Raw genomic sequence first — 123,445 nt, 5'->3', positions numbered from 1 at the left:
CCCACCCCCCGCAGCTCTGGTGCCTTCCTTGGCGCAGGTCTTCCCTTGTGGGCACTTTTCTCTGCCCCTTGAAATCTCCTTCCAAAAGAGGAGACCTCGGGGTGCTTATTCACTTTTCCAAAGGACCCCTGAGGCCTCGTGGGGCTGCAGCCTTCAAGTGGCCTTGGGGGCCACTGGGTGGACCTGGGACAGTGCAGGTGACCCACAAGGGTGAGCAGCTGAGTCCTGTTCTGGTCGGCCCCCACCTGCCTGGCCCAGGGCAGCTGTGTCACCGCCCTGCGACTCCGCAGCTTCCTGCTCTGAACAGGGGGGTCACAGGGGTTCGCCTCAGAAGGGCTGTCGGGAGGATGGAGTGGGCCAGTCCCCTCTGCTGGTTGACCTTGAAGCCTTGGTTGGTATTAGCTATTAGTATTATGCAGCCTCTGGACACATCTGGCCCCATTTCTCAGGGAGCTGGAGAAGGGGAGCTGTCTCCCCCTGTCCTTGGGGTGCACCAGCACCTGTTCCGCCATACTGGCAGGATGTCACCGCCTCTCGGCTGGATGTCACCGCCTCTCGGCAAACAGACAGTGCTGGATTCCTTCCCCAAAATAAAAAAGCAAAAGAAAGGGGTTTCATCATAAGCTGTTTAGCAACCCAGGGAGGGAAAAAACAATCAGAGACGTGGAAACAGTTTCTGGGGGGGCCCGCCGTGCAGGGAGCGTGCTTCCCTGCGGTGAGCCCGCAGAGCCGCCGGACCACACGCTGCAGGGGCCGCCGCTCGGGAAAGGGGAACAGGAAAAGCATGGCGGGTTGAGCAACTGGAGCCCAGATTGGGGCCGGACAACCACAGCCCCTAGATGCCGCAGCCACCGGGTGTTTGCACAGGAAGTGCCCCCAGCCCAAGACCCTTGGGCCCTTCCGTGCAGGCGGCGCCTTGGGGTCAGGCCTGGGCTGCCACCGTCCTGCCCACGGGCCACTGCACACCTCAGAGGAGGGGGCGCCGGGGGAGGCCCAGCTTCTAACACGAGGGTCAGACAGGCAGGGGCCCAGGGCTGGGGGCTCTCTCCTAAATCCTCAGGCCACACCTCCGCCGGCCTCTCCCAGGGAGCCCCCGGAACTCTCCAGAAGGACTGTTACCTAATTAGTTGGCCCCTTCTCATAGCTTGCTTCTTAACAACCTCTCCCCTATGACTGCCTTGGGGTATATGTTGTTTATGTCCAAAAACTAGACCAAAAACTCCATTAGAGAAAGTTTAGGAAAAGAAAATAGAATTTACCTCTGATCCCATATCTGCACACTATAGCGACTGCAATTTTGCTGTATTGCCTTCCAGACTTTTCCCCCTTAATTCCTATTTTTGCCTATGATTTAAACACAGTGTAGACATAGTTGGAGAGTCAGCTTAGACCTGACAACCCCCCCCCGAGCATTTCCCCATGCTGCCCTGGCTTTCATACATATCCTCATCAGCACCGTGAGTACGTGGGCTGTTGTTTTATTTGTAAATTTTCAAGAAAGCGTTTCAGTAGGGAAGAATTTCAAACATATGTAAAAGTCCAGTGAGTAGGAAAAGGAAATCTCCAGGTTCTCATCATCCAGTTTCAACAACTCCCAGCACGTGGCTCGCCCTCTGGTATTTTTTTTTTTAAATTATGGTAGAACATACACGTAACATAAAACTTAGCATTTTTAGCCATTCAGAGTACTCGGTTCAGGGTCAGTAAGGCCATTGAGATTGTCCTGCAGTCGTCACCACCATCTCCAGGAATTTTTTATCATCCCAAGTGGAAACTCTGTCCCCATTAAACACTCGCTACCCACCCGCCCCCACAACCTCTATTCCACTTTCTGTGTCTATGAATTTGGCTGTCTAGGTGCCTCATTTAAGTGAAATAAAAGTATTTGGCCTTTTGTGTCTGACTTCTTTCACTCAGCTTGTTTTCAAGAGTCATTCACGTGGTGGCAGGTGTCAGCCCTCCATTCCTTTTTAAAGCTGTGTAATATTCCTTTTTAAGGCTGGGTAATATTCCGTTGGACATGTATACCACATTTTGTTTATCCATTCATCTGTCGACGCACATTTGTGCAGGTGTTTTTAAGCAAGCTCCAGACATCATCTTGTTTTTCCTCCGGACATGTCTAAGTGCTCTTAAAGATGAAGAATTTAAAAATAATTATAGCAATAGCTTGATTCCATGCAGACAACTTGATATTTCCTTATATTGTCCAATATCCAAGCAGTGTCTACACTGCTTGGGTTTTCTCATGAACGTCTTTCTGAAGTTGGTTCGCTTGAATTAGAATCCAAAAAAGCCTGCTGCACCTTTTAAATCTCCTTTGATCCTTTTTCCTCTCTCTGGCCATGTGTTCGTTGAAGAAACCAGGTCGTCGTCCTGGGGAATGTCTCCCCTGCTGACGTGGGTGGTGTGTCCCCGTGCCTCCCTCTGTCCCCTGGCTGGACCCAACTTGGGCTCAGTTTTTGGCAGGAAGGCTTCCGAGTGCACCGAGTCCTTCTTATGACATTGACTCGAGTGGGAGGCATGGGCGCCAGCTCCGTCACTTTGTGTTTTGCTTGTTTTTGTTTTTTCTCCTTTACGTGTATTATTGCTCTATTTTGAAACCTTTTCAAACTTATAGAAACAAAAGAATATTTCAAGGAATCCTGTGCACCCTTCACCCAGAGACCCCATTCGGGTTTCCCAACAGATGGGACCCCCAGTCTCCTGCTCTCTGGGGCAGGACCCCATCTAGGGTCACATGATGACCCGTCTTCAGTCTGGATCTGTTCTTGAGCCTTTCCTTGGTGTTCACAGCCTTGACATGTTTGAACATCACAAACTAGTCCATCAAATGCCTCTCAGTTTGGATTTGTCTGATGTTTCCTCTCAATGAGATGCGAGTTTATTCATTTTGGCTGGAAAATCAAAGAAATAATGCTGTGTTCTCCAGGAATCCTATTGAGGGGGAGAGGTGTGCATGATGGAGGTGTGTCTGTGTTTATTCACTGACATCAGTGTGCTTTCAAGGATTCCTATTTTATTCAAAGCCAAACCCTGTTACTGTCATTTATTTTCATCCTCAAGCACACATGCATTTCTAACATTGTTTTTGTCACTGAACTGTACAACCGAGCTTGTCCCATAGCAGGACCTCGAAGCCCCAGTTCCTACTGACTATGCCTAGTTACTCCATGAGACGGCAGTTCTATTGATGGTTCCTTAACTGCCTCCACTTTCCCCCGAGGACACTGCAGTGAGTATCCTTATGCAGGGACCCTGTTCCCTTGCGGGAGGCATTCCATTTGAGAAAGCATGAATTGCTAGAAATTTCTTCCTCCTTTTGAACCCAAATCCACCTCCTTGCAGCTTCCACCCGCCACTGGCAGAAGCCATGAAGCTCTAAAGCACATGTTGTGCCTGATAATTCTGTGCTGGGTGCTGTCGAGAGCCCTCTGGGCTTGCCCAGGCCTTCAAGCCTCTGCACCCACAACCCAGCAAGCAGAAGCCAGCAGTGGCCCGTCAGCTGCCCCGAGTCCCAGGCCTGCGGGACAGAGCCTTGACCTGGACTGGCATGTCCACCTGCAGACCAGACCGGAGCAGAGATGCGCAGGCCAAGAGTCAGACGTGTCCATCCTGCGCAGACTGACTGGCGCCATGGCGGGTGCTGGCATAGCAGAGGAAGACCAGCTTTCATGGTGGATGGAGGGACTTGGCCTGCTGTGGGAGTCTGGAGAAGGGAGAGTCCCAGAGGCCACTGCCCCTCCAGGCGGTGCCCAGGGCAGTGGGTATCAGCTCTGCCCCAAAGGGGCTCCAGGCCCACTGGTTGCGGATGCTTGTCCACCGAGGGACGGGCCCAGACATCGCAGCCGGGGCTGGGGAGCGTCTGCTTCGTGCAGACCTGGCTGTCTGGCCCAGAGCCCACTAGAACATGCGTGTTTATGACTCGGCTTCCTATGCAGATCCATCTGGGGGCGGAGACTACAGGGAATGCTGACAAGAGGATGCCGCTCCCCCACTCAGAATTTAGCGACAATTAGTGCGGCAGCCTTCTGGTTCTCCTTCTGGTGCTAGTCTAGCAAGTTGGGGTCTGCATTAACTCTGCATCTTTGAGACCGACAGACCCCGGGGAGCAGGATTAACGGGACAAGGGGATGGATGCCGCCTCATGAGGCCTCCTGGAGAGGGCCCCCTGGTCTTTTCATGTTTTCCAGTGAGCAGGGCAAGATTGGAATATAAGAAGTGGTTCTCAGAGAAGCACTGCTCTACAGAACGAAGCCTTTGAAGCCACTACAAAATGACACTTTGCTGTCAAAACTCGGGCTTTAGAAACATCAGCGGGCGCAGCAGCCTGGGTAGGGCTAATGATGTGTGTGGGCTTGGTCCCTCACACGTGACATAGCTCTGCCTGGAAGGGTTTGAAAGGCAGGTAGGTCCCTGAGCCTCAGCTGACTCTTTGGTCATTTAGGGATCATAACCCTCAGCCTCAGATTTGTTGGGAGAATCAAACAGAATCAAATGCCAGTGAAACACTCAACATTAAAGTTTATTTAAAAGGTCACCATTAAAAGCAGGCTGAAAGGCTGCGAGTGGTAGCACGAAGCTTATGTGGTCAAAGTCATTTACAAAAACAAGTTCCTGGCTTTTGAGGTCAGTTGAGTTTCTATCCTCAGAAAAAAATAGTGACAAGGTCAGAAACGATTCTGTTTTCAACTCTGGAGTCCAAGCTCCTTTGACAGGTAGGAGTGAATGTTCTAAGAATTCATAATGAAGTAAAACGTCAAATAAGGGAATTATAAAAATTCCGTATTTTGGAGAAAGAGGCAAATTATAAGAAAGTTGGATGACATAAGGCGTTAGAAGTGGCCAAAGAAAGCTCAGCTTCCGGGGCCGTCCTGGGGCTGGTGTGGGTCCACCCCCATCGCAGACACCTACATGGGCTGGTTCTTGACGTTTCTAGAAGCGGACGTGCTTCAGGGTCCTAGGAAGGCCTCCGGCTCAGATGAGGAAACGGCTGCAGAGCTTATGTGAGTGAGAACTGTCCATCTCAGCGCCCAGGCACTCGGGAGACCTTCAGCTCCCCTCTGCCCTCCCCGGCGAGGAGGCCTCAGTCCCCCAGCTCCATGGCTCAGCCTCCGAGCCACAGGGGTGACTCACCCAGGTGACAGCTGATGAATCACCGGCTGGATGCAGGTGTTCAGTGTCTTAACACGGCCTGGGGTCCCTCCTGGAGGCCGTCGGCAGCCCTTCCACCCCCTTGACACTCAGAGACCACTGAGCTAGGCTCACATGTGGCTTCCAGGCAGGGAATGGGGGCGAATCCCTAGAGAATAGTGGTCAAACTAGATTAAAGCCAGCATCAGGTCGGGGAAGCAGCTCAAAACACATCGGCTGCCCTGGGGCTCAAGCATTGCCCTGCAAACCCTGTTCCTGACAAGACGACCCATTCCCTCTCCCGTCTATGCAGGAAGGAATATCACAGCTGGAGCGGATCCAGAAACGTGCTGAGAAGATGAGAACGCAGTTGGCGTGGTGTTAAATGTTCCAGCGAGACCAGCTGGCAGAGATTTCGCAGTTATGAGGTGGGGGCGAGGCATGGATGGAAATCTCGGGACGGGGAGGTCAAATGTGACTCAGGAAACACCTGAGATGCAGAGCGCAGGGCAAGGGAAGCCTCGCGAGAGCACGGGCCGCACAGGCGGGAGCAGGTGCGGCATTTCCCGCGGCGCCCCGCACTTAGGCACCGAGGCTCGGTGCGGAGGATGGGTGAGCCGCTGGGCCTGTCCCGGTGCCCCGGCTCTCCCTCCGCCCTCTCCGGGCGATGACCCCGTCAATGGGCTCAGTCTCCCTCTCGGTGGCGGCGCACCCCAGCTCCAGCGTGTCGGTGGATGAGGCAGCCGGCTGTCTGCTGCTGGCGGAGCTCCGCATGGAGCCCGGGGACGGGCAGGTGGGTGCACCGCGGAAACGAGGAGGCAGTTGGTGGTCCAGAAATGAACACCGAACAGAGCAAACCCAGTGTGGTCTTGCCCTTGTCCTGGCCTGGGCCCTGGGAACCGGGATCGTGCCCCAGCTGGGTCAGGCCGTGCTTTTTCAGTTCCCCATCCGCCCTCATTCCCAGGGCCACTGCCGCCCAGTGCAGCTGGGAGCCTGGCCACGGGGCTGCAGTCCCTCCCCTGCGGTGGGCCAGCAGCTGGGAGCGGGGCTCTGCGTGCCAGCGCCTGTCCCGCCCTGGATGGGGACGCAGGTGTGGGCCCGTCTGACTGTGTCAGCTCTCAGAGGGCCGTGAGGTGCAGGGGATGGCGGGGGTCACGGCCGCCCAGCCTGAGCTGGATGCTGTTTTTGGGCAAGTCACCAGCCCCCTGGAGCCCCTCTGTCAACTTGTGCGCTAAGATCTACAGTAGAGGGTCCCTGGGGGCTCACATGGGCCCCATGTGTAAATGCCATCAGGCTGCTTGGGACTCAGACATGGACTGCACCCACCTTCTCTTTGGAGGCCCCTCTCAGGACCTTGCTTTCCCATGAGGGACACCTCATCAGTCTCCCCACATCCAGGACAGTCCCTCCTCTTCACTTCTGAGGACACTGGTGTGGGTCCCTTTAGTTCTGCCCCCTCTCCTCTCTGGGGACACTGCGCCAGGTCAGACATGGAGGGTTTCCAGCTTTCTACACTGTCGTCCTAGAGCCCATGGCTGGGACCCCGTCTGGTGTCGGGTGGGGGGCGCTCACTACATTAGCTGAATGAAGGGATCCCAGTGAGGCACCCTACTCAGGGCTTGTGGGTGGCCTGGGCTGGGGAGGGGCGGCGCCTTCCAGCAGAGTCAGTCTGGCCCGCCCCCTCCCCCTCCCCAACAGGAGGCCAGCGGCAGCCACACAGTGGGAGGTCAAAGCCAGCAGCTCCCTGCAGGTGTCCCTCCCTGCAGGTGTGAGCTCAGGGACAGTGCTTTTACCAACAGACTGGATGCAAAAACCAGCCCTGAGTCCCAGGGACAAGCCTCTCCTGCTGTTCTTCCCAAGCTGCTCTCTGTCGGAATCCGTTCTAGAAACTCCCAGCACCTCACAGTGTGGCGCCCAAAGCCCAGGAGCCCATCCCCGGGTGTGCAGAGGGGCTCAGGGAGGGGTGACCTCCCACGTGCACGTGTGGGTCAGGGCAGAGCCAGGACTCGTTCCACGTCCCGTCCCCTGGGTCCCCACAGAGAGGGGGAGCCTCTACTCTATGCCTTTGGAGTTCAAGGAGGCTTGGTGGTCCTGCGGTGCTCCTTGAATTCTCACGGGGCCCAGGAGCCGGGCCTTGGCCAGGCAAAGGCTAACATCTGGATAGCCAGGGCTGCTAGGGAGACCTGGCACCTCGCCCGGGTGTCCCCTTGCAGCCTTAAGGCTCTTAGTTCTTCCCCAAGGTGGCAGCTGGGGCGAGCCCCCCAGGCTGAAGGGCCCTGACACATGCCCCCAGTCCCCATACCTGCCCTGCCGCAGCGGTGAGTCCTTGGGGAGGGCTTTCTGGGTCTAGTTCATGAGACACATTTCTTTTCCTTCTCTTCCCACTCACAGAGATGCCCTCCAACGCTTCAACCCAGCCACAGCCTCCCCACCCTCCAGAAATCAAGGAAAAGCTTTCTCTCACCCATTCCCCTGCCGCCAGCTGGATCAAGTCCTTCCCCCCAGAATCAGAGAGGTGGTGATGTACCAGGGGGTGGGGGCTGAGCGGGGCCTTTGTCCCAACCCCACCACTGGCTAGTGAGGATCCTGGGAACGTGGCTTTGCCTTGTCCAGCTCCTTTTCTCACCTGTCAGCTAGGTGACTGCAGACGTGCACAGGGCTCTCACGTGGATCACAGGGCCACTGGCCACGTGAGGGAGCCCCAAACTGGCCCTGCCTCTCCCTCCCTCCGTGGCACTCTGGGAGAGTTGACTTCACTTCCCTGGGCACAGAATCTCCTGCCCCTTCAAGTGTGGGATTTGGAGACTCTAAAGTGCAAGGTCCCTGCTGGAAGGCGCCCGGAGTCTCTGAGGTCGCTCTTGCGGGGCTCTGGGTGCTGGATAAAGCGGCTCTTAGGCTGCGACCCCTCTGGCATTGATTGCTCCCTGCACGTGCCTCCTCCGCTTACCTGTCCACGTCTCCAGCTTGGCCCAGGCCAGCGACCCTGTTGTGGCCTTTTTGGTCCTCCCAACATGCATGTGACTTAAAATCTGCTCTGGGGCGTTAAGATTCCAGTCTGTCTCTAAACTCTTAAGCACCCTGGACAAATGCTTTGAGGGAAAAGACTCTTCTTTCAATTCTAGCACAGAGAATCTAAACGTATTTTCCCCACGCACAGCCAGCCCCTTTCACAGCTCTCTGAGTGTGATTGATCCCTCCCCACGGCCAGAAGGCTGTGTTCTTACGGGCTTCCCTGTCCCCAGCCTCTGGGGACCATGACTGAGAACAAACCCACCTGTCAGGGAAGGGTGTCCTTTCACCATCTACTGGGACTTGATTTGAGCCACCTGCCTTCGACTGAGAAGCTGGGTGTCAGAGGCTCTGCCTCCCCAGAGCAGAAGGGGCTGATTGATGCATGGATTTGAAAGCTGTGACTCATGCCGTTGTTCACTGCCCGGTTCTCTGCTGCACAGGGTGAACAATTTTGAGGTGTGTATAAAATACCTCTGGTGTGGGTAAAACTTTGGCTCATATTGGGTGATACAAGATACGTTGCACTCGCGCTGCTTAGCTCAGTGAGTGTGTTAGTCCCCTGGGGCCACAGTAGCGAAGTACTGAATACTGGGTGGCGTAACACAGTGGAAGTGTATGGGCTCGCCGTTCTGGGGACCAGAAGTCTGAAGTTAAGGGCAGCGAGGCTCTGGGGAGGGCACCTTCCTTGCCTTTTTCTCCTCTTCTGGTGGTTCCCGCAGTCCTTGGCTTTCCTTGTCTCGCAGAAGCACGCCTCTGACCCTGATCTCCATCACCACGTGGCCTTGTCCCTGTGTCTGTGTCCAGACCCTTTCAGCACCAGGTAACGCATTAGGGCCACCCTAACCCAGTCTGACCGCGTCTCCACTTGATCACATCTGCAAAGACCCTATTTTCAAATAAGGCCATGTTCACAGGTCCCAGAGGTTAGGACTTCATGTATCTTTTCAGGAGACACAATGCATCCACAATAAAGAGGGAAACGGTGTCCTGGTTTTTGTTTTTGGAAATCAAGCTAGCTTACATTCAGAACACATTAATTTTGGAAGTTTTATCAAAGAGTGTGGCACAGCTTGTTTTATTGATTTAATTGGCTTTAACTATTCCAGGATAACTCAAACCCACCTAGGTCTTCCTCGCTCTCATTTGTTTGTATGTGGCCTCTTACTGGCCTGTGTGTGGCTGGATTTTTAAGAACGCTGATCTCTACTCTCCTAACCTGGAATGCCCCTTCTCCCTTCCAGACGTGTAGTTCATGGATAAAGCACGAAGCTGGGTTCCAGAGCTGGTTTAGCCACTGGAAAGGGAACGGGTGTGTAGGGCAAGGTCGAGGGGAGCCTGGCTCCAGCCTCCAACTCCTCCCCCGGGGAGTCGCACAGCAGCACGCCGTGACAGCGCGTGTGCGGCGCTGTCCAGCAGGGACGCGTCAGAGATTCAGTGCCCCGTGTTCTTATTGGAGGCTGGTCACATGAGCGCCCTCTTCCTGACACACACCCAAACCCCAGACTGCAAGGGGGACAGCAGGGCTGACACCAACCATACTGTTAGTGCACATGGTTTAGGCACAGAGAGCCACTCGTCCATCCTGGGGATAAGGGGACCCTCCCCCAAATCAAGTTCCCTATGCCAGCCGAGGGCCAAACTTGGAAGCAGGCCCTTCTGGGGACCGAAGAATCAGGCCTGCTGTTAGCCCTGCTGTACACAGACATTGCCCCCAGTCCCTCCACCGCTCCCATCCTCATGACCACACTTCAGGGTTTAGATATTTGGAACTTTCTAAGGATCCCAGCACCTCTCCCATTACCCTCCCTGTGCTCTGCATTAGCCCGGCATCCCCCAGCCACCATATTTGTTTTGAATTTTTATCATTTTTTGATCACACTGAGCAAACTCACTGCAGTGTGTCTTTGCTCAGGTACCCCAGGATAGGATTAGTTCTTTTTCTTTTCTTTTCTTTTTTTTAAATTGAAGTACAGTCAGTTATAATCTGTCAATTTCTGGTGTACAGCAGTGTCCCAGTCATGCATATATATACATATATTCATTTTCATATTCTTTTTCATTAAAGGTTATGACAAGATATTGAACATAGTTCCCTGTGCTATACAAAAGAAACTTTTAAAAAATCTGTTTTTATATCTAGTGTCTAACATTTGTAAATCTCAAACTCCAAAATTTATCCCTTCCCACCCCCTTTCCCTGGTAACCATAAGATTGTTTACTACGGCTGCCAGTCGGTTTCTGTTTTGTAGATGAATTCATAGCGTCCTTTTTTTTTTTAGATTCCACATATGAGTGATATCATATGGTATTTTTCTTTCTCATTCTGGCTTCACTTAGAATGACAATCTCTAGGTCCATTCATGTTGCTGCAAATGGCATTATTTTATTATTTTTTATGGCTGAGTAGTATTCCATTGTCTAAATATACCACAGCTGCTTTATCCAGTCATCTGTCGATGGACATTTAGGTTGCTTCCATGTCTTGGCTATTGTAAATAGTGCTGCTGTGAACATTGGGGTGCATGTATCTTCTCGGATTTAGAGTTCCCACTGGATATATACCCAGAAGTGGAATTGCTGGATCATAGGGTAACTCTATTTTTAGCTTTTTGAGGAAACTCCATACTGTTTTCCATCATGGCAGTGCACCAAACTGTGTTCTCACCAGCAGTGTAGGAGGATTCCCTTTTCTGCACAGCCTCTCCAGCATTTATCATTTGTGGACTTTTGAATGATGGCCATTCTGACTGGTGTGAGGCGATACCTCATTATTGTTTTGATTTGCATTTCTCTGATAATTAGTGATATTGAGCATTTTTTCATGTGCCTATTGGCCATTTGTATGTTCTTATTGGAGAATCGATTGTTTAGGTCTTCTGTCCATTTCTGGATTGGGTTGGTTGTTTTTGTGTTATTAAGTTGTATGAGCTGTTTATATATTCTGGAAATTAAGCCTCTGTCAGTCACATCATTTGCAGATATTTTCTCCCATTTCATAGGTTGTTGTTTTGTTTTGCATATGGTTTCCTTTGCTCTGCAAAAGCTTATAAATTAACTTAAGTCCCATCTGTTTATTTTTGCTCTTATTTTTATTGCCTGGGCAGACTGGTCTAGGAGGACACTGCTGAGATTTGTCAGAAAATGTCTTGTCTGTGTTTTTGTACAGGAGGTTTATGATGTCTTATCTGCTATTCATGTCTTTAAGCCATTTTTTGGGAAAATTCATAAAATATTAATTTTGGAACTCTGTAATAGCAGATTGTGTTTCCTTTTTTTTTGGTTGCTTATTCTCCTTGGAATAAATCTGTTCTTTTTTAAATTGAAGTGTAGTCAGTTACAGTGTGTCAACTTCTAGTCTACAGCACAATGTCCCAGTCATGCGCATATATATATATGTGTATATATATACATATATAAGTATATAATCATTTCGTATTCTTTTTCATGAAAGGTTATAGCAAGATATTGAATATAGTTCCCAGTGCTATACCGAAGAGACTTTTAAAATCTATTTTTATATATAATGGCTAACATTTATAAATCTCAAACTCCCAAATTTATCCCTTTACACCCTCTTTCCCGAGCAACCATAAGATTGTTTACTGTGGCTGTGAGTCTGTTTCTGTTTTGTAGGTGAGTTCACAGTATCCTTTTTTTCCTTTTAGATTCCACATATGAATGATATCATGTGGTTTTTTTCTTTCTCTTTCTGGCTTACTTCACTTGTAATTATGATCTCCAGGTCCATCCATGTTGCTGCAAGTGGCATAATTTTATTCTTTTTTATGGCTAAGTAGTATTCCATTGTATAAGTATACCACAGCTTTTTCATCCAGTCATCTGTTGATGGACATTTGTGTTGCTTCCATGACTTGGCTATTGTATATAGTGCTGCTATGAAAATTGGGGAGGACAGGATTACTTCTATCCTCAGCATTAGCATTTCATCTCTCGGCCTGTAAATATAGAATGCAAATGCCAGATCATTTGTAAGTCAGTTGATTTCTAGGCAGCATTTCACCCTGTTTAGTGTGTTAGGTCATGGTAATGTCTATTTGCTGTTCTTAGGCTGTTGTCCATGGTGAGGGGGATATACCTGTGTTTCCGGATCAAGCCTGTCCCCGCAGCGCCACCTCATCTTGGTCTCTGCTGGTTTGCCCCCGTGTTATTAACCGGACCCCATAAATGCACTCCTTGCCTGTGTGTTTCTGGATTCAGGAGCACTTTTACTCTAATAACATAGCAGAAGGCAGCTGTTGGAAGGCAAACAGGCTGGGGCTTGTGACTAACGTGCACTGTTTAAGGGACATGGTCACCTCCTTTCTGAGGTTCTCAGTGACTCCCCTTAAGAGCCGCCACCTCCGGGCTGTGTCTTACCTCCCACCATTTCCACACTGTGGGTGTTTGAAGGTGAAGTGTGGTTGAAGCTGTCCATGGCACAGGGGTGGCCGGGTTCCGCGTGGTGGGGTGAGCTTGTGTTTCGCCACTGACCCCGTCTGACAGGCTCAACATCTCAACATCCACCATTTGGTGCAGCTTCCAGAAAGTTCCAACTTCTGAATTTCAGCATGTGACGGAAGAATTGGGGAGTGTGTGTGTGTGTGTGTGTGTGTGTGTGTGTGTGTGTGTGTGTGTGTGTGTCTGTGTGTCTGTCTGCCCGTCTGTCACATTTCATTGAAAAAGGTTGACCCTGAAAACAAGTCCGGCATATGGATTCCTTCTTTTGGTGAAGAAAGGGCCGTGGCCAGGGCTCAAGCATCGCTGCTGGATGGAGCCGGTGCGTGTGCTCTGTCGATTTACCAGAAGTGCAGGTTTCTCCTCCAGCCGAGCTGGGTTCTCCGCACCTTTGCTCATTTTTAGCACAGGGTGCTGCTCTTCAGCCTGAAGGAGGCCCCTGTGCCCAGGTTAAGGACGCTGAGCTTCTCCCTTGAGGCAATTTGTCTGAATCTCAAGGGAAAATATTGCATAATCTTGGAATGCCCATTATTTATACGTTGGCAAGAGAAACACTGTCCTTGAAGGAGGCCTCGGTCTCCGGTGATTTTCCTTCCAGGCTGCTCTCACCCTCCCTGCCCTCGCCTTCCCCTCCTGCCACAAATATTTATCAGAATGCTCCAGTGGGCAGACATGCTGGGCCCCACACTGCGGGGAACAGAGGCACAACCAGGAGTAGATCGTGCCCTCAGCCAGCTTCCGATGTGTCAGTGGAAGGAAGACATGCTCACAATGATCCCAAACCCAAGGTCTCGGGAAGGCTGGCTGCTAATTTGGGACGAGTTCTAGCAGGACCGGGCCCATTGTATCTGCTACATCAGAAACTTTGCCTCGTGCCAGTCACTCAAACTGCCCGGTCCAGCCTCCATCCAGAAAGTTGCAGGACAGGTGGGATGGCAGGATCCAGCAGCAATCTGAGGATGCCAACAAAGCTGATTTGGGACATTTGGTGAGTCGAGCGCTGTTGTAGGTGTGTGAGCAGGGCTGGTGCCTTGTGAGGGTCGCAGGGGCCCAGAGCAGGGCTTTCTGAGAATGGTGACCGGAGACCACCTTTGGATTCAGTGTTCACGGATGGCCTGGCTATTTCAGTTAAGCCCCAGAGCTGGCCACTAGAGAGCAGGGTGGGGAGAACGTTCTGGATCACAGGAGCGACACACAAGAAGACCTGAGTCAGAGGGGTGATTGCTAAGGAGTGTTTAAAGTCGAGAATACCACGGCAGTGCTACTCTGAATGCAAGATTTGGCAATTTCACCACCAGCCGAATGGAACCTGGAAATGTGATATTCCAGGAACCTAGCATGGAGGAAAGGAGAAACCTATCAGCAAAATCTGTGGGGCCTGGATCACGTGTCTGGGGCAGGAGGTTGGCCTGACTCCAAGGCCTGGGGGGAAGCCAGGCGGCAGAAAGATTGGGTGCCCAGCCTTGGCTGCAGATAAGGGGGACGGGGAGGCCACAGAGGGCCGTGAGCTGCGGGGAGCTGGACGCAGCTGTGGCCCTGCTCGGAGGCTGAGCGGCCGGCGTTCCGTATCCCCAGGGCAGTGGCCAGACTGAGGAGGCTCCCTTTCACTCCCAAAGGACTGCCCGTTGGTGCAGGACTGGACAGAGCATCTGCATAACAGTCAGAACCTGGGAGCAGTCTGGGTCCCACCAGTGGAGGATGGAGGAGAAAGGGCAGTGCTTTGTGCATCAGAATGCCCCTCAGTGGTAGGAAGGGACAGACTGCTCACAGCCACGTGGCTGGCCCCCAAAGCAGCGCTGCGTGGAGGAGCCCCGCTCAGGAGCGGACTCACCACGCGGTTCTGTTTCTCCGACGGTCTAGAACTGGCCAGGCTGCTGTGTGGTGGAAAAAAAGTGGGGGTGGTGGTCAGTGTTGGGGGGGCAGGCTTGAGTAGAAGAGGCATGAAGGAACTTTCTGGGTTGAAGGGAGCATCTCTGTCTTGACAGAGGTTTGGGCTGCACAGCCATACACGTTTGTCAAAATGCAGCAAATATGTAAGTAAAATGTATGCATTTCATTATTGGTAAATCTTCCATGAGAAGAAAAAATGGTAAAGAAATGTTAACAACATGATATTAAGGCTATTAAGTCACTTAATGTCTCTAGGTTTTAGTTTCCTCATCTGTAAAATGAGTCAATAGAACCTCCATCACAGGAACGGCTGGGAGGAAATAGTGCACAGAAAGGTTTGGCAGTTTCAGTAAAATGCTCCACTTCCGTTTGCTCAGCACCCAAAACAGCGCTCGCCATGCAACCAGAACCTAACAGCATTCAGCCGAGCGCTTTGTGCCCTGGGTCCTTGCAGGTCCCCCGCACCCCCTCACTCCAGGGGCGCGATCCTGGCTGACAGCAGCCCCACGGCCACTTCGGCCCTTGTCCTTGCCTTTTGCCCTCAGCCAAGCATCTTCAGTGTCTTCCTTTCCACAGACTGTTTCTTCCAAAGAAGTGACATAATACCAGAAAAGGGTGCTTGAGCTGGAGTTAAAAAAAAAAAAAAAAAAAAAAAAAACTGGGCTCAGAGCTGTGAAAACTTCAGCCAAGTATCTGACGGATAAATAGCAGCCATCACGTCTCACAACTGAGTAACAGCAGTGGTCACAGTCATGGCACCAGGATGCGGCGTGTAGCAGGTGCCCGCGAGGCTGCCCTGCAGGCCCCGCCTTACCCTCTGGGCCCCCGAGCCTGAGAAGGTACACAGCCAGGCTCAAAGCTGGTCCGCCCGACCCTGGCGCAGGTGCCCTTAACCTCTTGCCTTACAGCGTCCCGGGACTTGGGCGCCGCTTCTGCCCCGTCAGTTATAAGAGGATGAAAGACGGCAGTCCTGCGCACCAGGCTGTGTGGAGGAAGGAAAGAGCGGTTGACTGAGTCCAGCTCTGTGACATTCTGGAAAAGACAAAACTGTGCAGATGGTAGAAAGATGCGTGGTTGCCAGGGGCTGGGTGGTAGGGATGAACAGGTGGGGCGCAGAGGACATGGGGGGCAGGGGAACTAGTCTGTACGGTACTTTAACGATGGATACTTGTCCTTAGGGATTTGTCCAAACCCATAGGATGTGCAACACCAAAAATGAACCGTGTGGTAGCCTCCAGACGCCGGGTGGTGATGTGTGGGCATCAGCTCTAACAGACAAACCACGCCGGTGGGGATGCTGATAGCGAGGGAGGGTGGGGACAGGTGGGGGGACATGGGGAAATCCCTGTACCTTCCTCTCACATTTGCTGTGAACCTACAACTGCTCTAAAAAACGCAGTCTTAAAAAAATCTAAGTGACACAGTCTAATCGTAGAAGTACTAGAAATACAAATTAAAAGCCACCCACAGCTCCACCAGCCAGAGGCCATCGCCAGAGGTCATCGCTGTGTCAAATTTTGCTGAGTGGCCGCTCAGAACTTTCGGATGCGTACGTGCAGCCGTATTAACATATTAATATTTACTTTAAACAAAGACAGAACGTGATGCAGCCTCGGCGTGGGAACTTCCCTTTCCTCTCAATCCTGTATGGTGGCCTCTGGGTGGTGACTGCCCCTAACTCACTGAGCTAGCCTCCCCTCCCTGGCATTTATGTTGTGCTTGCTGTTTACTCTCCTTTCCGTTTTATTCTTTGCTCCAGCATTTTGCTTTATCTTGTACTGATCTTTTTATATTCCCCCCACACCCCACTCCCCAGGTTTTCTCATCTGCACGTCTGGAGGATGTACACTGCTTTCCTATTATTTTAGTAGGCACCCTTAGCTTCCCCCTTTTATTGTGTTATGTTTTACAGAAAAGTACATGAAATATAAAAGTGTCCCTGACATGTTCCTAGGATGCATGCCCCCCACCAAGCCCTCCTCCTCGGAGCAGACACTGTCCTGGTGTCCGGTGACACTGTCCTGGTGTCCTGGTGACACTGTCCTCAGGGCCCAACTTGGCTTCCACTTCCACTGCCTGTGTCCCTAAATGTTCTGTTTTCATTGATTTCCAGCTTGGTATCAATGGAACCATATCGTGTGCATTCAGGGGGTGGGGTGGGACTGGCTCCTTTCACTCAATACTTCATTGGAGATTCATCTATGTTGTATGTAACCCTAGGCCATTCATCTTCATCGCTGTATTTTATTCCTTTGCATGAATATACCACAATTATTTTGTCCATTCTAATGTTGGTAGAAAACTTCCCCCAGGCTTTGGAAATTACCACACAAATACACACACACACACATACACGCACACACGCACACACACGTATGTATGTGTATATATACTTTTTTTTTTACATGTATTCAGTGTTTGCATCTCTATTGGGTGTGTACTAGATGTAGAATTGTGGATCATAGAGTATAAATAATTGAAGCTCATTGTGGTTTTAATTTGTGTTTATCTGATTATTAATGAGGTTGAGCATGCTTTCACATGTTTGTTGGCCTTCTGCATTTCTTGTGAAAAGTGTCCAAGTTTTTTCAGTTATGGTGTCTGTCATTTTCTTGTTAATTTGTAGGAGATCCTTATACATTCTGGATAAGAACGATTTGTTTAGTACATGTGTCATAAATATCTTCTCTCTGTGAATTGCCTTTCACCTTTCTAATGGCATCTTTTGATTAATAGAATTATTGAATTTTAGTAGAGATGAATTTATCAATCTTTCCTTATATGTCTAATGTCTTATTTCCATCTTAAGGAAAGCTTTCCTACCCCAAGCTCATTAAGAGAGACTTCTACATTAATTCTAAAGACTTTGTAGTGTTTCTTTCACATGTAAGGCCTGTAATTCACATAGAATTTTGTATATGGTGTGAGGTAGGGGTCCAACTTCATTTTTTCCCCCTTACAGATGCCCGGTTCTCTCAGCAGCCTTAATGAAGCAGAACACAATAGAATAGTATCTTCACAGAGATGAACAAAAATAACTGTCCAGCTAGAATCTCAACCTGGCTAAATCACCACTCAAGAGTGATTGTGAAACAAAGAGCTTTCAGTTGAAGACTAAGAAGGTTTACCACTAATGACCTGTACTGAAGGACTGTTCAAGGGCTGGATGCAGAGTGGAGTAACTGAACACAAGTGGAAGATCTACCCACAGCTCAGCTTGACTCAGTAGAAACGCTGTTCATTCCATGTTTTGAAGTCATTAGAAGTGTTCAGATAGAACCCAACTAGCCAGGCCATGAACATAGCCAGTGGTGAGGACTGGGGTTCGGTCTGATCCACCCTCAGTGTCATTTTCATCCCTAGGCTGGGCAGAAGGTTGCTGGCTTAGGTGCAGAACCCTCGCTGAAGCGAGGTTTTCTTTGCCTTCACAAGTGAAGGAAACCAAGGGGAATCTGCTTGTTCATGTCCTCTCCAAGTGGAAGGGAGAAGTTTTTTACAAGAAATAACTTTTTCAGCAAATCCAGTATAGTTTTTTTTTTTTGACCCCTCATTTTTTTCCCTGCAGTTGTGACATGTCTACATGAAATTGGCCACAGGAAGGAAGCCTCGTTCAAGAAGTTATTTTCTGAACATCCCTCTACACCCGAGATTTCACAACATGCATGCATTTAGGTGGGGAGATGGAGCCCTCGTGCCCTCGCTGGCAGCTGCAGTTTGGGAGTCAGAGGTGATCAGGGAGCTCTCACAGCTTCTGTGGATCCCCTTGCACGGACAGGGAAGGTAAGAATCGAGGGGGTAATTCAACATTGCCTTTAGAGAAAGAGACTTTCAGAGCAGAGGATCCAAGCAGTTCTGGAAATAAGCCTGAAGTGAGAGGTCAGCTCAGTGAGACTCTCCAAGGGGGAAGTTAAGAGTTTAGAGAAGGACTAGGAAAAATAGACTGACCCACAGGGAGGTCCCAGTGACCCGGGATGGCTGCTCTCTTTTTGGTTGTTTGTTTGAATTCACATAATTATTTTTGAAAATCCTGTCAAACGCTGATTTCTTTTCCATTGACACCACCCCCTCCCCATAACTGGTCAGTGCTAATTGTGCAAGTTTGGCTAGATGTCTGTTGAGCTAACAGTAGGCAGATCCTAGCGCAACACTTGGGGAACACTGTTCTCACGGAAGCGATAAATCCTTTTCCTAGAGCAGTGGTTATCAAACCCGTGGGTGCCTTAGAATCACCTGGGGGCTTCTGTGAGGACTGCTGCTCTCAAAAGTACCCTTTCACTTAAGATGGGGAGCCTGTGGTCATTGGTTTATGGCCTGAGGCACATGCAGCCACCACTGGCATCTCGGAGAGTGACTGACTTCAATATTTGCTCTGGTCTGTATACTCAAGGGAGGGCTACCCTCCAGTTTCCCCATCAGGCTGGCCCCTGTGAACTGGGTAGACTTTGCATCCAGTCCTGCTGCACTTACAGGCACTAATCATTCAAGTTACAGGCGTGACCGATATCTCCTGACTTCTGGTCCTTCCCCTCCCATCATCATGGGCGTCTCCACGCACAGCCGTGTTGGGGTATGGATGCATCTTATAACTGCCATCTTCAGTGCCTGCCAGGCCCTGGCTGCTTCACGTATCCCATTTCAGCTCCATGACAGCCCTTTGAGGTGGACACTTCTCTCTGCAGTTTGGAAAGGTAGTCACAGGCTCAGGGTGGTCCAAGGGGCTCTGGGCGAGGGCGCGTGTGGACTGCACCCTCAGTGGCCAAGCTCACTTTGCTCGGCGCCGCATCCTGTGCTTCTGTGAGGGCAGCTGCAGTGGCCTTGCCGTCCTCTTTGCCAGCGTCTTTGGAATGGGGGGGGGGACTCCAGCCACGAGGAGGCACTGCTCACTCCTGGGCGCTGCTCTTTGACTTGGCATCTTTACCACTGCTTTAGTTATTAATGTAGTTTCAGACAGTTAGGGTCCTAGTGATAATCAAATTGAGACTCAGGTTTTCAACGAGGAAGCAGATGCACAGAGAGGAATAAATGGACTGGGGTGATGTATCCAGTCAGTGTTGCTGTGTAACAAATCACAAATCACTCAGTGGCTTCACACAGCAATGACTTCTTATTCCTCATGGTTCTGTGGGTGGACTGGGCTGTTGTTTAGTTGGTGTCACCTGGGTCATTCACATGGCAGCAGCCAGCTGAGAAGCTTTTCGTCCTGGGCATCTGCAAGTGATGGTGAGTGTTCTGAGAGGGCAAAAGCAGGGGCTGCCACGCCTTGGAGGTCGCAGGTCATTTCTGCTCTGTGCTGTGGTCAGAGCATGTCACGAGGCCCTCACAGAGCAAGGAGTGGGGAAATAGTCTCCACTGTTGACGGGGGAGCAGCAAAGCCACGTGACCAAGGGGGAGTGCACAGGACGCACAGTCTATGGCGGGGTGGGGGGTGGCGATCGTTATGGCAACAGTTTACCTAGATGGTGTGGCCAGTTCCTGGCAGAGGCAGAACTTGAGCCCAGGACCCCTGATTTTGTTCTTTGCTCTGACAGCGAGCTGCTCAAACATCCCAGGACTTTCTAGAATCCCACGGGTTCCTCAGGAGTCTCCCTGCTCACCGACAGGCTTCTGGCTCTGACGAGCGAAACTGTATTGCATATTTGAAAGTTGCTAAGAGAGTCCTTGAAAGTCTTCATCCCAATGGAAAAATGTTTGTCATTAGATATGGGGCCGGATGTTAACTAGACACCGTGGCGATCATTTCACAAAGCACACAAACACCGAACCATCATGTTGTTTCCCTGAAACTACTATCGCGCGGCGCGTCTAGTCCACCTAGGTCGAAAAAACCGCGCAAACTTCTTTTCCTACAGTTCTTGAGCCAGAAGTCCGACACGGCTCTCACGGGGCCAGCTCAGGTGTGGGCAGGGCTGGCTCCTTCCTCAGGCTCCGGGGAGGACAGTCTCCTGGCCTTCTCCACCTTCCAGAGGCGCCCACAGTCCTCGGCTTGTGGACTCTTCAAAAGTCTTAACAGCTTCAGATTTCTCTTTCTTGCCCTCTCTGACTGTGTCTGTCGTCACATCTCTTTCTCTGACTCACCCTCTCGCACTCCTCTTGTAAGGACCATTGTGATGCCGTTGGACTTGCCCGGATAAGGCAGGGTAATCTCCCCATTTCAAGGGCCTTCTGTCTCTCCCCGCCCCCCTCCCTCCTTGCTTCTTCCCTCCACTGGACCTGCACAATTTGTAATCCTGTCTGTGTCTCCCCCACCGTTTTAGAAACTGTCTTGTTCAAGCTGTATTCCTGGGACCTAGAAATGTTGGCTGGATTACCCTTGAATTGAAAATTTCCTCCTTTGATCCACTCCCGTCCACTGGCAGGCCATGCGTTTTTCCAATGAGAGAGGAAGACGTCCATGCGCCGTTCCCGCCCCGGGGCTTTCCGGCCAGTGCTGGGGCCGTGCGCGCGGGTAAGCATCGCGGCCTCCCCACGTGGCCTCGCGCTGTGGGCAGTGCCAGGCCCGGGGAGTTGGGTGCTGGGGAAGCAAGCCCTCCTTGAAGACCCTGACTACAGGTGGACCTCGGCTCCCATCCCTTGTCTTCTGGTCACTTCTGTCTTCTCAGTGAAGTGGGAACAAGATCAGGGCAGTGCTGGAGGCTTGAGGAGAGAGAAGGCAGGAGGCGGCTCCCAGGAGAAGGACCAGGATGGAGCAGTGGGCCTGGGCACCAGGCAGCAGGAGGGCTGAGGGCTGGATGAGGAGGGAGGTGGGCCAGCATGCGCGTGCCCTCCTCGGCTGGGTTCTGCACTGGGCACAGGCGTGGGGAAAGCTAGGTGTTTGCCGAGGAGGTAACACTGAGCGGGAACCGGTTCCCCTTCCTTTCCGGCGGAGCAGGTGGGACCTCCCACTGTGGACGGAGGGCAGGTCTGGAGGTGGGAGTGGTGCTCGTGGACACCCAGAACACGCTTCTCAGAAGCAGGTAAACTGCAGTGGGTTTTCCCTCAAAGCTGTCCTTACCTTTGAGCTCATGAGCACGTGGCAGGAGGTGAGCACAGGTGAGGGGTGAGCATGAACAGCGAGGGCCCTAAGGCCGCTGTCCCGGACCTGCTGCCCCCACTGGGGACTGTTGTCCGAACAGAGGACTCACCTGGAAGGCAAAGTTCAATCATCACCATCATTTTCAAGCTTATGGCATGAGCGTCCACCACGTGCCCAGCAGATGGGGGCCATGAAAGTATAAATCCTGAGGGGAGTGACATTCTGGCTGTAACAGATCAGCTGAGACCAGAACACAGTCATGCATGGCACTTAACAAGCTCAGAACTTATTTCTCATCCATACCTGGGGACTGTGGCCCAGGCTGGTTTGAATTTGCCCCTGAAGACAGGCAGTGGGAAAAAACCAGGGGCTGGAGGGTTGACGACCAAGTTTCTGCCTGTGCAGCGGGCGCTCCTGACAGGTATATTCTCAGTGCCTTTTATGGGCCACGTCTGGGACTCAGGCAGCCCCAGGGACTCCCCCGGTTTCCCGCTGTGACAGGTCCCGCTGATGGGATGTGGTGCCCGATAATTCAGTTTCCTTTCTTATCAGATTCTTTTGAATCCCGTTACTCTGACACTTAAAGATGGGTCAGGAAAAGCCCTCCCTTGGAACTTCTGGTGCCATGGGCATCTGCCCTTCAGACTGCCCAGAGGGCCTGGGCACTGACAGACAGAGCTCGGGCTCCCTCAGGCCGGGAGGCCCCAGCTGGGGAGAGGGAGCGTGGGTGACGCCCAGCAGGCAGGTCTTGGCCACTCCCTGCTGACTGCCACTCGCCCGGGGAAAACAGCACTCAGTCGTTTTAGAAGCCACCGTCCTCTCCACTGACCCTGTGCTGGGTCACGGACCCTTGGGCAGTGTCAAGGGGGTGAGTTTGGTTTTGGGGCAGATTTGAAGGTTGGGGAGCAGAGGCAGGAGGGAGTGGAGGGGAAGAGATTTGAAAGATTCTGAAGCAAAAGGAAGAAATATAACTCAGTGGTTCTCAACCCCCCAGGGGACACTGGGCAGTGTCTGGAGACATTTGCGGTTGTCACAACCAGGGGAGGGGGTGCTACTGGCATCTGGTGGGTGGAGGCCAGGGGTGCTCTCCATACCTGCAGTGCCCGGGACAGCCCCGGCACGAACGGTGACCCAGCCCCGACTTGACTCAAGGGACCAGCTGAGGCTGGAGGGCGAGGAGCCTGAGTGTCTCCACCGGAGTCCCGCAGGGAAACTCATTTGACTGGGAACTCCTCTGACGGAGAAAGCTCCAGTTTTTCTCTTGAGCTGCAACTAGTGTGTGTGATGCGGCCTCTGGCCAATTGTGGAAATGGAAGAGCTTATGTTCCGGCTCTGGGGTCTGATTCTGGTCTTTTCCCTACAAAGCATCCTTTCTGATTTCCCCGATCCAAACAGGAGAGGGTGTCACTAGCCATTGGCTCCTTGATACAGATATCCACCCCACCATGCCACCCCCTTTAGATAGTCGCCGTGGAACTGTTCCTCTAATGGGCTGGTTTTAGGAGGTCCTAGGTACCCGGGTGCGGCAGATGGCGCTACTGGTGACGGCTCCCTGGGGACTGCTCCCCCCAGCCGAGCCTTCCTGAGTGTGTTCCCCACTAATTTGGCTCTCGCCTCCGAGGATGGCACCTTGCTGACCGGGACCTGTCCTGTGAGGGCTCAGCCCCGAACAGCCTGCCTTGGGGGTGGAGCACAGCGGGGCTGGCCGGCCTCCCTGCCTTGTCTGACTCATGCCTTTCCAGGTGGATCTGAGGGCCTGGCTGCTAAGTGGTGAGGAACAGTGGGGGCAGAAGTGATCAGTAAGGGGAGAGTGGGGTCTCGGCATTCAAGGGGGCACATGGGTGAGGACCTGCTGGGTGTGTGTTTTGTGGGGAAGAGCAGAGAAGCCCTGGCTGTCCCCGGTGAGGTGATGGCAGTGCAGTGACAGCAGCGTCAGCTCCTGGTGGGCCGGGTGATGGGGCCACTATTTCTGAGGCTGTGACTACTTCCCGGGAGCTGAGGGCTGAGCTGTGCGCCTGGCGGCGACACGTCCTTCTCCCACCCAGGTGTGTCATCTCGGGATGGGTCCACAGAGGACCTGTCTCTCTTCAAGACCTCCCCTGGTGTAAATGTTAGCCAAGTGTCACCGGCCACTGAAGGATGAGGGTAAGGGTGAGCACGGTCAGGTGACCGAGGCGCCAGGTCCGGGATGTCCACCGGGGAACACAGCTTGGAAAGTACACACCGACATGGCAGCTGAGAACCAAAACCCCTCTGAGCGTGTGGTCAAACCCCTCTAGAAAAAAGAAACCAAGAGTCTCGGGCCATGTGCCCAGACTGTCGCGTGTTCGGGCCGGGGCCTGGGGTGGGGGAGGCATCAAGAAAACTCCGGAAATTCTGTACAATGTTTTGCTTTCAGTCACCTAAATTTAGAGGAATCCTCTGGCAAAATGAAACTGAAATCTCCCTTCCCCGCTCTAGTCCCCTGGGGACTGCAGTAAGTGGACTTGCTCCTGATCACAGAGTGGGTGCTCCCGGGGGTTCGGCCGTGTCACCGTGTAATTTATATACAATTACAACCCACCAGTTTTAAGCCTACAATTTGATGAGTTTTGACAAAGGTGTACCGTCCTGTAGCCACTGCAATTACCAGACAAAACGTGCCCATGGTCCCCCGAAGCGCCCTCACCTCTTTATCACTAACTCTTGCCTCCTCCCCCTGCTCCCTGGCAGCCACTGATCTGTGTTCTCTCACTGTGGTTTGGTCTTTTTATATAATTGCACAGACATGGAATCTTACAATAGGTAGTCTTAATGTTCGGCTTTTTAAGCTTGACGTAATGCTTTCATAAGTCACCCACACAGTTGTGTGTATCGGCAGTTTGTCCTTTTAGCTGAATGCTGTTCCACGGCCTGGAGACACCCAGTTTGTGGATCCATTCGCCAGCTGATAGACGTTTGGGCTGTTTCCCGCTTTTGGAGTCTCAAGTAAGGCTGCCATACACCTTTGTTTACAGATATTAACGGGAGCGTATGCTTTCTGTTTGTGTGGTTAATACCTATGGGTGGAACTGCTGGATCAGATGGTAGCTTTACATCTAACTTTTCAGGGAACCAACCACCGAACTCTTTTCTAAGGGTGCTGTGCCATTTTGTGCTCCTACCGGCAGTGCCAGAGGGGGCCCGTTGCTCCGCATCCTTGCCAGCGTTTGGCGGGAGTGTTTGCGTTTTAACTCTCCTAATGGCCGCGTGGGGGCGTCACTCTGTAGTCTTCATGTGTGTTTCCCAGGCGGCCAGCGATGTTTTCATGTGCTTATTTGCCATTTGTTTATCTTCTTTGATGAAATGTCTGTTCAGAGTGTTCGACCACTTAAAAGAACTGGGTTGTTTGTTTTGTTATTGCACCGCGAGTTCTTTGTTTTCTAGATACAAGTCCTTGCTCAGATATGCGTTTTGCAACTCTTTTGGTGGCTCGCCTTTTCATTTCCTGAGCAGCGTCACTTAAGAGCAAAACTGAAAAAAATTTTGATGAAGTCCAATTTGTCAAGGATTTCTTTGATAGTTTGCACTTTTTCATGTCCTATTTAAGAAATCTTTGCCTAACCCAAGGTCACTAGCTTTTCCCTTATGTTTTCTTCTAGTAGGTTTATAGTTGGAGCTCTTACATTTACGTCTTAGACTTACTTTGAGTTCATTTTTGTATATGATATGAGTCATGGTTCTTTTTTTCCTCCCTGTATAGATGCCTAGTTTCAGCTGTTGGGACTGCCATTAATTGAAAAGATGATTCTCTCTTAAATTGCTTTGGCACCTTTCTAGAAAATTGGCCACGTGTCAGTGGATCTGTTTCTAGACTCTACTTTGTTCTGATTTTACTACAAAAAGTAAGATAAAAGCACAGTGCCTCTCATGAAAACACATTCATACTGTATCCAGTAATGTTTTTATCTAGGACGCCAATTAGAGTATTTCTATTCCCTCTGAAAAATACAGTCCATTTTTGTGCAGGTTCGTAGTGTGCTTTGGTCAAAAGCATTAATGGTTGGGCACAATTTAAATACCGTAACTCATGAAAACAAATGGTCAAAATGGTCTAATGACTTCTTTTTTAAACGAAGTATAGTCGATTTAAAATGTTGTGTTAGTTTCTCGTGTACAGCATAGTGATTCAGTCATACATACATACATTCCTATTCTTTTTCATTTTCTTCTGGGTAATGATAACTTACCACAGTTATTACAAGGTACTGAATACAGTTCTCTGTGCTATACTGGAGGACATTGTTGTTTGTCTGTATTATATGTAGTAGTTTGCTAATGACTTTTGAGAAGGAGATATTAACTAATCTGAAACACACACCCTGCCCCGACTTCTGCATTTCTTTATCTTGCACGACACCCAGGCCGATGAGCATCCAAGAAGACCTCTGCCTCCAGCCTAGGAAAATGGGAGCTGGTCTCCGTGTGAATGCACCTGAGTGACATTTCCCGGCTTCCGGGGCTACTTGAATTTTCTTTGGTTAGTCCAATGTCAGGCGTGAGACTACCTAGGTGAACTTACGTTCCTTTGCTCAGTGATTAATACAAAAGTTCATTAGTTGGACATGATCGCGTGTTACACAACTCGTGCCAGACGCGCACCACACAGGGTGTGGTGGGGGGAGGGGAGAGGGAAAAAAGCACTTACATTCTTGCCACCACAAACCCTATTTTTGTGCTGGCATTTATGTATCACGTGCACAGAAAAACAGGTAGTCTGATGTTGTATTCTGCTTTCATTTATGACATGTCTCATCACATGCAGTGTTCTCTGGGGCTCCTTACTCTTGTGTTTCAAAGACTAGTAGGAAAAACACCTGTGTCTCTTGGGGAGTTGATGCCTTAATTTTGTAATAGTCACTTAAAAAACCAGCTACCATTATAGTAGTGTCATTTATTCATAAAGGAAAGGATATTTTAGCTCCAAATTATGAAGACCCCCTCAGACAGGCAGCAGTATCCGAGACCTGTCGTTCAGACCCATGGAAGGGACGCAGGGCCAGAATCAGGCAGGCTCGGGGTGCCAAGGGTACGAGAGAGGGGATTCCTGCCAGGGCTGGCGAGGAAGAGGATGGCCAGTGCAGCTGCGTGGTCGGCAGGGTCGGCTGGTGGGGCAGCTGGGGCACCCAGGAGGACTCTTCCCCACCCTATCCCTGTCAGCGACTGGCTGGGGGACCGGGGACAAATAGACTCCCAAACCGAACTTCTAGGGGCACCTCCAGCCCTAAAGTCACATATCTGTTTCTTTGGCAAAACAGGGCAGCTGGGCTGAGGGCTGGGCCATCAGAGCAAGAGGACAGAGAAGCAGTTCCAGGTTATTCCACATCATGAGATCACCTGCTCTTTGTGTTGGAAAGGACCGGGGGGGTGACCTAACACAACTTCCCCCTGGCAGGAATCCCCTCTCTTGTACCCTTGGCACCCCGAGCCTGCCTGATTCTGGCCCTGCGTCCCTTCCATGGGTCTGAACGACAGGTCTCGGATACTGCTGCCTGTCTGAGGGGCTCTTCATAATTTGGAGCTAAAATATCCTTTCCTTTATGAAAATAAAATGTGGAGTTGCTTCATGTTGTTTTCGAAGTGTTAGTCATCGCAGTTAAAAAGGGATGTCAGACTTGCAAATGGTGGGAAAGGACAGTCACGACTTGTGGGTGATGTAAGTAAGCATGTGTGCCATCTACTAATTAATAATGGATATTGATCCTCGCAGGGAGGGCACTGCGGAGGCCAGTCATAATGAAGCTCTCAGAAGCCTGCGTTTCCTTTTAAACAAAGGTCATCTAGAAACGGTCACGGGAAAACGAGTTCATTCACAATAACAAAATGTGTGGAAAGCAGGAGAATTTTCACAAGAACAGGTAGGATCCCAAGTGAAAAAAGTCAAAGGGCGTAAAAGATGACTTGGGTGTTCTTGGATAGAAAGACCTACTATTGAAAATAGAACAGCTCTTCATAAATTTCCTATAATTCAGTCCAGTTCCAAGCAAATTATTCATGAGCTTAAAAAAAATAGTTATTCTAAACGTATCTATAATAAAGCGCACAGAGAAGGATGGCCAGTAAGTGTGTGTGTCTGTGTTTCTAGCTTCTATAAAATTTATTTTAAAGTTTACATACAATCAGTCTCACTTTTTTTGAGGTCCAGGTCTTTACATTCTGACAACTGCATGGGGTTCTGTAGCTATGACCGCACCAGGATTCAGTTCCACCCCCTCCCCCAACCCCTCATCCAGGGCAGCCGTGGACCTCTTCTCTCCCCGTCTCATTTTGCCATTTCAAGAACGTTGTGTAGATGCAGTTGCACAGAATGTCATCATGGGTCTGGTTTCTTTCATGTCATGTATTTGAGGTTCATCCATGTGGTGTGTGATCCATAGTTTATTCCCCATTTTTTCCCTCTTTGGCTGAGCAGTATTCTGTTGAATGGAAACACATCACATGCTATATCATTGCATGGAAACAAACATACCACAGTGTCTTTATCTCGTCATCCACTGAAGCACATCTGGGTTTCTGATTTTTAGCAATTAGGAGCAAAGCTGCTGTGAGTTTTGTGTACAGATTTTTGGGAAGATGTGTTTTCAGCTCTGCAGGGTGAGGGTGCATTTTTGCTTGCCTTAGAGCTGAACTTGGGGAAAAGCGTTCAGTTTTTGACATTAGGTATAGTGTTAGCTGTAGGTTTTTTGTAGATGTCCTTTATCACGTTAGAGAAATTCCTTTATATTCTTAATGTGCTGAGAGTTTTTTCTTTACTGTCATGAATGGATGTGAGATTTAGTCAGATGCACTTTCTGCATCTACCCAGGTAATGATGTGGTTTTTATTTTTTAATCTGCTAAGACAGTGGGTTACGTTGATTTTCTCACATTGCTCCAACAGAGCCTTCCAGGGAAAGCTCTCCTTGGTGTTGACTGGTTTTCTTACGACTGGCTATGGTTCCGCGACACTCTGAGGAGGACTCTGCACTGTATCCGTGAGGGATGTTGGTCTGCGATTTTCCTTCCTTGTGCATTTCTCTGGTTTGGCAATCAGGGTAACGCTGGCTGCGCAGAATGGCTTGGACATGGTTCCCTCCTCTTCTATTTTCTGGAAAAGACTGTGTAGGATTTGTATTGTTCTTTTATTAACTGTTTGTTGAAGGGCTTGGGATTTCTTTCTTGGAGGGCGTTTTAAAACTTCAAACTCAGTTTCTTTAGACCTAGGACTGTTTAGATTATCTGCTCGTTCTGAGTGAGTTTTTGTAGCCTGTGTACTTGAAGGAATTGATCAGTTTCATCCAAGTTGTCAAATTTGTTACAGAGTTGCCTATAGTGTCACTTTGTTCTTTTAATATCTCTGAGATCTGTATGATGTCCCTTATCTTGGTAGTTTTTGTCTTTCTTTTTTTCCTGGTCAGTCTGGCTAGAGGTTTATCAATTTTCCTGATCTTTTCAAAGAACCACTGTTGGGTATATTGATATTATCTATTTTGTTTTTAATTTAATTCATACTTATTTGTGTATTTATTTTCTCTTTTATTTTGCTTTGGTTTAATTTGCTCTTCTTGTTTTCTCTTTTCTTAAGGTAAAGTCTCCGATTATTTATTTGAAAACCATCTTCTTTTTTAATAAAAGCATCTGATGTCTCTAAACTTCCCTCTAAGCACTGTTTTACTGGCATCTCACGAATTTTGTTAAGTTGTATTTTCATTTTTATTCCATTCAAAATATTTTATAATTTCCCTTATGACTTCCTTTTTGACCAGGGATTACTGAGATGTATGTTTAAATCCAAAATGTTCAGGGAGGGGTTCTGAGCATCTTTTTGTCATTAACTTGTAGTTTAATTCTGCTATGGTCAGAGAAGATACTTCATATGATTTCAATTGTTTTCAATTTTTTAAGGTTCGTTACGTGACTGAGGACATGGTCCATCTTGATGAGAGTCCATGTGCACTCACGACCGCGTTCTGTCATTGGATGCAGTGGTCCCTATATGCTGACTTGGTGGAGTGGTCCCTATGTGCTCACTGGGTCAAAGCTGGTTGCTGATGTTGTTCAGGTCGTCTGTATCCCTGGTGACTTTCTGTCTACTTGTTTTATCAATTACTGAGAGAGTGTTTACTTCTCCCAGTATCATTTTAGAATTTGGCTGTTTCTCCTTTCACGGCTATTATGTATTTATTCATGTGTTTTGATTCTATGTTGTTAGGTGCATACACATTTAGGATTGTTACGTCTTCCGGATGAATTTTTTATCATCATATATTATTCCTATTTAACTTTGGTAATTTTCTTTGTTCTGAAGTTATGTATATATCCCTTAACACGGAATGATCACTGCAATGGTTTGTTGAGTGAAAAAAGAGCAAACATAATGGTTTTATTTATGTAAATCTAATCTATCATCCCTCCGGCAATCAGTCAGTCATTTATCTACCCTTCTAATCTATTTAGCCAATCTACCTATCTCCATCCGTTAGAAGAGCAAGGGACTTGGAAAAATGTTAACCAAATGTTGATGGTGGTTATATTGAGTGGTTTAATTTTGGGGAATTTTAATTTTTTTCCTTATGTTTTCCTACAGTGTGGAAATTTCCTACAAGTATCTTTTATCTTTATAGAAACTAAAACCAGTTTTAATAGGGGGCTACCCCGAGTTTAGTCAACAGTGCCGAGCAGGAAAACAAAGGTATCAGTACGTGGAAGCAAGCAACTTACGGAGTTACATGGGAATCCATCTTTATACTCGCTCTCAACTCCTCAAAAATTTTACTGTATTTTTACTACATTTTTAAATACATTTTTACATCCAAAATATATATATTTCCATTTTTTTTTTCTGCACAAGTTCAAGGAAATAGCAATCTCACTTTTCCCCCATCCTGCCTTCCCTGGTCAACTGCCGAGTCAACGTTTCAGAGTTGGAAAGTTTTCACTGTTGTAAGGTTACTAGTTCTCATCCAAAGAGTACATCTAATCCATTTTTTCCTATTGCTGAAAGTGTTAAAAATTTTTTTTATACATAACGTAAAACGTACCACTTATCCACGTTTGAGTGTACAGCTCAGGGGCACTAAGCACATTCACACGGTTGTGCAGCCCTCACCACCATCTGCTTCCAGAACTTCTCCATCTTCCCAAACTGAAGCTCTCTGTGTTGAACACGAGTGCCCCTTTCTGCCCACCCAGCCCCGCTTGACCCCATTCCACTTTCGCTCTCCGTGGATCTGCCTGCTGTCGACACCTCATGCAAGTTAAACCGTGCAGTGTTTGTCCTCCTGTGTCTGGCTTCTTTCATTGGGCTTCATGTCCTTACCGTTCATCTGTGCTGGAGCAGGTGTCAGAATTTCCTTTCTTTTTTTAAGGCTGAATAATAGTTGTACGGACAGACCACATTTGTTGATCCGTTCTCTGTTGATGGACATTTGGGTTGAATCTGCCTTTTGGTGATTACAAATCATGCTGCTATGAGCATGTGTATACACATCAGATAATCAATTTTTAAAAGGCAAACACACAGGGGAGTGGCGGGGGGAGGAGCTTCTAATCCGAAGCACAGGATGGACTCAGGCGAAGGCGCCCAAAATTAGCCACGTGAGACACTGGCACGTTAAAACCCTTAATAAGAATTAAAATATGCAAAGGCTCCAAGGCAGAGCCATAACTTTTGTAAACAGAATTTCAGTTCATCTCCACTGTGAGAAGTATCATAAGCTGCTTGTTGAGCTCCTGGGACTTGAGGGGACCATCTGTCCCTCCTGACCCACAGTTACCCCTGTCGGGTCGTGTGATGCAGAAGGAAGCACACCCTCCCGGGTCACGCTCAGCCTATCCTGGGATGTGCAGGAAGGAGCCTAGATCCTTGCTGGAGCCACGGTCCAGGTCAGCGAGGTCAGCATCTTCGGAGCAAGATTTTTTGAGAAGTAACAAAGAGTGTCACATGTCATGACCAAAACCAAGTAGAGAATGGATTTCAAAACATAACCCTGGAGATCCCCCTACCAACACCATTCCTCCACCCCCGAGAACAATCCCAGGAGGTCTTCTGGGAGGCGGTGTGCTTGGCAGATCTCTGCAACCTTGACGAGAGGCGTGGCGATTATAATAATAGCTTTTCTCAGGGAGGAATTTGGAACTCAGCATCCTTGACACCATGAACACTGAGTTGTAAATGGATTGAACTGGCTAAGAGGGCTTGCAAATTGAACATAAATTGAAATGGGATACTAAAAGAATGTAATGTATGTATGACAAGTGTCTTGGGACTAGTAGACAAGGAAAACGGATGAATGGTGAGTGAGCGCGAGGGACTGGGCCACATCCTTAAATCACCAGGCTCTGAAATAACCTGTTTCTCCTGGTGTCGAGGAGGACGCCTGCCCCCCGCCTCCTTGAGCACTGGGCTCCAGGGCACACGGAGGGACTGCCTTCTGCAGTTTTTCTGCATCTTCCTAGAGCACAGGCCGCCACTGCCCTTTCTGCTCTCAGACTGTGTCCCTATGGGATGGAGCGGCTGCCCGTGCCCCTGACGGGCAGGCTGCCCTGCAGCTGCGACCCGGGTGATGGGAAGGATAGTGGGTAGAACTTGCAGAAAGGTAAGAGCACATCTTACTTCTTTGTTAGTAATTCAAATGCTAGGGCTTATGCAAGGCATTTACAAAAATGGACCGTGCCGTATGGGTCGTAACCTTTCCTTTCTTGTAGCATGTCCTTAGCATGGAGAAGGGGACCAGGAACCCCCCGTTTCCCTAATGACTGCTGTATCGCTCGCTTCAGTGGCCCAGTTCCCTGGCCAGTTCCTAGAGTATTATTTGAAGCACCACGAAGTGTCTCCCTCTACCCCAGAATACTTCCCTAAATCGACCGGGTTGTGGTTTTGTCCCCATCTATAGCCGTTTGTTTGGTTTTAGACATTCGTGGCCTCTGTCAAAAATGCAGACTTTTGTTGTTGTTTGAGAGGGTGGCCCACCAAGCAGTGGGAGAATGGGCTTTGGGCTCTGACAGCCCCGGTCCCCATCCCAGCTCTGTCTGCTCTCCCTCAGTCTCTGATGTTGAACACCTTACTTTACTCTGCAAGGTCTGTTTTCTCCTCTGAACCACAGGGTAGCACCCACCTTGCAGGGTGGCTGGGAGGGTTACACGAGGTGATACGTAGGCCAGTACTGTCCAGTTGAAACGCAATGTGACACACAAGCCTAACCTATCGTTTTCTAGACGTCACATTAAAAAACTAAAAAACAGGTGCAATCAGTTTTTATAATATAGTTCATTTGTCCCAACAGAGTCAAACATTATCAATGCAACGTGCAGGCGATTCAAGAAGTATTGATGAGACGGTTGACCTTCTTTTTTCTCTTACTGAGTCTCCAAAATCTGGTGTATTTTCCATCTCAGTTCATACCAGCCACATTTCAAGTGCTCGCTGTCGCCCTGTGGCTGGTGGCTGCCGTGCTGGATGGAGCAGGAGTGCACAGGGCCTGGCATCACCACTTCCTCCCCATGCGAATTTGCCAGCTCCGGCCGCCAGGCTGCTGGCACAGCCCTGATGGAATGTGACTTGTGCCGGTCTCCTGCTCCTGCACGCTGAGCGGTCACAAACTGAGTGGCTTTCAGCAACACCCATTTGTCGTCTTGATTCTGTACGTCAGAAGTCCGCAGGGACCTAGCTGGGTTCTCCACTCAGGGCCCCAAGGGCTGCGGCCCCGGTGCCAGCCGGTCTCCCAGGGCCGGCTGCTTCCAAGCTCACTCTGGTCGTTGGCAGGCTTTTGGTTCTTGAGACTGCGGGACTGAGCGTCCCCGTCTCCTTGTTGGATGTCATCTGGGGACCCGTCTTTGCTCCTACACCACCCACATCTCCCTCGTGCTTTCCTGGCGGCCCCTCGTGCTCTGACCCTCTGACTCCCCCTTCTGCTACCAGCTGGAGAGAACTCTCTGCTTTTGAAGGGCTCATGTGATTAGACTCACCCAGGTAGCCTCTCTTGTGATTTGCTCAAAGCCAACAGATTAGCAATTACACACACACACCTTTTTTGCCGTGTAATGCAGCATAATCAGCGTGACATCTCATCACCTCCACAGTCCCGGGGTTAAGGCGGGAAGTCATCTCACCACTAGAAGTGGACGTGGTGGGAGCACGGGGCAGGCTCACACGCCCGCCTCGTCGGATGGCACCGCCGGGGTTACGGGCTGCTCTGAGGCCATGGTGTGTGGAGGAGGGGCGGGAGGGTGCTGCGGGTGACGAGGCGCCTGTAGATCCCACACGCCACTGGGATCTGGTGCAGATTCCGGCGCCTGCTTCTGGGAGTTCGCTCTCTTTCTCTGAACTAAGCATCTTCCCAAGTGGTAGACCCAGGCCGGCTGGTGGACTGGTTCCCCACTAAGTACATGGGCCCGAGGACACTGTGATTTGATGCTAACACGTTAGGCCCTTCTGAGTTTCTGAATGCAGTGGTGATGTTTGGGACAAGATTATCTTGAATATTTCAGAAGCAAAACAGTATTTGTTGAGGGGCTGGTCATCACAATCCTTTCTTCCCTCTGGTTGTGAGAGCTGGATCCCACTGCGGGAAGAGGAATGCTGGTCCACGGCAGGAGGTGCGGACTGGCCCTGGGTGCAGCCGGGGTTTGAGCAGGTCCTGCGCTGGAGGCCAGTGGGCCTCTCGAGGAGCCAGCCGTCTCTGCCCCGTTGCTGATGTCACTGTGGTGCAGAGCTTGTGTGTCGCACAAGGAAGCTCAACAGAAGATGTGCAGCAGAACTGGTCCGTGTGCCTGTATCCCCGTGAAAAGGCGGCGTGTGGGGTTTTACTTCCCACACTGGTCGCATGGCCCTGAAGCCGGGCCTTGCATTTCAGTCAGGATGTCCTGGGGAGAGAGTGTGGGGTCACGACTGCTCTGTGGCAGAGCACACAAACGGCCAGCGGCTGTCCCTAAGGAATTCTGATACACAGGTTGCTCAATTGGCAGGATTCCTGAGGTGTCTTCTGTTACCAGATAGGGACCAGCACCAGGGAGTTCTCTGGTGAGAGCCACAGCAGTGTCTCCCAGCTCTTCACCTGGGGCCCTTGGGGCCCATGGAGATAAGTGTACTTCCGTACAACTGGGTTTTATTTTTGGCAGTCCTGTACATTTCATCACATGCATTTCAGAAATGTCGTCCTCGACAAGGGGCCTCGCCGGATTGCCGTGGAATCCATACGAATTTCCTGTGGTGGCTGTAACCAATTGCCAAAAACTGGGTAGCTTAAAACAACAGAAATGTGTTCTCTCACAGCTCTGTCTCAGGCTGCAAGTCTGAAATCAAGGTGCTGGTGGGCTCTGAAGGAGAATTTATTCCATGCTTCCTTCCCAGCCGCGGGTGGCTGCCAGCAGCCCAGGGTGGCCTTGGTCCCTCTGATTTCTGCCTCCATCTGCATGTGGCCTAAGGCCTCTGTTCTTCAAAAACACCCTAAATCCAAGATGTTCTCACCTGGAGATCCTTAACTTAGTTACTTTTGCAAAGACCCCTTTTCCAAATAAGGTCACATTCCCAGTCCTGGAGTTTAGCACGTGGCCATGTCTCTGGAGGGGTCACCATTCAACTCACAAGGGAGCCCACGGCAGAAAGAGGCTAAGGACTCTCCTCTCCTTCCTGGAGGGTCACTGAGCCTTCCTGTCAAAACGTCCTGGCTTTTACTGCTGTAAGTTGCTTGCATTCCCAACTTGCAAATCGAAAGTAACAGTGCACTCCCCTGGCCTCTTTAAAAAGTTCAGGTGAGGGCTGACAAGTGCATTTTTTTCACTCTAAAAATGATCGGATCAGGAAAGCACTGAGTGGACGTCTGTTAAAGTCTCTCCCGTGTACGTTCTACAGCATGAAACTTCCTGAAGGCTTCCTGGCAGGAGGGAACTCCCGCAGTGCTTGGGACAGGGCTTCTGCGCTCTGGGCTCATCTGTTTCGTGTAGGTCAGTCTCACGTCGGACGCCCACGTCCCCGCCACTTCTCTCGAGAGGCTGGGAGCCTCTGCTGGGTCAGAGCTGGCCAGGAGCCGCGTCGTTTCCAAACCGCTTTCGCCCACCCGACATCGGCGGCTGGGGCGCCTGCTCCCTCTGGCTCACGTGGCCGACCTCTTTGCTCTCGGGTCGCAGCTTAAATGTCACCTCCTGAAGGCTGCCCGGCCACCCTCTCTGCCCCAAGGTCCCTTGCGTTTTCTCTTCCCTTTTTTCCTGTGGCCTTTTGCGGGTGGTGTCTGCACGGCGAGGAGGCAGGCCACCCTGATGCCTCAGGATGACATAACTTTTAAATTTCTTCCAGTCAAAACCAGAAGAGAGAGGTGGAAAACCTTGGGTGAAAACCATGTCCTTCAATAGCTTAGGCAGAGTAAAATTTTGGTGATTTTAGTTTGAAGGTTCACTTAGAGTCTTTCTGAAACAGCACAGTAGCTAAAAATTGACCATCACACAGAGCTGGGAACGCTTCCATCCTCAGGCCCACGACTACTTTTTTTATGCTGGTTTCTCTTTGTTTCTTTTTAATGAGTTAGAATCCACACTCCATAAAATGCACGGTTTTAAAGTGTGCAATTCAGTGGATTTAGCACCACCACAAGGCTGACCCAAGTGATATTTCGGATGCTTGGCTGTTGCAGAAACAAAGTGTTTTAATGTTTTCTGGTGTGGAATTTGTGTAGTGTTTATTAAGAACACCCCACTGCACAGAATTAAAACCCCATTTAAAAAAACTGACGAGATGAAGAATGGTTTTCTGCGCAGAGCGTGTCGGGTTTGGGGAGCTGAGTGTGAGGGGTGAGCCGGTGGACGAGGTGCTGCCCCGCTGGCTGGCGACAGGGAGGGCGGCCACCCCGGAAACCCCCAGATCCACGGTCAGGGAGACCCAACGCCCACGGAAAATTTTTCCGAATGACACAATGTGTCCTTTCATCCTGGCAACAACCTGACATGAAGATGCCCACGGAGGCTCCCTGTGACTGGGGATCTTCCTGAGGGACCCTCCATCTGTGTCCCAGTGCCGCGTGGGAGCCCGCCTGGTCCTGGCCCAGAAAGCCCTTCCTGCGTGTCCCTTTCTCTCCTGTCTGTAACCTGCACACCGCCCACCGTGACACTGCTGTCCCCGCACGCCCACCCGAGACGATGCTGCCCCTCACATGCAGGAGGCAGCGTAGGTTCCAAGGCATAAAACCAGGCCCCCTTGTGCCCTCTACCCTGCCCCGGGGTCCCCGGCACACTTCTCTCTCCTGCTCTGGTCTTTTCTTCCTGGACCTGTGAAAAGCCTTTCTCCACCTGCTTCCTCTGTGAAGTCTTCCTTGAATGTTCCAGCTGGGGGTAAATTCTGTGCAGGGGGTCAGCCCCACTCCTTCATGTCAGAGGACCTGAGCCTTCTAACCACGTGCACGTGTTTTATTTATTTATTTACATGTTTATTTCTGTATTTGTTTGCTATTGAAGTATAGTCAGCTGACAGCGGTGTGTCAGTTTCTGGCGTACAGCGTGATGTTTATTTTGCTTTGAACTATAGTGATTTGTGCTCCCGTCCCATCTTCCCTCCCCAAGAGGCCCCAGGCTTCCTGAGAGAGGAGATATGGCTCCTATTCTTCATTCCTCCTGATTATGCAGCGTGTGTACATTTTCTAAGCAGCCAGGTTAAGAAGTCAGTCGTGGTTCACGGGCCAAGGTGGAGCCCCTCCCTGTCTTCCCTGTGCCTGTCTCTGTGTTTTAGGGTGAGCACGCGGATCCCGCCAGACTCTCTCTCTTTTGCACCTGGAGCCCATCTCTGGGTTTATCCTTCGTTGGATTTCTGCTTTTAGCTTCAGCTGTTCTGGCTGCTGCCTCCTGCGCCCAGACCCGCCCCTGCCTGGGGTCTGCCTGCCGGGGCCCCGGCGCTGTGCTTCTCTCTCCATTGCTCTGAATTCTGAGATTCTGGCTTCTGCTCTGCCCAGCAGCACCCCACCCCCACCCCCGCCATCTGGACCCTGGGCCTCGGCAGCCAGGCTTCTGGTCTTTCTGGGCCTTTCTGGACACCACCTCAAGGAGGTTACCTATGGGTCTCCGTGGTAACAAACGTGTGTTCATGGGAACATTTCAGGGTAGCAATAGATGCCAGTGTGTTTTGAAGCAGATAGAAATAGCCACCTCCACTTTTATCCGTTAACACAACCAGATGTCCACTCTGGCTTGTTTGCATCATCCAGCCTGTTCCAGATCCAGCCCGGCCTGGCTGGGCTCACAGTGACCTCATTTCACTTCTTCCTCCTCAGAGGCAACAACCAGCGTGAACTCAGAGTCCGTCATCCCCATGCAGGCTTTAATTTTATTTTCATATGTGTGCGATTCCGTAACAGCACACGATTCTGTTGCGCATTTACTTTCAAACTTTGTATAAATGATGTGACGATGCATGTGGTTAGCCTGCAGCTTGTGGTTTTGATTCAAAATTAGACTTTTCGGGTCTGTCCTCTGATCTGCGGCGTGGCATTCTCTCGTGTTCACGTGCTGCAGCTCGTCTGCCCGCCGTGGGACGGACATCCGCGCTGCTTCCGCGTTTCACCTGGAGAGGCGTCGCCTGGGTCCTTCTGTCTGCTGAGTGCGTGCGTGAGGCTTTCTCCAGGGTCTGCCTGCAGGTGGGATTGCTGACTCGTAAACCGAGCATCGCCATCCTTCCTAGGCATCCCCGGAGTTTCCTGATGTGGGTGTCTGATGCCCCGTTTCTCTGTCTACTTTCTTGGCCGTGCTGGGTGCTGCTAGACTTAGAGATTCCGGTTGGTGTGATGAGTATGAAGTTCCCCCTCATTGTTTTGACTTGCATTTTCCTCGTTACCATTGTAGGTGAGCATCCTTCAAACGCTAATCGGCTTTTTGGCTTTTTCTCCTCTACAAATGCTCTATTTAGATAAACATATTTAAATACAGCTTTACTGAGATATAATTTGCATCCCATACAATTCACTCATTGACAGTGTACAGTTCACTGGCTTTTAGTATGTTCATAGAATTATGTAATATCACCACCATCAATTTAGGGCATGGATAAAAAGAAATTCCTCACCCATTTTCCTCCAAACTCCCCAGCCCCAACCACCGATCTACTTTCTGTCTATAGATTTGCCTGTTCTGGGCATTTCATATTAATGGAATCATACAATATGTGGTCTTCTGTGACTGGCTTCTTTTAATTAGCATGATGTTTTCAAGTTTCATCCATGTTATAGCATGATCAGTATTCCATTCCTTTTTAGGGCTGAATAATATTCCACATTTTGTTTATCATTCATCAGGTAATGGACATTTAGCTTTTCTTCTTTTTGGCTATCATGAGTAATGCTGCTGTGAACATTTGTGTACAAGTTTTTGTGTGAATGTATGTTTTCATTTCTCTTGAATAGACACCTAGGAGTGGAGTTACTGGGTCATATGGTAACTATATTTTATTTATATCTTTTGCATATTTATCTTTTAGTTGTTTGCTTGTTTTTTTGTTTTTTTTTTTGGTTCTGTTTTGTAGGATTCTTTTCCTTTCTGGATAGAAGTCTGTCTATACTGTTTGTTACAAATATCTTCCAGGCTGTGGTCTTGTCACCTTTTCTTTGTGGTGTAGAAAATGTAAATCTATTATTTATTTCCTGTATGCTTTATGCTGTTTTGTGTCTTGTCAAAAAAAGTCATCCTCTATTCTGAAGCTATAGAGTTATTTCCCTATATTTTCTTCTGAGGACTTTATATGTTGCCTTTTACAATCAGACCGTTAATCCATCTGAATTTTGTTGGATGCTTGTGCAACATGGAACTCATTTTCTTTTATTTTCTTTATGGATAGTCAGTGTCCCTGCTCCATTTATTATTACCCAGCCCCCCTCCCCCCCAATGATCTCCAAGGCCTCCTCTATCACACGTCCAGTTTTCACATATTCAGGGAAACAGTTTCTGGACCGATCCTGCTGTTCCATTAGTTTCAGCTCCTAACCTGTGCCACTACCACATTCTCTTAGTTCCAACAGGTTTATGATAAGGCTGGACACCTGGTAGGGCAAGTCCTCCCATACCGTCCTAAAACTTGGCTTTTCTCTGTGGCATCGAACTTTCCAATCCATGAACATGGTATAGTCTCCATTCAGCTTTGTTTTCTTTTGTAGCATCCAATAATCCTGTGAAATTTTTTTGGGGGGGACACAAACATTAATACCATAGCATCATTCAAGGAAACTGATGTGTTGAAACAGTAAATAAGCTAATTGAAGCATCAAAGAGGAAGTAAAAGCATAAGAATCATATTTAGGGAAAAGAGATCTGACTTGCATGGCTTGTGTAGCTGCCTAGTCCGTGTCGGGGAGTTGCCGCATCGAGAATCCTGTGTCCTGGGATGAAACAAGCAAGTTTTCCATTCACTTAAGCCCAAAAGAGAGTCCCTGGAAATGATTCTAGAAAGGGATAATCTCAAACCCGTGGGGACTCTGGGGGCAACCCAAAGAATTGGAGCCGAGTGAAGAAAGAGAACTGATGTGAACTGACATGACCCTCACGCGAACTGACCCTCATACAAGAGTAACTTTTATCCTTGGTCCAGGAGCAAGGCACGAAGCAAGCGTTTGCACAATCTCTAGCTTGACCTGCAAGTGGTGATGCATTTATTTGCATGAGTGGGTTACAGGGTTAAAAATGAAGAGCACAGACCAAGAGGAAGGCTGTCAGGAAGGAAATGACTAACTTGTAAAGAAATTTCAGCCATTTGTGTGCCCTGCCTGGTGCCTCCCCCACCAAGAGTTCCCGGTTGGTTTGTTTTTAAGTTTAGCATAACTCTGCCTGGAGAAGTGAGCCATTTCGATCTAGAAGAAACAGAAGCACCCGACCGGCTCAGGCCTTTAATTTTCCAGAAGAGGAAACAGAGGTGCGAATGACCCTCAGTCTGCTCCAGCTGCACCCTAGCCCCTGAGCAAAGCAATGTGAAGGACTGGAAAGAGCCCTGGTGTTGAAGTCAAGAGGCTCCAGCCTCCACAAGCCTCAGTTTTCTTACCTGTCAAATGGGGACAGTCCTACTCTTCGTGCCTACAGGGTGGTTTTGAGAACCAGACAAGAAGATTTGAGAACAGTGTTTTGTAAATGAGAAAGTGAACGACACACTGAAGCTGTCCTGGCTGGTCTCACCTGAGGCTGCACAGTGACTTCTTCCGTCCCCTTCGTCTGCTGTGCCAAGTTCTGTGATGCAGCGCTGGGAATCCATGGGGCTCATTCTGCACCTTGGCCTGGGAGCCAGCTCTGCTCTGCACCTCCCTAGGTGGTCGTGGGGCGTGTCACAGCCAGCCACGCGATTACCGCGAGAGAAATTATGACCTGGCGTGAATTTAGCTGCCTCCGTTCAGGAATTATGCACTGAAGACTCACAAAGTGAAAATGAAGTTGAACTGGAATCACGGAATCTTAAAGTCGGAAGGGACTTAGACCTGATGGCCTAAGCACTGCACTCTTCCAAGCGACACAGGAGCATTGCCGGCAGGAATCTTTCACAGGCGACCAAGCCCTGGCTCCTTCCAGGGAGGGGCAGCTCCCCCTCACTGGGTGCTTTGCCCCGTTTTTAGAAAGATTCTGAAAGCACAGCTCATTACTAAGTGGACTGTCTGCCCACTGACACAACCGCCATAGGCCACGTAAGTCTGAAATGAAGATTGTTTACAAATAAAGACCGAGTCTGCAGTCCTGCTTCTTAGAGCCAGTGTAAAGCTAGAGTTCTAGCATCCTAGTTTAGAAGTTTCTTAGAATCCTCAAAATGTGTGATTGTTTAGAGGTAAACAATTATTACTGTGCTGATTTTTTTCTGCAATTAATCTATACATTATTAGAGAAATATTTGTTGAGTCACTCGGCGATGGATATGGATAAACATTTTCTGGATTATTCAGCACAGCTCATTAAGTGTGCACGTCTCTGGACCCCACCCCCAAGATACTAGGTGCCCCAAGTTACAGATGCAGATTAAAATTTAAAACCACTCATGTATGCTACATGTCAGAATTCATGCGTCCGGTAAACCAGTATTTCCCAGCAGTAACCCTAAGTGTCGCAGGTACTTTTGATCTATGCTTAGTATCCTCTTCCTGTGAAGAGCTGTTCTTTTCCCGGACTTTTTCAAGCTCTTTCCCTAGGAATCAATATGAGTAAAATTTACATTTGAAAGGCAAAAAAAAAAAAAAGCTTAATGAAATTCTTTTTCTTTACATTAAAGTTGTATATGCTTTGACCTCCCCCCACTTGGGAGTCTGGTTGTGAATCAGATACATAGCACATTGCAGGAATTTAATAAGCATCCAATAAACGAATGAATGATGCCTTTAAAAGTAATTTTAGGATATAAACAAACATAGACTTAGATCTTTATTATGCTTCTGAAGTAAAGAAATAGATTGGGGCAGTATTAGCAGCTATAAATTATCCCCTAAATCCGTCTAGAACAAACAGAGAATTGATTCAGTTAAAACTGCACCTAAACAAGTGGGATTAAAGGTCACATCTTCAGCGCAAACAGGTTTTACCCAGTTTCTGAATACTTCTCTTCCCCAGGGCTTTCAGTCAGTTCCAATCCAGCACCTTGAAGAAACGTCACTTTTTCCTGGAAGATTGCCTCTTACATGAAAAAGTTGACCGTTTGTACACACGGACGGACACACACACACACACACACCCACCCCCATACCCATGTGTTTAATGGCCTGATAAATAGTAGCCATTTGTTCTGTGCTGGATAAACTAACGAATGAATCTTCTCCTTATCTGCCACGATAAACTGCCAACTTTCAAGAACTACTTTTCCCAGGTGAGTCATACCTGCCCGCTCCTGTGGGCCCAGGGCCGCCATGCCTGGAAGCGGGTCTTGGCTCCCAACCTAGCGAAGGTAGGCCAGGAGCCTGTGCTTGACTCGGCATCTTTGTCAGTTGCCATTTTTCGGTACCAACCATAGGTGTCCAGCAGGATGACACCTGTGCACGTCCGTGTGCAACCCCCAGCTGAAGCTGTGGAACATTCCAGCCCTGGAAAGGCTCCCTGGTGGCTCATTGCAGTCAGTTCGCATTCAACCCCCCTCTTCCCACTCGAGGTGACCTCTAGTCTGACCTCTCCCACCTTGGTTGTGCCTCTTCTTGAACTGTGTGTAAGTGAAGTCGGAGGCCTAGCTGTTTTTTTGCCTTGGCTTCTTCCACTCAGCACAGGGTCTGTGGCTTCAGTGCTTGCGCTGAGCTCAGGGCTGGCTTATTCTTTGTTACTGTCACACAGCATTTCACTGGCTGTTTACACCGGAGGTGGTTTACCTGGTCTCCAGCTGGTAGCTGTTTGGGCTGTTTCCAGTCCAGCATTCGGAGTGACTGGGAATAAAGCTGCAGCCAGGTTCCCGGAGTGTGTCTTTTCGTGGAGCTCCTGCCCTTGTTTCTCTTGGGCATGTATTTAGGAGTGGAAGCACTGGGTCTAAGATAGGCATAGATTTAACCTGTGTTCTCCAAAGTGATGGTACCGGTTTGCCCTCCTGCCAGCACTGTGTGAATGGTCTAATCTTTTAAAGTTTAGCCATTCTGGGTGTGTAGTGATATCTTGTGGTTTTTAATGTGCGTTTTCCTGAATAGAATTTTTATCATCTTTTCACGGGCTTCTTGGCTATTGAGTTAGTGCAGTGGTTGTTCAATCTTTCTATTTACTTTTCAAAAATTGAAGTACAGTCAGTTACAGTGTGTCAGTGTCGTGCACAGTGCAATGTCTCAGTCATGCATATACATACCTATATTCGTTTTCATATTTTTTTCCACTGAAGGCTATTAAAACATATTGAACGTAGTTCCCTGTGCTATACAAAAGAAACCTAAAACGATCTGTTTTTATATATAAAACATTTGTAACATTTTCATGATATCATATGGTATTTTTCTTTCTCTTTCTTAATTCACTTAGAATGATGATCTCCAGATCCATCCATATTGTTGAAAATGGCATTATTTTATTATTTTTTATGGCAGAGTAGTATTCCACCATACAAATATACCACAACTTCTTTATCCAGTTATCTGTTGATGGACATTTAGGTTGCTTCCATGTCTGGGCTATTATATATAGTGCTGCTGTGAACATTGGGGTGCCTGTATCTTTTCGACTTAGAGTTCCCTCTGGATGTATGCCCAGGAGTGGGATTGCTGGATTATATGGTAAGTCTATTTTTAGTTTTTTGAGAAATCTCGATACTGTTTTCCATAATGGCTGCACCAACCTATATTCCCACCAGCAGTGTAGGAGGGTTCCCTTTTCTCCACACCCTCTCCAGCATTTATTGTTCTTGGACTTTTGGATGATGGCCCTTCTGACTGGGGTAGGGTGATACCTCATTGTAGTTTTGATTTGTATTTCTCTGATAATTAGTGATATTGAGCATTTTTGTCTATTGGCCATTCCTATGTCTTCACTGGGAAAATGCTTGTTTAGGTCTTCTGCCCATTTCTGGATTGGGTTGTTTGTTTTTTTGTTATTAAGTTGTATGAGCTATTTATATACTCTGGAAATTAAGCCTTTGTCAGTCATATCATTTGCAAATATTTTCTCCCAATTGGTAGGTTATCGTTTTGTTTTGGTTATGGTTTCATTTGCTGTGCAAAAGCTTGTTTGTTTAATTAGGTCTAATTTGTTTATTTTTGCTCTTATTTCCATTGCCTAGGTAGACTGCCCTAGGAGAATGATGCTAAGATTTATGTCAGAGAATGTTTTGCCTATGTTTTCTTCTAACAGATTTATTGTGTCTTGTCATATATTTAAGTCTTTAAGCCATTTTGAGTTTACTTTTGTGTATGGAGTGAGGGAGTGTTCTACCTTCACTGATTTACATGCTGCTATCCAGTTTTCCCAACACCATTTGCTGAAGCGACTGTCTTTTCTCCATTTTATATTCTTGCCTCCTTTGGCGAAGATTAATTGACCGTAGGCCTGTGGATTTATTTCTGGGCTCTCTGTTCTGTTCCATTGATCCATATGTCTGTTTTTGTGCCAATACCACGCTGTTTTGATCACTGTAGCTCTGTAGTATTGTTTGAAGCCTGAGAGGGTTATTCCTCCAGCTTTGTTCTTTTTCTTCAATATTGCTTTGGCAATTCTGGGTCTTTTGTGATCCCATATAAATTTTAGGATCGTTCTAGTCCTGTAAAAAGTGTCCTGGGTAATTTGATAGGGACTGCGTTAAATCTGTAGATTGCCTTGGGCAGTATGGCCTTTTTAATGATATTGATTCTTCCAATCCAAGAGCATGGGATCTCTTTCCTCTATTTACTTTTTAAATTCAAGTATCACAGTGTTTACTGATAGACAAGAGTAGGTAAAATCAGGGCATGAATAAGACTTCATCATTTCAGCAGACCTAATTTCATTACTCTTATAAGAGGGACCAATTCAAATTTACCATTGTTTTGCACCCACAAAAAACCTCTTCAAGGACATTAATGATCTCTCAAAACTGATCAGCTTTGTGCAATTCTATCATTTTTTTTAAAAAAGTCTAAGCACTTGCCGAGGCTCAAGGCTATGAACACTTGGCACATAAAAAAGTACGGGAGATAAAAGTACGGGCAGTGTACTATTACAGCAACAACTACCAATTACAGCTGAGAACTTTGCCATAACAGCCAAGTGGATAATTAAATACTGCAGCAACTCAAATATGACAGAGCAAAGTGCATTCCTATAGTAGCCACACCTCCTGTTCTATTTTCTAACTTAAAATTTCCGCAAAGATCCAGGCAATAAACTGCCTCTGCCAGAGAATTTAGAATGGAATCTTTTCCCTTACTGATTCATAGGATCTCCTTGTATGTCTGGGTATAAGCCCTTCCCGGGGAACGCGTGCTCTATCTTTCCCCCCGTCTCAGCTTGCCCCTGCATTCTGAGTACTGTCTTTACTCAACATAAGCTCTTGCTTTTAATGGAGTCCAATCCGTCTGGCTTTTCCTTTCCTGGTTAATACTTCCTCCATCCTGTTTAACAAAGCTTTGCCCCCCCCCCCCGACCCCCCACCCCGACTCTAATGTCTCCTTGACCTTTAGCTTATTTCTCAGCAAATGTTCTGCTTCATCTGCTTTGTGTTTCTGACCTACCAGCTGCCCCAACCCCATCGCACTGATACTCCTCAAAGCCCTTCTCATCCATCCAGGCCAACGGTCTGCTAACGGGTAGCCCTCTCATTACCTCCTGTTTCTTGAGCCCATCTGTCCAGCTTTCTCTGGTTTGCCCATTCACGGTTTCAGCATTAGTACCATTCTTAGCATTAACTATCGTTTCTTTGATTTGGTGTTGCCCTTCTTGAAGGAAAGCAAGTGTCATTGCATGGACGTGGCCATAGGTTGAAAGTTCAATTTCGAGTCAACACAACACATCAGAGGGGATCAATTCCATCAGCGCTATCCTTTATCGGTCTCTTGTGGAAACAGGCAGACAGGAAAAATTTCCAAGATGTACGTTTCTATGCCCAGAGTTGTGCTCGGAGGACACCGGGGACAGACTCGGGAAGAGGGGAAAACCAGGGGCATGTTGAGACCCCACGTGGCTGGCAGAGCCAGGAGCCAGGAGGCACCGCAGGGCACACGTGGGCAATCTGGAGAGCAGAGACAACTGGGAACTGTAAAGCCTGAAGAGGGAGGAAGAGCTCCCACTCCTACGTTTTCGGTGTCTGGCGAAGTCAGCACGACTGCTGTGGCTGGGACGGGCCGGTGCTGCCAGGTGGAGGCGCGGCCGCGGAGCTGCTGCGGGTGGGGGGAGGCCCCTCCCGGGAAGACCTGGCACCCCGCCCTCCTCCAGATGCTGGTGGCAGCAGCTCCCTTGTCCTTAATATGAGCCCGCAGCCTCAGGGAAGCCGAGAAAACTCCACTCACCCTCGTTAATGGCAGGTGAACGCAGGTACCTGATGGCAGGTGGGGAAGCCACAGTCACCTTTAGAATAAGTGTAGGACGCTTTGCATGTCAAAACCTCCTCAGAATTAGGAGCGCGCGCAGCAGAGTTACCACAGCAGGCGTGAGACTTCGGTCCTCAGAAAGGCCTGCTTCCAAGGTTGGCCCTTGGCTGGCATCTGGGAACTTGATTTTGGGGAGGGTCCCCCTAGTCCCAGACTGATGATCAGTCCCAGACTGATTTTGGGGAGGGTCCCCCCTGTACCTAAACCGTGTGTACAGTGTGGTTGGTGTCAGAGTCCTGCTGTCCCCCTGGGAGTCTGGGGTTTGGGTGCGTGTCAGGAAGAGGGCGCTCACCTGACCAGCCTCCAGTAAGAACACGGGGCACTGAATCTCTAACGCGTCCCTGCTGGACAGCGCTGCACACGCACTGTCAGGGTGTGCTGCTTGGGGACTCCCTGGACCTCACCCCACACACCCGTCCCCTGGGCAGTTCGTGCTCTGCATCCTCGCACTGTGATAAACCCGCTGTGGTGACAGCCATGTGCTGAGTCCCTGAGTCCCCCTAGTGCATCACTGAACCTGGAGGCGTTCCTGGAGGCCTGGCTCATACCCCCAGCGCGTCCTGAGCCCAGAAATGAACAGGTGTGCTCCCAGCTCCCCTCCCGCTGCTTCCCTGGGGATCGCCTCTTGCAGTGAATTCACCCTTGCTATCTGACACCCCTCAGTCAGCGCTGTGCTAAGTAGGGGTACTGAACTAAAATAAGATTTTACCCTTTATCTAAAGAAGAATTCAGTGAAATAATTCACATATTCATTGAGTCCTAAATTATGTTATAAAGACTTCAGTGTTGCTGGAGCCTGGTGTTTGTGAAATGAGGGTCAGTGAAGGCTGGGGTAGGAAAACAGTGACCTGAGGTGGGTCTGAAGGATGGCGCAGCAGGCAGAACTGTGGCCCTAAAGACACCCACATCCTAGTCTGGGAACGTGTCACCTTACGTGGCAAAGGGGAATAAGGTGCTGATGGAATGAAGGCTGCCAATCAGCTGACTAGAGGCGGGGACAGGGTCCTGGACTGTCCAGGTGGGGTGTGTATAGATGCCCAAGGCAATCACAGGGTGCTTAAACATGGAAAGGGGAGATCTTTGTTCAGGCTGCTGCAGGAAAAAACACAGGCTTGGGTGCTTATGAAGAAGATGAATTTATTCCTCACAGTTCTGCAGGTTGGGAAGTCCAAGATTACAATGTCTGGTGAGGGCCAGCTTCCTACACGGCTGTCGTCCTGCTGTGTCGTGGTGTGGTGGGAGGCGGGAGGGGACCCCCCGTCGTGCTCTAGGTTTCCAGGGCAGGAGCTGCTGCTCTGCTGTCGGGGGCCTTGGCCTTCTCAGGATAATTAACCTCTGTCCTCTGAGCAAACACTGCAGAGCCCTTCTGAGCCCTCTTGCTAAGGCTGGGCTTGGGAAGTGTGAAGGGAGAGGTGTGGACTCGAAAATGGAAAAATTCTCTCCCAGGAAACCTCTTCACCAATTCCCTTTACCTAGTCCCCAGCCTCCCTCAACCCACACGATCTCACTCAGTCCTCACTAATCCTAAGAGGCAGGAATGGCTAGTTGAACATCAGAAACTGTCCTTTCAACAAACCCAGCTGATATTGCCAATTTCAAACAATTTAACTTGATGTTATCAACACCATTACGTGGATGAGAAAACTGAGGCCCAGGAAGGTTTAAGTCATTTGCTGAAGGTCACACAGACAAATAGTCGGAGAATTTAGACTGGAACAGGGGGCCTGACTCCAGAACCTGCTGTTCTAATGGCAGTGACAGGCTGCTGTCCACGGAAGGGGTTCTTGCTGGATGATGGTAAGAGAGAAGGTTGAAAGAGTTTGACTTTTAGACACGAGGGGTGAGCATCTGGGCCTGATGTGGCAGCCACGGAGAAACCACCGTAGATGGAAGGGCTTAAGCTGGGGGAGCAAAGAGCAGGCTAAACAGGGTGGTGACATGGAAGCAGAAGGCCAGCTGGCTGCTGTAGGAATCAGGATGCTGGCGGTAACTGGAGAGGAAGGACTGACCAGAGATGCTTTGCTTTTTGGGGCTTCTTTCCTTGGCACCATCTCTAGCACATAGCAGTTGCTCAAAAAAATGCTCATTCAGTAAGAAGTGAACTGAGCAGATAAGGGTAGAGATTGTTCCTAGGCAGCGAGGATGCACCACGTTGAAAATATGGCGTTTCTGGAGCAGCTTTCATGCCGGCCAGTGTGCTGTGAACAATTCCTGTCATGCCTACAGTGACACCTACTGCCAGTAACACGTGCTGGGACCCTCCACTCCTGACTTCTCTATACTCGTTGCTCCTGTCTTTGCACCTAAGTGGAGCGCTGAGCAGAAATTTGACTACACATCTTTGTGTGGTGGACAGTGTTTGGAAGTGAGTAATCTAGTAGGCTTAAGGGGCACGTCTGTGAAAAGATAAACACGCACACAGGCTGTTACAAGAACCTCTAAGGTCCCAGGCACCCTGAGCTCTGGACACTGATTCCACATCATAACAAACATGTTAAAATACTCCCACCTATGTAAATACTCTTAGAGAAGTTAAAATTAAAAAATTTTTTTTTTTGAGGGGAGAGGTAATTAGGTTTATTCGTTTATTTTTAGAGGAGGTACTGGGGATTGGACCCAGGACCTTGTGCCTGCTCAGCATGCGCTCTGCCACTTGAGCTATACCCTGCCTCGGAGAACTTATGCTTTAAAAGAATACTTTTCACTTGAAACTACTTGGCGATAGGGAGCTCCTTTAATTAATGGTTGCTGCGACTCCCCCGCGACTGTTGTATTAGGAAGTTCTAAGTGGTTTCTCATGTCATTATATTTGAAAACCGTGTATATCAATCAATACATTACAGGTATGAAGTTGACATGTTATATTTTGGAGATCTCTGAATATTTATTCATTTCAAGTTTGTAGTGTAGTTTTTGCATTTTGGGGCTAGTAAAATTTCTTTTTCAGTCGCAAACCTTTTTCATAGGTCCTTGAAAAGCCTAATGAATAAACCAGCCGGGTGAACACTGCTGCTTGTGTAGGATTGGCCAACTCGACGTAAAAGTCAATGAAGACTCACTTTTCTCTATTCTAAGGCTACCCCAGAACAGAACATGGGAAAACGTATCTTTTTTTCTCCTGTTTCTAGGGTGGGCTTTCTCATTCCTGTCACCAGTGTTGTTCCCCAACTCCACTCCCATATTTAGAATAAATGCCAGCTAACATGCAGGAGAGGCTGGACACTGAGCATAGACACACAGGGGACCCTTCCTGAGCAAACCCGATGTTTCCTGGGGAAAAGAACTTACGATGAAAATGTCCCTAGTTGGATGTACTAGCATTAACAGGCTGGACACTGCCGCTTTTATTTCTGACGTTTAGTGGGCAATGGTTTCAGACAGGTCTTCAGCTGGCTGTTTTTTTTTTTTTTTTTTCCTGACACTCTCGGTCAATTGCAGATGACTGGTCACCTATGACTGGGTCTGTAACTGGCTGGTTCTTCCCTTGACCACATCTCAGGTGGGCGATTTGCCACCGTCTAGACACGTTACCAGAGACTTCGTCTGGATGAGTGATGCTTCCCACGCAGCCTCACTGGGCTCGAGTGGGGACCCGGGGGTCAGTCTGCGGGGACCACAGCATTGGCCTCTGAGCCCCCACCATTCCCGCCTCGACCTGCACTATCTGGCCTCCACGTTGGCCCCGACCTCCGCCATCTGACACCCACCCCGCCCCCCGACTGTCCTGACCTGCGCCATCGGGCACTCACCATCCGCCTTGACCTTGACCTGGGCCGGCGGAAGCCCCTGCGGCCCTCGGGAATTCCGTGGGCACTCCGAGGACCCCTCGGCGAGGACCCCGGAAGACGCCCTGACCGTCCGGCCACCGACGCCTCTGCGCAAAGTGATTTCTCGGAAAGCGGAGCTCTTCGAAGAAGGCGGGCCGGACGCGCCCCGCCCCCTGGGCGGTCCCGCCGGCCCTCCAGCGCCCATTGGCCAGCGCGACCGTCACTCGGCACGCCGGGCCCGTCCCCGGCCTTAAATCCCAATGCCTAAGCCTCCCAGCCCGAGCGCAGGGGCGAGCGTGGGAACGCGGGCGGCGGCGCGGAAGGCGGGCGGCAGCCCGGCCGGTGGTGCAGGTAGGCGCCGGCCCGGGAGGGTTCGGACTTGGGGCGCCGACGGCGGCTGGTGCGCGGAGGCAGCGGCCGTGTGGCCTCGGCGGGCGCGGCCGCCGCCCAGCTGCTTTCTCCCGCCTCCTCTTTCCCCTGAATCTGAAGCGAGCGTCCACGCTGGAGGTTACTGTGCGGCTGCTCCCGAAGATGAGCTGATGCTCTTGAAAAGAATACCGTTTTCTTAAAGTCTGGTTTGCAAGGAAGCCTTTAGCAATGAAGGGAAATATTGATCCGTTTATTGTAATACCTGCTCCCCTTCGCGCTCGCATCCCGCTGCAGGGAGTAGGGCTGGAGAGTCCTGACTGTGAAGCCGCTCCGGGGCCAGCTGCCGTCTTGGGGGGGGGGGGGCTGTGAGGCGGGGCGGACTGGATCTTTTATTCTGACTGGGCACAGTTTTTAAGATTTCTGATTGGGGTTGGAGGTCCTTTGCTTCCATTGTAGCCCAGTGTTCCTGGCAAGAAAGTCTGTCTGGGGGTCACAGCTAGAAGAGCATTTTGGTGTAACGTAAGCCGCAGGGCAAAGGGCAGACTTTTCCAAGGTGCCATGTGCTCCTTACCGAGGGTGTGACAGTGCTTTATGAATGGAGGCTGAATTTTCCAGTTTCAAACTATCCCACAACATATGGGTGATGTAAGACACTTTTTTTAGGGGGAAATCTAAGTTAGGATCCATTCCTTAAACGATGGTTCTGAGCGTCCTTTTGGATTATGGCAGGTTCCTCCCTGAAGAGATTTGGGAGAGGTTTAGGCATTTTAGCAAGATTGAGACCAGAGGGAGAAATGGCTTTCATGCTTTCAGTCCTTTTGGTCCCACGGGCCGCCCTGAGAGGCGCCGGAGAAGGTGAGTCCGGCGCCTGCGCCACCCGTCAGGCCCTTCCTGGAAGCCGGGTGGGTGGGCCCAGGGCAGCCTCTTAGCGCCTCCCGCCCAGGAAGCCTGACCCGATTTATAGGGGTGCAGATTAGCTCCAGAGAGCACTTGGCCCATAAAGAGCTATCACCTAAAAAATCAAGGAAGAGGAAGTTATAAACATGTGACCGGGTTTATAAATTTTTCCTGGCTTGGCATTTGGTGGAATTAATTTGTTAGTGTTCAATAAGTCGTTCTGCATCATGTTGTGAGAGAATCTTAGGCTTTTAATGCTTAGAATCTTGGAGGTGATCTCAGTGACAGTTCAGCTGTCCACGTGCTGAGATCTCACCTAACCATGTCTTTTCTCCGCAGAATTAGTAAAATGAGATGCTGCTGGGGGGCTGGGGGCTGAAGTGCCTCTCTGGGCCTTAGTATTTTCTCTTCTGAACAAAGGGTGTGAATTAGATGATTTCTAAAGTATTTCCATGTTCTGTGACTCACTCTTCCTCTCCATGCCGTCTTTCTTACTTTCCTTTTTCTTTTTCTTATAAATCGTCAAGACGTTTGTCCTTAACAGTTTTGGGGTTATGAATCCACTATGAATCCTGATGAAAAGGGCTTGAGCTGCTTTCTAGAAAGATGTCCATACAAACAAAATTTTGCTTTTTATTTCAGGAGCCTCCTGGAGCACGGACTCTAGTTTATGAACTTTGTACTCAGGGGGTGAGCTAAATAAATGCTAACAAGCGGAAGCATCTCAGTAGGTCCGCAGACACCAGCCTTCTCCCCCCCCCCCACCCCGCCCCCATTCCTGGAGTGGAGCGGGGGTCTCTGTCTTTCCTCCAGGAATGCTGTGTAGGAACCTGTCCCCTGCTGAGTTATTTTCTGGGGAGTGGGGTCGTTTTCTCTCTCTCACCAGGTGCCCTGGCCAAATCTGTCCCTTCTTATTTAAAAACACGAAGGACTGTTTCAGAATTCTGGGACTTGAGATCCATTCACTGCAGATGAGGAGAGGCTCAGAGAGCTGGTCAAATGACTTTCCCAAGGCCTCATTAGAGGAAAGCCTTTGCTGGAGTCTGCAGTTTCCCAGTCGAAGTCCAATTCCCATTTCACACACTTCACTCCTTTCTGAATCCACAAATGGGCAGCTCGGGTTGTTGGATGAAAAAGTTAAGAGTTGGCACTCCCGGGCCCTCAGGTCCTTCTCTCCGGGACCTGGACTCCTTCTCGACCTCCCGGCCGTCTGCAGGGTGGCTGGAGTCTCCAGAACACACACTTCTTGCTTTATGGACCAGGGTGGCTCTGGATGTGACTGTTCTTGGGACATAATGTCTTGTCACTGCTGATTGTTTCAAACTTGTTTGCCTGAAAAGGTCACATTTTAATCGGAAGAACAGAAATGCTTTTTTTTTTTTTTTTTTTTTTTCTGGGTGGGCGTCTGTCCAACTGCCTAGGGGATTTCCACCGTTCTTGTAAACGGGCTGGAGTCAATACGGTGTGGTTGTTCTCTCTCTGTGCCCCTGGGAAAGCCATCTGCTCTGGCAAGGATATTCTTCCCAAGAATGTCTCTGAGCGCCCCAGGACGGTGAGGCCCCTGGATTCTGGTGCCTTCTGGAAGAGGCTGGCTTCGCTCTGTTCCGTCACTGTGGTTAATTTCCTCACTCTTGTTCACTGTCTCCCCGTTGGTCATGAGTTCCCAAGGAAGAAAGGAGGGATGTAATGACAGCTTCTGTTGTCTAGAGAGAGTCCTCCAGGGTCCAGGCACTATCGCAGGTGCTTCGTACTTGTCGTCTGAGTCCTTGCTGCCATGACGCCCAGCACCAGCAGTCATCCTGGTACGTGTGCCTGCAGCGCAGTGATGATCCGGGTCACCCAGCTGGGAGGTGGCAGGGCTCACGTGGGCCCCCAGCTCTCTCATTCCCAGCCCTGCTGTGAAGGAGCAGTCTAGAAAAGATCCTCTTTCTCTGAGAGCACAAATGTTGTATTTGCTCACGCATGCTGGCCCGGCTGGGCATTCAGTGGTGGAAAGGGCTCTGAGTGATGGGCTGCTCGCTGAAGGGATCTGAAAAGGTCGAAGTGATTCCCCCATCTCGTGCAAAAAACAGAATGATGAACGACGCTCTCAGATGCGGTTGTGTTTGCCTGAAAAAGAACGTGGGGTGAAAGCTGGAAAGAACGCAGCCAGGTCTGTCGGTGGTGGCTGTGGGGGTGCTGTCTGGCCCACGCACAGCTGCGGATTTCCCAGGGAGCTTTCAGTTTTCGCTGGGGCTGGAGGTCCTGGCGGCAGGCATTGTCTTCTCACGGCAGGTGGCCCAGAGTTCCCGGACCTGTGGGTTTCCCCCCACCGCCCCTCCGGCCAGGCACCTGGGTCGCCACCCTCTGGTTTTCCTGTTTGCAGTATGTGGGGTGCTGGGAATAGTGAGACAGAATCTGTAACATCACAGGACGTGCCTTTTCTCTCCAAGGATGTGTGACCGAAACGGCGGCCGGCGGCTGCGGCAGTGGCTGATCGAACAAATCGACAGTGCCATGTACCCGGGGCTGATCTGGGAGAATGAGGAGAAGAGCATGTTCCGGATCCCGTGGAAACATGCCGGCAAGCAGGACTACAACCAGGAGGTGGACGCCTCGATCTTCAAGGTAGCGCCTGGGGCCCCCCACCCTCGCGGGCACAGGGAGGCGTTAAGCGATGTCTTCCTTGTTTGCTTGACAATTAATCCAATTTTTTAAAAACAAATGGTGATTGAGTGCCAAATGGGTCTCAAAAAATAGACTAGGCGATTTTACATCTATCGCATGATTTAATCACTCTGAGGTCAGTTCGATACTGTTGGTCAGTTGGATACTGTTTTTCCAACAAGGAAGCTGAGGGCACTTTCTTCTGCACTACTGGTGGGGACAAGAAAACACAGAGAGAAGACACTTCTTTGAGGCCCTTGAGACTTAAGACCTTTTCTCCTGAGCTATCACCTAAATTCCATTTAGAATTCTAGGACAGGTTTCATTCTTCATTCTTCCAAAGTTACTGCCTCTGCTTGGCAGCGCAGGGTCAGCTCCGATGAGGGAGATACCATCTGCCATTGCTTCCGGGGCCGGGTCACGTGGGTGTCCTGGACCTGCAGCGGGCGTCTAAAAATAGTCCCCTTCCCTTGAGAACCGTCAGTCCCCCATGCATGGAGAGACCTGCTGTTTAGTTCCACCATGTGCATCCTGCCAGCCAGCGCTGACGGGGAGTCCGCGCCGCGACAGGCCCGGCCCACGCGCTGTGTCTGTCTGCCCCCCGTGGCCCAGTGCGGGAGGTGCTGCTCCCGTCCTTGCTGTGGGGAGGAGAAGGGGCTTGTCCAGGCTCTCCCGGACAATGGAGCCACTGTGTGAACCCAGGCAGCCCAGCTCCTAGCAGGGCTGTTCTCCTCGATTCAGGCAGAGGAGCCAGGAGTCAGGGCAGCCCCGCTGGTTATCAGAGTCCCCTGTGGGCTTCCTGAAGGCTCCAGGTGTGCAGGCCCCACTCCCGGGGGGATCTGGAGCCCCAGGTCAAGGTGAGCCCAGACTTCCACATTTGCAAACTGGCAGACCAGAGGTGGTCTGGCTCAGAATCTGGGGTGCAGACCACTGCTGTGTGTGCCTGTTCTGCTGACATTTGGGGGCCAGAGTTGAGAGGGGTGAGTGAGTGAGTGTGGGGAAGAGTGGGAGGCTGGGACTGGGGGCCAGGACAGACCCCAGGTGTGCATGACTGAGGAGAAAGGCTGCAGACCCAGCACAGCCTCTGACTCTTAGCCCAGATGACTGTCCTTGACACACAAAACCCAAATGACAAGAGATCATACTTGGGCCTCAGAGCGGAGCACAGATACGTCTAAGCTGGCTTATGAGGCATCTCAGTTCGTCAAGTCCCTGCCTGATGTTTGCTGGGGGGCTGCATGTTGTAGCAGTTCTGCTGATGTGTAACCCAGGTCTCAGAGCTCTCAGACAGCTGGATGCCAGGTGCTGGCCCCTGCAGGAAAGGTGGGTGCACACGGCATCCTGCACTCACCCTCCAGGGGGCCTGGCCAGTCCTCCCGTCAAGGAAGGACCGGGGCAGGGGCCTGGGCATCCATTCTTGGTGGCAGTGTGGACTCCTCTCTTGTAGAAGTTTCTTGCCTTTGGCATCATGGGGAGCTTCCGTTGGGAATGGCTAAATTTTAATAGTGCCCAAGGTCTACTTGGGAATTCTCGATCATAGCCGGCTACAAGCCAGGTCTCCTGCTCCTTGGCACCATGGACATCGGGGCCAGATCATTCCTCGTGGGGCGTCCTGTGCTCCTAGTAGGAGGCTAAGCAGCACCCTGGCCTCAATCCACTAGATGCCAGTAGCACCGTCTGCCCCACTATGACCACCAGAAAGGCACCCAACATTGCCGGGTATCTGCCCCCCCAGGGGCACCCTCTCCCTGACCGTGGAGAGCCCCGCTGGGAGCTGAGCCCGACAGGATGAACAGATTTCAGCAGGGGTGGGTGCTGAGGGCCCCGCGCAGTTCTGACCACTACAGCCCCCTCAGCAGGCTGGACCTGCGGCTGCACAGCCCTGGCTTGGGTCTTGCTGGTGGAGACGCGAGGCCTCTCCCTTCATCCTGCTCCCTGCTCCAGCTTTTGCTCAGAGGATAATGAAATAGAGCCCCAGATTTATACATCTTATGCAACGTTCTTCACGGCCGTTTCAACAGCATTGAGGAAAATGTGCAAGATTCCCAATGTTTCCGTTGATTACGCAGCCGCTCGGTGTGGCAATCTTGGTGAGTCCACAATCTCAGCAGGAATGGGCGGCGGGCCGGGGCCGGGTGTCCCCCTGAGCCAGGCGGCCAGCGAGAGGGCCACAGCGGGGCTGGTGGGGACACGTTGGTGGGAGGATCGGTCTGCACGTCCCTGAGTCCAGCTCCCTTCCATCCTCCGAGGGGCATGTCTCTGCTGCGTCCAGCCAGCAGAGCTTTGCTGTGGGAGGAAGCCAGCAGTTGGGCCTTGAGCCACCTTAGGGGTTTTCTGGTCGAGTAGAGAAACTTTTGTTTCAAACGTTGAAAGAAAACTTACCAAAATTTGAGTTAAGGAAAAAAACACGAGCCCGCTTCCCTGCCTTAGTGAGTGGGCTGTAAGAAGCCGCTTATACCAGAGTGTCCTTCATTGCCTGCTGGTGTCGTGCTGCAGTCAGCTTCGTGGCGTGGACCAGAGATGGGCGATGGGGGAGCCGTCGGCTCGCAGTGTGCTGTCCCTGAGCACACGGAGACTTATTTTTAAAAAGTACTCTGCCTTCCTCCTTTTCATGAGGTTAGGGGTGTGCTTCCCGGGCTGTCCCTCCACCGACAGGCTTGGTGACATCACACAGCAGCAGCTGTTTCAGGGTCAGTTGGCCTCCGAGGAAGCAACTCGCATTAGGTTTTTAAAGCACGAGGATGGACAGTGTTAAACGGGGCAGAGCCGTGGTCCTGGGCTAGCTGCTGGCTCCTGGCGAGCGTGCGGCAGTGCGGACAGGGGCCGCCGCCTGGCTGTTAGGGTGGGCCTCCAATGACTCTGTTCTGTCTAGTATTTGCTATGAAGGGCTTTGAGAGATCACCCAAGTAAGTCGATATTTTCAAGCCACCCAGAGAACCCCAAAAAGGCCTTGGCAGGTCGGCAGTGGGGACCCTGAGGCCAGCCTGGTACACGTCCCGGCCACGGGGTCCTGCTTTCCTCTGTGGATGTCCTGGCTTGCTTTACGGGCTGAGACTGTGAGCTCTGAATGGGGCAGTGACCACGCCAGGGCCCTGCGGCTGTGCAGTTCTGCTCATGCGCTGGCTGGCGCCAACACGGCCCCCACAGGCAGGCTCTCCCGGGTCTGCCTGTGATGTGGGTTAACCAGCCTAGTGGTTCTCAAATGGGACTGTGCACGTCAAGACCTTACTTCCCTGGGGGACACATGGCAACGTCTGGAGATGTTTTGGGTTGTCACCCCCAGGAGTGGGGGTGCTACCGGCATTTAGTGGGTAGGCCAGGGGTGCTGCCAGCCTCCCCATAGTGCCCAGAGCCCCAAATGTCCGTAGTGCCTGGTAGAGAAACTGATTTAACGTAATACAAATTTGACATTACTGTTCAGGGTGTATGTGGTTTACTCTTAAATTTGTGTGAAGAAATAAATCAATGCATGGTCTGCGATGCAGCTGCTAGATGAAGGAAAAAAAGATTGCAAAGGATTGAGAACCGTTTACTTCTAAGCCTGTTTTTAAAGGGGACTGTGCACCTGCGGGAGGAAGGCGTGGCTCATGCTCATTAGGAGGAACACCCTTCCAGTCTCTCTCCCTCGGGCAGAGATGCAAACTCTGAGCTCAAGGCATCAACAGAGGAGCGACCACAGGCACTGGACTGTAAGGTCTTGTTCTATCTGGGGAAAGCGCCAGGACTCACAGTGGGGATGGGACTCACAGGGCCGCGACCAAGTTTCTGGAAGCGTGGCCTCCTAAATCGCAGTCACTGGGATGCTGGCTAATGGTGCAGATTCCCAGGCCTAACCCACAGCTCCGCAGGGACTCTCGAGGGCCAGGGCCCGGGCCTGCATTGTACCTAGCTTCCCCAGGGACTGGTGTGTGCCAGAAGCTGCGAAACACTCGCTGCTGACCGTAGTGTGCTGGACATCCCTTGGAAGTCAGAACGGCTGGTTTTCAATCCCCAGGCTGGGTCATGTTGGGAAAGGCACCTCTCGTAACTGTTTTCCTGAGTGGGGTTGAGAACTCCCTCCAGGCCTCGTATTATCTTAGGCTGGAAGACACACCTGCTGCTGCCTGACAGCAGCCTGCTAATCACTCTGTTCCAGTTTTGAAATCTGAAAACTGTGCCCATACACAGGTTTAATTTTTTTTTTTCTAATACTGCCCCATCTTACCTTTTAACTTCAAGTTTCCAGCTGGAAACATGTGGTCCTGGTGTAGATTCTAAGGTTTGGAGAGGTCAGAAAACAGACCTGTGAAAAACCCACAGTTTTAAACAGTACCCTGGCATAGGAGGGGATGTGGGTAGGGAGGGTTAGAATAAACGCCAAAGTGCAAAACAAAATTGCTGCTAAAAGTAGCAAGGCAGGGGATGACCACATTCAGACTTTTTTCCCCTACAAATAAAATCTTTTATTTGTCACCATTACACATTCAGACTTTTTGCAAATGTTCCCTTAGCCAGAGGTTGATTTGAAAAAGCAAGTGTAACTTCCTCTTTGTGTTGTGTTTCTTGCTTGCCCTGTCTGGCACGGAGCGCAGCAGCCTCCTCCTCCTCCTCCTCCTCCTCTCCCCCCCCTTCTCCCCTGCCACCCAGTGGCCAGAGAAAGGTGACTTTCAGGAGGGCGAGAAAGGTCTGCAGATACTGTCCATCGTGACAGCTGTATATATCATGTGCTTCCTTTTCTTCCCTCAGGCCTGGGCAGTTTTTAAAGGGAAGTTTAAGGAAGGGGACAAGGCCGAACCTGCCACGTGGAAGACAAGACTCCGCTGTGCTTTGAACAAGAGCCCAGATTTTGAGGAAGTGACCGATCGGTCCCAGCTGGACATTTCTGAGCCATACAAAGTTTACCGCATCGTCCCCGAGGAAGAGCAGAAATGTAACTATCCTTTTGGTGCCCTCAGCCTGAGAGTCTGGGTCTAAGTCGCCACGCACGGGGTCTGGGGCAAGTGCTTTTAGCTAAACAGTTGCCTCCTCTGTACCAGCAGAGGCCGAGGTCTCCTTCTGCAGTTTCCAGTCGAGTGAGAGGTGGCAGTTGGGGCGGGGGGCAGGGGGGGTGGCTGCTGGCTGTGCTGCTCAGACCAGGAACACGTGGTGGCGCCTCTGGGAGGCTCAGAAGTGGGTGGCGCAGGGCTCCTGCAGGTGTGGATGAGGGGCTCCTTGTCTCCCAGCAACTTGCAGGGCAGCCAGGGGCAGCGGACAGTAGACGAGGACCGGCGGGCTTCCGGGGCGGAGGGCAGAGGGTGACCGCGCCCGGCCGGCTTCGTTGCTGGAGGGCGGATAGGCTTCGCTCTGTTCCATCCTGACCACTGTCCAGGAACTGCAGGACAAGGTAATTCCTGCAGTCTCCTCCCGCTGTAAAATCACGAGAGCGATTCTGAGACGACTAAAGCAGAAGAGTGGACCCCTGGCTCACAGGCCCCCATCCTGCTCCCCACGCTCTGATCAGGCATTGCTAACCAAGCAGGACTGCCTGAGTTCTGCTCTGGCCTCGGAATCCCTTCCGAAGCATGCTGAGCAGCTGCTGTAGGTCAGAGCTGGCCTGGGAGATGAGATCCAATCACTGTCACTGGTTTAAAACATTCCTTTGATTTGCTGATTTTCTGGCCATTTGATGTAGCCTTAGAGTATTGGCCCAACATCCTCTTCTCCTTAGAAGCCTATTTACTAGCCTGATAATGTGGGGCAGAAATAGAACCCTCGAAACCTGCCTCGGGCTGGGCATAAATCCTGAGATTCTGGGGGTGCTCTCCCCACTGCAGGGAGGTCGAAAATGTTGACATGTAATTCTAAAAAAGTTAAAATCGTGGCTCGAATGAAGCTGGTGAGCCCAGGTTGGGGAGCTATTTCCCTCGCTCACAAGGGCACCAGCACGACGACAAAGGCTGCTTGATGGAAGATGAGATGTTGGTGCCCAGGGTCAGTGGGAGGCGGAAGGCCGAGCTGAGCCCATGCGTGTCCCCCCGGGTCACAGAGCCGTGCTGGGGCGGTGATCTTTCCTGCTGATCGTTTGTAGCTTTAAATGCCTGTGAACTAACACCTAACTGTGCTGAGTTGGAGCCCTGACCCATAATCAGGGGTAAGTCAGGCTGGCCTTCCGCACGGAGAAGCAGCTGCCCCGCAGGGACACCGCTGCGTTCACGCTCGAGGTTGCCTGCTGCCCCCTTCCTTCCTGCCAGTTTTGGGTAATTTCTCCACCTCACAGAGTAAACTGTGATTTGAAAGAATACAGAAGTTTCTCTTAATTCCCTGCCCCCAAGATCAGCCGAGCCTGAACTGGCAGGTGACCCTAACTTGTTTACAGTGTGGCGCGCAGCCAGCATCACCTGCAGGGGCGGTGTTACAGAAGCAGCAGGTTCTCGGGGGCAGAGAAGCGCTGTATTTGCATAGTGTCTAGATGGATACACTCTCCTCTGTACTTCAGTGGTTTGCAGGCTGCACTGGGGGTGCCCCCACGTGCCCCCTACTTCCCCACCAAGAGCTGCTGCATGAATTCTCAAATCTATCAAAATGGAATCAAAATTCAGTCGGGATGAAACAGTGGGTCGGTTCATCCCAGTTTAGATGGTTGGGACTGATGAATTCCAACAGACAAGTGTTTGCTGGTCATAATGCGTCTCCCACTAGGCTAGTCTCTGCTGGGGAAGAGGCTGGGGGGGAGGGGCAGGTCCAAAGTGCTTGAGGTGGAAACGCTCCTGTGCCTGTAGACGGCTCCTGATGCAGGCGGGTCCAGCCTGGGCCTCCGTGAGCCTCCACGGCGCGCCCACCGTGTGGGCGCCACAGATGCACACGTGTATATTTGGAAAGGCCAAAAAGAGATTTCCTGCCCATTAACTTAAAAAAAGAAGACTCCGAGCTGCAAACACACTGCAGGAAACCTCTGCATGTCTTTAGATGCCCCTGCCTGTAATTCTCACCTCTGTCGGGTATAGAGCCACTCTGACAGGAGCTCATTTTCATCTCGGCCAACAGAAGGCAGACACCCGAGTGCTCCCTTGTCCTGTGCGTGCGGGACACAGTGGCCAACTTCTCTTTTGACTTTGCTGATCACACGGCTGTGGCAGCCTGGGAAAACGGCATCTAGGCCTTTCCCCAGCCCCCAGAGCCGCGTACGGACTTTTATTTCCTTCAACCTAGCCTTTAGAAAAACCACTGACCGTGGCCTCGGGGGCGGTCGTGATGCCTCAGCGCTCTGTCATGCACTTGTCCGGTTTTCCATAGGCAAATTAGGCGTGGCAGCTCCTGGCTGTGTGAGTGAAGCCCCGGAGATGGAGTGCGGGCGCTCCGAAATTGACGAGCTGATCAAGGAGGTGAGTGGGGGCCGTGCCTGGGGACCAGCTCTCCCAGCTGGGAGGTGAGGCCGGGCGGCCTCCACCCGCTCTCAGCCGCCTGTGCCCGGCAGCCTGCCCTTCCCCGGGGGCTGGTGCGGAGCCGCCTGCTCTGCATGGCGAGGCTCCCTCAGGCTCTGAACTCTTTCTGTTGTCACCATTTTGAGTTGGCATCGCATCCTCCCCTGCCTTTTTAGGCAGGCAGGCGGCCGTGCAGTGATGCTGCTCGGGTATCAGCGTACTAGCTGGCGGGCTGCCTGTCTTGTAAGTTGCAGCGTTTAGTCCTTGATGGGTTGGAAGGCCATAGAAGCAGGCTTGTTAGAATTATACACAAACTCATAGTTAACAGGCTGTAAGTAAAGGCTTGATGGGGTTTCCTTAGGCAAAATGCGTGGGTTTTTGAACACTAACTTAGCTGCCATTAGCCTTCTAAGTTTTCATGAATAGTCCCCGGCCGGCACTGCCCGGCTAAAATGATCCCACAGCTTTGGCAAAAGGTGGTTTGGTGCTCTAGCAAGTTTCTCAGTTCTCACGTGGCAGTTGTAGAAGCCTTCAGAGTGGCCTGATGTCAGAACAGGTGACGTGACCTAGCCCCCGTAGGCTGCCCGACTTCCCTGTCGACAGCAGCCGTTCAGTTTCCAGGTGGGCTTTGGCAGCAGACCCGGCGAATTCCTGGCTTCATTTCTTTCCAGCAATGTCCCATTTCCCGTACAAGGCTTTTCTGCCAACTCAGTTGGACTGGCACACCAGGGTCATAGGAAAATCAGAACTCAAAACGTTTCCTAAATGGATTATCCACCTCCTTCAAGGAACTGGTCAGAGTGAAAATCTCGACCCGTGGAGTGTGGCAGAGTTCGTCCAGCCTCCCCATTCACTGGTGTCCCAGGACTCGCCTGCTTCCCCTGGGTATCAGGGCAGCTGGATGACCTGGCCCTTTGGTTATACAACAGGCAGGTCCATGTCAAAGGCCCATGAACCTACCGGGGCCCTGAGAGGCTAGTGACTTGGCCCCATGGTCTAATTGCTAAGCTGGGTAGAGTTACTGTCCTGGATGTTTCAAGATGCAAAGTGAAACGTTCCTTCATCGCGTGTGATAAGAGATGACACCAAGGTTTTAGTTAAGTCTGTACCAGCACTGGCGTCCCAGTCACAGCACCGCTCTTCTCGGCCCTGCCTGCAGCCTTCCGTGGACGAGTACATGGGGATGGTCAAGAGAAGCCCCTCCCCGCCGGAGGCCTGCAGGAGTCAGCTCCTCCCAGACTGGTGGCTGCAGCAGCCAGGCGCAGGTGAGGGTGGAGCCCAGGGCTGGCGAGTGGGTGCCATGCACATTCAGTGGTTATCAGCCTTCAGTCCTTTCTGCCTTACGGCCACCGGGGTTGGTGGGGCAGTGGGGCTACAGTAACCCGTTTTACTGCAGGTGACTGAGCCCAAAAAGCTGCCATGGCTTCTAACCCCCAAGGCAGAGCCCATCCACACCTCTGCCCCGACTTGTCACCACCCCCTGGAAGGCCCAGTGTCCTTCCCACGTAGTTGGTGGCGCTCCCCACTGTGCTCCTGGGAAAGGTGGGCGGAGGGGCGGGTCCGCCTTCTCCAAGGCCAGAGGGAAGACGCAGCTCCAAGCCACGTGGGTCACTGGCCCATTTGGTCAGTCATTCACAACACAAAGGAGCCCTCAGAGCCAAGGGCAGCTCAGGGTGTCTGGAGAGGGGGAGAGCTTGGAACCTTGAATTTAAATCCCAGGTCAGGAAGTTGCATGTCTTATTCAAACCTCCGTTTACTTGTCTGTAAAATGGGCACACCAAGACCTGCCCACTGGGTCATGAGGACCAAACGAGGCATTTGCCCTTTGATTAGCTTCTGATGCTCCCCGCCCCCTCCCTGAAACGACCCTCCCTCCCTCGGGCAGGGACCCCTCTGCTTCCTCCTTTACCTCTTTCCCCCACTGTCCGCTGTGGGAGGCCGGGAGGTGACAGCTGGCCCAGTGGCCTGAGGCCGGCAGGCTGTATGGGGCAGAGCTGCTCCGACTCTGCTGCAGCGACGGCTCCAGGAGCGCTCGCTGGGCCCGGCTCCCCTCCGACACCAGGCCTGGGTGGCGGGCACAGTCCTGCCGTGTTCTGGTAGCAGGCCCTCGGCTGGGGAAGAAGTGTAGACCCAGTGTCACCGCCACACGGTCAGGAATCTTGCCACTGGGTCGGGAAGGAAGACACTGGATGCAGCGGAATCCTGTGGCTGGGTCTGGCTGGGTCTGAACTGGTTTTCGTCCTTCTCCGCAGGCTTGCCCCTGGTGCCGGGCTACACTGCCTACGATGCGCACCACTCAGGTACGGAGGTGCTGGGGGTGGGGTGGGCATCCTCTAAGGACACAACTTGAAGGCCCCTTGTGGGTCTGCGAGGGCCGTGGACGAGGGTGATCTGGCGTCCGAAGTTGGGAGTTGCTTCCTCCTCCTCACCGTGTGGTTTGGGAGTTAGCACGTGGCTGGTCTTTTTGAGGCTCTTCTTGGGTTCGGCCAACAAATACATTCAAAGAGCTCTTTACAGGCGTAACTAGGGGGAGAAAGAGTATGGGGACAGACCAGCTCCGCCCCTCCTGTGTGGCCCCAGGGGGAGTAACTGAACCACCTGGAACCTCAGGCGCCTGATCTATGAAGCGGGAAGAGTAATGACCACCACCTCCGAGCTTGTGACGCGGTGTTATTATTACAGCTTTCTGGGAGGAGCGCAACTGGCCAACGAATGTCCCTGGTGTCAGTTTCCGTTACTCTCTCCCAAACCCAACTTTATAATGACAACGAGAATAATGATGGTGTTGATGGTGGTCTTGGTGGCCATGGTGCTGGGGGTGATGGTGGTGGCTGACATAAACGCACGCTGGCTAGCTAGGTGCCGGGGTCACTGCTGGGACCTTCGTGGCCTCGTCTCCTTGCTCCACCACCTCTAGGTAGGTGCCATTATTATCAGAAGCCTTGGGTCGCGTACCTCATGGGCGGCAGAGCCAGGCTCTGGCCCCAGGCTGTCCCATCCGTGCTCCCGGCCACATAAAATGCTGGAGACAAGTGCAAGTTAACACACCTCACTGCGCGGGCAGGTGCAGACGCCCTGTGGCCGCCAGCGTGCACTCTCGGCTGTACAGAGCCGAGGTGATCGGGGCGGAGGCGATGTTTGGAGCTGGTGGTGTGGCTCGGTGCCGAAGAGCATGGCCCCGCCAGGCGGGGTGAATCCAGGTGCCCCCCCCCCCACTAGCAGTTGTGTTGCCAGGGCCTTCACCTGTCTACACCTCAGGTTCCTGACCTGGGAAATGGTGCAGTTATGAAGTCTCTCCATCGGGGTCGTTGTGAGGCTTAAATGTGCTAATAGGTCCAGAGCTCCGGCTTCTGGCCCACGCTGGAAGGCCGGGACGCACTCTGTAGCTCCTCTTTTGTCTGTTTTCCCAATGTGTCTAACAGCCGCCTGTGCGGTGCCCCCATGTGCCCAACACAAAGATGGGCGCTCGGCCCCCTCACGCAGAGGTGCGGGTGCCATTGTCCCCACTCTGCCGATGGGAAGACTGGGTACAGAGTGGTGGGGCCGCCTGCCCTGCTCCCCGAGCTTTGGAGTCCGCACTCCTGGGATCTTCGCCGTGCTGCCCCTGTGGTCAGACCGTCCCAGCAGGGCCGCCCGCGGGGGGCGAGCGCCTGGGACGGGAGCAGGATGGGGTTGCTGTGGGCCGCAGGGAGAGCTGACCGGGGCTGCCTGGTGGCCTTGGTGAGTTGCTGCTGCTCTGCCATTGGGTGTGCAGGTCATTGCTCAGGCCCTCGAACCTTCTCTGAGCCCAAGCTGTCCTACAGCAGGAGGGGCGGTCACTACCACAGCCCCCAAAAAGCCAGCCCCTGAGTTTGGGAGAAAGGCAGGCTCTGGATGTTTGCACAGAAGGGTCCTGCTGACCTGTCCTCATCTTCCCACAGCCTTCTCCCAGATGGTCATCAGCTTTTACTACGGGGGGAAGCTGGTGGGCCAGACCACCACCACCTGTCCCGACGGCTGCCGCCTGTCCCTGAGCCAGCCTGGCCTGCCTGGTGGCAAGCTGTACGGGCCCGAGGGCCTGGAGCTGGTGCGCTTCCCGCCTGCGGACGCCATCCCCAGCGAGCGGCAGAGGCAGGTGACTCGGAAGCTGTTCGGGCACCTGGAGCGCGGCGTGCTCCTGCACAGCAGCCGCCAGGGCCTGCTGGTCAAGCGGCTGTGCCAGGGCCGCGTCTTCTACAGCGGCAACGCCGCGCTGGGCCGGGACGGGCCCAACAAGCTGGAGCGCGACGAGGTGGTCAAGGTCTTCGACACCAGCCAGTTCTTCCGAGGTCCGTACCGCCGGCCGCGCTGCCCCCAGCCTGGAGGGCCCCGCCTGCTCCCGCGTGTCCTCCGCCCCTGGAGCGCGGGCACGTCCTGGCCGGGCGCCGGGGGGACCCTCCCTTGCCCGCGTGTGCAGTGTGCTGGTCGCTGCCTCACGCAGCCGACGGAGGATTTAGGAAGTGAGCGCCCGCTGCTCTGTGGTGGGCTGTCCCCACGCCCTGGGAGCCAGTTAGAAACGCAGCCGCAGGCCCCACCTCCGGCATCTGGCGCGGTCCCTGCATGGTGGACGCGCTGAGTGCTGGGACCACACCCGTGCGCGGAAGTGCTGCCGGTGGCCGAGGCTGCTCTGTGAGGTGTGTGGCTTGGACCCCGTCCTGCGAGTTTCTCCTGGAAGGTCAAAACGTGACAGCAGTCAGCCTGGCTCCAGTCAAAGCTGCCAGCTGGCTCCCTCCCCTGTGCCCCCAAAGCTCTTTGCTCCTCTCCCTGTAACGGCAGCAGCTGGAGCTGGTTTCAGGCCTCTCCTACCACCTGGCTAGTGCACTCCTGGGGGCTTCCTGGAGGAGGCCCTGGAAAGGTGGGCAAAGTGGTGTGTGTGAGCTCAGGTGCGAAAGCCCTGAGGCGTCTACCTGCCAGAGCGGGTCGTGAGGCTGGGATGCCACCCCCTCCCCTGGTGTCAAAGAGGGTCCTGAGCTAGGGACGTCGCCCCCTCCCCTGGTGTCAAAGAGGGTCCTGAGCTGGGGACGCCGCCCCCTCCCCTGGTGTCAAAGAGGGTCCTGAGCTGGGGACGCCACCCCCTCCCCTGGTGTCTTCACAGAGCTGCAGCAGTTCTACAGCCACCAGGGCCGGCTCCCTGACGGCAGGGCAGTGCTGTGCTTCGGAGAGGAGTTTCCAGATATGACCCCCTTGCGCTCCAAGCTCATTCTCGTGCAGGTAAGAACGGGCAGCTGCAGGGCTTGTGGCCAGATCTTGCCGCCTGCACATCTGGACCCAGTTCATACTTGGTCTGGAGAACAGGTGGCCAGGACTGGGGACTCTACTGTGTGCAGAGGCAGGCCTTGGTGAGACCTTCACGTGGGGGACATAGGTTCTTTTTACCTCTGAGCCCTCTTCTCCAATTCTGGGACTCTCACAATCTATGTGTTTCCACTCTTTTCTGTTTGGTTTTTTAAAAAAATCAAAACCTCTTTTTCAGAAAGAGTCCACCTTTTCAGTTGTCTTAAGGTCTAAGTGACTGATTAGGGCTTTGCTAGCCCTTAACTCTAGTCAAAGGAATGAAACTCTAATGGTGGAATTCTGGACCTCAGCCAGAACAGAACAATCTGGGGAGAGTACTCATAGGAGTCTTTGCAGGAATACTGCTTGCTCTTTCTTTCCATCTGCCTATTCTGGGTTCACTTGGGACTCACGTGGAGGTTCTGAATGATAGCTTTGGACTGGGGTAATCAGAGAAAGCCTTACCTCACTTCACACCTCCAAGTCTGGCCTTGTGCACTGTCCCTCCAGGTTGAGCAGCTCTATGTCCGGCAGCTGGTGGAGGAAGCAGGGAAGAGCTGCAGCGCAGGCTCCATGATGCAGGCCCCCGAAGAGCCCCAGCCAGACCAGGTCTTCCGGATGTTTCCAGATATTTGTGCCTCACACCAGAGACCTTTTTTCAGAGAAAACCAACAGATCACAGTTTAAGTCTCTCTCTCGGTCACTCCACCCGCATCTAGCCTTTACCTTATTGCAATTACTATCGTAATTATTTAAGGAGGTGGACCACTCGGCCTGGGTGGAACGCTTCCCTCTGCCCTTAATCTGGTGAGGGTGTCCTCTGAGGACGTGACAGGGAAACACAGCCGAGACCCACTTCTGAAATGCAGACCTACACGTGGAAACTCACACCAAGTGGTTTGGATGCTCTGACTGTAACCTGTAACCAAGACATTTATTTCCTGCGTTTCCCCCTATCATTAGTTGCTATGATTCTTTCAGCATTTTGAGAAACTTGATATTTCCAGAGATTTGGCATTCAATTTTACTGGCAAATAGCTGTTTCCAGTAAAGAAATATGGACTGGAAGATCACCTTTGGTTAGAGCTATAGACTTATGATTTCAAATGCTTGATTCAATGTGAAGTGTCTTTTTACTTTTAAGCATGTTAATAGGATTTAAAAATACTTGGATACTAGGCTCCCTTTAATAAGTGAAAGCAAAACTCTTGGACTGTTAGAAGACTGTACATTCTGCCTAGAATTTGGCGCCAGGAGACCATTTCCATCGCCAGGTGAGCTGGTGTGTTTTCATCTTCACACAGGGAAGGCTTTTCCTTTCGCCTTAAGGAAGCTGAGAGCTAAATTTATGTTTTCATTTCTGTAATTATACCTCTCCCTCTCTTCTAAATGATTTCGACCAGTTTTAAAAATATTTGTACTTTTAACTGACCTATTTTAAGTTAATTGTCCTGTTGTAAACTGCTTAAAAAAACATTTTTTTGATAAAGTGGGCCAGATATAGACCACAAGCTCAAAAAATAATTGCAGATTGTACAAGCATGTTGATTGTGCCTTAGATTCAGTCAGCCCCTTCCCGGGCCAGTGGTGGGCACCTCGGGCCCAGCCCCAGCGGCCTGGCCACACTGCGCTGTCCTCTCCCCGCTCACTGGGCCCCAGCCGTAGCGCGCCCTGGGGCGCACCGGCTCCCACCCTTCAGAGTGGGACGCTGGGATTCCAATGGACGTCCCAGTTTCAGCCCTGGAAGAACTTACCCTATTTAGCAGCAAGTAAGATGCAACTACTACCCAAAGCTGTGTACAGATGTTTACCCTAAATCATGGAACTAATCAAAAGCTGGGCAGAAGCCTGCAACAGCGGCTTGGCTAACCGGGTCACGTCACCCCACTGGCCTTCCGATGTGCGGTGTAACACACGTTGTAACTTGCACGGTTAAAAAGCACCAGGACATTTTTCTCTGAAAAACAAAATGTCTTACCTGCTAGATCGGGGCCTCTTGTCAGTCTGTACGACGCCCCGGGGCAGGCGAGGGCTGAGGGCCTGCAGGCTCGCTGCTCCTCATAGTCTGTGGATTAGGCTGAGTCAGTGCCACAGTCGGTGTAGACTCCTGGTGGGTTGGCGAGGGTCTGTCTGCTTCTCTCCCGCCTCGGGTGGAGAGAATTTTTTCTCTACTTTTTCTCCCAGCCTGGTTCAATGCCAGCCCTGGCCCAGAATCTTGCAGTCAGCCCTCATTTGGAGAAGTGGGAGAAGTTGGGGTTTGGGGGAGAGGGTTGCCCCAGCTCAGCCAACATGGTGGCCTTGTAGCTGTAAGAGTCCCTGATTTAAAATCTGAAAAGCCAAAGAATAAAGGATGCCCGTTTATCCTTCCCACTGCCACTCCTGCAGAGGGGCTGGAGGTGCGGCTGCAGCAAGGCTCAGCCCTGTGTGTTCTTCAGCTGTGTTTGAATTCACATGGGAATATGATAATGCCAGTAAAAGCGACTTGCTCTCGAGCCAGCAAAGCCAGCCTTACGTTAAGGATGACGTACCTGTTCCTGAGGTTTTGCCCGATAACAGTGGGCTTTAGTGCGTGGCGCAAATCCATGTTAAGCGCACATCTCTAATATGCTGAGTGAATATTTATTTTTTGTATCCATTATAGATGTTTATTGATCTCTTTTACTTTTATTAAAATGCTTTTCTAAAGCTGATGTGTGCCTTTTTTTTTTAAGTCACTGTCAAGTATCTTATTTTCAGCAGATTCTAGGTTCTTTAAAGAGGGAAATGCTAAACGATGCTGCGCCTCACCTGGAAGGGCTTTTGGCTCTTTTTCACCCATTCCCAGAACAAAAGCAGAAAGGTATGGGGACTGGCAGATCATACAGAATTCTTTGGAGAAAATGTGGGGGCACATCTTGTTTTTACAAAACCTGAGGGGTTTTAAGATCACGTTTGGGTTTCTGTGAGCCAGCTGGAGGGAGAAAGCAGGAGGCTGGCGCTCAGCCCCTGGAAGCTGCTGGAAGAGCCCCGTGGGAGGGCTGCCCGTGACAGGGGAGTGTCTCCTTCCACGCACGCACACGTGCTGGGCTTCAGGGATACAGCGGGGACGCCAGGGGCCTGGTCTGAAAGGGTCAAGGGGATGGCTTCATGGGATGCGCCCCCGGACCACCCAGGACAGACTGACCGACTGCAGGGCGGCGGACCCAGCCCGGGACCGTTCTTACTCCGCTTGCAGGCGAAGAGACTGAGGCACAGGTCTGCTGCCCTTTGTGTCCTGGGGGAACAGCTCGGTCTGCGAGGCCTTTGGACAAGCTCGCACAGCATTGATTAAGCTCCCCGGCTGGCTGACAGCCCGGGGAAACGCAGCAGGCAGGCGAATCGCTGGTTTCTTGGAAGTGAGTCACATTCATTCCCACACACGGCAGCTAGGAATTGTGTTTACAAGCAAGTCCATTTGTGTCCTGTGGATCAGGGCCAAATGTGGACACGTGACAAAGTCTGCTTCCCCCTAGACTTCAAGACCCTTATGCAGACAGCTGACAATCCTTCCTGCTCGAGTTCTCGCAGCCACCTCAGAGGGAGAGGAGGGGGCTGAGGAGGGCTTTCGTCTGCAGGGGAAAGAATTCAGGGACAAGCTGCTTCAGTCTAACTGGGGTTCTAGAAAATGCCACTAGGGTCCTAGATGTGAACTAAGTTTTGAGGTGCTGACCCTCCTCTGCACAGTTAGCTTCTGGGATCTTGTATTGTGGGAACGGATCTCATGAGACATTCCAGAAAACAAGCAGCCTTCACTCTTTGTATTTTAAAAACATCGTTAACAAAATTAAGATATTTCAACAATTGCTTTCTGAGTGATGGTCACTTATCACAAAAAGGAAATTTAAAAAAATCCCTTTTAAAATTGCATCAGAAATAATTAAGTACTTAGGAATAAACCGTACTAAGGAGGTGGGGTAAGTATTCCACGAAGAATTCCACAAAGAATTATAAAACATTGATTAAGAAAATTAAAGGTGATTTAAAGAAAGGAAAGATACCTGGTGCTCCAGGATTGAAGAATCAGTATTCCAAACATGGCCGTGCCACCCAAAGCAACCTACAGATTTAATGTGATCCCCATCAAATTATCCAGGACATTTTTCACAGAACTAGAATAAATACCTAAAATTTCTGTGGAACCACAAAAGACTCAGAACTGCAAAAGCAACGAAGAAGAAAAAGAACAAAGCTGGAGGCATACCACTCCTGGACTCCCTGCAATAGCACAGAGGCACAAAATCAAAATGCTGTGGGGCTGGCATAAAACCAGACAAATGGATCATTGCAACAGAACAGAGAGCCCAGAAATAAATCCACAGACCTATGGTCAATTAATCTTCACCAAAGGAGGCAAGAATATGCAATGGAGAAAAGACAGTCTCTTCAGCAAGTGGTGTTGGGAAAACTGGACATTTGCATGTAAATCAATGAAGCTGGAACACTCCCTCATGCCATACACAAAAGTAAACTCAAAATGGCTTAAAGACTTAATATAAGACAAGACACGATAAAACTCCTAGGAGATAACACAGGCAAAAGATTTTCTGACGCAAATCTTTGCAATGTTCTCCTAGGGCAGTCTACTGAGGCAACAGAAATTAAGGGCAAAAATACACAAATGGGACTTAACCTGTAAGCTATTGCACAGCAAAACAACAACAAACAAACAAACAAAACCATAGGCAAAATAAAACAACAGCCTTTGGAATGGGAGAAAATATTTGCAGATGATGTGACTGACAAAGGCTTAATATCCAGAATATATAAACAATTCATACAACTTAGTAACACAAAGCAAACCACCCAGTCCAGAATTCGGCGGAAGACCTAAACAAGCAATTCTCCAATGAAAACACACACATGCTCCATATCACTAATTATCAGAGAAATGCAAATCCAAACTATAATGAGGTTTCACCTCACACCAGTCAGAATGGCCATCATTCAAAAGTCCATGAATGATAAATGCTGGAGAGGCTGTGCAGAGAAGGGAGCCCTCCCACACTGCTGGTGGCAATGTCATTTAGTGCAGCCATTACTGAAGACAGTATGGACTTTCCTCAAAAAACTAAAAATAGACTTAGGCTATGACCCAGCAATCCCACTCCTGGGCGTATATCCAGAGGGAACCTTAATTCAAAAAGACACCTGCACCCCAGTGGTCACAGTAGCACTGTATACTACAGCCGAGACACGGAAGCAACTTAAATGTCCATCAACAAATGACTGGATAAAGAAGCTGTGGTATATTTATATAACAGAATACTACTCAGCCATAAAAAACAAAATAATGCCATTTGCAGCAACATGCATGGACCTAGAGATCATCGTTCTAAGTGAAGTAAGCCAGAAAGAGAAAGGAAAATACCATATATTATCACTCATATGTTTAACCAAAAAAAAAATGATACAAATGAACTTGTTCATAAAAGAGAAACAGACTCAGAGTCATAAAAAACAAACTTATGGTTACCAAGGGGGAAAGGGGGTGGGAAGAGAGAAATTAGGAGTTTGAGATTTGCAGATAATATGTAATATATAAAAAATAGGTAGACTACAAGTTTGCACCATGCAGCACAGGGAACTATATTCAATCTCTTGTAATAACCTTTAATAAAAAATAATATGAAAATGAATGCATGTATTTATAAGTATGACAGAAACATCGCAGTGCACACCAGAAACGAACACAGCATTGTAAACCGACTGTACTTCATTTAAAAAACCTTCAAAAAAGAGGGGCATTTCTGAGACTAAGCCGCACGGTTCCTGGCTGTTTACGGGCTACACGTGCACACGGAGTGTCCGGTACATACAGTCACCCCTTCCCTGACCTCGGTATTCCATTACGAGGACCAGAGTGTTAAAAAGAACAAAGAATCTTGAAAATAAAACTGTCTCAGAGAAACACAAGAGGGAGGGGCTCTGCCTGTTTTCGTTAAGTTTTGGGGGGCAAATCACAGTGCATTTAACAGATGGAGGTTCTCTCTCCCCTCAGGAGTTTGCTTCCTGCAGCTTCTGCAGAAGCCCTTCCTCTGACCCCCTGCTCCTGTCTGAAGCGTGCATTGAGCAATCCAGGCCAGTTAGAAATCCTGAAGCCAGAAATAAAGTGACTGTTGCTTTGCTGTCCCTGCACGTTTGCTCTGGGTCCCGGCAGAGGCAGAAGGCAATGTTTGGAGGAAGCAGATGGCTTGGTCTACTGTACATTTCAGAACATTTCAACTGCAAGGCTAGCTGGGGCTGTTGCATCACTGGGCCAGACAGGGTCACAGGACAGAGGCAGGGACCCCTGGAAGCCAAACCGGTGGGCTGCAGGCTCAGTAGTCCAAAGGCAGGGCTCGAGGGGAGGGGGCAGAGGCTGGAGAGGAGAATGGGGTAAACCAGTTGGGAGAAGTGCCTGAATTTTTACCCAAGTCCAGCACAGGCTGATGCAAGGGCCACATATATGGGCTGCGAAGCTGGGTTCAAAGCCTGCTGCCGCTGCTGATTCGCTGTGAGACACTGGGCAATGACCTCCCTCCTCTGAATTTCAGTGTCCTTGGCTATGAACTGTCCATCATTCCCACTTCACGTGGATGCTGTGAGGATCCACTGCCCTGATCTCATGACGTTGCTGGGAGAATTCACTGAGGTCATTCAGGAGCAGGTGACGTGGGCAGCAGTCTGGGAGACTGAGTACTGGGTGTGAAGCTGAATAGGGAGGCAGTTTGGTTCTGAGCGAGAATCGGCCTGGGCACACACTGTTCTAAGCCCATCACGCTGGGTGTCTCCACTGCCCCCAGAGTCCACCCTGCTCGATCTCCGGGAGGCTGGGCGCCGTGGACTACTACCAGGCTCCCCGCCTCTGGCCTCTGGCTGAGCGCAGCCAGTGGGACCCCAGCAGGAGACGAGAGGGAGGCGAGAGGTCAGGGCGCTCACACCGTGGTCTTCTCCCTGCAGGCCCGAGTCAGCCATGTCCCTCCCAGGGCAGTGGACTCTACATGACTGTTCCTGGCCCCAGTAACCACTCCCTCCCCTGTCCCTTTGGGTGATGACAGCTCTGCTGCTGCCTGTCCCAGATCCCGTGCTCTCTCTTCTGGTGGCCTTAGACCAGGTGTCAGCAAATCTGGTGAATGCAGCCCCGTCTGTTGCTGTAAATAAAGTTTTATTGGAACCCGGGCAGGCTCGTTGTTTACACACTGTCTGTGGCTGCCGTCACACTTAATGACAGAGCTGAGCAGCTGCCACACGGCCCCCAAAGCCTGACACGTGTGCTGCCTGGTCTTTAGAGTTTACAGAGCAGTCTGCAAGCTCCACCTTAGAACCCCACCCCGAGGAGGTGGGTGCCTTTGCCAACGCCCCACGGCGTCTGGCTGGCACTTGATCATCCTCACACCTGTGAGACAGGGAGTCTGGTTCCCTGCATCCTGCAGAGGACGACACTGGGGCCGGGGGAGGCCAGCTAACGACGGCAAGGCAGGGCTGAGACGCGAGCTGGGAGCCCAGCGCCGGCGCACCCGCCGCCTGACGGCCGCGCTCCGGGCAGCTGCGCGCTCAGCCGGGCCGCCCTCGGCAGCGCGGGCGGCGGCGCTGGCCTGTGCCGGTTCGGCCCATTCCTGGGGCTGACACACCCTCACGCCTTGCTGGCCTGGGCTCGTTCGGACACTTCTCCTTCGTGACACCAGGCGTGGATTTCACAGCCTAATCTCTGAGGGAACCCTCTCGGGGATTTCGACGTTCCTGGGGGAGAGGGCCCCTAAAGCCTGCACACGTCGATGACACCCCTGCCTCTACCACATCTCCCCACGCAGCACCAACAGGGCAGGACCAGAGGCCACGCGAGGACCCTGGTACCGCCTCCTTGTGAGTGTGAGCAAGGCTGGGGGCACCTCTGGGCCACCTTCTTCTCCCGGGGCTGGAGGACTGGGGTCTGATGGGAGTCTGGCAGGTAATTACACGTTCCTCTTGTCACGGTTTAGTCAGTGCCCTCATCCTCTTTACCAGGGTGACTGTGCCCCTCAGGGACACTTGGCCATGCCTACAGACATCTTTGGTTGTCACCACTGGGGAGGTGGGTGTGACTGGTGTCTAGTGGGGAGAGGCCAGGGTGCCACTCAGTGCCCAGCAGTGCACCGCCAGCCCGCTCCCAGCTAGGACTGTCTGCCCCCAACATCGGCAGCGCTGATGGGAGAAGCCCTGCGGCGGGGGGAGGTGTCTGCCTTGCCCACTATCAAGTCTCAGTGTACCGCACGTGCTCAAATAATAGTCCTTGGAGAGATGAGCAAATGCTCTCAGACCCACGGGAACGGGGCCATAAACGCTTCCTAGACCTAAGGCACCACATAAGCCCCGTGCTGGCTGGGTCTTGGCACTGGGGTCTCAGAGGATGGAAGCGGAAAGCAACCCGGGGCAGGGGGACTGGTGGACCCCTGAAGGAGGAGGAGGACTGGGGTGTCCCGTGGGGAGGCACTTGGGCTCAGAGTGGGTGGGAGATGGGGGCCCGTCTGAGTCTCTGGAGGCGAACCAGGGCCTTTGTGCAGCTGGAGGGAAACAGCAGATTCCAGACACTGCACCTGCTCGGCCCAGCCAAGGCTGCAAGGCTGTCAGCCAAGACAAGGCTTTACTCAAGATGAACCTGCTTTTCGGAAGTCTCGGACGAAGGTGTGGGACTCCGACGTCCTGAAACTCAAGGTAATTCCGTCAACTGCGCCTTTCGTTTCCTGATTGTGAAGCGAGCTGGGGTCACTTCCCTCCCCCTTGGGTGTAACCTGCCAGCACCAGAGGTCAGCAGCACCTGCCTTTTGGATCCCTGCCCACAGACCAGGGGCTCTGCCCCACTTCTGCCACATCTGTGACTGTGTAACCTCTCTGACCCTCAGTTTTCTCGTCTAGCAAATGGGTGTGAAGCCACAGAGTTCTGATTTGCTGAGGAGCTTTGGATGCTGCAGCACAAGCGGGAAGACACGCCCTCACTGCCTGGGCTTGGCTGGTCCTGTCCGTGTGTGTCCAGCTGGCGTCCTTTCTCCCAATGGGGTGATGGGACGGAAGGACAGCACTGTCTTGACTTTCAGGGTCAAGGTAACTGCTTCCCTGATTTCCTTTATGCTTTTACTCCCAAGCAGCCCCTGAACACACGCCTGTTTTGGGACGTCCGGCAACAGAACCTATAGCTTGCTTTCCTCCTTGTCTGGCTTCACTCGCCTGCCATGTGGGGAGTGCCACCCGCTGCCTGGACTGTCCTCATCCAAGAGCTCGGGTGGCATTGCGATGCTCACTGGTGGCACGTTAGTAACCTCTGTGCCCCCAGACTGCACTGCTGGTAAAGCTGCTACAGCACCTGCACACAGGTACCCTTGTGGACACCCAGCGCAGCTGCCAACTCGGCGGTTAAGACTACGTGGGGCTGTGCGAGAAAACCGCCCAGCTGCCTTCCAAACTCCACACTCCCACCAGCGGTGAGTGAGTGAGCCCTGAACTTGCTCCGCAGACCTTTGATCCCTGTTACTCAGTGAGATAAGCACAGTTCCCGCCTCTGACACCAGAGTGGCTGTGACGGATGTGGTCAACGGCTTGGGCTCGGGCAGGAGGTGGGCTCCCTCACCCACGTTGGCTGTTCACGTCCAAGTGCCCATGGACAGAACAGTTACCACCCCACAGCCCAACCCGTACCGTCCTCGTCTGTGGACGGGAGATGTGGGTAGGACCCAACTCAGGGGACACTGGCGGTTTGGATGGGGCACTGCAGTAACTGGGGGGATGGAAGGCAACCATGAATATTAGCCACCAGCTAAGTATTAGTGATACTAGAATATGAGTTGTAACTGGCAGTGAGCTTCACAGAAGACTTCTCTTACCCAGACGCTTAGAAAGTTCAAGAGAGAAGGAACTGGTTGAAGGCGGGATAATGTCCCCCAGAACGTCCACATCCTAGCGACCTTCACGGCAAAAAGGACTTTGCAGATGTGAATAGGTTAAAGACCTTGAGATGCAGAGATGGTCCTGGATTACCCAGGTGGACCCCTGTCATCACAAGGGTCCTTACGAGGGAAGGCAGGAGGGTCAGAGTGAGATACTGGAAGATGCCACCCTGTTGACTATGAAGATGGAGCCAAGGAAAGCAGCGCCTTCAGAGACTGGAAAAGGAAACGGGTCGTCCCCTGGAGCCTCGAGAAGGAACCAGCCCTGCGATGCCTGGATGCTAGCCCAGTGAGACCCATTTCAGACTTCCACCCTCCTGACTGTGAGAGAATGGATGTGTGCGGTTTTAAGCCCCTAAGTTTGCGGTCATTCGTTACAGCAGCAAGAGGAAATGGATCCAGAACCTCCGTAAGGACACCAAGGCTGAGAGGCTGTCAAGGGGCTGAGGTTCCCGGGCAGGGACGTGGCCCTGCAGGGACATCCTCCTGCCTTTGCTTCTCCGACTTGCCTTCTCTCCCGTCCTGAGTCCAGGGCTCTGTTGGTGATATATGGGAGCTACCCTGCCCAGAACACTGGGGACAGGGGTGAAAAACCCCAAGGTTGAAAATAGCTCTGTACCCGGTGTGGTTCGGTTTCTGCTTCTCAGCTGGCTGTGAGGTTCGGCAACTCAAAAGCCACTTCCTCCTGCCTCGCTTCTGCCAGCCCGTCTTCGCTGGCACTTCCCCCGCTCCCATTCCCACTCAGCTCAAGCTGTCTGAAAGCCAAGCCCTCGGCCATCCTGGGGTCAGGAATGTGTCTTTCCATGGAAAAATTCCTGACACGCTTCCCGGACAGCCTGCGACCCGGGCTTTCTGGTTTGGAGGATTTGCTTTTTTTCTCTTTTTTTGGTGACGATTATGGTCTTCCTCCTTTTGAGGTTAAAGTCAGTCTTCCTTTCTCTAGTGTGAAATTCAACCATGATGCTTTTACAGTCAAGATTATTTCCATTCAAAACCACTGTTAGCACAGTGTGAAGACACTTTCCTTTGCTTCCACTGAGTTCTTGGGCTTGACCTACAGGTGCCGGGCGGCTGGGAAATGTGAGAGTCATCTGACGCCTCGCCTGAGCTGCGTGGGAGGGAGGGGATCATTCTCTAAATGAGGCTTACAATTTCTGTTTCATTTCAGATACGAACACTTCAAAAATGCCGAAGATGTTATAGGAAAAGCCTGTGTTTCCCATAAAGACTCAACCTAACAGCAGCCAACTAGTTGTCCAATTTACTCCCTAGCATGGAGGTGGTCCTCAAGGAATATCTGCTGAATGAATAACCAAATGAATGAATGTGTGAGTGGGGTGGGGGGCAATGAATCCTGGAGCAATGGAGATGTTCCAGAGTTTGCCCTCACATTCAACCTCTTTTTGAACCCTTTATCAGGTGAATAACCCCGAGAGTGGCTGTAACATTCGCTGAATGGAGACCAAGATGAGCCAGAGGGCCAGGAGGGAGCAAGCCTTCGGAGTCTGGAAGAAACAGAGCCAGGCTTTGGCTCACTAAGTGCACGAACGACGGCAAAGGCTGAGGGGGACTTAGTGTGCGGGGAGGCACGTGTGTATCACATGGACGACAAGGTGTCTTCCTAACTGCGAAAAAACTCACTGTGAAGAAACGCACAGCTGTTGAGGACCTAACAACTCATTTACCCACCTTCTAAGAGCATCATTCCCATTATCCAAATGAAGAAACGGAGACTCAGCAACATATAAATAAGCAAACTGCCCAGGTCTGGGTGACAGACCAGAATTTGCCTGGAGTTTGGTCTGGGAAAAGGACACCATCCACTTGCTCTCTTCTTCCTTGCTCAGGAGCCCCAGTTTTGTTCGTCTATGTACTCCTCCACGTGATTTATAGTGAGGGGTCCCCACCTTCAGACCCGGCTGCAATTCCTTGTGCCTCTCTAAGACAATACTGTCACCCCTTGCCCTTGGCATTGAAGGTTCAGGAAGGAGCCTGTGACTGAGTAACGGCAAGGAGCTGTGAGGAAAAGACCTGCTGGAGCTTCTAGGGCGTCTCCCAGAAGCAGGCCCCTCCTTCCTCGGCACGTGACCATGTGTGTGTGTGTGGGAGGGGTGACAGCATTGCTGCTGCCATCTTGCTGGGGGCCCGTGAGCAATGCAGACACCTGGGCGCCGCGGGGTGCGGCAGAGGAGCGCCAGACCCAGGCTGCCTCAGTTAAGCATTGTTTATTTTCAATGGCAGATATTCCCTTGAACCTGCAGTTTTCTGCTCCTGACACACTGGTTCCTCCTCCTCATCTCCTCCCAACTTCCTTCCCTCACCAGCTAGGAGAGCACGAGGACGCTGAGGCCTCCTGCTCCTGGCCCAGCCCCTTCATTTACACAAATGGTCTCTCTGGCCCCCCCCCACTTGCTCAGCTGTAAAATGGGACTCTCCTGCGGTGTTCGCTTCCCAGCGTGACCGGAGTGTAGGTGAAGAATCACACGTAAAGTAAGGCACCCTCAGAACTGTCACCGCGCAAAGAAACGCTGGCAGTGTCGATCCACTTACCCGCCGCGCCGCCGCCGCGCGTCCGGAGGGCCGCGCCGCTGTGGACGGCGGTCTCCTCCCAGCGCTCCCTCCCCGGCCCGCGCGCTCCTGCGGGCGGACTACCGTTAGTGAGAGCCGCCGGGCCCCGCCGGCTCCTCCCCGGGAGAGGACGGCTGGAGCAGGCCGGTGTGGGCCCCGAGGGGTCCAGGTCCGCGCTCTCCGGGGACAGGGCCGGGATGTATGTGTGTGTGTGTGTGTGTGTGGCAGAAGCCTTAGTTGTAAACAGCAGACACCAACTGCTACAGTTAAGCGTATAGAGCGCTCAATGGGAGGACGTCAGGCGGGTGGAAAATAACCCGGAGGGCGAGAAGCCGGCCTCTCGCCACTCCTCGTGCTTCGGACGCATGTGTGGCCGCATTTGATTGGCGAGCCTGTGTCACATGACTGAGCCCCGCCTACCAAGGGAGGCTGGGAAGTAAGGGCTAGGGCCTGATTGGCTAGATTGGGTCACATGACTGAGCCCTAGCTGCCAAGGGGGTGCTGGGAAGTGAGGGCTAGAGAGTGACTGGCCAGACTAGGTCACATGACTGAGCCAAGGAGGCTGCTGGGATCAGTGAGGACTAGGGCGTGATTGGCCAGCCTGGGTCACATGACTGAGTTCCACCTGCCGAGGGGGTGCTGCTGGGAAGTGAGGACTAGGGCCTGATTGGCCAGCCTGGGTCACATGACTGACATGGTAAGAGGTGAGGACTAGGGCCTGATTGGCCAGCTTGGGTCATATGACTGAGCCCTGGCTGCAAGGGAGGCAGGGGAGTGGGGGACTGGCGTTTTCTTTTCCCCTTTCCTGGGTGGGAAGGTCCCTTGCAGCAGATAGGCGTGAAGGCTGGGTAGCCCAGGTCAGGGAGGAGTGACTGTCCTCTTCACGCGGGTGTGCCATCTGTATCCCGTCCATGCCGACTGGCTACATGGGCAGGAATGATGACTTAAACCCCTAAGACGCCTCAGTTCAGCTGGCTAGTCTCTGAGGGTGGGAGAGGGACTCAGACCAGGGCTTCTCAGCATTTTTCTCTCGGCACCTTGCGTTTGAACACTGGGATCTGTGGCCAATCAGCTGAAAGATTAAAAGTGTCAAAATAACAGGTCAAAACAGCACTGAGGGCCAGTGCAGGTGGAGTGTAGACTCACATCTAGGTCTGGGTCCATGTGAGCCCCAACCTGCAATTATAGGCATTTGGCTGCGTTTCCTTTTCGATTGATTGTGTTAGCCACCAAATGACGGAGTTTTCAGAAGTACAGTTTGTTCATTCACCCACCCAGCTGTTCACTCTCCATCCACCCACCCATCCACCCATCGTCCATTCATCTTATCACCCATCATTTGTCCACTGAGCCAAGCTCGGTGCCAGGCTTGGGACACAGTCAAAGGAATCACCCCTGCCCTAAAGGCACCCACAGTCTTGGTGACCTCACAAAATGCCAGGCAGCTCCCATTTGGAGTTTCTGAGACTTAAAGGACTTGGGCAACTCTCCTGAGTCTCCCCGGGGCTGCCGTGGGTCGGGCACATTCAGGTAATAATTGAAGGTTGGACCATCAAATTTGCATTTTTTACCCTTTTGGTCTCAGTATTGCAGAGGAAACTTTTCTGGAAGTCTTAAAAAAAACTGAAGAAAAAAAAAAAACACAGGAAGCCATGTCTTGTGTTCTTTGTAGCGAGTCTTGTGCTAATTTTGAACCAAGCTTTATTTTCTTTTATTTTTAAATTCAGAGTCTATTGTGTGAAGAGAGGTTTCCTCCAGTAAAGTGGCAAACTCAGCCCTGGACCTGCAGTGGGCAGGAATGTTGAGAGGGCCCTTTGGAGTCGGGCAGAGAGGGTGAAATGCACACAGACACTCCCAGCTCTGCCACCTACCAGCTGTGTGACTTTGGGGGAGCAGCTCTGTCTCTCAGTGCTCTAGCATCCTCATCCCTAATCTGGCAGCAATACTGGTAGCACCTACTTGTCAGGGTCCAGTGGGGGCAGGAGGAGTAAACACACACACACACGCTACTCCATGGGGCATGAGCTCCCCGGTGCCTCTGGCCCAGGCAGCACAGCAGACGAAGATGGAGGGAGAAAGGGGTGAGGTGAAGAAACGCAGGGCATCCCGCTGCTGCTGCCAACGGTCCAGGGTGAGCACGGGGCCACAGTAAGCACTACAGACGAGCCTGGGGTACACCCACTCCTCTTTGAGGTGCTCCAACCTTCTCAGGTTATGTTGGTGTCATCGCCAGGTGGGAATTTATTACTTCGTCTGCCACCTCCTTCGTGTGACATCTCTTAGCAGCTTCTCACGTGACAGCCACGCCACTGGCTGAAAATGTCCAAATCCACATCTTTAGCACCAACATGACAGATTCCCGAACCGTCTAATGAACACCCCCTTGACTTCTCTGCTAAGATGGCCAGACGCCTCAGACTGAAAATATCCCTAATTCCTTATTTCAAACACTGCCCTCCCCCCGAAAGCCATTCCCCTTCCCATCTTCTATGTCTCAGTTAAGGACAGCTGCAGAGTCTAGAAACCTGAGTGTCACCCGAGCCACCTGGCTCTCTCCGGGCCCCCACCATCTCTTGCCGAGATAATTGCCCTGGTGGGGTAACTATTTTCCTGCAAACTTCTGGCCACGAGCCACACAAATCTGATCACACCATGACTCCCCAGCCTGAACCCCATGGTGACTTAGAGCTATGCTGTCCAATATGGTGGCCACTCACCCACGTTGCCTATTTACAGTAATAAAATTAAGTTGTGACTGCCACCCAGCTGGCCTCCAGACTGCCTGCTCTGCTCCATCATCCACACAAGAGCCAAAGAGTACAGCCTACAACCTGGGTCTTAAGAGACCAGTGCCCAGCTCCTTCCCTCTGCTTAACCATCACTTGCAGCCCATTCTGTGGCTCATGCCCCTGGCTACCCCTCACCCACCTGTCTGGCCTCCTCCTCCCTGCCTCCTTCCACACGCCTCACTCTCGGCCCCCTCTCCACCCTCTGGCTCCCTTGGCACCTCTGTGGCTCCAGCCTGCCCTCCATCCTCTCCCTTTCCTTGCTCCTCCCACAGGGCCCCAGGCTGACATGTAGGTCCCTCGCGTGAGGAGGAGGCGGAGGCCCAGTGCCGGGTGCCCTGCTGTGGGGATGCTGGCTCCTCGGCAGGCGCCTCGGGCCTCATGAAACTGATGTTCCAGCACTTCTTTCTCACGTGGGCGTTTTACTGGGCTGTGCGCCAAATTTTGTATTCTTTTCTTTTAAAATATTTTAAAATTCGATTTATTTTTGTTTTCTTTATCTTAAAGAAAGAGGACCTTACATTAAGGCCCACAAACCTAGATCCACTCTGGGCAAGCCGTTTGGCCCAAATAACCCGTTTCCCCCAAATAACCCGTTTCCGCATCTTTCAATTAGGAATAAGAAGACCTCTTCACGGGGCTAGAGCGCCAGCATGATGGTGTAAGAAAACGGGGTGGCGCTCAGCACCATACCTGGGGTACGATGGGGTGGGACAGTTAATGTTGGATCACGCGGTTTGATTGATAGAATGAATCAGTGTTCACATTGTTAGAATTAACAGGTCCAATTTATAGGCATGCTGACCTTGGCCTCGGCCTGTACAGCCTGGTGGGGTGGGTGTCACGGTTGCTCCATTTTTCAGATGTGGAAACTGAGGCTTAGAGAAGCAGAGTGACTTGGGGTGTCAGGCAGTGGCCCACTGGTGGGGCCAGGTCTCTGTGGCTCAGAAGCCAGGCTGTTCCTGGGCGGGTGCTGTTCCCCGGCGAGGCGCTGGGAGTGGGTTCTGCCTGTGGAGCACACCCGCCCGGTGCAGAGACCCTGGCTGGGGCTCCGGAGCGCGTGACCGGCTCAGGCTCTGTGCCCCACTCTTCTCCTTTCTATTTCAGCTCTTCTCATTCTGAATTTCATTTTGGCTCGGGCTCCTACCTTGACATACACACCCAAGAGCGGAGCAAAGTTTCGAGGACCCCCAGCCCCAAGGTAGTTCCACAGTGACAAGGTGCCCGGCTCACGGGATGAGTCATGCACCTTTCTGATAAGAAAAGTGAAAAGGCGAAGTTGCGACCTGAAGACGCCCTGCAACTTCCTGAATCCAGCGCTCCACGTCCTGCCCCAAGGAACAAGCGACTCCCCGAAAGGAGGCACAGGTGGAAGTCCCACGTTTCGCTGCCGTTGGAAGGGGAACTGGTCGGGGAGGCTTGGTTTCAGGATCTCACCTCCCTGCCGGTCGGGGGGTCAGGGAGTGTCCCCCGGAGCCCCTGCGGAGCAGCGCTGGGGCGGCCTGACCCCTCGTGGCACCTGCGCCCGGTGGCCCACGGCTGCACCTTCTCCGTGCGGCAGGACCACGCTGTTGCGACATGGGCTGCTGAGGGCTCTGCGGCCCCTCTGGTCAGAAGGCAGCCCAGGTGCTGTGGGCGAGGCCCCCTTGAGGAAAACACCAGCTGCCTCACTCTCCCCGGGGCTGGTCTCGGCCCTGCACCCCATAGTGCCTGCACTCGGCGGGTCAGCAGCCAAGAGTCTAGGCTCTTTGGTTAGACGTCCCGGGTTCGGGTCCTGCCTCCTCTATGTACTTGCTGGGTAATTTCGGCAATCTACTTCCCCTCCCCAGGCCTCAGTTTTCTCATCTGCATGATGGATGAACTAATAGTATCTGGTTCACAGGGAGGCTGGAAGGACCGAGCACATTGCATGTCAGGAGCCTGTCGTTGCGAGAAATGAGGCACAGAATGAAGGAAGGAGGTGGGGGCCCCTAAAATGCTGCTCACTTGACACAGGGGAACCTGACACCACCCTGTGAAAAGCTTTTACTTGGGAAACAATTTGAAGTGAAGCAGAAAAGCTTTAAGAATTGTGCAAAGAACATGCTCATACTTTTCCACCCAGACTCACCTATTTTTTTAAAAACTTGAGGTATAGTCAGTTGCAATCTTGTGTCCAATTCTGGTGTACAGCATCATGTTTTAGTCATACATTTACATGCATATATTCATTTTCCTATTTTTCATCACCTATTTTTTTGTAATAGCTCTGAGACCTTAGAGCATACAATTTGCTCATCTAAAGGCTGCCATTCAGTGGCCTTCAGCATCTTCAGAGATTGTGCAACCATCACCACAGTCAATTTTAGAACATTTTCACAGCTCCCTCCTCCAAGAAACCCCACACCCCTTGGCTCACCCTCATCTATGGTTAATATATATATTTTTAACTGTTGATACTTCTATGCATCCTTTTGACTGGTGGCTTCCAACATTTTTGAGTCTTAGAGACCCTTTAAGTGTTAAAATAGTCTGCAGAGGCCTAACATTCATTTATTCACTCAACACGTGTTTCTTGAGCGCCTGCTGTGTGCCAAGCCTGGTTCTAGGAGTTGTGGCTGCAACAGAGAGCAAATCCCATGCTGAGAGAATCCACGTGAATCACAGCATGGAGAAGAATGAGGAAAGGGGCACTGGAGAATGCAGCAGGGGAGTGGGGGCAGGCTTCTGTGGGCGTCGTGGAGCTGGGTGTGTCCGGACAGAGAGAACAGCACATGGGAAGGAGCTTGCTCGAAGGCAGAACGGACAAGAGGCCGGTTTTAACTGGAGGGTAACCTGAGGCCACAGGGGCGTTGTCGGGGGTGGGAGCAGACCACACAGGGCTTGCAGAGGGTTTGACATTTCCATCTCCATGCACTGGGAACCTCCATAATTATCAGACACTGCGCTGAATTCTGTAACATGCTTTGGCCCACAGGTTTGTCCTTAATCACAGCAGCCTCTGCTCTGTCTGAACAGTAGTTATGTACACGTGCGCGAGAAAGAGCGGGATGGGAATGCCTTGGGAGGACTCCCTGCTGCTCAGGAGCCCATGTCCTACCAGGTAGCCGGACACCACTGCTTTAGACCCTCCTTATTTCAGCATTTTATAAACTCCATTCCACAGGTCACTGTACCCCATCCCCCCCAAAACCAAAAGAAACCCCAAGCGTTCACAAGTTTTGGGAGTACCCCAGTTCTTTCTGGGCATTTCACAGTGCACAGGAGCATCTTTAAGGCTCTGAAAAGTCTCGCAGGAGAGAACCCAGGGATTGCCAAACTCAACCGCCCAGGGAACGCTTTTATTCCATTACTCCCATGAGACTAGTGTTATGTGAAAAATGCTTTGGGAAAGATGGCTTAATTCTGCAAATGAGCCAGCTGAGGTGTGGAGGGGGGACGTGTCTAAGACCCAGCTAGAGCCTGCACAGAGGGGAGGCTGCTGTGAAAAGCGGAAATTACAGGGTGTTTTAAGAAGAGTTCACTCTTATTACTCTTAAGGACGCAAAAGCCCCCGACACCTGGGCACTGGCCTGGCTCCCGGCTGGGCATAAACCAGCTCCCAGCACACCAGCCTTGGGCAAGGTCATGGAAAAATGAGGCAACAAAGATTGCAATGGAACCGACAACGCCATCACAGGCGCTCCTGGAGGGGCTCGGCTGGGGAGCCTCGACACGCTCAAAAACACACAGTCCTCCAAACTTGCACACCCGCCCTGCGCTAGACATGAAGCGGCTTTCTGAAAATACATGGAATCGTTTTGCAAAGACATTCACTGCGATAAGGCTTGACTCAGGGTGACTGTGTCTTCCAAGCGAGTCATAGACCAAGAAGCACTATATCATGATTAAGAGGGACAAACAATCAGGTATAAAATAAACTACAAGGGTGTATTTTACAATGTGGGGAATACAGACAGTATTTTATAGTAACTATAAATGGAGCACAACCTTTAAAAATTGTGAACCACTATGCTGCGCACCTGTAACATAGAATACGGTACGTTGACTATACTTCAATTTAAAAAATGTGATGTTGTAAAATAAACATGTAAATAAATTAAAAACTTAAAAAACGCTGACATAAAAATGCCCAGTCAAAGTGCAGGGAGCTATGACGGAACATAGCAAGGTCTTCACCTAGGGTGGGAGGGTCAGGGAGAACTCGAGCCAGCGGCAAGCAGACTGAAGGTGGACAAGTGGACGTGAGAGCCAGGCAAAGAAGAGTGGGCGAAGAAGCTGGCAGGTGCCCCTCAAGCTGACAGTGTAGCTCTTTGGACGGCTCTGAGCCAGGGAGGACCTGAGCCTATTGGAACGAGAAGAAAAAGCAATATTTTCGTGGGTGGGAAGTGTGCAGTGTGGGGAACAGTCAGCAACTACGTAATAGCTTTGTATGGTGACACGTAGCTAGAATATCGTGGTGGTCAGTATGAAATGTACAGAAATATCAAATCGAGTCACTATAGGTCAATTATATTTCAAAAACAAACTCATAGAAAAAGAGATCAGATTTGCGGTTACAGCGAACTGGATGCAGGCAGTCCAAAGGTGCAAACTTCCAGCTGCAAGATAAAACAAGCACCAGGCGTGTGCGGTACAGCGTGGTGACTGTGCTTAACGCTGCTGTATGTTACATATGGAACCTGTCAAGAGAGCAAATCCTAAGTTCTCATCCCAAGAAATGTTTTCTTCTATTTCTTTAATTTTGTACCTGTACGCGATGGTGGATGTTTACTAAACTTATTGTGGTAATCACTTCGTCATGTATGTAAGTCAAATCGTTATGCTGTGCACCTGAAACCTGTACAGTGCTGTATACCCGTTACATCTCAGTAAAACTGGGGGGAAAACAATTTTTTAAAAAAGAAGTACTATATCACAAATGATGGAAAGATACAGTTTACTCCCCTCTCCCCAAGTCCAAGCTTAAACCCAGGCCTCTCTACACCAGAGTGAGCCTTTTCCATCGCAGGCCACATCTGCTGTCAGGGCACTGGAGGAACTGGGCGAGGTACCCCGCAGCTCCACACGGAGCTGGGTGAGGACTTCCACGCTCCTGGCTAAGGGGGAAGCCGGTGATGTCTGATGGTTATGATCGCAAATCCAGGTCCATTCCTTCTGTAACCCAGTGACCTTGGGTGAGTTTCTCCATGTTCCTGAACCTCAGGGGGGTCTGCTAATATTAGTGTCCACAACTCATATTTGCTTAAGGATTTAGTAGAAGGCATGTATGAAGTGTTTAGCCCGGCGCCCCGTCAAAAAACGGTGACCGGCATGGTTGTTGTCACCGTTACTAACTACCTAGTAGAAGATGAAAACGAACATACTTACATATATGCATGACTAGGACACTGTGCTGGACACCGGAAATTGACACCTTATAACTGACTGTACTTCAACTTAAAAAGAGTCCCCGTGTAGACCTGCGGGCAGCATCCTTTCTAGACTAGATCAAGCTCCCAGCTCTGGCTCTCCACAGGAACCACCGGAGGAGCTTTGACAACTACAGACGCACCCCCCAACCCCGAGATTAGGAGTAAGAGAAAAGCTGGACATGGCCTCCCTTCCATGAAATGTATAGAACTCTGCTGAGTGAGCAAGGACAGATGGTTGGACGGTCTGTTCCCTGCAGCCAGTGCCCTGTTTTGCAGCCCTGGGGCCATCTTTAGAAGATCGACCTTGCTGGCTGTGCCCAGGGCTGCTGGAAGCCCAGGAGTGGTGGGCGTCACAGGGAAGTGGTCGGCACCAGACCCTGCATCACTCCCCCGCGCGCTGAAAATAGCTAACATGTGTGGAGTGCTTCCAGCATGCCCAGTGCCGCACGTGCACACGCGGCTTTGATGCCCACAACCCTGCAAGGTACGTGAGTTAGTTCCCAGTTGCTGCTGTACCAAAGGAGTCCAAGCCTGCTGGCCTAGAACAGCACAAACGTCTCTTCTTACGGCTCTGGAGGAGTAAGGTGTCAGTGGTGCCGTGCGCTTTCTGACGGTGCCGGGGCAGGACTGGCCTTCTTGACTCTTCTAGATCCTAGAGGCACCCACATCGCTTGGCTCATGGCTCCTTCCTCCATCTTCAAAGCCAGCACTGCCACGAGGAGTCCTTCCTGCATCACTTCCCCTTGACTCCCTCTTCTGCCTCCCTCTTCCACTTTTAAGGGCCCTTATGATGACATTGGATCCACCTGGATAACCCAGGCTAATGGCTCCATCTTGAAGCCAGCTGATACATGGATAACTGAATCGCTTTGCTGTACACCTGAAACTAACATTGTAAATCAATTACACTTCAAGCAAAAATAAAATTAAAAACAAACGTGATTAGCAAGCTTAACAGTAATTCCCCTTTGCCGTGTACCCTGACACACCCACGGGGAGCTGGGGTGGGACACCTCCGCGGGGACCGCCGCCTACCGGTCTGCATTCTATTCATTGTTCCCGTAACAGAGATGAAGACACAGAGGCTCAGAATGGCTACGTGGCTTGTGACCGACCACACAGCAAGTGTGGGCTCCAGCCAGATCCCCGGACCCTTCGCTGGGGGTCAGGGGCCCGCCCTCCTCCTTCTGCAGCCTCTGCAGGCCTAACTCGGGCTATGGGCTTCCACGTGGTCGTTCTCCATGACACAGAGGCTCGTCCCATTCCTGCAGCCTGAGCAGATGCAGAAACCACATGCAGAGGGGGGAGGCCCCTCGCTTCCCACCCCACTCCCAACCCCCTTGAGTCACAGATGGGCTTCAACCCAGCTCCCCACCACACCCTTTCCAAGCCAGTTTCTGTTCATTTAATTGGACCCATTGCGTGTGGAGCCGAGCCAGCTGGGAACATGGAGGGAGGTAAAAATAAGAAGCCGTTTAGACTCTAGAAACTTTTGCGGCCTCACAGGGGCAGCGCCACATGCTGGGGGCACCGGGTGGGCTCGTGACCATCTCAGAAGGTGCTCCCTCCATCTCCCCGCTCTCTCTCCTGAAGCCCTGCCCCGCCCCCCAGCTTACCCAGCGGTAAACTCTGGGTTCCTGGACCACTGGTCCAGCCTCTCAGGGGCCTTCGGGGCCTTACTGGGAATACGCACCTGGGAGCCCATTAGCAGGTCCCATTGCTGCCTCTCTGGAGCTGCGGGATGTGGAACCGTAAGGTCCCAGCACCTGCTCCGCTGGATTCTAGAGTCTACATGGGGCCCAGCGAGTGGAAAGCTCCCCGGGTGACTCGAGTGTGCGATGTGGCTGAGAATCCCCACTTAAAGTTCTAAAATTTCTAGACCCTTCTGACGACGGGGTTTCGTCTTTGGATTTTTTCATCTGTTCTGAATTTATTTTTGCAATGAGCATTAAAAAAAAATAACAGTAAGACACAATTTATGTACATAAGTTTCCATTTGAGAAAACATAAAGCCAAGACTCTCATCGCATGGAAGGCTGAGTGTGAGGCCGGCAGAGGAAACCCAGTCTTTTCTACAGTTCAGGCCCCATGGGGGACCTGGTCAGTGCAGGGCTCACCTGGCAAACGCCAGGTCCCTTCCCTGCTGGGGGGTGTGACACTCCATGACATGGAGGGCAAAGGGACATGGAGGGTGGGGGGCTGGGCGGGGCCGGCCCAGCCCCTCCCTTTGGTGGCTGCAGGGGCTCCCACTCCTTCCGAGCTGCTGGCTGCCCGGCCTGGCCTGGCGACAGGGCCCTGGCCCATGACTCCGTGGCTTTCTCAGCAGGGGCCCGGGCCGGCACTCCCAGGACAGGCACAGAGCTGGGCAGGCAGGATGCTTTAAGTCCAGGTAGCAGCAGCATCATTTAAGAGACAGCAGTCGGTGGGTGGGCTGGCCCTAGGGAGGGGACAGTCTGGGAGAGGAACAAGTGAAGGGAGCAAGAGGGGCGGGCTTTCCTTGAGTCCCTCGAGCCTCGAGCCCCTCGCCGAGGGCGGCGGGCAGGCACATGAGATGGTACAGGCAAAGTGGTGCAGGGCAAGGCAGCCTCTGATTTGCCTGTGAGCCTGGGGACGGACGGCAGGAGAGGGCTGGGGGCTGCTGAACTCGCGGGGCCAGGGGCAGTGAGCCTGGGCCTCTCTGGGGCCGGGGCTGGCCTGGCCTTGGATTGAACACAGGTATTGAGGGAGGGGAGGGCGACTTCCATCAGGGGTGAGAGGAAACCCCTGGTGACCCGAATGAGTCCCACACAGCGGGATTTCAGGCAGAAGCCAGGCAGGTGTTCGGGGGCGATGTTTTTCCAGCTGTGAGAACACACTCCTCTTACACCGCCTGTTCTAGACACGACACCCAGTTACGCCCTGGGCCAGGCGGCCCCCCGAGGGCAGGGTTCTCACAGGCCTAAGCTCCCTGCGGCCCTCCGGGGCTGAGTGCGGCGTCCCCCGGGCTGGCTGGGCTCCAGGAGGCGGTGGTGGCAAACCTGAAACATCGGGGCGGGGGGCGGGGGCGCTGGTATCATGAGGAAGAGAAACCAGCCTTTTTCGTTGCCCACCCTGCCACTGGTTTGGTTGGAACACATTTTCCCCTTTAATTTATTTCTAAAATTATAAAAATAATGCAGCAACCGCATTATATAAAATTTGAAAAAGGAAAAAAAATCCTGTCCCCCCACACCCCCACCCCTGCCACCCCCCCCCCAGCTCCTGGTCTTCGTTCTGGTGTGAGACTATCTGAACTGTGATGTTTAAGTGCGTTGTATCACGCACGCTGTCCTCACTGCTCCGCACCCCTCACGACTGCCTGGAGCGTGGGCGGCACCCACGTTGCCAGTGTGCTGTCCTCTGTTCACCTGCCCCCGAGGGGGTGGCCAGCGAGGAGGTTTGGCAACTTCTGATCCTTGGGAAAGCTGCTGCCAATGCTGTGGGTGTGTGTTTTTGCTCCTTGTTCATTGTTCTTTTAGGATAATGTCCAGGAGTGGCATTACTGGGTGGCCAATGTAATCCAGCCCCTGGTCACTTTTCCGAGGCGTCCCCCTTCGCACCCTCCCACCCCTTGGTGGCCACAGGGAGCTCCTTGCTGTCCTCAGGTGTGTTCATCATGGCCCCACCTCATGGCCTTTGCACGGCGGCCCCAGAACCCTCTTCTCCCAGCCGTTCGAGTGGCTTCCCTTTACCTCACCTGGGGCCGGCTGGGATGCCACCGCCTCAGAGAGGGCCGCCTCCCCTGTGTCCGCCACAGTCTGGCTTTACTTCCCTTGCGTGCACTTGTCACCGTGTGACACAGTGCAGTTGGTAGCCTCCCGCTACACAGTAAGCGCCACGTGCACTACGTCCGGGGCATCGCCAGCTTCCCGTGGTGGTGCTGAGCGAACATTCGAGTACACGGAGAGTTACGGCCCTTCATGTCTCCTGATCGGGGTTTCTGGATCGTTTACAGGACGTGTGGACGTTTCCCAGCCCTTGTTAAGGGCTCCTATGACGGTGCTTGGGACCCAGGGGGCAATTTCAGTTGGGGATTTTCCTTTGCACATTTGTGCCTCCAAAGAGTTGGACACGAACAAGTTCTGGGTGTTAATTTGGTTCTGGGGTTGGCCCCTGATAGAAGAATAGGTCTCTGCCCTTAGAAGCAGCATTTTAGGCCCTGTTTGACCATGAGAGCCCCGGAGGTTCCAGGCCATTCACTCCAGCGGGGGCTGATGCTGCTCCAGGGGCCAGACCACTGTGGTCCAGGGATGCTGGCCTGTCCCCGGGGTGGCCTGCACCAGACTCAACCCAAACCCAGACTCCGATGTCCCAGCTCTGGGGAGTCCACCCTGAGTGTGGCGCAGACGACAAAGCAAAGAAGTGGCTCAGTCCATGCTGCCCGAGCGTCTGGGAACAGAACTCACCTGCTGTCACAGGAAGCTGGCTGGCTGGGTCCAGTGACCCAGGGAACAAGCAGAGGGCAGTGCAAGTCTGTGCTCCCACACGGGCTCTGATGCCAGTGTGCTGTGTGCCCTTGGGCAGGTCCCCACTCTCCCTGAGTCTGGGCGTCCTCCGGTGTAGACGTCCCAGGTAGGATGGAGGTCTGTGCAGAGCTCGCTGTGGTGGGGAAGGGGCGCCAAGATACATGGAAACCCAACTTCTCAGCACCCCTCCCCCAGTGTCCCTAGCATGGAGGACAATCCTGACCCAGTAAGATGACCATGGAAACCCTTACACACAGGGACTCTCGGTCCTGGAAGGGGCCAGTCCCCTGGAGTTTTCCTTGTGGAGCAGCATCCTGGGGTTTATCTTAACGAGTCTGTTGACCTGGGAGCCAGACCACCACAGGGATGGTTAAAGGCGTGACGTGGCTTCCAGGCCTGGCTCAGCCGCGTGCGGTCTGGGGGGCCCAGGCGCGTGGCTCGCATGACCCAGGACGTGCATTCTCACCTCCAGGATGGGCGCACTGAGGGACCGGCCCTCCCGGAGCACAGTGCCCGGGGGGACTCGTACTGTCAGGGTTGGAAGGGGCCATCCAAGCGGGAGTGGAGCTGCCTCTCTCTGACCTGGTTCACGTGGGAAGCACCCAGCTTGGGTGAGGGGTCCGTGTGGTCCATGTTGCTCTCGGCCCCCCCCGGAAAAGGGAACCGACTCTCTCCCGCGAGCAGTTGGTCTGGTCTCGTAAAGACTCCGGCCCCATGTCACAGGGATGAAATGCCTGCCCCGAAGCCCTGGGGCAGCTGCCCGTGGGCAGTGAGAAGGCCCCACGAGCGCCAGGTGGGGGTGCACCCAGCAGTGCACGCACGTACTAGTTTAATTCTCCCCACAACCCCTGGGAGGGAGCATCAGCCCCATTTTACAGCTGAAGACACTGGGGCTCATTACCCGGAAGGTGCCGCAGGGGTGCATTTGGCCCCTGGGGCTGCCTGAGGCGGGAGCCGGCACCTTGACCTTGGTTGGGAAGGACCGGCCCCCGCGCCCCGCGGTCCTGCTGCCCGTGGGACAGCCCCGCTGGGACGGCCCCGCCTGGACGGTGGCGCAGCGCCTGCTGCCAGCGGCGCTCCCGCCCAGGCCTCGTCCCAGACATGTCTTGGCGGGGCCTGGGGGTCTGCATCCTAGCCAGCTCAGCAGCTGCTCCGCGGGCAGGCAGCTGGGCATCTGGAGAGACCACAGCACTGGAAGAGTCAGGCCTCCGCTCCCCACACCCTGACCACACGGGGAAGACACTTTGCACCTGGGGGGCCGGCGCCTGGGCGGGCCGCGGCTTCCCCACCACTGGTGCGAGGAAGTCCTGCTGCACGGGCGCTGATTAAAGAAAGGAGACAGACCCTACGCGCTCTTCGATCTGAAAGGACACCTAGGAATCACGCAATGCTCTGGGTTTTTCTTCCTTTTTAATTTTGATGTTTTGGAAAAATGACTGTGTTTTTAGAGCAGTTTGGGGTCCACTGCAATACTGAGTGGAAAGAACTGCCATTAACCTCTGCCCCCTGCAGTCTCCCCACAGTGTCCCCCAACCATCAACACGCCCACTGGAGTCGCACGTTCGAAATGTCATCACCGCCCAAAGTCATGGTCGACATTTGGGTTCAGTCTTGGTCTGGTGCCTTCTCTGGGTCTGGTCAAACATAAAAGGGCAGGTATCCGCCATTAGAGTGTCACGGAGTAGCTTCACTGCCCTAAAAACCCCCTCTGCTCCGCCCACCCGCCCCTCCCTCCCCTGTACGCTGCTTTTTAAACTGCAACATCCAGTTGCAGGCAGGGGCGCCCCAAGACACAGGACAAACACAGCCATCCCCCTGAAGCACACGTTACAATATACTCTTTGGGGAGAGGGAATAAAGTACGACGTTACAATCATTAAAGTGATTTACTGGAATGAAAAATAATGTTTTCTGAAATAATTGCAAAATGCACAGGAATTGTAAAGATAAGACCTGATACTTCCAAGAAAGTGGGCCCATTTCAAGTGGTTAGCTGCTAAAACTTCCGGCTCTCCAGAAAGAAAAAGGCACTTGCCAACTTCTGTGGTGTAAATGCTCCCACTACAGCTGATTTAAACTGCCAATGCGACGTCCCTGAGCACAGTTGGCTGTCACAGGCTGGTGCGAGCTGGCTTCCACACGGCACGGGTCCTGCAGACCTCGTGGGAGTGAACTCAGATTTCTGTGTGGACAGAAAGCACGGGTCTAAGAGGCTGGAGAGGTGGGAGCATTGGTTACAAGTCTCTCAGGAAATCAGTAACGAAGCCAGTACTAGAGCCCAGCTCCTGACCTGCAAACAAGCGGGTTCTTCATCCGCACGCTGCGTGCCAACTTCTCCAGACTGGTGTGAACAAAGCCTCGCCGTGGGCACCACAGCCACAGACAAGCTCTCCATCTGAGTGTTTTACCCACTGATCTCCTCATCTTCACTTCTTCACCAGCTAATTAAGGAGCCATTGACTGAACCCTGGCCCCGCACCAGTGTTATTCCAGGTGCTGCAGGAGTGAGCGAGATGTCTATGGGTGCTCCTGGGGTGGGGGGGACCCCTGTGTGCTCACGGCCTCATGAGGAGGGGAGCCAAGGAAGCTGCAATGGAAAGCAAGACGCAGCTGGAGTCTTCTGGACTTTCCCAGGTCTCATCACGTGGCTTGGCAGATGTCTGGTGACTTCAGGGGCTTCTGGATTCCTGGTAACCGCACACCTGGCCCAGGACCGGCACAGCACAGGTGCACAGTGGATGTCCATGGGACGAATCGGGGCTGGGTCCACAGAGGGCTTCTCCCCGTGGTGGTGGGGGGCTTTGACTGTCATTTCCACCTTCGCTCTGGTCTTCCTGATCTCACCAACACCGCCCAGTTCCAAGGTGGTCAACCGAGGGAAAGTCTGGTCATTTACCCAGAAGCTCACTGGGCCATGGAGGGGTTGAAATGAAGGCAATTTATGGTAAAAGGTTGAGTTTGGAATCTGACCAATGTGGCTTCAAATCCCATCTCTTCTACCCACTTGCTGTGTGGCCTTGAGGAAGTCCCTTCCCCTCTCTGAGCCTCAGTTTCCCCATCTGTACATTAGGGATAAAATGGCCCACTTCCCAAGGTTTGCTGTGAGGATTGGAAATCATATATTGATATACTATATAATAATACAACAATAGCTTGTGTCTAGCACAGAAAAGGCACATAGTATTACAAACAATGAAAGCGACGGACATCAGATCTCGCAGAAATCTCAGCACGTTGAGGGCAAAGGGACTCTGGGATTGGTCCAGCTTTTAACTTTTCAGATGAAGAAACTGGGAACAGAAAGGGGAAGTGACTTGCCCCAAGTCACCCGGCGAGCTAGTATCAACACTGAAACTCGCCCCTGGTGACTCTCGGCTTTCGGGGTTTGTGCCGAGGGTTCCGGAGGCTGCAGGAAAAGGAGACGGGCTGGGGGTTAGCCGAACTCCTGCTTCAGGGGGCTGCTCTGCCTTCTGAGCCAGAGCCACAGTTCTTCAGGGAGATGAGCCAGCAGCTATGGAAGGGCTTTGCAAACTGTGAAGTAATGTGCGTTCTGACCAATAACTAGACTAACTGATGTCGACTGGGTGCTGGGGGTATGTCAAGTGCTCTGCGTGTTAAGTCCTGCTGAAAGCCCCAGGAGGGAGCTACAGTTACCCCTGTTTCATGGACCAGAGGGGTACAGTCACTTGCTGCAGGTCGCACACCTGGAGCAGTCAGAGCCTGTATCCAACTGTCCCCGTCGCCTGGTCCACATCTGGGTCCTCCAGGAGCCTGAGCAGGACCCTCGCAGCCCAGCGCACTCCCCAGTGGAAATCACCCCGTCTCCTTTTCAGATGCGAAACAGAAGTTGAGGGCCTGGCCACCTCCTGCATGGAGCCCCAGGGGTCGAGACCAAAACACTCCCCTGGCCCTTGAACCCATCTGTCCCCACGTCCCTTGGGTCTGCCCCACCGATGCCCATGCCCTCGTACTTCCCAGGTCACAGAACCCAAGTCCTGTGAGAGGCCAGCAGGGCTGGGGCTTGGATCCGCTCTGGAAACATCTGGCTCCTGACGACATTTCGTGGGAAACTTGTACCCACCCACACACCTGTGGGTCCTCGGCTGAGCTGAGAGCAGGCGGCCACCTGGACTTTCCCCTTGGCACCTTTGGGCTGGGTGGGGGCAGGCGGAAGGGGGAGCAGCAGCCCCGCCTCCAGGATTTCCATTGAGGGCTGCTCAAGGGTCACTCTGGTTGGGAAGGAAGTGGGGGTGGGGTTTGAAGCAACGCTTAAATGGCACTTCGAACAAGAATCGAAGCAATGTGACTTGTTCAAACAAAGTCTACATGGATGGCTGCTTGAGAAGCAGCTGGGGGCCACACTCACCCTCACGTCCCCCCGAACTTCTCGGAGGCCAGAGCCCTCCAGAAATGGAGGGCGTGAGCTCTCTGCTGGTGGGCCGGCCTGGCAGGCGGGCCCTGGGGCTTCTGCGGCGGGCCTTGCCAGGTGTCCTCCATGACCGCGGTGTGGGTGTTCACTGAGTGTGGGCTCCCAGAGTCAGGGCAAGTTGGGGTTGGAAGCCAGCTGCATCCTGCCCCTCAGGCTGGGAAGGGACAGCTTTCCTAACTCAAGCAAAGGCAGCACTGGGTCAGCTTCCTGGTCCGTATCAGTAGCAGGCATGGACTCCAGCAAGCTTCCAGAATAAGGACGTTTGTGATTTAACATAACAGCGAGTTATGGGGAGGCTTCAGGGCTGGCTGGTCCCAAGGCTCAGGGCTGCCCTCAAGGAGCCAGGTCCTTTCCATCCCCCTGTTCTGCCAACCTTGACGTAGGCTTTGTCCTCGGGCTGGTCACGAGACGGCAGCAGTGGTTCCAAGCGTCCCGTTCAGATGACAGAATCCACCCCCTCCGTGGTACTCCCCGGAGGCGAGGAGACCTCCCAGGAGGCCCCTGGCCGACCGACACCGCCTTACACTTCACTGGCCAGGACTGGGTCACATGCTCACTCCGGAACCAGTCGCACTGGAGGGACGCGATTGATGGCTGACCGAGACTAATCATAGCGGGTGGGAGGCTGAGGGTAGTCAGCTTAAATGACCGTGATTCCAGGAGCCTGTGGGGCTTTTTCCTCTGGAAATCCAGGTCTCCCTGTTCTTCTGAATGAAGACGGACAGAGCAGACTCCCCAGACAGAGCAGACCCAGAGCAGCTGCCTTTGAAACTCTCAGAAGCCCACCCGGCCCCTGCCACGGATCAACATTTAACACGTCCTTGGCTGGCATCTCACGTCCTGAGCTGCAGCCCGCGACCCCCCACCGCCCCACCGGCGTTCCGGCTGCGGCTCAGCCGGTGCCCAGCGTTCTCTCCCTTTCCCATCTCCCACTTCGGTCCCTTGCCCAGAAGCCCAGGCTTCGGTCTTTGTCCCCATGAGCCTCCGTTCTCTGAGGGCTTCCTTCACCTCGGATGGTCCCTCCAGTCCATCCAGTTGAGTCTTGGCAAAATGATCAGTGGAATTCTTTTTGCTTCACTTAACCATCTTTCCTTTTGCACGCCCCCCACAACTTTTTACTATGAAAAATTTTCAAACAGGTAAATTAAGAGCGATGAGCGCCAGTATTTCCCCACCACCCACATTCAACAGCTGTCAGCACTCTGCCAGAGCTGCTTTAGGGGTCTGCGTTTATGCTTGTGTTTTTGTTGATCCGTTTGAGAGTAAGCTTGCAGGTGTGTTCACAGACCACACACAAAGACATTAGACCTTCTCCTCTGGAATCCCAATGCCGTTATCACATCAGAGAAACTTGGCACCATCTTTCACATCCAGCCCTACTACAGTTTCCCAGCGACGCATCTGTCACTGGCGTTCATTTGAATCTGAAAAGCAAGGAAATTTATTCCAGCATCTGAGGGGTTAATGAGTTTACTCTAAAGTGACCAAAAAATACATCGAAAAACACGTGCAATTTTCCCAGAAGTCCTCCTTATCCTTTCCTCCACTCCCACTTACATCTCTCAAAGTGTTTTTTTTTATTTTTTTAGGTCAGAGATAGGGCAGAAACCAGATGGCATTTTAATCAGCAACTCAAGGGCCTTGTCCTGGGAAGGCTCCTGGGTCTTGGCACGAGACGAGGTCTCCCTGGTGTCCAGCAGCTTGCTTGGAAGTGGGCTCCCTTCCTCCTCCTCAGCATTTGCTGGTTCAGATTCTCTTGACTTTTAATAATACCACAATGGCTGCCGCCTCTGGCTCTGCCTTTCCTCCAACGCTGAAGCGACAGTTCCTCCAAATTAGGTTTCTCAGTAAACTGTGTTGACTGACCCTTTTAGGGAAGTGACCACAGGGTCCGTGGCCACAAAAAAGTTGGGGGGGGTGGTCAGCCAGAAAAACAGCAGACGCGTGTGTTTCCCAAACAAACGTGCGAGACAGCGGTGATTCTGTCTTCTAGTCTCAGAGGGATGAGCAGCAACTTCTGTCCCTTCTTACGTGCTCCCAGCCACCTCCGGTACAGTGTTAGATAACTAGTAGCATTGTCATTTTTAATTCAAGTACAGTCAATAACACTGTCCCAGTCATGCATGTACATACATGTATTTGTTTTCATTTTTTTTCATTGAAGGTTATTACAAGGTTTCAAACACCGTTCCCTGTGCCGCATAGAAGAAATTCACAGTAATTATTATCGAGGCAGCTCACATTCACGAAGCAGCGGCCGTGGGTCAGGCGTGACTTGACCCACCTCACGGGCAGTGTGGTGGGCTGAACGACGCTCTCCAAAGACAGCCGTGGCCTAACCCTGGGCACCTAGGAACGTTCGCTTATGTGGGCAAAGCAGGACTGTTCAGAGGTGATTAAATCAAGCATTTTGAGTGGGGAGATTCTGCTGGATGATCTGGGTAGGTCCCAGTGCAATCACACGTGTCCTGAAAGGGAGGGAAGGGGGAGATTTTACACAGTTTGGAGTACAAGCCATGTGGTCATGGAGGCAAAGGTTGAGTGATGAGGCCACAAGCTAAGGAAAGACGACAGCCATCGGAAACTGGAAGGGGCAAGGAAACGGCTGTGGCAGATGGGGGCAGGAGGCTGAGGACCAGGCCGGGGTCCTCGGGGCTGGATGAGGTTGTGAAGAAACGGGGTTAGGTGCCAGGTGCTCTGGATTCCACCTGGCTGGCTGTGCGGTCACACACACGTTTAACGAGAACTTACTCCGTGCTGGGCACTGGGGACACACGGCAAATGAGACGCAGGTCCGGACCCGGGGAGTGTGCAGTCTGGTGGGGCGGGCAGAGCAGCGAGCCCATGCGGACGGCTCAGAGCTGGGTGCTGCGGACGCCGTGCGGACGGCCTGGCGGGGGCGGTGAGACGCCTCGGCAGAGGACGGAGCAGGTGCAGACCAGAGTCGGGGAAGCACAGCATGGACGAAGGCTTTCGGCCCCGGCTGCACAGCAGACCAGTGGGAGCCGCTGGGACCCCACCCCAGAAGTCTAGACTGACTGGGGAGGGGCCTGGGGGTCTGTGTTGGAAACCATCTCCTCAGATGACGCAAGTGTGCAGTCAGGCCTGGAGGGAAGTGGCTCAGGGGTGGGGGGGCCTGCTCTCATCTTGAGGGGCTGGACACACAGCAGCTTCCTGGAAGAGGTGGTGTGATGCCACATGCGGTGTCTGCTTTCCCTTCTACTAAAACCAGAGATGGTTGTGCCTCCGGGTCCCGGAGGTCCAGAAGCCTGGGGACACCCTGCCTTGCTGCTGGCGTGTGGCACTCAGCCGAGGCTGGCGGGGCGGCCAGTAAAGGCTTCAAGGCTGGGTGCGCAGCCCGCCCCTGGGCGGTGGGCACCAGGAGCACACACTGGATGGGGTACTTTTTATCCTCCCCAGGGAGCAAGCAGGCATTTTGAGAGACGCAAGTGTTCAGAAAACCATGTTGTGTGAATGGATGAATGAACAGCGGTGAGGGCCGATGATGGGCGGGGCCGAGACGGCGCACCTCCCTCCAGCCCCGGGGGACCCCGGTGCCGGTTACAGGCCACGCTTCGAACAGCAAGGGCACAGAAGAGCCTTATTCGCCCTCGAAGGGGAATCATGTTGGGAGTTTTGAGTGGGCCTTAAAAAAAGACAGTGCCTGAGGTTGGTCCAACGACGCTTGAAAGATCAAAAGCAAATACTTCAGCAGGGGAAGAAAGCACTGGGCTGACAGGCAGGTGTCTCTGGGTGCCAGTGAGGACAACTTTAGCCTCAGCCCCCCTCCCCCTGCCCCGGAGCAGCGTCTGCCACGCCACCACCGCCTCTGGGCGTGAGAATTCGATTCAAGAACAGCACAGTTCTTTTACAACGACGCGTGAGGCCCGGTTCTGTGTTCAGCAGTGTTCTGTTGGGGGTCGTGTCTCACGAATGATGCGCAGCACAGTCAGAACAAAGTGGCAAGACAGCTTGTTCAGAACGAGTGAGTGCGGGTCAGCAGAACTTTACAGATGAGAAGAGACGCCGGGAAGCACTTGGTTTTCGGTGTGTGGTGATTATGGTTGCTCAGGAGGGAGGAGAGAGTGGGGGCGGGGGGAGGACAGGGACGAAACCCGAGAACATGAGAGCGGACCTCGCACCTCACCCCTCTGGGAGGGGGAGGCCCATAATTAGTTCTGCTTTTTAAAGAAATCACCTAAAATATGAAACTTTCTGCTGCCCAAAGGCTGCTTTCTCTGGCTTAATCATTTCATTACTTTTGGTTTTCCATTTACCTTTGTGGTTGGAATTTGGGCCCTTGGCTGCTGAAAATAGCCCCCAGGGTTGACTTCCTTCTGAGGGGCAGCATCCCGCTTCCACCTGTTCTGAAAGGCTGGGGCTCCTCCCGCGCGCTTGCCTGCGGCCCACCTGCTGGACAGGCCCCTGCCGTCCTGAGTCTCCCCGGGGGCGTTCGGGCTCCTCCGCACCGTGAGGCTGGGGGGCCCGCATGCGTGGCCCTGGCCCTGGCCCGTCCTGGCTCCGAGAGCCGCATTCCTTTTGTTACTGGGCTCATCGGTCACTGTCCCAATACTGTGACTCCAGACATCAGAGGTCAGAAAGCGCCAGCCGTCCAGAAAGTAGCCGTGAAAAGCAAAATGAGGATGAAAAGTCTCAGGTCCACCTTGTGACCCAAAGACCCGGTGTTCCCGCCCTTGCCCTGTGGTCGGGGGGCAGGACCTCTGTGTTTTGCTCAGTTTACACACAACAGGATTATCCTGAGTGCACTGCCTGCACCTGGCAGCGTCTGGATTCCGCACCTGGAGGAAAGTTTACGGTTTTTTTTCACGGCAGTGGGACCTGAGAGTGACCTGCTGGCTCAGCCCTGGGTCTAGGATTCCTGCTGGTGGGGCAGCGGAGTGAGAGCTTGTGCCGCGGGTTGCCTTCGCACGGGACGGCCTTCTCCTGGGACAGAGGAGGGTGTGAAAGCAACGTGTGTCAGGTTCCCCTCTCGGAACACCCGGTGTGGAGATTCTGAGCCGGAGGAGGTGGTGCTGTTGCTTTGGGCAAAGTCTCCACGGCAGGACACCAGGTTAGATGGGGAGGAATTGTGCCCTGGGTCTCAGCTTTTTTTTTTAGTGCCACAGGCTAGAGCCATTCTGGTTGAGAATAATTCTGAGGAAAAAGTGCTTCTGAATCAGTATAAAAACAGTTATTTTGCAAAAGGGCAAAACTGAAAAAAAGTTGTTTTAGAGGGCATTGCAGTCACAGAATTGTGTCGCCTAAAATACTCTGTAACGGTTTGTGGGAATGTTCGCAGCCACATTATGAAAGGACCCTGCGTGAGAGTTTCCAAGGGCAATCTAGAAAACCAACGCCGAGCCCAGGAGCTTGGCCGACCCGCCCTGGAGATGTCACAACACAGGGCTCTCGGGGCCACCCTGATGCTGGACCCGCGGGGACCGGGCCGTGGCTTTCCAGCCTCCGTTAGGAGGGACAAGGGGAGGATTTGTTCTGAGGGCAGCTCAGCCTGCCCCCTCCGGCCCCAGCACACGCGCTGAAAAGTGGGAATCTTAAAGGAAAGTTTTGCACTTTGATTAAGAAGGGAAAAAGAAAGGTCCACTCACCACTTCCTCAATTGTCACAGCTTTTTCACCACTGGGAATGGTGGAGGTTAGGCAAAAATAGACACGGTCATGATTTGTCACTTAGCAAGGAATCCCAGGCCCTGCTCAGGGCGCTCCCCTGGATTTAGTCATCAGCTTGTCCTAGAGACTCAGACCCCTACCCCTCTCCTGTGGGCCAAGCTCCACTAACTCTGCCCCAGCCCAGCCCCCGCTCAGCTCTGCTCCCAGACCTCTCTTCCCTGGGAAGATGGAGACTGAGCTGCAAATTCCTAACCTCAGTGGGTGCATCGGGGGTGGGGCGGATACAGGAGCGGGCCAAGCTGCTTGATGAATTTTGGTACCTTAACGCTCCATCTGTGATGGGGGCTCCAGACCCACACTCCTCCCTGAACTTATAGCGACACTGCCAATGACCCTGCTCACGTGTGTAGGCGGAGGGGGGGAGGTCGGCCCCTCCCTGCCAAGACGGTGGCAGGGCAGCATGTAGCTTTAGCTGTCTCCCCTACAGGCAACTGACTTGATCTAGAACATGATGGTTCTTCTTGGGCCATTCACTGGCTGTGTGACCTGGGCATTCTGAATGACCTCTCTGGGCTTTAGTTTCTGCATCTTTAAAAGGGGGACAGGAGTCCTAGCCCTTCCTAACATACAGGGATGACGTGAGGCGACTGCACTCTGGGCAGCTGCTAAATGCTCACCGTGACCCCCACACACCGCCACGCGGCCTACAGGTCCGCTGACCCCTCCTCTCTCTCCGTGCGCGTTTCGTCTTGATGGGTGCAGCCCCTGGCATGTGCCTTGGTTTAATTCTCGGTTACCCGCCAGCTTACTGTCCACCCGGCATGGAGCTGGGCACTGGGTGGACAAAGAGATGTGGCCAACATTCTGGATGTGGAGACAGGAAACCCATGACTAACAGACGAATGTAAGTGACAACCTGAAATAAAAAACAGGGCTCCCTCTGGAGCAGTGGGCTGCCTGTTTCAGGTGGGCGCTCAGGGCGGGCTTCTTTGAGGGCATCCTGGAGCGTTAGAAGAAACATGCAAAGGCGGGGTGCTGGAGGTGGGGGACAGGCTGTCCAGGAAGACAGCACAGCCAGTGCAAAGGCCCTGGTTACCAAAGGGGCTCTGCGTGAGGGAGGGAACAGGAAGGCAGGTGTGGCGGAGGGGCTGCTGAGAGATGGGCCCGCTTCCTCTCCTTCTGATTGGAGCCTTTTCTATAGGATTAGGAGATGCTCACTGTGTTCATCCCAGGGACACTGGGCTGTTTTTAATGCTATGGTGGGAACGCTGGTTTTCACTGAAGGCTCATGAAGACTTGTCATGTTCTAGATCAAGGTGGCTATCTAGAGGGGAAACAGTTAGAGAGACACGTGGAAGCCTCCCTGTAGCACAGTGACCCTAATTTATATTCAACAAACTCACACGCGTAGCGCTTACTACATGCTGGGTGTGACTGGATAAACTATAAATACGAATCAATGTAATCCTCCAGTAGCCACACAGGGGTAGGTACCACCATCATCGTCACCACCATCACCACCATCACCACCATCACCATTACCACCGTTATCATCTCCATCATCACCATGAGCATCTCCATCAACAACACCATTAGCATCATGCTCAGTAAGTTGCCCAGGGCTGGTGTGGTTGGCAGAATAATGACCCCTGCAGAGATGTCCCCACTCTAATACGCAGAGTATGTGATCTTACATGGCAAAAGAGACTCTGCAGATGTGATTAAAGATCCTGAGGTGAGGAGATGACCCTAGATTAGCCAGGTGGCTCGACGTAACCACCAAGGTCTCATACGAGGGAGGCAGGAGGGTCAGAGCCAGAGGGATACGTGAGGATAAGAGCAGAGTCAGAGAGAGATGGGACCTGCTGTGCTGCTGGACTGAAAGATGGAGGAAGGGGCCACGAGCCAAAGAAAAGCAGGTGCCTCTAGAAGCTGGAAGAGACGAGGAAACAGATTTTCCCCGGATCCTCCGGAAGGCGCACAGCCCTGCCGACACCTTGGTTTTAGCCCAGGGAGACCCCTGTCAGGCCTCTAACTTCAACAAGGCTGAGATCATACACTGGTATGTTCTCAGCTGCTACATTTGTGGTCCTATGGATGGCAGCTCCAGGAGCCGATGGATGAGAGAGTGATTTACAACCCAAATCTCCAGCTTTGTAACATGGTGCCCCTCTCGGAGCAGGGATAGGCTCACCGCCAGGCTCACCACGATGCCAGTCACCCAGTGTCTGCACGCACCTCGGGGCCGACCCCCCGCCCACCGCACCCCCCCAACCCCGAGGAGGTTGTGCGAGGCTGTGTTCTGGCTGCATGCTGTGCTGCGGATGGTGCTGTGCTCAGTCTGGCAGCTAACTTTTGAATTGTGAGCTAGTGGGATGTTGGAAAAGTGACTTTCACAAACTTTTGGTGTGATTGTGCGAACTGTAAATATGAATCAATTTAATCCTCCCAGTAGCCACATCGGGGTTTGTGCCACCATCACCACCACCGCCATCGTCATCAACACCACCAACAACATCGTGCCCAGGAAGTTGCCTGTTGGAAAAGTGACTTTGAGCAAACAGAGGAAAACGGACAGGCTTTGGATGTAGGATGCGGTCCAGCCCCCACTGCTGGCCCAGAGAAGGAGGCACCAGCCCTTACGACGGATAAAATGAATGTCCCCTCTTGGCTCACAGCTGGTGAGACCTTGATCTTTCACATAGAAAAAGTGCAGAGAGGACAAAAAAAGGAAACCAGAAGCTGAGGGGGAGGGGGCAGGGAGAAAATACAGTGCTTCCCAGAGCGCCTGGTCTGAGCTTGAGGGACACGGGGTGCAGGGGGCCTGGTGGGCACCCCCTTGTGGAGGGTGGAGGATGACTTGGCAGCAGTGGTGACCTCTGTGATTCTGTGAAGCCCCTGCGAATGGTGGGGCCGAGACCTTCATGGCGTGGGGACCCGCCAGCTCCAGGCAGAATCTGAAGCAGAGGAACTTGGCAGAAAACTAACTTCTCTAAAAATATTAAAAGCCTGCAGCCCACAGAGGCCTGATTGCGAGGCCCCTTGGGCTCCGACAGCCAGGTCCCTGACCGTTGATACCCAGCGTGGTCCCTGGCATTGAGCAATAGGGCTCTGCCCTGGCCCCGTCCCCACCACCCGCCCCGCCCTGCTCCCACGGAGGCTGGGGGGAGAGGCCGCTGCCCGTGTGCCTGGGTGTGTGCACGCGGGTGGCCGTGTGTGTGCATGTGGCTGGACAGATGTGTGCGTGGGTGTGCATGTGTGGCCTCATGTGCCAGTGAGTGGCCCCACAGCCCTCCTGGTGGCCTCTTCTCTGAGGATAGTCAGAAAAGCTCGCCGCAGGGCCCCAGCACGAGTCCTGGGCTGCAGTCTGAGTGGGGTGGGTAGACAGAGGTAACAGAATAACGAATTAATTGAGCTCTTACTATTTATTGAGCTCTTACGGCGCTGGGCCCTGTTCTAAGCACTACATAGCACCAATCCACTGAACCCACGAGCCCATGCGGTAAGAGCTACTTTTAGTCCCCTTGAATGGAGCATAACTCAAGTCCAGAGAGGTGAATTCATTTTCCTGACGCCACACAGTATTGGGGCAAGGAGCAAGGAAGCCTGCCTAGATACAGGGCTGAGGCCCAAACACCTTACTCCACGGCCTCGTGGAACGGTAACAGCCCGAGCCCCCGGGCAGGTGTGGCCTCAGTGGGGGCGGGAGGGCACTTCCTCTCTCCCACAGTTGGACTGCAAGGTGGCCCCTTGGCCCCCTTGAGGCTTCTAAATCCTCTGGCAACTTTGCAGGGAGGCCTCCTCCCAAGGCCTGGGAGGGTCCTGGCAGCACTGAAGGCCCCGAGGGACGGCAGGCGCGGCGGCGATGGGTGGGGGGCTGCGAGGCTCTGAGGCCCCCAGTTAGGAATTGCTCGAGTACGGCTGAAACATTTGTCTGCCAGCCTCTAGAGTCTGGTCCCAGGGCATCTTGCTGAGAAGCCCCAAATCTGAACACGGAGGCCCAGGAATTACAGGGGATGCCTGCCCTTGCAGCCCCACTCCTCGCTGGCCAGGGCCCCCGGCCCCGCCGGAAGGGCAGCAGGCGATCTGGCTTTCCTTCCTGGTGTCTGGCTGTGCAGCTGCCCCAGCGCGGTCTCCAGCCCCGCCGCGGCTTCCTCCCACACGGAGTGGGGCTGTGCCCTCGCTGGTCACGTAGGAGCACCCGCAGGGCCCCTGCCCCTCTGCGCCCGGGAAGGAGGGAGACCTGTCTCCCCTAAACCTCGCTGCCTCCCTCCTGGGCTGCCTGGCAGTGTCAGAGCACGATGAGGACGATGACACGCATGGCCCTGGCCCCTGGGGACCCGGCTTGGGGGGGTCGTGGTGTGGCAGCCCCAAGCCCAGGTCCTGGGGCCCCACTGCGGGGCTCACCTCCTAGCCCCCCAACTTCCTAACCATGGAAACTACCAGTCCTCCTGGGGCCTCAGTTTCCCCAATAGGGACGCGGGGAGAGAGTAACAGTCAGTGTCCACCTCACCAGACAACGGCGAGGATTAAGGTGTTGCCTGCACGACGGGCTTGGCGCCGGGCCGGCGCATAGTAAGTGCTCCCTGTGTGTAGCTGTGAGTGTCGCCTTCTCAAAGGAGGGACGAAGGTGCTCGGAGCTGTGCCTTGGCCGGGAACCAACAGTTGTTGTCAGTCGTGCCATCCCATTTTGCAGACGGGGACGTCAAGGCTCCGGTGCTCAGACCCCAGGAAGGATCAGGCTCCGGGCTTATGCGCTGAGACTCTTCCCTCCTCTTCCTGTACCCTCCTGAACATCAAGGAAGCAGTGTGCCCTGCATATTCCACTCGTAGAAAATCCAGTGCGCACTTTCGGCACCAACACCACTGCATCCTGGCCCAGTGAGGGTAGATGAGGCTGCGTGACCGTCGCTCACTTTGGACACATCCTGGGCCCTGCTTCTTTCCACTGAGGTGAAGTCTGGAGCATGACCTTGAACCACTGGGGCCACTAAAACCTGCCAGAAGCAGACGGTGTGAGGGCTGGGTCTCAGGCTCCAGCATCAGAAGCCCTAGGTTCAAATCCTGACCCTGCTCAGGGGTGAAGCACTGTCTCCTAGATGACTTAATCATCTTCTGCCTCAGTTTACCTGTCTGTATAGGGCTCCCGTGAGCATAGCAAGGCAAAGCTCTCACATCGGGCAGCTGACCAGCCTCTAATAAGTGAGGAAAAGACTGTGGAAAGGAAAACACAGAGGAGTATAACCGAACCACTGGGTGAGCACCAGAAGCCAGCACGGCGCCACATGTCAGCTGCACCCCAATTTAACAAAGTTTAGGTCCCTTCACCTTCTTTTATAAGGGATTCGCAACTCACAACACACGACTAGTTATTGCTAGTACTTTCTTGACGGACCCGCATTTTGCGGATGGAGAAACTGAGTCCTGGACAGAGGAGGTGACTTCTGTAAGTGCAGCCTGTCCCGGCAGCAGAGGGGCCGGTGGGGCCGACACAGAACCGCACTCCTTGGAGTGAAGGGAGGTGTGCCTTCGGGTCTGCTCCTCGGGAGTCAGAGTGCAGCTGAAGGCGGCCCCCACGCTCGTTCAGCAGAGCCCGGAGAGCAGGGGAGCGGCCTGGGTCCCCCCACCCCCCGCGGTGAGCGCGGGCCCCGGCCGCGTGGCCTCGGGAGCAGGGCTAACCACTCGGGGTCCCGTTTCCCCGCCTGCAGCACCACCGCCGACCTCCCCAGCGCTGCCAGCCTGGGCCATGTTTTCAAGCCGCAATGGAGGAAAGAAGTTTCCTTGGGGCCACGACTATCTAGAAAATACGCTGACACAGGGACACAGCTACATGATGTCGACCGCTTGCTTCCCTTACCCCAGCAGTTCCTTCTTCCCTTGACCTGTGGGCTAGAGATAGTGAGCACTTATTTCTCTCCTGGCATAAAGTAAACGTTACACGGGTGTCATGCAGAACACTGAGAAAGCCCAGGAAAACACAAAGCTGGAGGGAAAAGCAAACAAGAACGCAAGGTGGGGGGAGAAACCCAAAACAAAAAGAGAGTGAAAAGCAAAGTCAAGCAAAGGCTTACATCAAACGTGGTGCTGCCGTAAACCCTCCACATATCCGGAACGCTGCCCCAGCTCCCAGTATGAACAGCTTGTACAAGTTCAGGGTGTTCCTCTCCCAGAAGCCATCTGGGAGCGTTTTCTAGAACCTTCTGCCTGCCAGATGCCCCGTCATCCACGAGGCGGCCCGGGTCTGATCCTGGCCGAGCTGGAGGTCACAGAGTGCTCCAGGCTCAGACTCCCTGGGCTGCCCCCTTGCACACTAGTTTTCTAGGTGACCTGGAGAGAGTTCCCGCCCTCTCTGTGCCTTGCCTTCCTCGTCTGTGGAACGGGGCTCCTTCCACATGGGTAAGTCTGATGTGCTCAGGATGGAGGGGCCACGGTGGTGGCCACCGTGATTTTAGATCCAACCCGAGCATCTGTTTCATAAAGAGCAGCTGCTTGGAGAACACGCGGGGAAGCTGTATGGGAGGAACCCCGGGGAAAACCAAGCAGCGACTGCCTCGCGGCCTCGGTGGAGCCAGGCAGGGGCTGTCGGGAGCTGACGGGGGCAGGGCCACTCCTGGTTTGGTTGGTACTGTTGGTCTACATTTTAAAGATGAAGAGATGCCCAAACAATTGCAGAAACAGACAGAAGTTCAACCTTCTCCGGTGCACATCCTCCTTCAGCAGCCACCGCCGTGGGCCTGCGGCGTCTCCGGGTCTAGCACAGAGACCCTTTGCGACGGGGGCACTGGCTGCCCCGTTGTGGGAGGCCCCGGCCTCGCGGCCACGCCATCTCCAATGCTAACACCCTGCCTGGGGCATAGCAGGGGCCCGGAAAACACTGAGTAACTGAATGAAGAGATGAACGGATGGACAGGATTCAGTCTTCATCAAAAGAGCAAAGATGAGGACGCTTTCTGGTCTCCAAGCCTAGGGAGCCTAGGGCTCCCCAAGGTTCCAGTGGTATCAGCACTCATCACGACAAGGGGACGGCGCCCCGGGCCCGCGCCCCAAGCCGCTGGCACTGCTGTCAGGGTCTGCTCAACTTTCTCTTTCATTTTCACTTTCGGTCTTACCTTTGCAATTCAGAGTCCACAGGCCACGCTCGCAGGGCCACAGAGGGGGACACGTCTCAGCCAAATGTGTGGAGGCTCCTGGCTGGGAGCTCGGGTTTTGACCTCTGACGTGCTGGGCTGGGCCCCGAGGTCTCTCTCACTGTCTGCTTTCTTTTCCTGATGACCAAGTGATGGCAGAGGAGGACATCTGGGTGTGTGAGGTGTGGGGAGTCCTTTCTGCCCAGTGCATGCCCGTGACCCTTCCTCCCCCGCCCCCAGCCCCGCCAGTGGACGACCCGGGGGCTCAGGCCAGCTCCAGCTGGTGCCTGGGGTCACTGAGAAGGCACAGGGGCTGCTGGGACCACAGCCACAGAATGGCTTCTCCAAACTCCTGGGACCCCCTGGGCCTCCAGGATCCCAAGGGAGGCAGCACCCCCTGCTGGCTGGTGCACCCCTTCCCTCCAAGTCCCCTGCCCTGAACCGACCGGATGTTTGCTGACCTCTTGGTCCTCTGGGGCTGTGGGCATCGGTGGGGTGGCTGATTTTCACCCATGTGGCCTCCTGAGAATACACAAACAACCCCACCATTGCAGCCCTGGATATAGGCTGCTGAGAAACGCCCACTCGGGCCCATCAGGGGGCACGGGAGAGGACTTCAACGCAGTGTAACCTGTGCGGGAAGCCCAAAGCCGCCCGGCAGGGTGGGCAACACGGAGGGCGTGCCGCCCAGGGCTGTGCAGCGTGCAGACAGGGTGGGCAGGTGGCAGCACAGACTAATTTCAAAACAAAATAACAAACCCAAACAGAATGAGGGTGTGATACGTTACCATGTATCGACCGGAACAAACCTGTGGCTGCAGGTGGGGGGAGTGGACGAGGGGGGACGAGGGGGGACGAGGAGGGTTCTATGAAACTGACAATTGTCTCGCTGCTTTTGTTTAAACCTACAAACAATGAGAATATCCTATTGTGTGGCCTCACGAACTGCAGTGTATTTACAGAGAAGAGAACAGAGCGATGAAGAGGAATGTTCTACACCACAGCTGACGGCGTGGACGACTGGCCAAACGGAACACTCAGCAAAACACCCAGAAACAGGACAGTCCATGCGACTCCACTTCAGAGCTCAGAACCGGGCGTGGTGCGTCTCCGTTACTGGAAGCCAGGGTGGGGGTTACGGTTTGAGCACTTTACTGTGTCTGTGTCACCTTCAGGAAAGGCTCAGGAGTGCCTGCCTCTAGAGTGACCATGCGCTCTTGCAGGAAAGCCCAGGGATGGCGGCTCTGCGTGCGGTGGGCTGAGGGGCTGCCCAGGATGCGGAGGGCAGGGGATGGGAAAAGGCCTGGCCCTTTCCTCCACCTCCTGGGCATCCCAGGCAAACAGCAGGGGGCGCTGGCGACGGCAGAGCCCCCCGCCCCTCCCCAGCTCCCCCGGCACCCCTGCACCACGGGCCCAGCTCTGGCAGCGGGAAAGGAGGAGAGTCCCCGCTGGTTTCTTTTCGTTGCCACCAAACAGGCTGCAGGTGTTTGCTCCTGAAACCCAGGACCGAGCTAGTCTTACGTGGTGAGGGAGACGCCGCAGGGAGAAACGGAACTGGTGGCTCGGGGGTCTGATCCGACGGCTGGGAGTAATGCTGGGGGCTGCAGAGAGGGCCCCTCTGCTGGCCTGCAGAGAGGGGGCCACAGGTCTGTCAGACACGGGAGCCACCAGCCCCCTGGGCCTTCATTTACAGCCTCAGACTGGGATTAAACTACTGGGTCGGTTTTGGCCTCTGTCATTCGCTGGGTCCTTTGGGCCTCGGTTTCCCCATTTCTAGGGGGAGGGGGCCCATCAAGTGATGCCTAAGGACCCCAGAGAGCACATCACTGTGTCCTATCTTTGCTTTCCTCTGCCATTTTAGGGGACTGATCACATCCCAACAGCAGAAAAAGTCATACTGTGTTTGAATTTGTAGACACACTAAAACCAACAGCACAAGCAAGCTGAGTACTTCCTAATTAGCCTCCCATCAGACCGCGAGCGCATGCGGAGGCCGCCCAGGCTCCGGGGACAGGACACGCTGCAGGAAGCCGGGGAGGTCACTGCCGGGTCCCTCACGTCAGGTGACACTGTCCAAGAAGACCTCACTTCATGATCGCTAATTTGTGGCTTGTATACCCATCCCAAGCGCTTCCAAAGCTCTCAGCCAAAAGGCATATGAGATTTTGTAAAGATTGGGAAGCAAAGTAATCAGCCACACTTCGCCCCACCCAGAGAATTCCCCTTTCTCTGGGTGGCGGATGTGACTGTGAAGTTGAGAAGGAAATAAATGAATTCTCTCTGAAACTCCTCTTGGTGGTCAAGAGCCCTGGTGTCTCACTGCATTACTCAGAAGCTCCCACCGTTCCTGAAAGAGAAAGTGTTATTTCTGATCTTATTTTTTCCAGAGGAAGGGGGGTGATTCATGTGCTTTTTTCCCCTTATAGACAGTAGTTAAACTAGAAAAAAGACTTGGGTCAACAGGAGCACGTCTGATGGCCCTGTGTGGACAGAGGCCTCCCCAGTGTCCTTGGGATGCTGGGAGTTCAGGGCGTTGAACTCTGTGGCTGTAGTTGTAAATCATGGAACCTCAGCTGGGAATGGAATTGAGCAAATGAGGAAGGGCGGATGGGAGAGAAATGAAGTGCCTTGGGGGGCTGGGGGCCCTAGGGAGGCCAAGGACTAGGTGTTTGGCAAACACGTGAGAAGAAGAAACTGTGATCTGAAGTCTGGGGGTGTCTGAGTTAGGGATTCTGGAGAGAGAGAGAGAAGGCACCTGTGGGTCCCCGAAGCACAACGGAGAAGGAGGTCAGTGAAAGGAGGAGATTGAGACACCAAGCATGAAATTCAGCTCTGACCTTCCTGGCAGCCATGGCAAAAAGGGAGCAGGATAAACACCTGTCTAAGAGAAAGTGCATGGGTCTTCCCTGTAGGTATGGAATCCACCTTGAATGACAGGTGGAACGGGGAGGAGAGAGAGTGAGAGGGCTTGTGAACTGGGTGTCCAAACCGTCACCGAATGAGGGAAGTATCCAGGAGTTAGCAGCTTGCACGACCAGAGGCTCAGGGGAGGGAAAGCGCACAGACAGCTGTCGTGTTGCCGTCCCTGCAGATCTAGTAGAGCGCAGTGGGAGTGCCGCCAGCCCTGCTCAGGAGCACGGCCCCCTCCCCTCCTGCGGGGATCGGTAGTCTGCACCAGGGGCCGCACGGAAATGAGGTTTGTGCTCAGAGATAGTAGCTTCATTAGCCCAAGTTTTCTGGACCTTTTCACTTAAGGCTGGTCATGTACCATTTCTTGAAGGGCTCCTGATCTTTGACAGTTATTTGGTGGTGGTGGGTGGGTAACCATTTAATCATGTGAGCTGTTCTTTCACAAGATGCGGCTTCCAGGTCTTTCTGCAGGTGGGTGGGTCAATACAGATCATTTCAAAATGCTAGCTCTCTGTTGCACGGGGAGACACTGAACTGGGAGAGACACACTCGACGAAGGTCCCTTCGGTCATAAATGGCAAAGCCAGGACTGGGGCTGGACTTGGAGAGGTCACGACACCTGCTCACTATAGCACAGGACGCAGGTGGCAGGGCTGGAGCGCAGGCCAGGTCTGTCCAGCATTCAGTGCTGTGACTTCACCAAAGACCGAACCATAATGAACTCCCCAGGTGACGTCCCAGGCACAGGCCTAACCTTTTGCACTGATGTCACGGAATGCAAAGCCCATCCCTGGTCACAAGATGTCCCTCGTTACTGCTGTCAGAGGCCATCAATCCCTGGGGCACCAAAGGTCTAATTCAGCAGGTGCTTTCACATGCCCTTCAGTTATGTGTGACAGTCACTGAACACTTCATGAACCTTCCTCCCAGCAGGGAAGTGCAGTGCTCTGTTGACCCTGGCAGGGGAGGGAATGGAGCCCTGGCCAGGTGTGCGTGAGGACAGCAGGACCACGTGCAAACAGGCCATGTGCCAGCTGCAAAGAGGGGTCTTGCCTTTGGTGTCCCCTGTCCTCAGGCATCCCCCTGGGGGTGGACGGCGGACTTGCCTGGGATCCCAGGACATAGGGTCCCCTCTCCGCCGGGCCTATCCTAGACCAGATAGGGAGGTTGCTCTCGATGAAGCAGAAAGTACATTGGTTCTTTGATCGAAACGGAGCGACCATTCTCATCAGGCAAAGAGTCAAACCGAAACACCGACTCGGGCTGCAGACTGGTCTGAAGGGCAGGTTTTGTTCTGGGTTATTCGTTTGAGAAGACTGGAGGATCCCATCCAGTTGCTTTGAGGGGTTGGGGGACCTAAGTTTCTACCATTTTGTTTCCACTTGTGGCTCACTGAACACATACACATACACACACACGCTCATGCTCACACACACACATTTGGGTTTTATTCCTCTGGGATTTGGCAAGGGGAACTGTGGGCCTCTGGTCTACTTAAAAACTCAACAAACATTTAAGGTAACCTACTGTGTGCCAGATAAGTATCTGGGATATGAAGACAAAAGACAAACTAAGTCTGCGGCCCAGCCACGTACATTTCGGGGAACACTCAGAAGCCAGTGGGCCTGGAGCAGAAAGTCAGTGGCGGAAACTGGCGGATGGGACCCGGCTGGTCCTTGCTCCTGAGACCAGGAGTCTGAGCAGTGTCCTGCAGGCGGGGAGATGCTGAGCGCTTTGCTTGGGGTCAGCCAGCGGCACAGTCGGTGACATCTGAGTCCTGGTGGAACCCAGGCATCAGCACTGTCCGTTCTTCAGAGGACAAAGGAGGAGCGGCGAGGATTTGGAATGAAGAACTGACCCAAGGGCCCACATCATCCCATCATCCCAGGCAACGGGAACCGAGCGCCTGTTTTCAATTTCCTGCACAGGAGGTGGCATACCCACCCCTGCCCTGTTCAATCACATAAACACTGTTCTTTAGAAGTTGGAAGAATAGAGGGTGGGGTGAAATCCAGAAACACAGTATGTGGCTTGAATCAGAGACAGAGTACTCGCTCTGTCAGGACAGTCCCATCCAAAGGCCCGCAGTCCTGTAAGAACCGTCCCCTAGGAACCCGTTCGCTGCCCTTTCTCCCTCTTGCAATCAATAGCGAGCTCCTCTCCGAGGCGGTGAGTCTCTGCAAGGCGGGGCTTGGGCTGCTCCTTTCCCTCGGTCTACATGTGGCCCAGGCCCACCACCCCGGCCTAACCGCGACAGCTCCCCCGTAAGAGCACCTACTGTGTGACTGGCATTGAGCCCAGCGTCGGTGCTTCGCAGGAGGGGCGGCCACCATCTCCATCTGACACGCGGGGAGACGCAGGCACGAACGATGGAGTAACTTGCCCCCTGGCTGTGAAGCCGGGACGGCGGGGTCTGGGAATGGAGGCCTTGAAGTCTCTTAAATCACTTCGAGATTGTGAGTGTGCTAAAAACCACGGAATGGCATGCTTGAAATGGTGAACTCTATGTTACGTGAATTACAGTATATAGAAATATTTATTAAGTATGATTATTATATATTCATATAGATTGTTACAAAATGCAATAAAAAAGAGAATTCCGGTGCCCCCCAAGCAGGCCTCCTGCCCAAGGTGGCAGAGGTGCCCATCCTGGCCGCGGCCCTGGGTGCAGGCCGAGGGCGCTCCCCGACTACCAGGAGGGAGGGGGGGGTGGCAGGAGGGAGGAGGGACAGAAAGGCAGGTGGGAGGGAGGGAGGGAGAGCACCAGGATAAGCTTGAGCCGCAGCTCAGCCACTCAATCCCTGTGAGGCCTGAACTTGTCGCTTCTCCCTGGGTCTCAATGTCATCATTTAAAAAGTCCTCTCTGCCCTGATACTGAATCTCAGCGCCACCTCTAACATGTCTGGTCACATGACTCCCCCGCCGAAACCGAGGGCGAGCCTGGAGGGACTTCAGGAGTAGATGTGCCCCTGGGTGTCTCCCACCTGGAAGAAACCAGGAACCGCCAGGCAGGTGGGCCTTCCCTGCTTCTGCGGGTCTCCCTGGGGGCCCTGTGGTCTCTGGCCCACCTTCTTGGAGCCCGGCTGCTGTGCCCAGGGCAGGTCTGGGTTTGGAGATGTGATGAGCCTCCAGAGGGAACTGGCTGAGTTCTGTCAGTCTCATTGCAAGTCACAGGTCACCGCAGGCCTCCCACACGAAGCCACAGCGGCCGCCAAGCCGCCTCCACTCAGATCTCACCCCGCTTTGGCTCAGGTAGAAACTGGGATGTGGACACTATCTTCTACGAAACCAACTTGCCTCATCTTCAAAGAAACCAAGCCTACCTCCCTTTTGGGCAGATGAAAACCAGAAACCATTCTCGGGTGTGGGCCGTGAGGGTGTGGGCCCGCTCTGCCGTGGCCGCTCAGAGCTGGAGCCGGCCTGCCGGGCTGGAGGGCGCCGCTGTGGGCATCCCTGCCCCGCTTGTATCTGTGACGTCCCGGAGCAGCAGGGACCAGCGGTGCTGGGTGTTACCCCACGGGGGCCGGCGGACACGAGCCCAGGGTCCCTCTCCCAGAGCTGGTCGCCGAGCGCCGAGCACCAGTCATGCTGAGGTGCACGGGCATTGCCTCGTTGGCTCATTGGCGCCTCCCGGCTCGGCCTCTCCCTCGGCTGCCTGGTTTCTGCTGCCTGCTGGAAATGTCCACCCGCGTGCTCCTCTGGCTGCAAGGGTTAAAAATCTCCAGAGTGAAGCCAGCACCCTGGTCCTCCCCACGGCGTCTCTGGTTTTCTCTATTCTTGTTAATGACACCAACTCGTCCTCCAGTTACCTAGGCTCCAGACCTCAGAGGCACTGCCAACTTCTCCCTCACTCGCCAAACCGATCGCTGGCTCTTGCTTTTGGCCTTTTCTTTCGTGTCCAGAGTCTTTCTTTACACCCTGTCACTTCCCAGGCTCTATCTTCTGCAAACTCCAAAACAGACCACATAACTCCTTCTGACATCCCAGAAGCACAGCTTTAAACACAACAGGTTCTCTGGTCAGAACGACCGTAGCCATCAGGCCGACGTTCTGTTGCCTAGGGAAGTATTCAGCGCCTGCTGCAATCTGGCTCTAAGTGCGTCTTTCCCCTCCCCTCCTCCGTTACTCCCTCTTCAGCGCTGAGATGGTATTTCATGGGCCAACTGTGACTGGTTGGTGGTTGTGGGTCTGGAATGTTCTACAGTGGAGCTGTGTGATGATCACAGGGTTCATGAGGCTGCCTCTGGACTCGCTGCAAGAGTGCTGCAATCGATTAGTGATGTCTGCTACGGGTGAGGGATAGTGAAATGTGCCACATATTTGCCAAACGACTTCTCACCAGCCTGGGCTTCTCTCTACAGCCCATGCCAACCTTCCTTACACTTTCCTACATCTGTGCTTTTCCTCCAGTGCTGTCCCTCTCCCTGCATGCTCCACCCCCACCAACTCCTTAAGAGCTGGCCTAAGTCTACTCTTTTCATGAAATATTCCCTTGGTGCAGCTGATGTTGAATCAGGAGCATACGTGTGACTAATCCAGCCAGAAAATGATGAAGGATATGATTGGCAAAGCAAGGGTTCCTGAGCACAGGTGTGGGCTGGCTGAGCCTGCATCAGGGGGCGGGATCTTCTGAAGTCCAAGTCCTGGGCCGAGCCTTGGATCTCCTGTGGTTGGGCCAGAGATCTGCATTTGAAATAAGCCCCCAGTGACCTTAATGCACTGTCTGTAGGTGAACCGCTGTGTAGGAGGCCCGAGAGTAAATTCTGCCCTCTTTCACAGACCTGAGACCTGAGGCTGTTAGGGAAGGGCCAGTGATTAAAAATGCCTTGGAATAATGGGACCTAAAACTGAAACTGAAAGTATCAGTGGCCCCTGTCAGCAGTCAGGAGGCCAGCACCTTATCTCAGCGGACCCTGAATTTCTCACCTTTGAAACGTCGTGAGCTGTTTACTGCTCAGAACTCCGATCAGCAGGCCAGCGTTTTACTGGTTAGTGCTGGATGTGAGGTGCTCACTTTTTACCGGATGAGACAGACTCAGGGTCGTCTGCCTGCCGTTGGTTTTATACGTGCGACGAAAATATATCCTGCTCTGTTCAGTGGAAAATTCATGTTTATAATTTTTCTTTGGCACTAAACACACACAGCGATCATTTACCTGGTAGGCTAGAAGGTTGAGTCTTTGTTGTTTTTAAGGAGAGACGCTTTCCAACTGAAAGTGATTGATACAGAGAAATGCTTGTACCATATAAACCCTGTATGTTTGGCATTAGGTGATAAAGCTTAAAAAAGGATGGGCGGGAGGGTACAGCGCGAGTGGTAGAGCGCATGCTCAGTGTGCACAAGGTCCTGGCTTCCATCCTCACTACCTTCTCCAAAAATAAATAAAGAAATAAACCTAATCACCCTCCCAAAAATACTGAAAAAAAAAAAAAGAAGCTTAAAAAAGGATGGTTGACCTCTAATGGATATATTGGGAGCTGATCCATGAGAAAAACTAGGAAATTATCTTTCAGATTAAAAAAACCGAATCCATTGCACACTGAGACTTTTCCAAATACAGTAAATGTGAATTACTAGAAAAATAAAATAAAGATACACGAAATACAAGCCAGGGTTGGGGGAGGGTGTAGCTCAGGGTGTAGCTCAGGGGCAGAGCATGTGCTTGGTGTGCACAGGCTCCTGGGTTCAGTCCCCAGTATCTCCATCGAAAAACTAACTAACTAACTAAGTCTAATTACCTCCCCCCCAAACACTAACAACAACAACAAAACATAAGCCCCAACTTTCCAAGTGGGAGACTGAAAAGCACTCTGTCAAACTGCTACGTAAGTGTCCCAACCCTTCCTCGCCATTGCTTCACCGGACAGCGCGTGGACTGGCAGCTGCAGCACATCTGGAATCACACCGGCTGGATCGATGTCCTGAGCTCCTGTGGCGGCTGCCCACCCCTCCAGGAGTTCTTCCCAATAAACACGCGAACACAACGCAAGTCCCGCTCACATTACGGTCACCAAAGTACTCGAGTGCACTCCGGGAAGCGGGAGGGCTGGCGTGTGAGGAGACACGTGAAGGAGGCACACGGCCTCCAGCGCGCCTTCTTCTTCCTAGTGCTCCCCCTCCAGCGCCCTCTCCTCTCCAGCTACAGCCAGCTTCCTTCACGCCCCTCTGCTCCCTTAGCAAAGCCCACTGAGCAGACCAAGTAGTCACCCCCCCAAAAGTCAAGAGGGGAAGGACTGCCCAAGACACTTCGCTGCTTCTGGGAAACCTCCCCTCACTTACAGACTCAGCCGGGCCTCCGTCGGCGCGCACGCCCCGAGCGCCTGCACACAGGTTGCAATCCTCATGTGGACCTTGGAGGATAAAGCCTCGGGAGTAACCAAATGAGTGTTTTTAGGAATTCACGTAACTCCACTCTAGAAACAGTACTCTGGCAGTGGAGCTGGAGACTGCTTACCTGTCTACACAAACAAACAAACATCTAATTTTGGTTGGGACCTTGAACCTCAGACCGTCAAGAGGACAAGATATGCAAAGTGCACATCTCCACCCTGTTAAAAATACATCTGGGCGCTGGGCCTGGCTTCCTCTGTTCACTGGACGGAGGACCTCGTCTCAGGTGGGGTGGCTTGGCCACTATTTGCATAAACTGTTTACTTCTGAATTCTAAGAAGTGGGGTAGCCAGTGGGCATCCAAAGAGGTAGTTCTCCGTGGCCAGATTCAGACTTGTCAGGGGCTGTGTGACCTCAGTTAAGTCCCCCAAGTTTTCTGATTTGGTTTCCACGTGTCTCAGACAAAGCAGCCAGACTTGGCAGTGACGGCCACCTTTGTGGACACCTTGCTGCATCCCAAGACCCTGCTAAGCCTGCCCCGTGCATCACCCTGACTTCATAAGCTCAGCGTGGTGACTGAGCCCATTTCACAGATGAAAAAAACGAGGCTGGAGGGATCATCACCTGCCGGAGCTCACACCGTGAGGATAGGACTTGAATCAGACTTGACCCCCCTGGAGGTTTGACTCCAAAGCCTGCATGTCCCGCCCCACCCCCAACTTTTTAAATTATGAAAACGTTCAGAATATTATGAAATATGACATTATTATGAAACTGTTGGCATACTTATGTTTTCTCTCTCTCTGTGGACTGTGTACCCCGTTTGAGAGGACTGCCTTTTAGCTCTGGCTGTGCTGAGGTCTAATTGAGGTGCATGAACCACACAGACTTCGGGTGGACAATCTGATAAGCGTTGACACACACATGCACTCATAAAACCACCTCCACTCTCAGACTGCAAGCATACCCGGCACCCCCGAAGTTTACTCTGGCCCTTCGGTCACCCCTCCCACCTATTTTTCCTGGATGCACCCCACCCCCCACCGCAGCAGCTACTGAAATGGTTCTCATCACTACAGACTGCATTTTCTAGAATTTTGTACAAGTGGAATTGCATACTTGGTATGGCTTTTAGGGGGAGGCTGGCTTCTCTCATACAGCATAATTACCTTTAGGTTCATCAGTATTGTGGTAGGCATCAAGAATTCATTCTAATGCCTGATGCACAGCATTGCATTGTGCAGACAGACCTGGGTGTGGTTTCCAGCCTTTGTGGATTACAGGTAAAGCTGCTCTCATTTGTGCATAAGAATTTACACAAAGAGGAAACAACCCAAATGTCCATCGACAGATGACTGGATAAAGAAGCTGTGGCATATTTATACAACGGAATACTACTCAGCCATAAAAAAGAATAACATAATGCCATTTGCAGCAAACTGGATGGACCTGGAGATGGTCATTCTAAGTGAAGCAAGCCAGAAAGAGAAAGAAAAATACCATATGATATCACTTACATGTGGAATCTAAAAAAAAAGACACAAATGACCTTATCTACAAAGCAGAGACCGACTCACAGACATAGAGAACAAACTTATGGTTACCAGGGGGTAAAGAGGATGGGAAGGGATAAACTGGGAATTTGAAAATTGCACCTCCTGGGGAGTGATGGAAGCGTTCGCTGTCTTAATTGTGGTAGTGTTTCCATGGGTGTACACATCTATCGAAAGTCATCAAATTGTACATTTGAAATATGTATAGTTTACTGTACAGGAACCATACCACAATGAAGGTGTTAAAAAAAAAAAGAACAAAAGTGAAAAAAATAGAATTTACATGAATATAGGCTGTGGTAGGCAGAACGAACACCTTACCCAAACCATTCATAGCATTTTCCTTAGACTCTGTGACTATGTTACGTTATACAGCAAAAGGGATTTCTGCAGGTGTGCCTAGGGCTAGAGACCTACAGCTGGATTATGCTGGGCGGTCTGGGCGGCTCCGACTCCGGGCGATCACTGACCTGCTGACGGACTACAGCTTTGCCTTGCCCAGAGCAGACTTGGAGTAGCCCGGCAAGCGGGCTTCAGAACCGGCCTGTAGGTACCTGCAAACCAGCGGGCTGCTGTCGGTCGGGACCACTTGGAATCCATGGATCAGTTTTGGGAGAACTGGCATCTTGGCATGTTCTCAGCAGGTTTTCCAGTGAAGCCAAGTTCTGGGTCTTGCACAGGTGTAACTGCTGTCAGTGTCACGGGCTCACACGCCTGCAGGGAAGTTTGGGGCTCATCTCCCTCAACCCCTTTGTTTTACATACAATGAACTGCTTCTGGTGCTTATGCGGACGGACTCTTGTGGCCCTCATCCCAAGTCTATGCCGGAGGCAACGACGGTGCCCATTTTGCAGATGGGGAAACCAAGGCACAGAGAGGTTCACCAACCCACTCAAGGTCACTCAGCACTAAGATGTGGCAGAGCCTGGTGGTCTGGCTCTGGAACCCCTGCTCTTAATCACCCTACCCTGTGAACCCCACTTGGCAGACTAAGAGACTGAGGTCCAGAGAGGGGAAGTCACCCATTCAAGACCAGAGTGAGCTCGCACTGGAACCGAGGCCGTGGCTGTGGTGGCATCTGGCTGTGCTGGGAGCGACTCGTCCGAATCGACCTGGGTGTCTGTGGACTGTCCTCTCACTGGTTTGACGGCCCCTAGAGGGTGGAAATCAGGGCTTCCTGTCTTCAAAGCTGTGCGTCGGGGACAGTGTTGGACGCACCGGAGGCTCTCCTTAAGGGCCTCGGGCTGGGATCCCCCGAGTGTCACACCATGTCCTTTAGACTGAAAGGTGGTTGCACAGGTGAAACGCAGAGCTCAGAGTCTGGGGCCATGTTGAACACAGTGAACAACAAAAACAACCACAACCACACAGTGAAATTCTTCTGGTTTCCCTGGCTCCACGGAAGTCTAGGTCTGTGTCCTCGAGCTGCTGCTCTTACTTCCCTTTTCTCATGGTCTGCGTGCCCTTCACGGAGCAGACAGGCCCAGCTCCCTCCGCACCATCATCACCGAAGATTAAACCAAACCAAACCTGAGGTCTCCTGCCCATTTCCCCCTTCAAAGGTGCAGAACAGCACAGCAAAACCAGAAGATGAACCAAAAGGTTGCTGGTGGGTTCTAGAAAACTCCAACCACAAGGATGAGGAAGGATGCGCTGAGTTATATAAGAAGTCGGTTCAGATGTGCTTTGGTTTGGGGTGTGGGTTCTGCGGGGCCAGCCGTTGTGAAACAGCCCTTTCCCGGAGAGCACCTGGGCCCGCTCCCCTCCTGCTGGCGCCGCCCAGGGGGCAGGGGCGGGGCCAGCGCGCTCCTGGTGCCAACACCCTCTAGCATCTATTTCTGAACATCTGGAATTTCACGAGATGACAGCACTTCAAGGTGCTTCCTGGAGACGGTGCTTGTGGGAACACTGGCTCCCGACCGAGATGGCGGGGTCGGTGGCATGCGGGGCTGCAGACGTGACAGAGACCCACCCACTTACCCACCCCCGGAGCGCCGCCCGGCTAGCTGGCTGTGCGGCGTGTGCAAGCCCTCCCAGACGCACACCCCAAGATGGTTTGAGATTTACAGCAAGACGCTTACAGGCGCTGCGCTCCTATAATACGCCAGGATGCTGGTTACTACATGCAGTGAGAAATCAGCCTTCCCCTCCACCCAGGGTCCACCCCGGGGGGAAGCCAGGTCCCTTCTCCTGAGTGCTTGGTTACCTACAAAGCCCCTGACCGGATGCCATCACTGCCGCAGGTCCCCTGGGTGCTCGGGCTGGCGCAGGTGGCCCATCGGGCTACCTCTCCTGAGAAAATGGACACAAACCCACTAATCCGCTGGCAGAAAAGACGCCACGGCGTCTCTCCCTTGGAGCTGTGGGATCGGATCCTTCCAGGGGCCTGTTGTAAGTGTGGAGCCTCTAGAGGCCGCACGAACCCTTTCAGGCTCCCTGGACTGGGCGCTGATGGGTGGGTTTGTCTGACCAATGCCTGCGAGGGGCCGGGGCCAGGCCTCCGGGCAGGGCCGCAGCAGGCGCTGGAGCAGACGCAGAGCCTCCCTCCGGAGCTTCCAGTCTGGGCGGGGGACAGACTCGAGCGAGCACACCCCATACCCCGACGGGGACAAACGCCAAGCAGGGAGCGAGGTGGCCGGGCGCGCCTCTGAGGGTCTCCAAGGCCCGGAGAGGGGTTCTGTGGCGGAAGGCTGTCTGTCGGGAGGGGCCGTCCGAGCGTGGGAACAGACTGCCGCTGCCCAGGGGCGACAGTGCTGGGACCGCTGGGAACTTTGCCCTGTGGTTCGGGCACCTTCAGAGGTTCCTGGAGACTCTCCCTGGTTTCTGTGGTCTCACCTCTGCCCTCACTGTGCCCTGGGCGCCGCGCTGGGCAAGGTGCAAAGAATCCGAATCCCAGCCAGCACCCTGGGAGTGTGGTTGGGGAGGCGAGTGTGGACAACAGAGGAATCACCCCCTGAAAGGGATGGGGCCCAGCGAGAGGTGTGCACCTCGGGGGTCAGCCTCTGGGGTCAGGCTCTAGGGTGCTGGAAACAGGGCCTTGCTCTCTGCTGCTCCCCTCTCACGATTTGAGGCCTTCTCCAGATAGGACGTGGGAGCCCAGAACCCCGTGGACCTGGGTGTGGGAGGAGGGGGGCATGAGGCTGTGGCCAGGACACCTGCATTGGCGTTGCCTTTGCCACTAAACAGCTGTGGGGCCTGGTGGTCCCTTCTCCTCTCTGAGTCTCAGTTTCTCCATCTGTAGAGTGGGGATTGCCCAACTAGCCAGCTGGGTGTGCACAGCAGCAGCCGCTAACCACTGAACCTGTGAGTCTGAACTGAGTTGCATCCTAAGTGTGAAATGCTCAGCAGACTTCAAAGACTTGGGACAGGACGTGGGTGTGAAATGCCTCGCTGATCATCTTTCAGTACCGGATAAGCGATAACATTCTGGATCTATTTGGGTTAAATAAAATATATTATTAAAATCAATTTTTCTTGTCTCTGCTTACATCTGTTAACGTGACTAATAAAACTTTTAAATGA

At 52.6% G+C, this 123,445-nt stretch overlaps 1 protein-coding gene and 2 long non-coding RNA genes across 7 annotated transcripts; 2 read left to right on the top strand and 1 right to left on the bottom strand.

Moving 5' to 3' along the window:
• The first annotated feature begins 18,139 nt into the window (after positions 1 to 18,139).
• On the top strand, positions 18,140 to 69,491 carry IRF8 (interferon regulatory factor 8). 5 transcript variants are annotated; one of them, XM_031436613.2, is made up of 9 exons: positions 18,140 to 18,270; positions 53,917 to 54,091; positions 58,856 to 59,039; positions 61,382 to 61,470; positions 62,669 to 62,774; positions 63,762 to 63,809; positions 65,430 to 65,816; positions 66,623 to 66,738; positions 67,312 to 69,491. In XM_031436613.2, the coding sequence occupies exons 1-9, from the start codon at positions 18,149 to 18,151 to the stop codon at positions 67,486 to 67,488; spliced, it is 1,404 nt and encodes a 467-aa protein (XP_031292473.1). In that variant the 5' UTR covers positions 18,140 to 18,148; the 3' UTR covers positions 67,489 to 69,491. The 5 variants fall into 5 exon arrangements, with proteins under 5 accessions (XP_031292473.1, XP_031292474.1, XP_031292475.1 ...); XM_031436614.2 differs by lacking the exon at positions 18,140 to 18,270 and adding an exon at positions 50,452 to 50,569; XM_031436615.2 differs by lacking the exon at positions 18,140 to 18,270 and adding an exon at positions 50,964 to 53,286.
• Positions 69,492 to 105,456: 35,965 nt separating this feature from the next.
• Positions 105,457 to 118,436, bottom strand: LOC135318955 (uncharacterized). Its single transcript, XR_010377425.1, has 4 exons — positions 118,320 to 118,436; positions 109,576 to 109,651; positions 109,112 to 109,267; positions 105,457 to 106,999 (listed from the first exon to the last, which is right to left on the bottom strand). It is a non-coding gene; the product is annotated as an uncharacterized LOC135318955 (long non-coding RNA).
• LOC135318956 (uncharacterized) lies at positions 107,726 to 111,458 on the top strand. The gene is made up of 3 exons (XR_010377426.1): positions 107,726 to 108,398; positions 110,092 to 110,231; positions 111,045 to 111,458. It is a non-coding gene; the product is annotated as an uncharacterized LOC135318956 (long non-coding RNA).
• Positions 118,437 to 123,445: the final 5,009 nt, after the last annotated feature.

This window comes from Camelus dromedarius, chromosome 23, assembly GCF_036321535.1.
Source record: "Camelus dromedarius isolate mCamDro1 chromosome 23, mCamDro1.pat, whole genome shotgun sequence".
Taxonomy (NCBI): domain Eukaryota; kingdom Metazoa; phylum Chordata; class Mammalia; order Artiodactyla; family Camelidae; genus Camelus; species Camelus dromedarius.
This window is presented reverse-complemented; position numbering and strand designations above follow the sequence as displayed.

Excerpts from the sequence above, each read along its gene's own strand:
- IRF8 (XM_031436613.2), top strand. The coding sequence starts at position 18,149 with ATGCATGCATTTAGGTGGGGAGATGGAGCCCTCGTGCCCTCGCTGGCA. Across the intron at positions 62,775-63,761 it reads GCTGCAGCAGCCAGGCGCAG|GCTTGCCCCTGGTGCCGGGC; the intron begins GTGAGGGTGGAG and ends CCTTCTCCGCAG. Across the intron at positions 63,810-65,429 it reads CTACGATGCGCACCACTCAG|CCTTCTCCCAGATGGTCATC; the intron begins GTACGGAGGTGC and ends ATCTTCCCACAG.